Source organism: Ictidomys tridecemlineatus, chromosome 11, assembly GCF_052094955.1.
Source record: "Ictidomys tridecemlineatus isolate mIctTri1 chromosome 11, mIctTri1.hap1, whole genome shotgun sequence".
Classification (NCBI taxonomy): domain Eukaryota; kingdom Metazoa; phylum Chordata; class Mammalia; order Rodentia; family Sciuridae; genus Ictidomys; species Ictidomys tridecemlineatus.
Genome location: NC_135487.1, coordinates 81,448,196 through 81,592,374, shown reverse-complemented (window position 1 = coordinate 81,592,374; position 144,179 = coordinate 81,448,196). Strand labels below are relative to the sequence as shown.

Here is a 144,179-nt window from a genome sequence, read left to right as displayed (position 1 = left end):
ACTATTTTAGCTCAGTGAGACATTGAAATTTCTACTTTTAGAAGTTATTTTGGGCAAAAAGTATGACTCAATGAGTATACAAAACTTGAACTTAAATAGTATATTCATCAATCAAAATTTTTCAATATCAAGTTTTAACATTTTTTCAGATTTAATTATTTTTATCTCACTAATTTTTTTATTAATTTCTGTATCACACATCTGCAACCTTCCTGCAGGCCTTTATATTTCCAGTTGTTACAGACAGCATTGGCTAGAACACACTGGTGAAAAGAATGTGGCATTTGCCTTGCAGGTCCTCTCTGTGATGTCTACATGTGCCTCTCTCATTCCCAGCTGAGCCATGACTCAGGAGGTGCTGAAGCTAAAATTGCAGGGTAAACATGAAGATGCGGACACCTGAATGAAACTGGGTTTTCCAGTGTCTTTTTCTCACTGTTGCCCATGTTTCTGTCCTGTTGATCATGGTTTGGGGCTACACCATCTACCTCGGGGGTACTATATCTATTTCTACCTTGCGGGAAATCACCCTGTGCATCTGTCTTTCCTCACTCTTCTCCATGTACCCTGAAGCAAACCCATCACCAAATCCCATTATTTACCTTCTAAATAATAATTTAATCTATGAATTTCTCTGCCTGTTCCCACAATATAGATCCAAATTTCTACATACAGCAATATCTTTCAATTTTCCAGATTCCAAACTTCTAGATTAATAGCCAGAGTGATTTATTTTAAACACAAATCAATTCAGATCTATGTAAAACCTTTGAATGTCTTCTCATTGCTTTTTGAAAGTAATTTAGTTTCTTGCTATAAGCTGCAAGACTCTGAGTTAGCCCAGTAATACCACTAATTCACTCCCTACTGACCTATTCATGGAACTTGACTGGAAACTTGCAGATGACCTTCCCTATGACTGAAATGCTCTTTTCCTGACTCTACAGGGCTGGCTTCTTTCCAATCTCAAGTCTCCATTAAAATGATTCCTTCAGAGAGGCCTTCTCTGAATACTCAAATTATTTCTTTGTGTTCTCTTTCAAACAGTTTCATTGATTTTAAACATAGTACATTTTGCATTCAGTTACATATTTACTTGTTTTGTGTCTCCCACTAGACTCTAAGCTTCATAGGGACAGAAACAATGTCTATATTGACAATGTCTATGTTGCTCTCCAGTGGACACATGAGTACTGGTACAGTGCCCATATGTGGTAGTTTCTCAAAAAGTAATTGATGGGCTAGGTTGTGACCGAGACATGGAGTGTTTGCCTTGCACTTGTGGGCCCTTCGATTCCATCCCCAGTAACGCAAAAACAAACAAAAAATCAAAAATCAAACAAACAATTGATGAACGAATGAATGAACAGCAGAATAAATTTCTTGATAAATTTGGTGAAAGTTGAGTATTTAATTTGATTGAAATACCGTACTTCCATTTTGAAAATTATTTTAAATATTTTTCAGATGTTTGAGCCAAATGAACTTAATTAGAGATAAAATTAAACTACATACAATTATATTTTTATGGTAAGGTTTTACATTTCCTGCATTGCATGATGAAGTTTTTCTTTGGGGAAACATCCATTTTATCAATGAAGCATTAATTCATAGGCTTAAATGTTGAAACTTTTTAATTATAAGGGATGGCATGACTGACTCAGTACTGCATATACTCATCTGCACAAAAGCCTCTCCTTTAGACCCCTTGTCCCTTTCTGTACAGGGCTAAGATTTATTTATGTCACAGTACTGTTGCAGGAAAAGAACACATGCTGCCCACTTCTGATGTCCTTCATCTTTGCCTCACTCAAAAGCAACTATGTGGGTAGATGTTGAAGAAACATGAAGTAGTGTAATAGATAAAAAGCACTGGCTGTGTAAGTACTAGTATCCATCCTTGTCAGATCCACGAAGAGGTATGTAAAGACACAGAGGACTGTTCCCACCATTCAGTTAGTAATTGCACAACTGGAACTTTAAACAGGTCTCCCGTATTTGAAAATAGTGGTCATTATGGTAATACCATAACCAAATAGCTAAACTTTCAGGAAGAAAATATTTTTATTTGGAGACTTGTGTTAAGTCCTTGTGGGGGAAGTGCCAATTAAGTTTTTACTGAAGAATAGATGGGATTTAGTCTGGAGAGATGAAGGCACAGATTCCTGGACACAAACAGAGAAAACCAGAGTTTACAGGAAATAGGAAGTACTGCAGTCTGCCCTAGTCAGGGAATTTATCTTACTAGGGAATAAATAAAAAGATGTACTTTAATTTGATCTGAAAAATCTAATGCTGAATTGATGTGAACATTAAAACAACTTATTCTTTCATGGCTTAATTAGTTTTTCTACATTTTTAAACAGCTTCATTGAGATATAAGTCACATGTCATATAAATCACTCATTCACAGGGTACAACCCATTGGTTTTCTGTATGTTCATTGAATTTACCATCACCATTATTAATTTTAGAACCTTCTTCTCACCCAGGAAACTCTATAACCTTTAGTCACAGTCAACTAACCTCCCACAATTATGCTTCTTGATCTTTCTGCACTTTCCTTACCATATTTTTTCAGTTTGTATCTGCCTTTGATATGTTAAATTTTTTGGTCTGTTTGCTTTTCTTTGTTCTATTTCCATGGTGCAGAATACTGATAGACACATGATAGGCAGTCGATAAAATTTTTGATAAATTAATGAATAAATATCACGGGAATTTTGAAAGAAGTAATAATTAGTAGTACACTTATTTATAATTATAAAAAAAGAATTATAAAGAAGACTTAATTATAAAGAATGAGAGGAAAATAACTTAAAATAATAATTCATGGAAATATAACCTACAGTATTTTAAATGGGGAGAAAAAATGAAAGATTTTTATCTAATGGAGGAGTTTGGAGTTTGTTTAATATTGAAACCTTAATCAACATACCCAAGAGATGGATTCCTGCAATCCCACATTTATTGTGGTACTCTTTGCAATAGATAAGGTATAGAACAATGTGAGTATCCATCAATGGATGAAAGTATATACCAATATGGTATATACACAGTGAAATATTATCTAGCCATAAAGAAGAATGAAATCTTCTGATTTGCAGCTAAATAGAACTGAAGGACATTATGTTAACTGAAACACAGAAAGACAAGTTCTATGTGATTTCTCTCACATAGGAGCTAACAAAGTTGCTCTGAACATAGAACAATAATTACTAGGGGTTGAGAAGCAGGAAGAAGGGGGGATAAAGAAAGATTGGATTTGTTGGTGTACCTTACTTGCATTTGTAGAATAGCACACAACACACTGATATGTGTAATTCCATACATGTTAATAAAAATATAAACAAATAACCACTGGAAAGAAAGATTGGATCCTAAATCATATTGTGAATGTATTATTTGATTAACACTACATTTTCAGCATTTAGCATGGTAGTTCACATAGGTTGGTAAGAATACATGCTCTGTTGGGTTTAAGGGTTAGTAAACATGTTTTATTTGGAGTTCCCACCTCCCCCTCCAGTACTGGGTATTAGACCCAGGACTTAGTGCTGACTAGGTAAATACTCTACCTCTGAATCACATCCCCAACTCTTCTGTTTGGAATTGGAAAGGTAGAACTGCAAGGCAGGAGATGATCTGATAGGAAAAGTAAGTTTGACAAGCTTTCCAGGAAAGGTGGATGATCTGATAGATCAGGACAGCTTTCAGATACTGGAAATGTAACTAAGTTCATGTAAGAAAAGACACTACCATTTGGTGAAAAACATGATTTAGCAAAATTAGAAATTAATTTGAGATATTTATAACCAGGAGGCAAAACAAACAAGTGCTAAAACTTTAAATTAATTTTATGCATATGTGTCTTTTATTCATTAGGTAAACTTTTAAAAAGTTATGTGCAAATCAAATAAGGGCAAATCTAATTACATTGACTTATATTAAATGAGTTCTTTTATCTGCATTTCTGATTGATTTGCAGTTGGCTGTCCTTCACAACACCTTCACCATTTCTCTGCTCTTCAAGATTCTCTGCCAATTAGTTGATGAACTGTCAGCATTTAAATTCATCAGGAGATTACTATTTAAAAGATGTCTATAATAAATGTTTCAGTCATATGAGAAAATTGTATTTGGATATATTGAGTTTTCTAAAGAGCAAGGATCATGCATCATTAAATTTCAAAAGAATTTTAGCAACGTCAAATTATAAATAGAGTATGTGTTTACAATGATTTCAAACACAACAAATGTTAAAATATATTAATTCATTCAAGTATATAAAACAAAGGCACATAGTAACTTTAACCAATGTAAGAATTAAGATCTCTGCATTCAGATTTTCCAGAAGTGGAAGTCTGTGATTTCTAAAAAAGGTAGATTCATAAATATAAACATTTACTTATTTATTCATTTAGTATTTTTTTCTTTATTCATCCATATGTTAGATATTTCTTCTATGCAAAATACTACAGTAAGTTTCATGAGAGACAAAGATACATATATTTTCTTTTCCCCCTGCAAGAACTCTGGATTCCAACAGAAGAAATAAGACCAATATTCAAATCAACAATGTAACATGATGGTCAATGCTGACAGGAATAAGAGAAACTTACACTGGAGTTACTCTTGGCTAGAAGTTATAAATAATTTCTGAAACAGGTATTCTTTGACCTGGCCTTTCCATATGTGGGTTTATTTTAGACTTTCAGAGATACTTCAAGGTTAAAGTAAATAAGTAAAATAGCAATTCCTATTTCAAAAATCTGCTTAATTTAGGTTTTTTTTTGTAGTTATTGTTTAATCTGTCAAAATTATGAGTCAAATTATTTTTTAACTAAGCAGCTGATTCAAGCCAAAAGGATCCATCTGATAACCCTGGGTTTATTTTGCGTATAAATGAGCTCTCACTGCACTAACTATTGGCAGTGGAAGTAACAGAGAGCTATTCTTCATAAATAGTTCATCTGGAAATAAGCTGAAGCATTTCAATGTAGGAAGACAGAGGTGAGGATAGAGGGCAAATCTGGGGATGTTGAGGCAAGGAGAAACTTAAGGACAAAAGAGAAAAATTAAATATAGCAAGTTTTGAAACAAAGACAACATTGGCTACAGGGGCTGATTATAAGAATTGACTATCGGTTCATTAGTGGATACCCCATGTCAGGCAAGAGTTCTTGTGTATTCAGCTGCTGGTCCATGAGACTCATGCTGCAGTTTGGAAAGCTCATTACAGGTATAGGTATGTAAGGGCAATTTAGAAACGTATTGTAATAATCTTACATTAGCTTGTGAATATGTGAGCCCTCCTTTGAATCTCCCGGCTTTATTTATTTTTTTGTTAGAGTTTGACACAAGTGCCACCATTTTGAATCTGAAAAAATTTTCACAATACTTACTTTTTTTTTTAATTTTACACATGACATTACAATGATCTTGGCAATTCATACATTTGTATCATTGGGGTATTACTTTTTTGACAAATATTGACAGTCTCTTTTTATAATTAATATTTTAAAAATATTAAAACTTAACAGTGTTCCAAACTGCTATTAAATTTTATTCTTTTTTAAAAAAAATATTTGTTAATTGACCTTTATTTATTTATTTATATGTGGTGCTGAGACTTGAACCCAGTGCTTCATGCATGCCAGGCAAGTGAGCTACTGCTGAGCCATAACCCTAGCCCTTAAATTTTATTCTTAAGAAGTTGGGCTGGGGATGTGGCTCAAGCAGTAGCGCGCTCACCTGGCATGCGTGCGACCCGGGTTCGATCCTCAGCACCACATACCAACAAAGATGTTGTGTCCGCCGAGAACTTAAAAATAAATATTAAAAATTCTCTCTCTCCTCTCTCACTCTATCTTAAAAAAAAAGTGATAACAGAATGATTAAAGCATATACATATTTGGCAGAAATATCTGACAAAATGCCTTCATTTATATTATCTTATTTCACTAATTTATCAACCATTTTGATATTTACTATGCTGCAGAGAATAAATGAGTAATAATAATATGAGATTCAATAACCTTTTCCATTTGACAGGAGCCAAAATGTTTGCTTGGTGTACCTTATTTCATTTAATTATCAAATTAATGAGTATCTTATAAAATATGTGATAAATATTATTATTTCTATTTCACAAATGAAAAAAACTTAAATGTAGAGAGTCTAGATAACTGCCTAATATTACATAAATAATATATGTGCCCAAGATTCAACCCAGATGAGTCTTTTTCTTAAATTAGTGTTCTTAATTAATTTCTATACATACTAATGAGGAAACAGTGAAAATCAGATTCATCTGTAATGTTTACTCATGATAACCAGTTTTATGAAAAAACAGAAGTGAGATACAAGTGAAATGCAGAAATGCAGACTGGGAGTTCTGAGAGGCAGAGAATCTCTTTTCCCTTTTGAAATTCTAATGTCTGGCTTTGTTCTGTAGAATGTAGTGATAGCTTCGGTTTCATTTGTTGGATGAATGAACACAAAGTGATACAAAGAGAGACTGTAGCATCCAGAGTCATTTTTGCATGAGAAATTGAAAAGTTAAATTTCTTCCCTGAAACCAAACATTTATCTAATCAAAATATCTGGATCTGAAGGCATACAATCTAATTCTATATTTATTCTTCTCCAGAGTTATTTCAGCAGACTGTCTTCAGCTCCCTCCCCCCGCCCTCACAGGAAAGGCACATAAACAGAGATGGCCCCTGTCATCTATTAAGATGACAGTATTCCTTTTAATTTTTTTTAAATTTATCAACTTTATTGATATATGATTGGTAGATAGAAGCTATATAGTTTACGGTATACAACTTAATGTGCTGATATTTGTGTGTATTCTGATTTGATCACCACAATAGCTACCATTTGTGTGTGTGTCCTTTGTGTGTGCATGTGTTTATGTGTGCATGTGTGTATGTGCATGTTTCAGGGTCCACAGTTGGGTCTGAGGTTGGTGAACATGTTACCAAGGAGGTAGACAGGCATGTGTCCTCTCAGGTCCTGGATAGGCAGGCCCCTGTGTTAGAGCAGGGCTGAAGCTAGACCTCAGGGCTGTTCCAAATTCACAGCCAGGACCAAGACCAGCCACTGGGAACACTGATGGACATGGTTTTTTCTAGGTCCCTTGGTAGGTGAGGCTGGTGGAAATATAATAGCCAACCCGAACTGGAGCTGAGTACAAAAGGAGACAGAGCAGATTCTGGTTTATGCCTGGGACCATGTCATCAAGCCTGCCACTGGAGTTTGTGATGTCCTTCTCAAAGTGACCCATGGCACAGAGTAGCTTTGCACTTCACTGAATTTTCTCTACCTACTACCCACATCCAAAAACTCCCACAAAAGCACTTTGTCTTTGGGTGGCTAACCAATTATTTTTTTCTATAAGGGGGGACAAAAGCTGGAACCTCTTATTGTACCATCAAGCTAGTATCACCCTCAAGATGACAGTATCTAGAACCCTGGTTTTGTTCCACATTTATTCTAAAGTCCAGGGTGCCAGCATGTACCCCAGGGAAGCAGAATGTAGTAACTGGAGCACCAGCTCCCAGTCAGGCAGAGTGGACTTGAGTATCACTCTTCCCCTTACTAGCTGTGTGATCCAAGGCAAAGAGCCATAACCTCATTACCCTCCGTGTTAGTACATAGTACTCATAGAACCTTAAGGGTTAAATATGGAAATGCATAAAAGGTACTTAGCCAGGGAATAGGATGATGGTTATTGGGGGCTGGGGCAAGGGGCAGGGATAAGGAAATGTTGACCAAAGAATAAGACATATCAGTTGGTTAGGAGGAATGAGTTCAGAAGTACTATTGTAAACACAGTGATTTTAGTTAATGATGTGCTACATACTAAAATTGCTAAGAGAGTAGATTTTAAATTTTCTTACCACAAAAGAAAGTGAAAAACATGTGAGGTAATGGATATGTTAATTAGCTTGATTTGATCATCCCAAATATATGCATATATCAAAATGTCATGTTGTACACTATAAATGTATAAATTTTTATTTCTGAAAGAAATATTGAAATTAAATTTAAGAAAAAAAAGACAATTCCCAGTGCATATTACATAACCCCAAAGAATTGGCTGGTATTTTATATTACCAGGTATATTAGTTTCTCAGGACTTCCAGAAAAAGTACCTGAAGTGACTTAAAACAACATAAATGTAAGATCTCAAGTTCAAAGCCAGCCTCAGCACCTTAGTAAGGCCCTAAACAACTTAGTGAGACTCTGTCTCAAAATTAAAAAAAAAATGGCTGGAAATATGGTTCAGTGTTTAAGCGCCCTTGGGTTCAATCCCCAGTACCAAAAGTTAAAAATTCAAAAGTAAACAAGCAAACAAACAAGCAAAAAAAAAAAAAAGAAAAGAAAACCCAGAAATATATTATCTCACAGTTCTGAAACATAAAAGTCTGAAAACAAAGGGTTGGGAGGGAGAGTCATGCTGTCTCTGCTAGTTCTAGAGGGGAGAATCCCTCTCAGACACTTGGAACTTCTGGCCTTCCTGAGTTTGTAGATGGACCCCTCTTGACACAGGGCTGTCGGCTGTCTCATCCCTGCTCATCTTCACATCATCTTCCTTCTGTACTTGTCCATTTCTGTGTCCAATGTTCCCCTTTTCTCATGATACCACTTCTACTGGATTAGAGCCCACTGTGATGTTCTCATCTTACATTGATTACCTCTTTTCAAACCCTGTTTACAGATAACATCATATTCTGAGCTACTAGGGGTTAGGACTTTGATGCTCCTTTGGGGGGATACAATCCACTCGATAACGTTTAGCTTCTTTTGATACTACCTCTTAAAGCTTTGAGTCAAGTAACTTCAAATCCACCAATCCAGAAGAGTTGTGTAAAAAGCTCATTTCCGTCCCTTGTACGTCCTACTTTTCTTTACCTAACTTCTCATCAAGCTACTGGCAGCCTCAATTGATTTGCCTCTTGGGACTGGTTTAGTTGTTTTTCCTGGTCTAATTAGGGGACCCACATGGTGACCTGCAGCTTCTGTCCCCAGTAGGCTCCAAGTTCTGCTTTTCTTGCATCAATTTCTGCCTCGGGTGATATGACAGCTTCCCCTGGAGACTGACCTTGTCCTCATTTTACCTACATTAATCCTCTATTGACATAAATAATAGTAGTAATAGCTCATATTTATTGAAAGCTCTTTAGAGTTATATCATATATACTATACGCATTGCCTCATTTAATCCTCACTATGGTCCTTTATGGCCATTTTGCAGAATAGGTTCAGAGAGGTTAAGTTTTCCCACAGAGCACAACTGGGAAGATATAGCAGGGTCTTTCTGACCACACATGGCTTTCCTCAAGAGCATCAGGGACTTTTCCCTTTCTAATGACCCTCCTTTTTGCAGAATATGCACTGGTTGGCTTCCTGTTCTCTAGGGTCCTCAGGATCCCCTTGATCATGAAGTCAGGTGACTTATAAGAGTTGAAGGGCCCTTAGAAGGGTTTAGTCATTCCTTGGATTCTGGCTGACCTTACATGGCAAGTGCCAAAATATTGACTGCTTTCCCCTGGGACCTTTTATTTCCTTGGTTTTTGTCTTAAAGATTTGGTTTTAAACATTCGGTAGGCCAGTTTCACTAGTCTTGAAGTAGGAGTACTGGGTTTTAACTTTAATGTCTATAATTTTATAGTTACCTTTTTTATTTAATTGATGTCAGTATTAGTACTGAAAGCATTATACCCTAATTGATGATTTATTTTTTTAAATTAACTCAGGTTATTGTGTTAGAAGTAGTAGTTTTTCAAAATACTAACAAGCAATTGTTATAAAGTTATATGAGGATTTAGTTTGTATAATAGCTTTGAACAAAGAAATGTTACAGTAATATTTACAACAAAAATCTATCTTTTGAACACAACTTTAAATAAGCTTGATCTTAGCCTATTTTGGAGCCATTTTAATATATACTAAGGTGAAAGGCAGAGCCTTATCTCACGTGAGGCTGGTCTCTTAACAAATCTTATGTATTTTATTTTTGAAGCAAAAGGAGGACTCCAGATGGGTTTGTATAGCGTGCAGGAGTTTGAAATGTTAAAGGTGATAGGTTGTGGAAATTAGACCAAGATACTATTCTCATCAACCAGGGAAAGGACCCAATCTGTTCTCATTATGAAATTCACTCCGAAAGCAACATGGATAGATTAGAGGGATATACATCAAGAGAAAGGGATGTATCAGAGTCTATTGCCTGAAGTAGAAGGAATGAGACTTGACTGGAGATGGTGGCAGAGGGAACAGAGAGGAGGGAGAAGATTCAGGGAACAGATACAATCATTGCACTAGGGACTCACCGAATGAGCGTGAAAAGGAGGAAACAAGAAAATGATCCCAGGCTTCCAGTAAAGCACTTCATGGAGTGATGATTTTCACACAGTTTGGGGACAAGATGGAAAACCAATCATGGGGAAGGCAGAAGAAAACATGGCTTCCATTTTGAATGTGTTGAGGTTGAGGTGCTGCAGGTCAGGTCAAGTGATGGCATCCATCCAGCAGCTGGAAGCAGCCCTAGAGGTCAGGGGATTGTGGTAGTCACCTTGGAACTGATCACCTTGCTTCTGCCTCTCCTCTCCAGGCCCCTGCAGTCTATTCTTTACACAGTAACTCCATGCTACTGCCCTGCTTCCTAACAAGGGCTTTCCATCTCAAGTAAAAATCCAAGTCTTGACCATGATCTACCAGGCCAGAAATAATTTGACCTGGGCTGGGGATGTGGCTCAAGCCGTAGCGTGCTCGCGCCTGGCATGCATGCGGCCCGGGTTCGATCCTCAGCACCACATACCAACAAAGATGTTGTGTCCGCCGAGAACTTAAAAATAAATATTAAAAAAAATTCTCTCTCTCTCCTCTCTCACTCTCTCTTAAAAAAAAAAAAAAAGAAAAAGAAAGAAAGAAATAATTTGACTTGAGTCCCTGTCCAACCTCAACTCCTTCTACTCTCCCTCTCCACCCTAGCCACACCAGCCTCTCCATTCTTTGTCAAGTTAGAGAGGTTCTTCCTTCAGGGTTTCACTTGCTGGTTCTTCTGCCTGGAACATTCTTTTTCCCCAGATATAACTACGGTGAGTTTTCTCATTTCCTCTAGATATTTACTCAAATGTCATCTTTCTCGGTGGGGCCTTCCTTGACTGTTGTATCTAAAGTTTCAAATCTAAAACTTCAATCCCCACTTGGATTTCAAATCTTCCTTCTCAGCTTTATTTTTGCTTCTTTGTGTTTATCTCTATGTAACCTATGCTAAATTTTACTTACAAACATTGTTTTACTGCTGAAATTCAAACTCCATTGGGGCTGACATTTTGTCTACTTTACTCATTGCTCTATCCTGAGTGTCTAGATACAGGTACATGGTAGGCAGACTATGACTGCTTATGATTTAACGAATGAATGGAAAATTCTGATCAGCTAAGTGGTAGAGCACTTGAATACCATGGGTGAGGCACTAGGTTTGATTCTCAGCACCCACATATAAATAAATAAAATAACATCAACAACTAAATTTTTTTTTTAAATTTAAAGAATTTCAAACAAACAAAAATGCATCAACCTTGGGAAAAAAACCCACAATAAAAATGTTTAGCTGTTTTCAGTGGTGGGATGATGATGTAGTTTAGTGGTAGAATATTTACATGCATGACAGAGGCTCTCTGGGTTCCATGCCAGTAACACACACACACACACACACACACACACACACACACACACACACACAAAATACTTAAAAACCTGACTCTTCAGTGGTTATGTTATTTATGTTAGTATTGATGTTGTTAGTTGCTGTTGTGCAATGCATAATAAAAACAGATGTGTAATTATGTTGGTGTTCTTGTATAGCATAATTCTCAGCAACTAAGAAAGTATTGATATAAGACCAAAGAAATCCAGTATTCCTGACTTTGATTTAGAATGCCAATGTAAACTCATGGCTTGTTTTCTCTAAAAGAAAAAAAAATCTAATTCTTACCACTAAAAAGGCCTACAAATGATAACCAACTGGTAGCATCTGGCAACCTTTATTGGCCAAATTTGGTCTCTAGATACCATTTCCTCCTAAAAGGAACCAAAGCACCTTGGAAAGTTAGTGGGCTCTATGGGAAAAGCATGAAAAAGATGATTGTGGAACATCTTATACTGGAAGTAAGGAAGCTAGCTGTGATAAAGAGATGTAAAAAATGATCTGGGAACCAATGTGAAGAGGCTCTGACTAGCTAAAAGCAGGATGATTGGGGTATCGATAAGAAAAACACTTCAAATACCTTTAAATTTTAAACTTGTAATTATATATATTATAACTAATAATAGTTATTATATTGTTAATAATTATAATAAAATCATAATATATTTAAATATAATATTGTTATATTAGTGACTTAATTCATATATTAATATTGAAATTTAACATTTAATATTGTAATATTAAAATCTTATTGTTGGAGATTTATTGCCTAACAAATCTAGGCAATAATCACCAAGGATTAATAATATTACTAATAGAGAAAAGCAAGTCAAAATCTTTTTAAATGCTGTTAACAGAATATATGCCAGTTGTTATATATGTCCTAATGGAAGTAAATATGATGCCTGTGAAGTATTATTGTCAGGAAAAAAAAACAAATCTAGACTTGATCTTTTGATGCACAGAAATATAGGAGATGGGGAATATGTTAGTTGTCTGTATAGGGTTGCAATCACCAAAGTCTAGATTATGGGAACTCCATACTTCAAATGATTCATTCCTTCAATAAATGAGTCATTTGAACTATATAATGTTTGAAAACTTGAATGTTTGAAATGTTAAATAATAATTCAAGGAAAAAACTTATAGAAGGGAATCTATAAATTAATGTAGAAATGAAATATAATAAAATTTGCATCTTTTTGAATACTCATTTGAACAAGCTGTTAAAAAAGACAATGGGAAAATTTGAATATTGAGCACTATTAATATTAGATGATATTAAATATTTAATATCAATTATTAAGTATAATTATTGTGTTGTTTATCTTTAAAAAGCACCTATTTAGAGACATATGGTAAGTTATTTATGAAGGAAATGACCAATTTATTGAATGTTTGCTTTCAATAAATCTGGGAGGAATGAAAGGGAAGAAGAAAGAGAAAATAAGACTGATGGTGAGGAGATAATAACCAAAGGTGAAAAATATGGACAGAAGGGTTTACTTATCCTTTTTAGGTATGGTTTTGAAACTATAATTAAAAAAAAACTCTGGTGTGTTCAGACATGTCCAAAAATATCATTTCTGCACTTTTCTGAATGTTTAAAATATTAAATAATAATGCAAAAAAGTTGGATGATTAGGACAATACCTATCACATAAGAGATCTACAATTGCTAGTGCTATTCTTTTTTAGCATACACTGAAAGTAACTAACATCTCTCTATAACTCAATTTATTCATGCTTTTATGTTAAAAAGTTCATTTTAAGTTGATATTAACTTGTTGATTCAGAGAAAATTGTTGAATTCTTTTACTCCTTTTGAACCTCCATTTCTTATGAGAAAAATGGAAATTGATAATTAATACAGTTTATTTTTCTGTTCTTCAAGTTTCCTGTAAAAAAAATAATTAAAATATAATGCTTTTGAAACAAAAATTATATATGTTATATATACACGTATATATAATAATTTAAACATAGCCAATTTTGCCAGTGGTTGCTTTTGCCTTTTGTTTGTAAAACCAAAACTTTTTTACTCTATATTTGAAATGTTTTCACCTTTCTCATTGAAATAGGGGCAGGAAGCATAACAGAGTACTGGTTTTCATTGATGAATGCTAGTTCTAGCTTTTCACTTGAAAAACCCATGAGATTTTCTCTTCGCCTTTCCCATGCCTTGCTGATTTGATGTGTCCTGTGACTCAGTTCAGCCCCAGAACGTGGCACTGGATCAATCGGTGGATTTGGCACAACTTGAGTTGCTCTGATATAGGATTCTTTATACAGGAGCCATATTCATAAAATAGTTTAGCTACTAAAAGAGAAAAATAGAAGTGTTTTGTGTCCTTGCTATTTTTTCCCAAAGTGAAGGGGGAAAAGGGTGGTATGGGGGCTAGAGTGTGTCAAGAGAGCAGAGGATGTATTTTCTAGAGACACGATCTCGAGGTCTGCATTGTGAGTTTAGGATTAAAGTTTGCTCTTGTGGACACAATATTTTTTTAAATTTTATTTATTTTTGTGTAGTGCTGAGGATAGAACCCAGTGCCACACACTTGCAAGGCAAGTGCTCTACCACTGAGCCACAACCCAGCCCCTATCTTATACTTTAATTGTAAAACTTTCAATAATCTTGGGCTCTATGGAATAAAGTATGATATGTTTTAATTCCTTTGCATCATTTTGAACTAATCGAAGACAATCAGATATAGGAGATTAGAAGATGGATAGTCACTGTTTCTATTAATCCATGACCAGAAAGGGATGCCAATATTCTTTGCCTTTCCACTCAATCCCTGTATTTCAGGTTGAAAAGACCTATTCAAGGAAAAATATTTTTATCCAGAATAGCTGCCTCCATTACCAAAAAGAGAGCTGAATCTGCAGACTTTTTCAGTATTTAAGTAGATAACATCTTCCCAGTGGAGAAAGGTGTCATTACCACTCAGGTAAATCACTGCTTTCACTTGAGCAGAAGTGAGTAATATGCATGGTGAGTATTCCTTTGGTGGAAGTACCTCTGCAAGGAACTCTGAAGCTATATATACACGCAATATAGGGTAATTTTCCTCTTTATTGTTTCAATTGTCATCATTTTTGTAGATAATTCCAAAGTCTGCATGTCCAAATCATTTGCATGTCTAAACTCTACAGTGTTAAAATTATCCATTTCCTTTTCCTCCAGCCCCATGGTGTTCTCTGTTATAGTTAATGATACCACTACTCTCTGGTAATCATCTTTGACATCATCTTTTATTTGTCACTCTTCTTTTTTTCTACTGGTTCTTAAAATGTCTTTCATGTTCATCCTTTCTGATTTATACCTCTACCACCTTATTCCATACTTTGCTATCAATGCAGTGTAGACCAGTTGCTGGGAAATTACTTAGGGAGTGGAAATATAAAAAAAAAAAGCATCCCTTCATTCCTCACAGGGCTTAGAAGAATAACTAAAGAGATATTAAATGGTAACACAAACAATGATATCATCCCAATAAAGATGACTGTAATGCCTCAAAGGCACTTGGTGCCATATGTACTGATAAGAGGAACAGGGACATGGGAGACAACTTCTGATGGCAGTGACACTTAAGTTCAAATGTGAAGTGTGAGTAGTCAGACAATGAGGGCCAGGAGGAGCACTCCACGTAGTCCACCACATGTGCAAATGCCTTATGATCAGAGGGAGCATGGTGAACGGAGGCTGCAAGAAGCTAAGTGTAGAATTGGGGATGTGGTAAGGTCAAAGCACTACAGAAGTAGGTAGGGGCCATTTAGAGCCTTGAATCTCATGTTAAGAAATGTTGTCTCCGTATTCAAAGAAAGCCATTGAAATGTTTAAACAATGGGGTAGCATGATTTGATTAAATTTTGAAGATAATCTTGCATTTTTGGACCACTTTCTTTATTTCCTAATTGATTGTATATGTCTCCTGTCCCTCTACCATGTGAGTTATTACATAAAGCAATGTCAAGTCAGCCTTATGACATATTGTTTGAACATTATTTCTTTTCTGATCAAATAGATGACTTCTTACTGTTTCTGGGATAAGGCTTAAACTATTGCATCTGTTTTGCTAAGGGTTACTACCAAATGGATCCATCTGCCTGTCTTAAATAATTTGCCATTTCTCCCCAGCATCAACTCTCTTCTTTGGCTAAGCTGATCTTCTACTAACCCCCTCGCCCAAACATCTGTCTCATTTCTGTCCTCCACTTTATTGTTTGAAACTCTAAGTTTTTGAAACTCTCACCAAGATCTTTCCTTTTGCTAGAATTTAAAAATATTTGAGGTTCCACTCAGATGCTACCTCCTCTGTGAAATGTTCCCTAACCACTCTAGACCCCTGTATGAGCTCACTTGTATTAAACTCCGAGAGAGGGGAGCATGAGGCAGTGGGAGGAGAAAAGGTGGGATACAATTTAGGCACCAACAACTTGGCTTCATATGTCAATTTAGACATAGAGTATGGACCTTTAGACCAATTTTCTTTTTTGTTTTGTTTTATCTTTTCTAAATGCCATATTTTTTTTTCTAAAGAAAATTTCGGAAAATAGGGAAAAGAATAGGTAGAATGAAAGAATTATAGTCCAACATAACAGAAAATTTTCAATGTTCTTAAAAATTCTTTCAAAATGCTTTTTTTTTGCTACATGAGATATTATTGAGTTGCTCTTCTGTAATTTATTCAACTACATCTTGTTACTTGACATAAAATTTTTCATTTTGTTGTGGCATAGATAATGTGATTAACCCATCATTTCTCTTCAAGTGTCAATTATTTTCATAGGATAGGCTTAGAAATATGCAGTTACTGCATCAAGTGGCCGATTATTGTTAATTATCACCTAATAATTTTCCAACAAAGTCTTCCTACAAAGAGTGTAGTAAAATTTTTATTTCATCACATTCTCAGTAGCATGTTCTTATCATTGCATATAACTTTTGTAATTTAATATTTAAAGAAACAACATGGTATTATTTTGATTTGAATATGTATAATTAATGTGGTTTAACCATTGTCTTTACATTATCTGAGTGAGTGCTGGGAAAATTGTTATCACAAAGGGTTCAGTGAACCCCAGTAGCAAGAAGAGTTCTGGGTCTGAGACTGGATTCTTTTATGTATGCTATAAATACATGTGATGTGAATTGCATCCCAGTCACTATGCTCAGTATCAGACTGACCATAAAGCAGTGCTTCTGAAATTTTGCTGCATGTTTGAATTGCATGGGAATTTTTTTAAAAAATTATGACTCTCTTGTTCTCCACTCTAGAAATTCTGATTTAATTGGTATTGGGTGTGACCTGGTCAGCAAGAGGTTTAAACCTCCCCAGGTGATTCCAATGTGCATCAAAGTTTGGAAACCCTGTCAGAGTAAGAAAGGACAGACAGTGTCTCAGAATTGTCAGGGATGCAGGTCCTTTGTGGGGCATTTTAAGAGTGTGGTAGACTTCCTCTCCACGGGGTTATTCTGACAGTACCTTTGGACAGGTCTTCTGGGATGACTTCAAAAGGATAAGACTAAGATTTCACAGAATGAGACACTGATGATACATCAAAGGGCTATTTACTATCTGAATCTTAGTTTTTATTTGAGAAGCCTCATGGCCACAGATGCTCAAACATGACATCCTTTGTGTCATTTGTGAATCAGCTGGGAGGAGAGGAACTTATGCCTGAGAAAGTCATTGCTAAAACAGAATTCAGACCTTTACCAGCATGCCTGGGAAAAAGATATTCTATTCATGTTATGTTGTTGATGTACTTAATATTTTGATATATGTGAATTATGTTATTTCAAAATAGTCTATGCTTCCTTATTTCCCCTGTGAATTGCTTATTATAAAGTATCTCTCAAATATATGTAAAGTATGTGCAAAGAATTTTATCCATCTCATTTTGATTTAGTTATCAGAACATAAAACATCTGCTAAAGATGAAGCCCATAGTCTTAGGAATTTTTCTTTCATTGCATTCTCAGTATGAACATCATTAGTACAATTCAGATGGAAATTCTGTAGGGATGCAATATTGCTAGCAGATTGTACTTCCCCGGAAAATTTGACCCCCAAATTTGATTTATTTAACATATTTGCATTTTAATGGATTTTTCTGAAAGGGTAATCTCATCAAGATGGGATGCTATGGTTTTACTGAGTAATTCACAATTTTCAGCACATTTATATCTTTATTAATGTGCAGTATGAATATTTACACAATGTGCAGACACATGGATTATGTTTACCTGAAATGCATGTTTAAACATTTGAAAGCTGAGCATTTGGTATTTTGGTTACCTTACAGATGTTAATCTTCTAGTTTAATATATTCCATTGAGTTAGGCTCCCAGTTTCAAGGTTAATAAGAAGTAATACCTCTATGTTACCTTACCACCCATAGGACTCTTTTCATATATATTAAAAATATGCTGAACTCTTGGAAAAGCTCCATTTGAACCATTTGAAGCTAGAAAACCACTTAAAGAGACAGTTCCTTCCTCCCCAGCCTTTGTCACTAACCTTTAATCATACAAGTTCCTAAATCAATCCTCACTAACCTATCAGATTTAGGTTTGACAAGTGGACATGCTCAATGGTGTAGTCTGATGGTAACCACTTTTTGATACTACCAGATAGAATTCTGGTACTCCCTCCTTCCTGCTGCCCCAGCCCCCTCCCAAACTCCATTTTTCTAGGCTCAAGTGGCACAAATCTGTTTGTTTGTTTTCCCCAATGTCTCAATGATTATTCCCAATCCTCTAGTTCTCCACAGGAATTAGTATACTTCTTCCTATTCTCTGGTCTTATTCCTGCTGTCAGGAGGAGGGAAAGTTAGGAGAAGGAAGGGCCTTCTCTACATTCTCTCCAAATGTTGGATGAAATTTTCTGTTTGTGCATTGTTTCATTTTCTGAGATATCCACAATACTTCTTATATTCCTTAGGATTAAAGAAATGCATGTATATTTTACCTATTGTGCATCATTCAGTCCAGCTGGAGGGAAGAAGGCAAAACTTAAACCTAGAAGAGGTGTGAGTAGTTTGCACAGCTTTGCCAAAGCTCTCAGATGGAGCTGATTTTTGAGCACCTTTATCTCACTTGATACTGGTCTCTATTACTTGTCAGTGATTGATTTGTTGTGATTCCTGGAGCACACAGCACATAGTCTCTTATCCTGATGAGCTAGACAGAGCCACTAAATTTCTGATCCAAAGATTAAAAAAGTATGTGTGTGCTTATCCAAAATTCCAAATATTCATTCATTCTATACTTCTGGCTACATGAGTAAGATGGCCTTTCAGTCACCAGCATTTATAGGATCAAAATCATGTTGTTGAGGAGGGCTTTAGTGCAGTTGCACTGCCAAGTAAATTGTTAAGGTTATGTGCCATTGATTCAGTTTTAACTCGTGCTTTCTGACTTTTACAATGAGGTAATAAAATGAACTTCATTTGAAACTTTAAAGAGTTCTATTGGAAATCTTTCAGATTGGGAGGTATAGACACCAATAAAAAGGAGTAAACAGTCAAATGTTCCCCAATGTTATAATTTATGAGATCATCAGCTGGATATTCCAGCAATAAAGAAACCATCAGTGACCTTGTGTGGGTTGATCCACTTGAAATTGCCAGCTGATGGAGATAAAAAAAATGTTTTTCTCCTTCAGAAATGGCAATTTCCTATGGTTCAACATAATAAAAACATTCATATATTGACTTGGGAGAGCACTTGGTGCTGTTGTAGATTGAATCGTACCCCAAATCCACATGTCAAAGCCCTAATGCCTCATTTGATGGTATTTGAAGATAGGGCCTTTAGAGAGGTAATTAAGTTTAAATTAGGTAATAAGAACATGGCTCTTGATGAGGTAGGATAAGAAGAAGAAGAGACACTCGAGTTCCTTTTCTCTGTACATGTGCAGAAGAGAGTCTATGTGACAACACAGCAAGAAGGCAGGCATCTATAAGCCAGGAAGAAAGGCCTTAACAGGAACCAGCCGGAGTGGCTCTTGATCTGGGCTTCTAGGCTTCAATGCTGTGAGAAAATAAATTTCTGCTGTTTAATTCACCCAGTTCGCAGTATTTGGTAAGGGCATCCCAAGTGGAACAATATGGGTCTCTATTCCCAGTCCTTTCCTAATTTCCTGGTTCAGAAACCAAGGCTGATTATCCAAAGTTGAAGGAATATGGGGAAACTATCCTTCAAGTCTATGGCCTCATCTCTAAATCCACTAAAAACCAAAGTGAGAACTCTGTCAGCAAAGACAAACAGATTTTTACCATAAAAAGTCTACAAAATCAAGCTTCAAATTAACTGAGACCTCTGGACTGTATGATGTAACAACACTTAAAAGTCCTAAAATGATGCCTATCCTGAATTTTGCCCTTTTTCCCCAAAACTCATTCTGTCACTGCCTGAAATGCCTTCATTAGTGATTTGGTGTTTGGAGGTTAGCAAGTCTTGAATGTGAAACTTCAAATGTGCCTTTGGTAGATCCCTTTGTGACATAAGTTATAGTGTATATTTGTATAGCTTCACTTATATATTTCTCTCAACCCAACCACATGATTATTAGGCCCATTAGGCAAACTGAACTTCCCCACATAAATTCTTATTCTGTAACATTTGTCTTTATATTAATCAGATAAACATGTAAAGAAGCATGTTTTATACTAGAAAATATTCAGCCTGAGATTCAGAAAAACTGGATTAAGGACATGGCTAAGTCCTTTTTAACAGGATGTCATTCAGAGTTAAAGATAAGAGGTATGAATGATAAAAGATCTAAATACTCTCAGTCAAAAAAATAAGCCAGATGATTATGATGAAACCATGACTTTGTCTCAGTGTGAAAAAAATAACAGGACCAAAATGTATTGGGAATCAGAAAACTGAGGTTTTTTTCCTTGCTCTGAAGCTATGTGACCTCAGAGATTTCATAATTTGGGGGTTTGGTTTAATATGAATGGAATTCAAATCATAGAATAATCTCAAGAGATGAGATTTAAAGAGCAGATCACTTCTGGCTCTTCTTGAGAATGAGAAAGGATTCAGGAGAAACAGGCTCCACTCATGAATTTTCTCTGTGTTCACTCTCAGTTTCCAACAAGACACCATGCCATACGGTGTGTAAAGATGGGCAAATCACAATTGTTTCAGGTGTGTGTTTCCAAGAACATTTCGGGTGATTTATCAGAACATGATTTTAGTGAAGGTGCAAAAGATATGGCTCTATTTACCTGGCCTGTATTTCACTGGACTTGGATGGATTATTAAATTTCCTGAGCTTCTCCCCACATCCACCACTAAGTTACAATTATAAGAAAAATAGTTCTGTGTTAATGAAAAAGAAAATACCTTCATTGCTGAATTGAAAGATACTAAGTGGTAAAAACGTATAACCTTAAAAATATGCATATTTATACTCTGTAAATAATATTTTTGAAAGAAAGGGAAAATATTTTGAAATGTGCATATTGTTTTGTTGCTTTACTGAGGATCATTTTATTATTAAGTCAGTATTATTGATCATATTTGATTACTATCTGTGCCATTGTTATAATCAGTGCTTCAATGTGGAATGATATTTTCAATCAAATGCAATGGATGAGAATAAAATATTTTAGTTTGTTTTTTACTCACATGTTTTGCTTTAATACTTCTTTTGGTTCTTATACATGTACAATAAAAATAGAAGTACATGAATAGTAAAATCTTAATTAATTTTCTAAAATAGGGTATCCTGGGGAATTATGGCTTTTATTAATAGAAATCTTTCACTTTCTCATCAGAACTTTTAAATTAATAACCAAAGAGTGCTGAATATACAGTATTTTTCTTTGATCTGACATAGGGTCATTATTTTGAAGCTCAGCTTTTACAGTTCATTACTATAGGGATACACAGTATAGTAGACTGATTTTTCTAAGTGTTGATGGTAGGATAAACACTTGACATTTTGTGGAGGGAAAAATGCCTGAAGTAGATTTTGCAACAACACTATTTTTTAAATTGACTATTATAGGCCAGAAACAGAGGGAAGTGCTTTATTCACATTTATGATCCTCACTACTACCTCTCGTTTACTGAAGAAACACGTCAACATCAGTCTTTGCTTCTCTTTCACAAAATGATGTGCAAAATCCTATGTCTAAAATGATTCTACCTAACTGAGGTCTTCGGTGTGAGTGGAGTATGGTTATGAATAAGTCAGGCTTTTACTAATCAAGGTTATGAACTTTGACTTCTTCCTTTGCTCTTGATCCCAGTTTTTAAAAGATGCTAAATTAATAGTTGACTGTAGTCTGGCTATGAACATAAGGAATCATTTTGAGTGTCTAGTTTCTGCCATGCTTTCATTTCAATCATTTATCTAGCACAGGGAAAGGCAAGCAAACGAAGCTGATTAGCATTCACAATCTTTGTCTTTGACAATGGAGTTGCAGCTGTCATCAGCTTAATTTGTCGCACATGTTCCACATCACTGCTAAAGACCCTTTGTTTCTCAAAGTATTAGGATTTGCTGTTTAGTTTAGGGTGGTCCTCATTTAGCACAGCACAAATAATGACTTTCAGGTATCTTCAAGGGACATGAAGTTACAAAGATAATTCAGCAAGATTTTATGCAGGCACATGTCCAAATGGATCAATGAAAGTTTTGCTGATCTAGCAGTGGAAGAATTATACTGCTGTAGTGAAGAATTATAATAGCAGGAATGATGATGGATTGTTGTAGATGGCTTGGGACCTGTTTCTTGGTTAAGGGGCAATATTATCCAAGGTTTAGGATACTATAGAAACTGATAAATTAAAATGACTTGGCCAAGGCCAAGTAATCATGATTCTGCAGAAACAGACAGAAAGACAGGTCTGTGGAGTCCCCAGTCCTTGGGTTAAAACACTACTCTTCCCTGTCTTACTCTTATGTCCATTTCCTTAATATTGCATGAAATTATTCTTAGGGAACATGCACACTTAGAAATTTCACTTAGCATTATGAATCTGTGAGTTGATATTTAACAAAACAGTGTGTTTTTATGAGTAAAACATATGATAAACAATACAATACCCATAGCCATGGCATGGAAACAGGCAGGCATCGATTAATCTGAGGTTTTTTTTTTTTTTTTTTTTTTGAGTTGGAACTCAGTGATGGGGAGGAGACCCTGGACCCACTTGGATGAGGTGTTCTCTATAACTGATCATTTGTTTTCCAATGTAGATTTCCCCAGTTCCTTAATATTTATAAATAATTTTACAAATATAAGCCTTCTAACATACTCTTAAAGTTAAGACTCATTAACCTAGATGATAGATGAGGAAACTGAGACTCAGAAAAGCATTCTAATTGCTGGGGCTACACATTGAATATGAATAGCATATTATTAAATTGAAATTTTTTACTTTAATCTGGGAGTGTTCAGGTAATGATATTGGTTAAATATTTCCATTCTTTCCTGGCCTTGATATTTTAAAACTATTTTGGATTTTTACACTCAGTCCATAAATTTCACATATGTACTTTTAGTTAGAAATAACTAATTTCACTAATATGTGGCTTCATTGTGATAACTGTAGAAAGTGAAAATTGGCAATTTTGGAAATGTACAAGAATAGAACAAGCTATAATATAGTCATGGAATGAGGCAGTTTAAAGACATCTCAGTGGTCCCAGCTGAAGAAAAGTATTGCTTGTCCAGTCAGAAGCATCTGGCCTTTGAGATAAACCTCCCAATATAGCTGGAATGTCGGAGATGGACACTTAAATTACCATTCTAGCTGCTTTTCTTTCTGTTTTCTTGAGAAAGCAGCTATCTCCTAAATCAAACACTGGAAAGTAGCATTTTGTGGGGATGCAGTATTCTATAACATCAACAGTAAGAATCAAATGTTCTGAACTCTTTCTTTTTGGATGTCACATCTCTGAATTATATTAATAGTTTTAAACAGCTCTATGCCTTTTTTCTCATTGAAACTTCAAGGTGTTCCCTGTACCAAATAGTCGATGAGTTAGTATATTCATGTATTTATTAATTCTCTAGATCCAGGTAACAATGAGCTGCTGGATACTACCTTTTGTAGTATACATTCAATAACTTTTTAATGTATTACCAGATGCCATTATTTATTTTGAAAGCAGTTACATAATCTATTCTTTAAAAAAAAAACCTTTCCAAGTCTATTCTCATGAGATCCTGTGCCAATTTATGTGCTCATATTTAAGCTTTCTCTTTAGTGCAAAGTGCAAAACTTTTCACACTCTCTCTTTAAAAATTTTTAATTCAACTTTAGCATTATGAACATAAGCCTTGTTGTTTAAAGAAGAAATCCATTTTTCTTTTGGAGAAACATCTCTAATTTGTCTTATGTAAAGTCTTCTGAGGCCTTCATATTCTACCACAAAGGACAGACAATGTATTGAGGGTCATGTTGTTTCTTCCTCTCTCTCTCTCTTTCACATTAAATGTAAAAGTGTAAGGAAAATGACTGGATTTACATATTATTTGCATCAAATGGGTGGAAATGAACATTTAACATTCTGTATTTTGTTTGCAAATGCTATCTCTTTGACAAAAACATTTGGTCCACAAGCCATTAGGATCAAATTCTTAGCCTTTGGCAGAAAATATCAATCTGACCCTTTCAGTAATAAAATATTTGTTGTATTGAATCCAATGGGTCAAAATCTTGAGGAGTCAGGAATAGTCTCCTGTACTTGTATTAGTGAATGAGGAGAACACACTGGCATATCTAGTCTTCCACAGGCATTCAGTGCTTGTCTATCCAAGGACTAGGCAATTTATCCTTGCACCTTTTTTGTTTTTTGTACACTTGTCTTCTGTCTGTAGAAGAATAGTTATAAACCACAAGGACAAGGACTGTATCTTTTTTTTTTTTTTGGGTGGTGCTGGGGATTGAACCCAGGGCCTTGTGCATGCTAAGCAAGCAGTCTACCAATTGAGCTATATCCCCAGCCCCAAGGACTATAATCTGTATGCTGGTATAGAACCTTACTCATTCTTACTAGAGCATATGGTATTGAGGTGGAAAGAAGGCAGGTACTGGTCTTGATAAATGATTCCCCCAAGATTTGTTTCAGTATTTTTGTCATAGAGAAACACAGTAGAGGTATGAATGGTTGTTAAGTCATATGCATCTAAATATAATATGAATACTGGAAGTTGGAAGGAGCTGAGATGGGGAGAGTTCCAAAAGTACAATGTTTTGTTAAGAAGGACTGATTGCTCACTGGGTGCAGTGGTGCCCACCTGTAATCTGAGCGGCTCTGGAGGCTGAGACAGGAGGATCTTGAGTTCAAAGCAAGCCTCAGCAAAAGTAAGGCACTAAGCAACTCAGTAAGACCCTGTCTCGAAATAAAATACAAAATAGGGCTGGGATGTGGCTCAGTGGTTGAGTGTCCCCAAGTTCAATCCCTGGTACCAGAAAAAAAAAAAAGACTGATTGTTGTAATAGATATGAAAACACAATGATATCCTTAAGATTCAAATTAAATTAAGAATTAAGTCTTTGTTCCACAAGATTAAATAGCAACAGGATGTTTTTAATCTAGAAAAAGCCAGAAACTTAAATAAAAATTGAGGAAGGATTTCAAAGGATTCTTTGCAGATCAAAAGATGTATTCTGGGAAAGAATTAGCTTAAATGATTTAAAAGAAAATTAAGAAATACACTAATTTCCTTCTTTTGATCAGATAATTTATATATTCTCATTTAATTGCCAAAGTCAGCCCAGAGGTAAGAAAATTGAGTTCACTTTAGCTTAGAAGAAGCTCAAGTTTAGGAAGACGTAGCCCAGGGGCATATAACTCATTCTCTCTCATCCACCTCGAACCATTTTCTATGAATATCCAGTCTGCTCAAATATTCATGGAAGGTAAATTTAATGTTGATTTCCTTATAATGCATGTTAAGATTCAATATTAACTTTAAATTTCAGGACTGGATGTTCAATCAACCACAAATCAGTCAACAATGCCCTTTGACCATTTAAAATGACAAAATAATGGTGATATTAGATTCTGAAAAAAAAAAACTTTAATGGTTTGGATCTGGAATATTTCCAAAGGCTCATGGTGTTGAAGACTTGGTCCCAAGTGCAGCAGTGTTCTGAGGTGGAGCTTTTGGGAAGATGACTGGATCATGGACTCAAATCTCATCATTGGATTAATCCACTGAGGGATCCATAATTTTATGGCATTATTGAGAGGTGGTGGAAACTGTAGGAGGTGGACCTAGCTGGAGGAAGTAGGTCACTAAGGGTGTGTCCCAGAAGGGTATTTCTTGCCCTTGGTGTCCCTTCTGCATTTCCTCTTTCTTATTCATTCTCCCCCCCTCTCTCCTTGGTTCACCATCAGCATGAAGTGAGCATGTCTCTGCTCCTCCATGGTGTTCCACCATGGTGTTTTGCCTCATCACAGGCCTGCAGCAATGGAGCCAGCTGACAATGTACTGAAACTTCTGAAACTATGAGCCAGAATAAATCTTTCCTCCTCTAAGTTAATTTCCCCCAGGTATTTACTTACAGTGATAAAAAGCTCATACATATCTTGTTCCTGAGATTGACTGCATTTAAAGAAAAAGATAGAATGAATACAATTCTATAGGGAAAAAAAACATGCACAACTACAAAAATATGAGCACACCCAGAGTCACTCTGTAAGCAATAATATGAGAAGGAAGTGACTAGAGATAGGTGTTGGGATTTCCCAAGTTACTTAAGGTAGGCTAGATAGTTGATTTTTGTAGAATCTAAGCACTATTTATATATCCATTATGTGCCATATATAGTGGAGCATCATGTAATACTTACATCAACTATGTACAGTGGTTACTCATATCATCTCAGTTTTGCTAGTGATGAAACTAAAGCAGAAAACAGTCATGCATCTTGCTTAGGTTCACAGTTGTTAAGTGGCAGAGCTGGCAAATGAACTATTGCAGTATCAGAGTGATGCTCTTCTACTGAACGTCTATGTCAGTGTGACCATGCCAGTAGATGGGTTGTATTTATCTAGGGACATATAGACTGTGATTTCCTAAACCTTGACAAATTTTATAAATGAAAACACTTTCCTGTTGTTGTTAGGGTAGTAACCTCATTAATTTATTCAACAAATATTAATTAAATATCTACCATGTGTCATACCCTGCTCATTCTGGAAATAGAGCAATGAAGAAAATAAGGACTCCACTGCATTACATGTACAGTATGAAGCACTCAATACACATTAACAGTGAATTATAATATATTTCAATTTTGAAAATAATGCTTGTTTTTATTAGGTGGAACAAATAAGTTGACCTTAGTGATTAACATCATTCTTGTAAAAATTATATTAAGTGGGAAATTTTGCACGATACACTTTAGAACCAAAGAAGTGGTTTAAATTCCCTTACACTACAGTGGTTGCAGTATAATGATTTTTCTGAATGAAACCTTAACCTATGCATTGTTATAGTAGTTACATTTTTATAATATGGAAAATCACTTTTGTCCACCTAGGAACTATTTACTCCCACAGCCCCAAATTGCTTGTTATACACATCTCTTAGAGCACACTCTGAGAAATAAGTTTCTGAATGGTTTTTGTATAATGTGGAGGTATATGCGATACCCATTCAACATTAAAGAAACCCACACTGTCTTTACTATCTCATTCCCAAACTACCAATCATTTGAACTGCTTGTTTTTTTAGCCTAACAATGTTGAATTTTCTTGATGATAAAGGCCCACCTTTAAAAAATCATTTACACCCATTAAAATGAATCAAGTTAGAAAATTGCTAAGGTAATTCTACATTTTAATGAGAAGGGCAGAGCTCTAAGAATATTCTCCTATCTTGCTTTGTATAAATGCTTTCTTACCTGCAGTGTCAGGTTTCCAAAGGGCCCTTTGGGAATCCCCTACCTAAGCTTGCACAGAGGGACCTACATGGCATCACAGAATCCATTCCTTGCATAAACGAATTCCATAGCACCCTACCTCTACGCACACGCGTGGATACCCACGTATGAGTGTACTTTGCATGGTACTGTGAGCCTGCACTGGTCTGCCTCTCCTTTCACCTGAGCTTACAGGAATTTCTGCAGATTCCTAAACTAGGGGAATACAGAGATGAATCAAATAGCCTTTTTTCTTTTCCTGATGGCTGGTACCGCTGACTCCCAAGAATCTGTAAAGCCCCCTCTCACAAGCAGCTAATAAAAGGAGACTGAGAAGATGAGCAAAAGAATACATGGAAGAAGGAAGGAACCGGTGTACAAGAGATGATGCTTCTGGAGCTTCCAGCAATGATTTCTGTATTTTTACACACAAAGCCCTAGGAAACTGCAGGGGAGGCAAAGAAACCCCAAAGCTAAAATCCTCTGAGATCATTTTTCTAATCGAACCTAGAAACCACTGCTCTGCTGGGGTCCTGTGCAGGGTTAAGGAATCCAAGGGAGCGCGGCTAAAGGCACACGCTGAAACTCAGAGGCGCCGCATCGGACACTTTGCGCTTTGGTGGGATTTGCGCTCTGAAGACGTGTCCACGCACCATTTTCCCAGGCGTTGTGCGGGTTTCTTAAACAGCCCAGCTGGTGCCTAGAAAGGGAGTTTCTAGAAGCTCCATCTCTATTGCCTCTCCTCCCCTTTTTATTTTGGTTTTCCCCCGCCAGGAGCTCTCCAGCTCCACAGCGTCCGCCCTCAGAAGAGGGTACAGGTGTCGCTGTCCCGCTTGCTGCCGCCCGGTCCGCCGACGCGGCTTTCTGCCTGCTGGCCTGAGGGCTTGACCCAGAACAGCGGTCTCGCGAATGGTCTCCTGCCAGGGTGCAGCGGCCGCAGCCAGTCGCCGGGGACTCCCCGCCCTTCCGCGCGACCCCGCGCCGGGGCGGGCGGCGCTTGCAGCGGGCAGGGGGCGGGCAGGGGAGCAGGGACTCGTCCGGGGGTAGCCGCCTCCTCTGCAGCCTGCCCGCGCCTCAAAACCCTGACTGCCTCCGCCTCTTCCTCCAGCGGCTCCATCCCTCCTCCCGCTCCGCGTCCTCCAGCCTCCCCCGCCGCCGCGCCCCCGGTGGCTGACTCGGCGGACCCGGGAGGGGGCCTGCCGCGTCGGCCGCCCGCTCGGCTTGGCTCGGCCCGGAGGCGTGCATGCCCCTGCTGCCCGCGGCGCTCACCAGCAGCATGCTCTATTTCCAGATGGTGATCATGGCAGGGACGGTGATGCTGGCATACTACTTCGAATACACCGACACGTTCACCGTGAACGTGCAGGGCTTCTTCTGCCACGACAGTGCCTACCGCAAGCCCTACCCGGGCCCGGAGGATAGCAGCGCCGTGCCCCCCGTGCTCCTCTACTCTCTGGCCGCCGGGGTCCCCGTGCTCGTGGTAAGCTCCGGGGGTGCTCGCCCACGCCGCGGACTCCCTTCTTTCGCCCTCGCCTTCGGGGTTGCGGCCCCACCAAGGGTCGGGGCGCGGCAGCTTTTGCTTTCTAAGTTCCTCCAAGTTGTTGGCATCCCCTTCCCCAGAGGACATTCTTCTCTGGGTGCGTGAGGGGTGGGTGCGAAGGAAGCCCCCTCTCTCCCCACACGCCACCCCCGCACCCCCTTCGGTGGCTGCAGTGTTGGGTGACGCGGAGGCAACAGAAGGGAAGGGGGCTGTAGGAGGTAATGGGTGAGTGTCGGGGATGGGGAAGGGGTTTGCTTTTTTGGGTGAATCTGGACTTGATGGATTCTGTGGCCTTGCTTCACTGATCTCCTCTGTGCTCCTGGAAGATGAGCAGCAGCCAAGCTAGTGAGGACAGAGGGTGTCAGTTGCTGGGGTGTGGAAGGTATCCCTGCTTCCCCAGTCGGGGCACACCGATATTTTTACTACCTCCTTTCCTTTCAGATGAAAAAGCCAAATGGACTAAGCTGACCAGAGACCAAATATCTAAAAAAGAAATTGGGAATTTGTCAATGAAGAGGATTGGGCAACAGGGCTTTGCTGAGAAGGAGCTGTGCCTAAATCACAAGAGCACTTCAGATTTATTTAAGGCTGCTCCTTCCCTGGGCGGCTCAAATCCTTCTCTTTAAATCTGGCTGAGAATGCCTTCTGGATTTATAGACTGGGTATGTGTGTGTGAGAGAGTGGGAAAGAGAGAGAGAGAGAGAGAGAGAGAGAGAGAGAGAGAGAGAGAGAGAGAGAGAGATAAGGATAGGGACTATAAAGATACACTCACAGGGTATATACACCCTTATATATAATTATTGGAATAATAATTACATCACAGTTTACATATGTGAATACAATGCAGACGTGTTTTTTTATGAGAATAGATGGGATTTCTTTAGAAAACCTGACACATTATGGTTTCTTTAGACTGACAAAGTAGTAGAGATTCCCTTCCTATGATGCAGTCTCCCTCTCCCTCCCCCTCCCATCCCCCCTTTTCAGATAAAGAATGAAGAGGAAATTGGAAAATCAAGAGGACAGGGAAAGTGAAGTTTTATTTTCAATAGCTGAATGTATAAATTGCAATTATGAGTGTTAAGAACATCTGCTGTATCCATTTGGCTTTGATATTCATCTTGGATTTTAAAGAACATGATTTTGTGATTTACAAAATAATGAAATGTTCCTGACACACAAAATGGAATTTTGTGAACAAACCAAGCAACTTCTGATAACTTCAAAGTAACTTTATCACATACTGTGATAGTTGGCTTCAAATTCAGCTCTAGCATACTGGTTTGAAATGGGATATACCTTGCCCCAGAAAAACGCTTTGCCTTGTGTTTTGACATTATAATTTGCTAATATATCACAAGTCCCAATACAACTTCATGTTTGTGATCTTTCTCCTCCATTTCAAAAATTGGCAGAGGAAGCAATGGTCTGTTTCTTGGGGTCTTTTGACTTTGGGTGGAGTCTGGGTTTCCAGCCACCTGTTTTCCAGGGGACTAGCTTAGGGATTTTCTAAGGATTTAAAAAACAAAACAAAACAAAACAAAACAAAAAACAGTTACCTTCATGTCATTTATTTGGTTGCAACCATAATAAATACAATAAACACTGTCTGTAACTTGTCTTGTGGTAAATGACATTCTGTGTCTTACTGAAATGAGGTAGCACTTTTTATCTGAACCAACCATCTATGGTGGCAGGTGGCAGTGAGAGAAAAAAACACATTGGTCCAAAGATTTTGATAATTCTCCACTTAGGCAGAACCTAGGAAGGAGAAAGGGAATTAATTAGTCTCTACTGAGTGCCCACTGTGTTGGGTACTGAATAGTTGTAGTCACATATATTTTGTACAGCAGCCCTTCTAGGGGATCCAATTAACATTTGAGGAAACTTGAGATTCAGATAGTAAGTTGGGAACATCTGAAAAAAATTTTAAAAACTGACTATGGTGTTTATATGTTCATAGGACTGATGCCAAATGCTTTAGACTGATGCCTATTGCTTCCAAAGAACACGTTCTCTGAATGTTGGGGATTAACTGATGGAGCAGGCATTGAGGATATAAGTAGTCAGACTTTTTAAAGGGATGATGCAACTTGGGTTTCAGGTTTTGACCTTTAGTTCTTTAGGTTTAAGAGAATGGGTTTGTTTGCTGGTTTAAAGAGAAGTACTGGATTTTGGAGGAAAGCTGTGATGCTGGCCTTTGTTTCTCTTATGCTGGTAGGAATAGTATTCTGTCCTTACAGAAATAGGAGTGGCAGCTGTACCTCTGCATCTAATGTTTTGCTTTGTCTTTTGACTCTGTAATTTGCTAAAATACATCAGAAGTCCCAATCCAGCTTCATGTATGTGTTCTTTCAAAAATAATCTGTTCCCTATTAAAATAGTAAGTTTAAGTTGTGTGCCCAAAGACAAGAGCTACAATGTTACACTCAGAATTTTAACTCTAGTCCATCAATCTTCTAAGCCTATACTTTATTCTTTATGCAAATTCAATTTATTCATAATCATTATTCTGAACGAATACCTCACATAAGAATATATTCCCTCATCTCTTATAGTTCTTATACTGTGGTGATAAAGTTTCTTCTTAATAAATATATTTTTAAGTTTTTAAACTCATTACTCTTGAGAGGTGCAGATTTATTTCATACTCATTAAATTAATTTATCCAAAACTTAAAAACCATATATCTTATGCATTGTATCACTTTCATATAGAGTTCCCTTGGGCTCAGATTGAGAATCTTAACAAATTGGGGATTTTTGATTGAAGGTATATTTGAGATGTTGAGTTGGGAACTCCACATGTTATGTAAACTTGAACAATTAATGTAAGCCTTAATTCCCTTGGTCACAGGATTTTGAATTTTAAATTAGTTATATTAATGTCACTTTTGGCATGGTTGATGCTCCATAAGAGGTTCTATATCACTAGCATTATTTAATTTTTTGCAGTGTTTGATTGAACCCAGAAACTTGTGCATGCCAGGCAAGTGTTTGACTACAAAACCACACCCTCCATCCATCATTATTATTAATAAAATAGCAGTTCATTAAGTGTTTATTGAATCCTTGTAGTGCAAATGGTTTCCGGGCAAAAGAGAGGTAATTGAGGCAACTGGAGAAATAAACCCTGGTCACCAATCCTAAGAAATTTGCAGCCTAATTTGGGAAATTAGGTAAACACATTGAAGATCATAATTCAAATAATAATGGTAAAAGTTTTATGTATGTGTATATATATATCTTTACTTCTTCATATATATACTTGTAGGTACCACTGAGACTCTGGTGATTCAGAAAAGGATAAGATCACTTTTGTTTGGTAGGATGGGGAGAGGATTCCTAGACCAGATGGTAGCATTTAAGATTTGTTTGAAAGGTGAGCCCAATTGGCAGTTGAGTTAAGACATCACAGCAGCAGCTTCCTTTACCAACCCATGAGGGCATAAAATGCTGAATGCACTCCTCAAACAACTATTTTTTTTTCATTTCAGAAAGTCATGTTTGGGGAAATGGGGGTTCATAGCTAAAGACAAAGGCTGGGATTGCATGAATAAGACTTGGAAGGCCAGACTGAGAGTTTAACTTAGTTTTCTAAAAACTGAGCAGGACTTGGTCTGAGAGGTAGTGTCTAAAGATATATTTATTCATATATTTATTTATTTGCTTGGAGTGTAGAGGGATCTTCTGTTATCAACATATCTACATAAGATCAATTTAAAGTCTGTCCCCAATATTTTATAATAATTATTTTAATTGTGTTTTCATTTTTACATGGATGACATGATTTATAAACCCTTTGAAAATAGGTAGTGTTCAGTTTGATCTATATGGCATTTATCAAAGTGTCACATAAAGCATACACAGATAGAAATTTAATTAGTGACCTTTGAGTTTCATTGATTAAAAGAACTGGTGATGACAATAGCTTCTGCTCCCCAAATTTGGATTCATTAGTCATAAAACCTATTGTCCTTTAGATCTCTGAGCAGTCCAGATGATTCAAAGGAGTTTAAACTAGTCCATCCATCATCATAGAGCCAGAATCAAGATAAAGAAAATCAGCACCAACCAAGGTAGCTACTGACACTACATAGGGAGGGTTTGAAGTTTATGCACATCTCAGATTCTTTATGTTTGCATCCTCAGGATGCTCTCTAGTCCTTGAGATCCAGAGTTGAGGAATGTAGCCACAGCTGCCATCCCATGGCTGCTGGCATCACTGAATGGAGTGAAGGTAGATGGTGACAGGAAGGCATCTTGTACCCAATGCTTTCCCATAGACCTCTTCTCCTCCTAACCTTGCCTTGGGTATTCCCTCCCATCCTCATTCCTGGAACCCACTACTGGGGCTGAAATAGGAGATGAAGCACGGATATGGGTGTCAGACGTGTCTGGATTCTTATCCTGTTCTCCTCCTCACTAGCCATATGCTTTTGCCAAAATCTTTTTTCAAAAACTGGAGATACAAACACCTGGCTCTTGGAGAGTCAGTGGTTGTAGGGGTAAAGATCACAAGTCTTGAAATCTGACTTCCTGAGTTGAATCCCATATCTGCCAGTTTTTTCACCTGTGAAACTTGAACCCATTTATCTCTCTATTTTTCTATGTCTTTGACTATTAAATGGAGATAGTAAGGATACACTGTGAGTATGAAATGAGTCAACACATGTAAATATCAGAGTAGTGCCCAGCTATGTATGTGACAGCTATCATTACTCCTTTTGAGGTTGGGATGATTAATCAAGCTAACCTCTATAAAGCACTTAGCAAAATACCTTTTTGTTAGTGGATTCCAAAGCTGAAAACCTATTTGAGAGAGGCAGAAGCCACTGAGTTCACTCCAACCTTCATAAATTAAGGAGTCTGAATAGTAAGAAAAGTGCAGCAATCAGGATTCCATTCTTAAAACCAAGTTAATGATTCCTACCTTTGATGACACTTCAATTTCTTAAAGTACACTAACACTAATATTTATTATTCATTTCCTATGCACCAGATCCTATGTTAGATATATTTTATGCACTGCTTCATTTAATGCCCACAAAGATAGCACTTTTCTGTAATATACCCTCATTAAATCTATTTCATTAACGAAATGTAATAAGTTCAGTAAGATTATTATGTCAGACTTAAGTTATTTAAATTCATTAATATTATTAATTTCCACGATAAATTTATGGAAGATACTTGGATGTAGAGAGGTCAGATGACCAATTCAATGTCCCACAACTACAGTGCCAGTTGTCAAAGCCTGTGCATTTAAATATTTTATCAAATATCTGAATCCTAACATGTTAATTGGTCTTTAAAGATTTTTAGTAATAGTAATTCAATACCAGGAAAGTCAAAATTTTCTCAAACTCTGTGTTTGTGTCCTTGATTTCAGTTTTCTTGGTTTGATGGGAAACTTTGTGTTCCACTGAAGATAATGGTCTCAATGTGTGGTGTAGGATATTGTTTTGTTTTCTATTAAACTTGGAAATGTCATGGAGAGGTGGGTGGCAGCAGAAGGGATTGAGAGTTCTGTTCTAATATGAAGGCATGTCTCTTGTCTCCGCAGCACACACAGTCATGGTGCTGCAGGCATCCACATTTCTGTAGAACCACCCTCTGGTTCTGGATGTGCAAACCACAGTACTCAGAGAGGTGAAGCTACCTCTGCTTTTAAGGCATGTTTCTTAAACTTGAACTTAGCACTAGATTTTGAAGTGCAGTGAATGAATGGAAATTGTGCATAAAATATTATGTGTGTACATGTGCCATTTTTTTTAGTATCCTCCATGGTTTAATCATACTGTCAAAGATGTCCAGATCCTCTAAAAAGCTATTCTTTGGGACTGTTTTCACCTCTCCTGGTGTCTCTTGGGACCTTGTTTTACTTGATGTTCTTATTCTTATTCATTTGTTCACATTGTCACTTTTCCCCTTCTTTTCTCTTCCTCTGTTTAACATTCATTGTCGCTGTTTTTCCATTTGTCCTTCTTCTTTGTATTCTGATAAGGAGATGGTGATGCTGAGGGGAAACGAAAGACCCAGGAATCAGAACACTAACTAGCTTTTCCTCCCCGCTCTTCTCCTCCACTACCCTCTCTTCTTTCCCTTTTTACTCTCTCCCTCCACCCTTCATCACTCATATCCATGTAGCTTCTCTGAGAGAGTTACTTTATCCAATTAATTTTGGCTTCCTCCTTCCCACTTTGAAGAGATGTTGTGAGAATCAAATAGATGAGAAAGCACTTTGGAGACAGTAAATCACTTCATACCTGTAAGGGAAACATAATATGAGCAGTTACGTGGATTGTGCAGCCACCGTCGTCAGAGATGGTTAACACTACTGGCAGCAGTACTTTGCCAGCCTTATATATTTACTCGGTGGTGTGGAAAAATAAATATGATTTTTAAGTACTTTTCTGATTTTCCTATAGAAAGAGTAGCAAAAATAAAAAGCCAACAGTATAAAATGGCCTCCTGATTATTACAGACCATTACTCTAATATTCAATTCTATTTTTCAAAAATATTTCAGCAAGCTCTGAGTATTGTAAAGATTATTATAAAGAATCATTTCATTCCTTTCCATAATTTGAAGTAAATCATATTTCCAGGGAGCTCTGCTGATGCCATAAGTTAAGTATGTATTGTATCATGTTGATTTTTTAATTTTCACTGTGCTAAAAAGACATTATTTGTTGAAGTTTTGAATGATAGTATTGCATCTACTATGTACTAGGTAGCACTGCCATTGAATGGGATTCTAAAATGAATAAGGCATATTCCAGAAGCTTCAACAGTTCAGATAATATGCATAAAATTATATCTCCAAACCTCAGATCTTATCTTTGTACGACTGAGATAATAGTAGTTAACATGACATCTTACAACAATTAAATACATGTCTGCACTTGGTGTTCAATAAGTGATAGCTGTTTTTTTAACATAAAAGCTAATCATTTTTATTGATAGTGCAGAGTCAAATGACATCATGTGTACTTAATCATTTTGTTGAATGAATGAGGTAAGCCATTTACCGTTCACATTAATTCTTTCAGATAGTGCATGCAATAACAAATCTAGAGAGCTCTTGCAATTTGCTCCAGTTGGTAAATGACACATTGAGAATGTGAACTTATTACTTCAAGTCCAATGGTCTGTTGGCTACATGCAGTTGTTCACTAATTTGCTTCACAGCATAAATGATGGCATTCCTAGTAGGCAGGGGAGAGCTAAAGCATATTGATTATATATCAGTATGCTATTTGTAGTGTCCATATGCTTCTTAGTCTTTAGGCTTAGTTATAAAAGAACATGAAAAAAAGGAATTTTAAGATCTTTGTGCAAACATAAAACTTCACTGATTCCTAACACAGGTGAAATAGTCAATAGAACTTGATATTCTTATCCATGCAAGTTGAGAGGGCAAATTCTGATTTCAGAATTATGAACTTAACCTGTGGTTAGGAGGACTTGTTAATGGACTTTGGAAAACCATAAGGACTATTATTTTGATGGAAGATATTTTAGAATATGTGAAATGGAGTTCTATATTCAGTGCTATTTAAACTATTTCTGAGAATGCCAGTTTCCACTCAGCAGGCTAGTTACATTTTTAGTCCTATTATGACAGATGTAACTTGAAAATCACTGTCAGTAAAATTACCATATGGGGTAGGGGGTAAAAACACAACTCCAGAGATTGTTTTCCCAACCCAGGTACATTAAAACTCTAATGACAGTTTTTTTGGTAGACATTTCTCAAATGAGAGAACATGTGTGAGTGAAAGTGTGTATGTGTGTGTGTGTGTGTTTAGTGTATACAAGCATACACATACATCTATAAGCATTACTACATTTGTGATTTCTTGTATAAATCCATTTTTATCTTTCTGGATTCTAACCTCTATAAATTTCTCCCCTTCCCTTCCCCCCAAATTCACAGCTTTATGGAATATTCTGACATATCCTTCTAGATCTAGCACAAACTTTACTAAATACACCTCTTAGATTTTCCCAGTTGAAATAGCTACATTGTTCTCTGTGACCCTTTTGCCTCATATACAAATTTCAGCATTTAAATAACTTTATAGGTTTCTTAGATTGCATTTTTATTTATGTTTCAATCACTAGACTTGAACATCTCAATGTTAGGGCATTGTAAACTGACTTGACTTTTAGATTATTATTTTTTAGTTGTTTATGAACCTTTATTTTATCCATTTATTTACATGCAGTGGTGAGAATCAAATCCAACTGCCTCACACATGCTAGGCAAGTGCTCTACCACTGAGCCACAACCCCAGCCCTAGATTATTTTTGATAGACTGCTATCCAGGCATCCACTGAAGTTTTTGTTGATGAAGGTAAGGTAAATTTGAATTCAAGTGTCAGACAAAATTTCGTTGAGCCCACCATTATTTAATAACCTTTCAATGAAACAAGTAGAGTAGTCCTGTGCTGTAAGTTTAATAACTTTGAACATTCTGGTTTTTATAGCATTTTAGGTTTATGAAATTCTTCGTGAAGGGATATTCTGTGATCTCAGGTTGACATGCTTGAAGCTAAAATTCTCCCAATCCAACAATGGCTGGAATATGGATCCATCAAGAATAAGCCATTGAGTGTAGGCTACTGTCCTTGCCAGAGTCTTTTACCTTGTTCATTCAGGCATGGGAAGTGTCTCAGAACTCTGTTAGGTAATCCATGTAACTGGAAAAATCTTTCCTTTCTCCAATAGGAGTCCATTTTTAGCATTCATCATGCTAATTAAAAGACACTACTTATATCAGTAAAAAAAAATCCTCTTTTTATATTCACAATGCTAATTAAGTCAGTTGTTAATTAACATGGACATAGCAAAAAGACTTTTGGCAGCCTGTTTGGAATGGGATCTTTTTGATAAAATGTTAATGAGGGCCTAAGACTTTGCATTTTAGTATCATTTAAGCAGATTATTCCTAGAATTGGAGCATAAACAAAGTGGTACATATATATCACACAGATTACATTGAAATAGCTTAAAGAAAATTGTAGACTTCTTAATATAGGAACTGGGTCTTCTATATCCTCATTACTTTGAGACTATACGCCCAAAATATGTTAACTAAATTGATGACCTAAAATTTTTTTTTGCCCTATTGTCTGATTCATGTTTTGCTAGTCCATTGAATTTTTTTATTAAGGGTATACTTTGTGTTTGGTGTGGTATGAAAATATTCAAAACACTTGGAACTGGAACAGTATAGAAAGAATGAATATTTAAAAATTCCCTCCATTCTCTTCTGTACTCCTTCCCTTCCTCCATCCCTTCTTCTCTGCCTTCCTCCTCTCATACTTTTTTTTTTTCTCAACAAATATTTGGTGAGCACATTCCTTGTGCAGTATACCTTGAAATTAAGATTTAAAGAGGTTAAGTGACCTGCTCCAAATCTCAAAACCAGGATTAAAGCCCTTGCCCCACATTTCAAAGCAATGTTGGGAAATAAAAGGATGTGAAATTATAGGGCAGCTAAGCATAAATGTACTCCTAACACATCTGCATATTATCAAAATATCGTGTGCTATTTCCTCTCTAAAGAAATTTGAACCTCTATGTGTTTCCTATGCAAGGATCCCATTTTTTAAAGGGTGCTTTCAATAGTAACAGAAAAAACTGTACTTTTTTTAAAATCTCCATTTCAGATTTAGTTTTTTCTCACACTGGGGTGCATAGAAGCACTTTTCATACTGAGAAACATCTTGTATTTCCAGAGACCTCATCAAAGCAGAATGCCATGTTCTCACAGACACCCAAATTGAGCAGCCTTGGATAGAGATAGTGCACCTGGGGATTCATCTTATAATTTAAAATGAACTCCCGACATTTCCAATTGATGTAAAAACTAAAAGAAAACAGTATCCTTGGGTTGGTGTTAATGACCTCTTCCTTTGCATGTGCCTGGGCAGTGTTGGGTGTACTCAGTTTCTAAAATGAATGAAGAGACTTAATCAAAGCTTCAACCCTGTTGGTCTTTCACAAAGAGACCTTTGTTTCCTCTTCTCTGACTCCTCACCACATGATTACTTGGGGTCCCCTTTTCATTCATTTATTTTTTGGGGCAAAGTCTAGAATACAGATATGGGATTCCAGTAGACACTTTATTCAAGCCATGCTATCAGCCTCTCTCTGCCATTCCATTTTTGGAAATGATTTGTAAATTCATTATGAAAGAGAACATGCTTCTTCATAGCTAAAACTTTTTAATAATGGAAGAGGACCAAGCGTTCATATAGGTTTATCTTTGAATCTGTGCCCTGTGAGTTAAATGACTTGTCTGAGGCCATGCAACTAGTGAGAAACCGCACAGATCTTCACTTGGCATGGACTTGAATTTGTTCTACCATTTTGGCTGCCCATGTCTGAAAGAATTTGAAATATCTTACATTTTTATATTTAATGCTCAGCACTGAAGACTATATCTCAGGTGTACTTTCAACTTTGGCAAGTTAGATCAGGCATTTTCCCTAGTTTGCACACTATTTTTTTCATTGAAGCATTAGTCTCAGTGGGTATTAAATGACCTTGTGGTCAGTTATCTCATCTATAAAGGGAATATTTTCCACCTCTTCCCACACAGATACATCTTCCCACAGCAAGATGATGCTCACTGGCTCCTTCCTTGACCACAACAGACACTGCTAAGAGATCACAGAATTTTCCCTCTGTTTGAAACTGGTCTTGCCTTGGCTTCTTAATCCTAAAGACCTAACTCCAGGCAACTTCTTCTAATTGGATTTGTCATCTTGGAGTCTGATAATTATTAAACACTTTTAGTCATATGTAGCATATACATGCAGCATATTTCTGCATTGTTATGCACTATTGTTAATTATGTACAGATAATTTGCCTATCAAAGGATTAAAAATTTATGTAGACTAGCAAATATGTCTTGTTTATCTTTGCCTCTTTCTCAGCATATACTCCCAAATGTAATGCCTTTCATATGGTAGATATAAATAATAATTTGTGTATCTTAAAAGAATTAATAGAAATTAAAATAATTTTAGGTACTTTTACTTATTTAAGACTGTTATTAATTTCCTAAGCACTCTATTTTTTAATGAAAAAATATATTTATGTCACTTTCCATTCATAGATACTTAAGTTATAGAGTTTAAGTTATTTTTTCCCAAACCTGGGTACTTAATATTCTACTTTATCTTCTAGTCATCAATAATTTCAAGTGTTTTTTCAAGTATATTCACTTAATGTTTCATTTAGTCAGAGTTATACAGAATGCAGTGCAAAATAACACTCATTGATTTCAAAGGGACACTCTTTCAAACATCAGAAGTTTTGTGTAAAAAATCTTTAACATCATTATATTCGTAGTCTGTAATTATTTTTTCATTTTTCTATGTCTTTATCTGTACACAGCATATCTTTTTATAATTTTCTAACATCACTACTTAAGCATTTGTGTAGTATGTGTTCTTTCTTCAACAAATGTGACATTTTATGTATTTCAATATACTTAGATTTTTTCCCAAAAAATAAATCAGGTGACTTAAGAGCAAATCATTTTTCTTTCAGCTTTGTAAATTAAACCATCAGTGCATTTTACATATGAAATGTGTATGGTAAAATTAGAAGACTTTTTTTATGTTGTTCTGATGTTGCATTCAGAGAGTTGGCAGTTTCTAAATGAGATGAGTCATGATTTTATTGTCACTCGGGATCTCTGAATCATTCTCTGTACACTTTCATTAGTAATCATGGATTAAGAGTTGAAACACTTGACTCAATACATGGAAATGTTCTTGAGAAGAGTTTCTTCCCACTGAGAGTGATAAAAATTAGTTGTAGTTTAGAGAATGACATTAATGAATAGAGGAAAGATTCAGGGCTGCTTGGGCAAGCAAATCACAAGTTCAATTAGCTTCAGGCAGAACAGGGAAATGAAATTAGGATTATATTGTTTATGGATACTTTTCAATGAAATTCAAGATTTCCCAATTAGAGTGACATATCAAATAAGTGCAAATTAGCTCTTCACCTTATCAAATGGGTGCAAAAGAAACAGTCCACTGAAGATCAAATTAAAGTAGGATGATCTTGTATTCAGGAATTCATCCTTTCATATGTTTATTAGGGAACATTTGCTGACACCTTCCTAGAAAAACCAGTGTGTGTGATGGGTTCTAGATATTCAAAAGTGAATCATGATAAGAAGTGGGGGTGGGGTGGAGGAGTGAATCAAGAAAATATGTTCCTAAAGGAGGGGTGTCAGCAAGTCAGGGAGGAAAGGAAAGGTGTTCCAGTCAAATAGCATGCAAACTCTTTTAGGCTGGAGAAACCTTGTAAGTTAAAGGAACTACAAGACTGTCTGGAATGGGAAGTTGCAGAGCACAGAATTAGAGCATGGAGGAACTTACACTCTGTTGATACTCAGACTGAAGTCCTGATTTCTTACCCTTTTGCAGAGGTCAAGCTATGATTCACATTGTAACCTTTCAGCTTCACTTTTTCTGCCTTTTAAATCTGCCTTTCTCACTCAAATAATTTTATTTCTTCATTGATTTCAATTTAGTAAACTAGAGAAAAATAAAAAATATTATTTCAGAGTTTTAAGCAGTGTAGGGCAATTTAGCACACAGTTTGGCTGTTTGTTTTAGAATTCTTAAAGTTTTTCTCACTTTCAAATTAAAGTAGAATGATCTTGTACTCAGATTATTTTATTCAATTTATTTCACCACTGTGAATTAGTTGGTTATTAATAAGTTAACTTCTGTGATGCACATGCTACATGATTTGAAGTCATTTCAGGTATCCTGGACAATTCGGAGAGACCAATATTTGTACAACAATTTATGTTGAAAGTTTATGTGGGACATGCAAAACTAAAATTCAAGTTGGAAAGGTTATTTTTATTACTTTTGCTGTTTTGCTCCTATAATTGAGTCATCTTGCCTTGCATTTTCTATATTGTGTAACAGGTATGCTCACCTGTATAATATATGTTTTTAGTCTACTCATTATAAATTGGAAATTGAATGGAAATGTATACATGCATTTGTTGCTCTAGAAATTGAAGATATTGCAGTTCTTTCTGAAAAAAAACTGATTGAAATTAATGTGAAATTGAAAAGTACTATTCTTGGAAGGTGAAACTCATATTTTTCAGTTTGTAGTACCAAGGATTAAATGTGCTTGGTTTTCTTGCAAGAAGCACTATACTCCTAAATTTAGTCATCTCATTAAGATTTCCATTCATGGGAAATGACTTAAAAGAACACATAAGACAGGCTTTTCACAAACAAGCTTTGATTGTATTAATTGGATTTGCATAAATTTTATGATGTGAATGTGTTTGCATCTTGGCTTCTTTCACTTAGAAGGGAGAACTTCAAGGAATTCGAAAGAGGAAACACATTAAAGTTTGCAAAGGAAGTATATAAAAGCAGTCAGGTTAATGACATGGCAAGAACAAACCAAAAGAAGCTAAAGTTATAGAAGCTTTAACAATCTGCAGGCAGGTAAAGCCAGGAAGACTGGGCATGGGTGAAAAGAGAGGTGAGAATTAGACCACAAGATTTTGATGTTTCTTTCAACAGAAAATGGGACTAGGGCAGCCCTGATACCTGAGATGGGTTTGATTACAGAGACTGGGGGGAACCATGATATATTTAGAACCAGAAAGACCAAGAGAAGGATGGCTGCTTGGATGGTGGACAGGCAGGCTTCAGGCAAGCAGTTCTATAAAAGGGTTTAATGGACAACAGACACCAGTGCTGAGCCAGAATTACAATGTATAATTATAATTCACTAATAAAAACAAAGAAACAACAAAAAAGAATTAAGAGGAGGCAAAGGATACAACAGGCAATGAGATGAGGTCCCAGGCACACAGTCTGGGGTGCAAGGCTTGGGAGCCCACATTAGCGCCAGCAACCAGGGATCAGAAACCATCCCAGGAGGCAGAAATCAACAATCCAGGTGGTCAGAACTTCAATTTGGGCAAGTGGAAACAACAAATGAGAGGTAATGAAACTACGGAAGCTTTGTATGGATCCACAGTTCTGATCTCACAGTTGCTAGTGCAGAAGCTATCTGTTGAATGAACATTCATTCTGACATCCATGTATTATGTAATGATTGATATTGACAATACAATAACATGGCTTCTTACATTTATGTAGTCCTAAATCACTCAGAGAATGATTCCCAATAATCACATGACATGGGTACTATAATCATTTAAAGATGATAAACTGAGGCTCAGAGAAATTAGGATTGCTCAGTGTCATGCAGTTAAAATATTGGAAGAGTTTAGATTATAATTTTTTTGGCTTTTTTTTTTTTGGTACCAAGGTTTGAACTTGGGGGCACTCAACTACTGAGCCACATCCCAGCCCTATTTTTGTATTGTATTTAAAGACAGGGTCTCACCCAGTTGCTAAGTGACTCGATTTTGCTGAGGCTGGCTTTGAACTTGTGATCCTCCTACCTCAGCCTTCTGAGCCACTGAGCTTACAGGTGTGTGCCACCATGCCTGGCTTTTTTCTGGCTTTTTAAACCTTTGCTAGGTACTTTGCAGTGAGTACAGAAAAGGGTAGCTGGGGTCAAGACAAATGACTGTTCTAACCTTAGGAAGTCAGAGTCCTATAAGGATCCAGATGTATACAGAAAACCTTCAGAAGCTAAAATTTCAAAAACATTCCAGAATCTGGAGAGTACCCAGGACCTGGAAGGTAGCCATCTGCTGGTTAATGTGTGAATGAAATCCATGTGCCATGCTCTTAGATCCTAGTGAACTCAGGCATGGAGAAGGTATCTCTAGGAAGATGGCATTTTGGCCATGTCAGGTGAATCTGGATTTGGTTTGGAGGATATAAGAATTAATATTTACTGAGACAAATTTAGAATCAGATATAGACGGGTTTGGATCTTGCCTCTGCCACTAATCAATGTGGTATGGAAATTGTCCTCATTCATTCCTCATTGATTTTCAGTTTCCTCATAGAGAAAACTGGCGTTCATTGTATCAAAAGCTATTTCTTTTGAACATGTTAATTTTAGGGGGTAATTTAATTTTCATAACAGTTCTATCATTTTGTATTTTAATTACTCTTTTGAAGAAGAAACTGCAGTTCAAATAACATTAAGTAATTTGCATAAAGTTAAGTAATTTGAAACCAATAGGTCTGCTAGGCTCCAAAATCCATTATTTTTCCATACTCTTCAGTGACAGCAAGGGATGAGTTCCTGGGGTCCAGGAGGATTTCTGGGAAAAGAAGTATGCTTGCTCCACTTAGTGCCTTTGATTGTACCACACTGGAAGTTTATAGAAGGAGAGAATTTTGACCAAGTCAAGAAAGCAATAATTTATGTGTAATTGAAACAAGTCCCAAAGCAACATCAGATCATCACGAATAGAGAAGAAGATTAGAGGATGGGATAAAAAAAATCTATATTAAAATCAAGTGACTGATGCCATTTGGAAAATGCAGCTCTTATAAAGTAATGTGATAGGTCTATCGATAAAAACATATTCGACTCATGGTCTGAAATGAGAGTGAGTTGAAATAAACAGCCAGAGTATTTATGTTCTGTGACTATTTTAAACTAGAAGAAAATAGCTTAACTTACTAACATTAAGTAGGATGGAGGTGACAGAAATAGTGGTTGTTAGTTCCTTTGCAGAGCATTGTCCAGGATGTTTGTATTTAAATATATCTTCATATGTCCTTTGTGAAGCCTGCTTTTTCCGAGTTACTCTCAGGTTGATGTAGGATCCCAGATAAGTACAGAAGATAAACATATAAGTATGAGGATTTGTGGATTCTAATAATACTGTAAAAAAGGAGACCGTACTGTGATGGGGAAGATGGAATGAATAAAGTTTCTTTAAGTATATTCATGTATTATTAAAAATATCAGCCACAGATTGTCTGGATGTGGAAGGATGATGAAATACTGTCACTGGTGTTTTGTGCTAAGTATTGCATGGCTATAGTGTCAGGTATCCAAGTGGATCCAAGTGGATCCTGAATGTACCATAGCTAACACCATTCATTCAGGTGGCAGGCATTTAGGATCAATACAACTAAGATGCTTTTCCTTTTTCTTATATTGGCCGGCCTTCCTTCTCTTCCTTCCTTCCTTCCTCCCTTCTCCCTTCCCTTCCTTTCCCTTCCCTTCCCTTCCCTTCCCTTCCCTTCCCTTCCCTTCCCTTCCCTTCCCTTCCCTTCCCTTCCCTTCCCTTCCCTTCCCTTCCTCCTTCCTTCCTTCCTGTCTTATCTTTCTTAAGCAATTATTTGTTAATTGCCTTCTCCATGCCAGGATTTGTGCAAAGTTCTAGTGATAAATTAAAACACCAGTAACTCATCACACCTTGTAGGGAAAAACTAACCTGATTAAAAGCATGCCAAGAAGGTACACTCAAATTATGTCAGCATGAGAAACTAGACAGTTCATAGTGAATTTATTGAACTTGCTGCATTCACATAACTTGTGTTTCTCAAAAGATCACTTAAGAATCCTAGGTTATGAGCAAAAAAAAAAAATCAGCATCAAGAAAAACCAGGTTAGAAATTCTGGATACATTAGCATTTACCATAGAAAGAGTGACAACCTTTTTTCAGACAGTAGAAAAAAATCAGAGTACGAATTCTGTGAGTTCATTCCACAGTGATCTATTTGTTTTAGTTGGAACATAAAAGAATAATGAATGGCATATTGATTGTTGTACGTTAGACCTTATATGTGATTCATATGGCAGAACTGGATCTAATTCAGAATCAAGACAGATGTCAGGAAAGTTGATTAAAATACCTGTCTGAGATTCTAGGGTTGGACATATCTTTTTTAAGATATCCACAAATGTATGCCCAGTTGCTTAGTGGAGTCAACATCTTAGGGCCTTTTATCTTTCAAAGACCAAGACATTATAATAAAGAAACATGATGGATGGATAGTCTTCCAAAGCTCTTCTCATATTTAATTTTAGATTTATACCTTTGAAAATCAATCAGATATGCACATTAAATAAAGCCTCAAAAATCCATGTCCATGATACCCATGAACTCTCTCTCCTTAGTTCTGATTCCTTTCAAAACACAGAATCCATTAAATAACTGTGATTGCTGACCAATTACCTGCAGCTTTGGGTGTACCAGGGGCCATAAAAATAGAGTCAAGACTCATGAGACACAATAGAAATATGATGCAAAGCATAAAATTTTATGGGAGCCACATTGAAAAATAAAAAGAGAAACAGGTAAATTTAATATAAGTTATTTTCCATTCTTGTTTGTACTAAGTCTTCTAAATCCACTTAGACTTTTACACTTTTACTGAACTTTTCAATTTGGACCAGCTGTCTTCCGAGTGCTTAATAGGCAAGTGCTCAAGGCTAGTACCAATTACACTGGGTAGGGCAGATCTGGAATTTTTTCCCCCTCTGTTTTAAAGAAACAGTGGTTTTGTGGCTATATTTTTTAAGAGTTTAGCAAATATCATTTCATTGATATGCACCTTTTGGATATGTATTGCTGAAGATGCCTGAATAGATTTTTATAGTTTCATCAAATTAACAGACTTTTGGTTTACTATTTCAAGTATGATTTTTTAAATCATGTTTTTAAAAATAAAATACACTTTTTTTTTCGTCAAGCAGAAGAAATAGAGAAGTATGAGAAAATACTTGAATATTTTTGTAGTTCATACTTGGATCAGAGCATTTCCTTTTTATGTGTTAAAGAAGTTGTGAAGAAAGCCTAATCATGGCATCATTTAGGCATTCTTGCTCTCTCTCTCTCTCTTTAAAGGAGATTATCTTGCTTTCAGTACACATCATGGCAGCAAGTGGCCTGAAGATTGTAGAACCTGTGTATTTTCTGGATCCACAGCTGAGACTCTGGGCACAGTCCATTTAATGTAAGAATTAATTCATACAATTCTAATATGTCAGGAAGTTTGCAAGGCATAGGATTAAACAATGAAAAAAAATCCTCAAGGATCTCACACCATAATGGGAGAATCGTGTTTAAGAATATCACAAACATTGACCTCTATTGTGCGGCACTACCCTCAGCAAGATATATCATTTATTCTTTGTTAGTGTGGTAGAGCACGGGTCCAGATGTCCTGATATGCTGGAAATAAGAACTGTTCCTTGCTTCCTCACTTTTATTCAACGTCCCACTTATGTTAATGTTTAGGAGTTCCAGCCTCCCCATTTTCAAAGCAAAGACCCCTATCAGAAGTTTATTTCTGTGTACTTAATTATCAGAGGCATCAGGTCAGGTGGGATAGATATTAGAAGTCACTACTTTATTATCTCTAAACATATATGTGGGGTATATTCATATTATTTAAATATTATCACAGAAATATCATTGCTGACAGCTTTATTCACAGTGCAAGTACTGGCAACAAAGATGGTACTGCGACCTTAAAAGACTTCAGTTCATCTGTATGCATGGATTAGTGCCTCTCACTGCTTTCTATAGATTTCCAAGTATATGAATCACATGCTGTGATTTTTTTTTTTTTTTGTCAATGAAGGACAATGCAAAATCTGTTTTCTTGTGCTTCCAATTTGCAAGTGCTCTTCTTGCCTGGATGCTTTTTTGGGAAAGATGGGAATTAGATTTAAAAAAAAAGAAGAAGAAAAACTATTCTACATCAGAACAGGGTGAGGCAGAGACCCACTTTGTAACTTGGTGGAGTGAATTAATTTAGAAGGAGTTGGTACAGGACATATCTGAGGAATGGAACCAGTAAAGGAATGGAAAGTAGACTCCTTTGGAGGTGCTCAGGGGCTCTAGTCCTGCAACAAAACATGGGTTCTGGAAGGCACAGTTGCAGAAGACAGGTATTCCAGAAAATAGCCTGCATGGGTGGGGATCAGGGTCTTCATGAGCAGTAATTGTATATCTGGGAGGTGGTCAAAACATAGCTCCCAGGAATCCAGGAGTAGGGGTGCACTGTTGAGAACATCCATCACAAAGCAAGAAAATAGTGTCTAAGTCACCATACAGCTCAGCAGCAAAATCCTGGAGCTTGGAAAACATAAACACACAGTTTCAACCTTAGAGGAACTAGAGTGGTCAAAGCAGAAACTCAGGAACAGGAACATATTAACAGAAATCAGATGCAAAATAGAAACTGCATTTCAGGAACGATGCATAAATCTTGTTATCAAATATAGGTCAGAATGTTCAACCTGAATTAGCAGAAAAGGAGACTTGATTCCCAAGCACAGAGCTGGGGTGATAGTGACATACCTCTGTCTTTCCCAGTATCAGGGTTTTCAGTGATTAGGGAAGGCTGAGCTTATAGTTTGGGGAGAACTGGGAAAGGAATCCCTTCAAGTGCCCTAACTTTGTGAAGAGGGTGGTACAGAAGTGAAAAGGAAACTCTTACAGTCCGCTTCAGAGCTTTCCCCTCCTCTACTCCTCACGTAATGGATTTAATCATTTAGTCAAACCCACTGTCAGGTCTTTTAAGGTCAGATTGTTTGTGTGGGGGGAGTTATTCTGTTGAGTCAATGATCCCAGTTTTCTGAAAGGCAAATGCAGTGTGAAAAGAGGTTTTCTGTCTCTGTCACGTCAAGCTGCTTCCTGGAGTTCACCAAAAACAATCTCCCTGCTTCCATTTGCTTCTTCTCCTTTGCTGCACTGAAGGTGGCTGGTCATGGTCCCTCCTCTTGAAGTCTGTCTCCTCCTGGTGTCCATGGCACAATAATTTCCTTCCATCTCACTGCTTAGTGTCTTCTGTTGGCTTATATTTTATTTCCCACTCCCCAAATGTGGGTGATCTCTGAATTTGCCCTTGAGCCTCTCCCTCTGCCCTCCCCTCCTCAGTATCTGCATATATTCCTTTGCTTTCCTATTGCTGCATCCTTGGTTCATCACCTGGAAAATATTACTGCAGTAGCTACTTTCTGGGTTTCCGCCTCTTGTCTCCCCTGCTTCCTTCCACTTTGATTTTTCTAAAGTGTAGTTTTGAGCTGCCTCCTTCCTTGCAAGGAAATTTCATGGCCTTCCACTGTGAACAGAATTAAATACTAGCTTCTCACCTGGATCCTAAAGCATTTTCATCATAGTCCCAAGGTAATCTCCCGTCGGGTCCCCACATCGGGCTGCATGGCAGCCAAATCCAGCCACTCCCTGTTTCTCAGGGGCAACTTATACCTCACTTCCTCAGGGACTATTTCTCTTCTGTGCTATAATTGTGGTAACCCTGTGTCCTGGTTTACCTGGGGCAGTCCCTGCTTGATCCTGTTGTCTTATATCAGTAACACCTAAGCTTGCCATTTCACACTCTAGTATAGTAGGTTGCATGAACAATTATATGGTCATCCTGTCTACAAAGCTGTCTCTCCTGATCCTTTTCTCAATCTTATTCCTCAGTCTCCAGTCTGTTTAATTTGCTTGTAAGCTTAGCCCTCTTTACAAATCATATGCCATATAAAAACCATGAACTTTCATGATGCTTACTCCCTCCCCCAACTATCACCAATTGAATATGTTCTCTTCCTACTTTCAATCTTACATTTACCAGCATGGTATTGCAGTAATTTGTACTCACTTACAGTTATTCGTGTTTTTTAAATTTATTTTCATGGTACTCCCCAAATTCAGGGTCTTACTCTTTTTATCAATGAAAACCTCTTTCATCTGCAAAGGATGGAAAACTCTGACTTAAACATTTAAACAATAAGAAAAATTTATTACTTCATGTAACAAGAATTGGCAAATTAGGGTTGCTCAAACATAAAATATCTGAGCATCAGATGGATGATCCAGGTGTCTCTTCTGTCTCCTCTTCTGTAATATATGTCTCCTCTACTCTTGGTGCCCCCCACCCATTGAACAATGCCACCCTTGCTCTAGAAATCTTACCCAAATGTGATGATGACTAGCAGAAAAATAACATTTCTCATATGCATCCTTTAAAAAAAAAAAAAGCAAGAGCCCTTATTTCAGAGGTACCCATCTCTAGCAAAAGTCCCATGCTTCATTGGACAAAGCTTCTTCACATATTCAGGACTAAAATAGCCACAGGTCTGGTGGACAGGGCCATTAGGACTTGACAAATAATTCATCCTTTGAGCCTGGGAATGGCCCTGAATCCCTTGACAATCATGCTTTTATGAAAAGGTTGACAACTGAACAAAACTAAAGCTCTTTTAGGAAGAGGGAGAGAGAGCATTGTTTAGAAAAACGCATGTCTACTAATATAAGTTTTGGGTCAATCAATAATTATTAAGTGGAATTTTAAGTCAGGATATTAAGAATTTTAATTTATGTCAGTTTTTTAGTGGTACCCTGAGTTATAAAAGCTGATGTTAAATCTACTTAAAATTTTTTCAATATGCATATACTAGGTTCATTTTAATACCATTTTGCTTAAGTTTATATGGAGAGATGATAATTACAATTTTGAAAGAAAACTTGATTGAGATTTTAATGGCCATCTAAAACTGCTGGCCAGCAAACTATGCTCAGAATTGCTCATTAAGGTGAATTGTTTCCTGTTTCTTTTTGAGGGAATGTTTATCCCCAGTATTTGAGTCCTCTAGGACTTAAATGTTCATAGGATTTCAAATATCTGTTATAAATTTACCTTTTTGGTAGTGAATTGCAGAATCCTCAAAATGTCTGCCGACTGTGAAATATGACAAACCATAGGTCAAAAAATCATGATTTTGAAACGTACTGTTTCACTCAGGGGAGCTTGTAGGGCAAGGCTGCTAAATGAGAATGCAGTCTGTCATGCCCCTTTAGGGATTCTTTCTCTTCCCATCCAGTGTCAGTTCGGGCCCCACATCACTCAAGATCCTCCACAGTTAAGTCAGAGGTGGAGCCAGAGAATTTGTAGTCTTCCCGCATTTCTTGTAAAGCATTTGCTACTATATAGAACAGATGGGGACCTGCTCAACCTTCTGAATTGTCACCACCAGGCATCCACACAGACGTCCTAGTGGGGAGACCATAGGGGCTCAGCACCCTCTGGGCAGGCATGAGAAGAACCCAATGCTATGAAGGTGAAAATATTCCACACAGTAAGAGCATAAGAGAAGTTTCTATTTAGTTCTTTTGCCCATGTCCTCATTGGGTTACGTGTGTGCTCACACATGTGTATTATGTGTTTTGAGTTCTCTGCATATTCTGGATTTTATTTCCTTATCAGAACAGTAGATCACCAAGATTTTTGTCCATTCTGTAGGCTCTTTTCATGCTCTTAATTATTTTCTTCATGCTATGTAGAAACTTTTTAGTTTCATGGCATCCAATTTATTGATTCTTGGTTTTATTTCTTGTTCTTTTGGGAGTCTTGTTAAGGAAGTTGGTGCCAGAATCTATATGATGGAGTATTGACCCTATACTTGTTCTAGTAGTTTTAAAGTTTCTGGTCTAATTTCTAAGCCTTTAATGGATTTCAATTTGAGTTTTGTGTGGAGTGAGAAATAGGGTTCTAGTTTCATTTTTCTACATATAGCTATTCAGTTTTCCCAGCACCATTTGTTTAAAAGGCTGTATTTGGGGGTTTGTCTCTGTGTCTTCTATTCGGTTCTGTTGGTCTTCATGTCGATTTTGATACCAATATCATGCTGCTTTTGTTACTACAGTTCTGTAGTATAATTTCAGATCAGGGATTGTGATGCCTCCTGTTTCACTTTTCTTACTTACTTATCAAAGTAAGAAACACAAATGGCCAACAAATGTATGAAAAAAAAATTGAACAACTCTAGCAATCAGGGAAATGCAAATTAAAACAACACTAAGATTTTATCTCATTCCAGTTAGAATGACAGTGATCAAGAATATGAATAAGAATAAATGGTGGTGAAGTTGTAGGGAAAAAGGTATACTTGTACACTATTGATGGAACTGCAGACTAGTACAATCACTCTGGAAGGCAGTATGGAGATTTCTCAAAAAACCTAGGAATGGAACCACCATATGAACCAGCTATCCCACTCCTTGGTATTTTCCTAAAAGATCTAAAATCTGCTTACTACAGTGACCCAGCCACATCAATTTTTATAGCAGCACAATTCTCAATAGCTAAATTATGGAATCAACCCCAAATGCTCATCAACAGATGAATGCATTAAGAAGCTGTGGTGTGTGTATACACACACACACACACACACACACACACACAATGAAGTTCTACTCAGCTACTTAAAGAGTTATGGCATTTGCTGGCAAATGGATGAAAATGGAGAATATCATGCTAAGTGAAATTAGCCAAACTTAGAAACTCAAAGGTCATATGCAGAAACCAGAGTAAAGTACAGGAAAGGGAGACGGAAGGGTAGGATAACAAAAACACAATCAAATATAAATTAATAGATGAGCAAAAGAAAGTCTAGTAGACTAGAGGAAGGAAATGGAAGAGAGAAGGTAGGATGGAGGAGAAAAGGAGAGGGAAAAGGGGGGATCATAAGCTCCATGTATGTATAAGTTTGTCAGGATGAACCCAACGACTATGTATAACTATGAAGCTCTAATAAAAATAATGAAAGGATAAGGTATTTGAATTTTTTTTCCCTGAATGATATAGAAAGAACAGACAGAGGAAAATCACATCTAAAACCTTCATTCGGTATTGCTGTACAAAATTATGAACCTGGTGTCAGAGGGCTTGGAGTTGGTACTTTATGTTCTCAGCACACACTTGCTAACTGCTGAGCTATGATGACTCTAAATATTTTGACAACCCATAATATAACTCAGTAGGCAAGCAGACACTAAGATTATGTATGATTGGGATATTTGGAGGGATATTCTGAAGGTTCGAAGGAGCTGCATAAGATTGATTTCCTTCCAAGTATAAAAGTCATAGAATCTTGGCTGAGGGTAATTTTCACATGCGTGTTCAAATGGAAATGCTAATCAGAATCTTGTCGGCAAGAATTGTGGGGAAAATAGCATAGAAACTAAGTAATATATGAAAGAGATAATGGGCTTCAAAGATATCTTTTTCCCTTTAAAAATTAGAATTAAGCCTTCTACATCCCTTCTGTAGTCTTCTGCTATGATAGTCAACATCTGTAAAAAATATTATTTGGGGAAATAGTATTAATTTATAACTTTTCTTCAAATTTTTATTTTCCTTAAATGAATTTTCTGTTAACGTAATCTGAAATCATGTTAATTTCTTTACCTTCTACCAAATTGCCCCATCACCAACATTTTAAAAGGCATTTCAGAAGAATAGGCTGATTCTCAAAATTTAAGATGCAGTAGTCTGGGGACACATTGCAGAAATCAGTATTCTGAGCCCCATTATACTCTGCCCACCAATACAGATTCTGTCCTACTCTTTGTTTAATGAAATGCAACTTTTTGTTAGAGCCTCTTGTCAGATTTATTTAGCAATTTAGAGAACATATTTCTTTGCTTATGTTTGTAATTTATCCCAATTACAAGATAGGTAATTGGGGGAAATAATAAGTGCAAAGGGTGAGAAAAATTTTTTTCCCATGTCTTCCTAAAAGAAAGCAAAATAATAAAATATTAGAAGTCAAGTTTGGCATTTAGTAATAAAGTAGGTTAATTTGTATCTTATAAAGTTCTTTGACTCCATTATTACAAAAGTCCTTTATGATGAATATAACATCCACATTGGAGTCCTACTACCTGGGTTTGAATCTCAAGTCTGCCATTTACTACTAGTTATGAGAATTCAGGAAAATTCCTCTTTGTGTGTCAGTTTTCTTATCTGTGAAAGAGGTAGTAATACTTACCTCATAGGGTAGTTGTGGGGACCAAATCAAATTGATACACATAAGATGTTAAAACAGTAGCTCTTTTTTTTTTTGATCCATGGCAAGTGTTTAATGCCACTTTTTTAAATGACAAAGGGAATATATTTATGAATTTATATAATAAATGAGTATATAGCACAAGCTGGTATTCAAAGTATTTGGGATAATAAATAATCATCTTTTAAAAATACATTTCCCATTATCTATTGGAAAGACTTAAATGGCTTGCTTAATAAATTCAACTGATTCAGAGCTGGCAGGGTTTCGCATTTAAATTATAATTATACTTTTTCCTAATACACTGTGAGCAGTAATCTGGAATGTTGCACTTACACCAAATACAAATGAGCCCAGACGGCAAAATGAGTTGATGTTCCAAGATTCATCTCATTCATTTATTTTTGGGTTTCAATCATGCTCTTCTTTGTACATTCTCATCAAACATTTTTAATGGCTTGGTAAGTATAAGGATTTCCTATGTAATCATCATTTACTGTTCTCGTGAAAGCATTTTAAAAATAAAGTCCTTCAAATGTCTGGTCCTTTTTTCAGTAAAATTGAATGGCCTTAAAAGACATTTGTTCTGGCAGTCTGTTTAAAGGCAGGAGAGATGAAAGCCAAGAAAACCGGAAGAAGATGGCCTCCAGGGAACGATCTGTATGATGAATTTGAAATCACAAGGAACAATGTCTCTGCTTTCCCAGGCAGAGCTGTCACTTCGTAAGCCTATTTCCATGAAAAGGAGAGTGTTATTTGGGGGATCATGGATTAGTCTATTGAATACATATTGCCGTGATGCTGCGGTAGGGCACTTGAAGGTGACCCCTAATAATTCGGTCCCCTTATACAACAGAAACCTGTATTTTGGTACAAAAGAAATCTCAACCGCACAGCAACATAAATTGAGCCAGTAAAGAGAACAACAGAAATACAGTTAAAGTAGAATTATGGTCTGCTACCAGGCAGTAATAAAGAGCCAGCACACTGGCTCCCATCCCTGATAATTCTCCCCAGATACAGTTGTCAGCAGACATCCCAGGAAGTCAAGTGGGGAAAAGTATAGCTCTCTGTGCTGTAAGAAAATAAAGTTGCTCTTTGTAAACCATGAATCTGAAAAGTAAGGTAAATCCCAGTGTGTTCTCCTGGCCACTTCCCACAGCACATCAATCTCAAAACACTACTCAAATGCCTTTTTATTGCCCACTGGTGTCACCTTTAGAGTAATATTTTTCCTTCCCATTGTGTAAGTTAATACTTATTCTCTTTTGTGTTAAACTTTCCTCTCTCCTCTTCCTAATACCATTGCCACTTTTTCAGCTTTACTTTTTCTTTCTCAAAAGCTCTGATTCTCTTTCTCCACTTGTCATATAATAGCTACACTAGCTAATCACCCTTCTTCAATTCAAATTTCTCTCCCCCAAGAAGGAAGATGACTTTTGCTCTTACCTATTCTCACTAGAGTTTTTGAGATACAAGCTCTACTAGATGCTTTAAGAAGGATGGTCCCTAGAATACAGATTTCCAAGATGAAATAAATTTGGAAAACAATGAGCAGCAACATTGACAGTTTTCTTTAGCAGATTGTCAATCTTTTGGTTCATGCGGAAAAGTTAATTAGTAGGAAATTATACTCAAAAACCCAGAAGGTCAGACAAGAAAACTTTAACTTGCAAGAGTTTTCTTCCCAACTAAAGTACAATAATAAAATACCACAGGGCTGGGGATTTGGCTCATGCGGTAGCGCGCTCGCCTGGCATGCGTGCGGCCCGGGTTCGATCCTCAGCACCACATACCAACAAAGATGTTGTGTCCGCCGAGAACTAAAAAATAAAAATATTAAAAATTCTCTCTCTCTGTCTCTCTCTCTCTCCCCTCTCTCACTCTCTCTTTAAAAAAAAAAAAATACCACAGGGTCAAGTAGAACTCCAGAACTCAATTGCATGAAATTGAGTCCTGGCTTTATGTCTCACTAGCTGAATAACCTTAGATACATGCCACGGTTCTGGAGTGGTTTGAGTATGTCCCTCAAGGGTTCATGAGTTGGAAGCTTGGTCCTCAGTGTGCCAATGTTAATAGGTGTTGGGACCTTTAAGAGGTGGGGCATAGTGGGAGGGGGTCTTTGCTAAAAGCATTGCTCTTGGAAGGGATTGAGAGAGACCCCTGAGTTAATTTTTCTGAGAGGGTTCTCATGAAAGCAAAAGCTTAGCCACTCCCCAGCATCTTTGGCTTCCCTTCTTGCCTGTTTGAGTATGTGATCTCTCCTTCTTTCTGGACTTGCCCTATGGTTCCATCTACCATGATGTGACACTGAAGCCAAAATGCTCAGTGGTTTTTGTACCTTTAGCTTCTAAAACTGTGAGCTAAACAAATCTTTCCTTTTTTTTTTTTTAAGTTATCCAGCCTTAGGTATTTTGGTCTAGCAATAGAAAATAGACTAATACAATAAGGCAGACAGTATCTCTAAGCTTTGTGTTCTTATCTATAAGATGAATATGATAAAATAGTGCCATTATGGAGCTTTTGGAAATTATGACTCTTGATGTGCTAGTATGCATTTGAACTTTCAGGAGGTTATAGATGATTTTTGCTGCTTTTTCTTGACCAATATTTTTTTTCCCCTTCAAAATGTCATTTAACATCCTGCTAAGTATAGTTTGAGGAACACTAACTAAGGATATTTAATTTTTCCCTATGATTCAGACATTTCTAAAACTCTCCATCATCCCAAAGTCCCAAAGAATATTTACATTTTATAATGTTGCTCTTTTATTTTGAAAAAGAAGAAAGGAAGTGAATTCTAAAGTGTATTTTAGGAAAGATTGTTAATAGCTTATCTATCAATTTTGCTTAATTATGAGGGAACTTTTTTGAGGACTAATGGGTACATGATAACAGTGTTGGCCTCCAGCAGATTTGTGAACATGGAGAAGTCAACCTCATATATTAAAATAATAATAATAACACTATAAGCATACAAAATGAGTTTGTATTACAGTGTTCTCATAATTCATTTTTCTTATTGCTTGTGCTCACTACATGTGTAAGAATGGTTGAGCAAAGCATAAAAATCATGTGAAGTTTAATCAGCAACATTTATTTTAGCTAGGAAAGTATTTTTAAAGCTTTACATAAGTTATTGTCATTTTAAGAAAGGATTGTGCATTGTGTGTAAATGTATGCCTTCTTGTTAACAGAACACACCTCTTTTTTCTGTATCCTCTTACTGCCACTTCACCCACACATGCACCAAAATATTAGTGTCTGAACTTTAACAATATCCAAAAGTATCAAAGTGCTCTAAGATTACCTATTCCTGGTATCCCAGGTGCCCTGACTCCATTACTAGAGTTAGCATACTGATAAAACTTGTATCTCATTACAGATACAAGTTGGAGAGAATCTTCAAGGTCATCATCTAATGATGGCCAAAATTTACATGGGGCTTGCTTGCTCTGTGCCATCTCTTGGTCTAATAATTTTGACAATTAACTTATGTAATCCCCACAGCAGCCCCATGATGGCATCGTTTCTCCATCTTACAGGTGTGAACAGTGAGGTGAAGAGAGATTTTATGACTTACCCTTGGTCCTTCCTCTAGTGAGATAAGGCCAGTCCTCAGGCATGCTGCTTCTCAAGTTCTTAACAGTACTAGATGGGAGAAAGTAAGCCTTTCCAGTGTGGGCAAACATTCTAGGAAGCCAGTATTCTGTGCTCATGTCCTCAGGCTCTGGAGGGTTACTGCTGACAACTCTACTTACATGGGGTTGAAGAATACTGGATGCATTTCTGCAAGAAATGTTCCAGAAAGGAACATTAAGTTCCATTTTTTGCAGGATTGGTCCCTTACATACCCAGTTCTCAGACATCACTTACCCCTGATGTCATCCTTTATTTATTTTCCAGCATTATCTGCACATTTTTCTACACTGGCAAATAAGTTGTTTCTTTGTGCCTTCTCCATTTTAGACAAAATTAACTCTGCAGTAAACTCTGAGGCCAGGGACATGAGTGAACTGGTCTGGTGCTGAGCATTGACTGAGTCTTGCTGGTTAGGAATCTTCTTCTCTTTAAGTCTCACTTAAAATATCTGGAAATTGAATATTCAATTTCTTTATACTTTAGAATCCATTTAACCTGTCTTTGTAGCATAGCTAGCACAAGTACATAATACTTTATTTGTTCAAATAAATATCTAAAATTCCTTTGAATATCTCCCTGACAAATTAAAAATGTGTGTAATCAAGAGTTGTAGACTCTTTGAAATATCCTGCTGCTCTGAGAACCCAAATGGCTAGACCCCACCCCCAGAGTTGGTGAGTCAGTAGGACTGAGGTGGGTCCTAAGAGACACAAGTCCCAGGAACTGCTGCTGCTGCTGCAGAGACCACATTTGAGAACCACTGCCTGTGGAGCTCTGGAAATAGACAAATATTGTTCCACTGGTTTCCCAGTTAAGAAAAGAGTTAATAGGCTTATTCGATCCAGTGGTTGGAATGACAGTTTCCTATTTTTCTTATCCCCTAGTAGCTCCATTTTAGGGATGTTGATCTTTAAGACTGCCAACCTAACTCAAAAGGAATAAATTCAATTCTTGACCTCATCTTGTTCTATCTAAACTGGCTTTTTGATTCACAACTCCACTTAAACTGTCCTCTCCCCAGGACAACAGCTAGTAACTTATTGATTGTGCTTTATTTTCTTCTTATGTATTTGAATTTTAATGACACTGTTTACCTCATAAGTTTGAAGATTAAGTAAGTAAATACTTGAAAAGCAGCTAGAATATTGCATAAAACCTAGCAAATTCCAGTAATTTTATTTTTATTGTATGTTGCATATTTCCCAACCCCCCCCCTCTGCCCCCCGCCAGCCTTAGCCCTTAGAGTATCTCCTTCAGGATTTCTATCATGGACACATACACTCAGATCTAATTTACTTTTCTTTATCCCCTTTTCTGGCAAATTTTAATGAAAAGGACCTTTCATATCATTATGACTAATTAAAAACCAATACCACTTGATAAGCAGTAGGGAGTCTAGAATAAATACAGTAAAAGCCAGTATTTTTTTTTAACTCTAGCCAGTTATTTTTTTCTGCTAAAAACTATAAAACTGAGACTTACTCCATCTTAAAAAAAAAAGTAGGAAAATTAGCAAGTTCTAGCTGCCGTAATAAAAACTTCACATTTCACTGACATCATAATAAGAGTTATCTTTTACTTATCCAGGAGTCCAGTGCAGGTCTTATGACTGAGGGACCTCAGCTGTTTCCAACTTGTGGCAGCAACAATTGCTGGAGCCTAGAGATCTCTGCTTCTGGCCAGCATCTGGGGAAGAGAAAATGGAGAAAACACTCCCAGTTTTTTTTTTTTTAACTTTTTGATCTGGAATTGACACATATCATTTATCATTTGGGGCAAATTCATCCAGATTCAAATGTTCAAGGAATGTTGTTGAGACGAGGAAGCCACTTCCCATGAAGACTTTAGTTTGAAATCAAGTATCTTTCAAAAAAGTATGTGAGACTAAACATGTTATAGTTAGCTCAATTTAGTCATTCTATGATGTATACACTTTTCTGAACGTGTAGTATATAATGAATACATACTTTTGGTCGACTAAATTTGAATGAATTAATTAAAAACAAAGAAAGAATATGTTTTTGGTGGTCCAGTTATGAAAGGCAGGTAGTTATAGGAAGATACAACCACAGATATTTAACTGCTGGAAAAGACTGTACAACTATTGTATAACCAGCTATGTCACTTCTTCAGTTCAATTACTTCTCATCTATCCTAACCTCAATTCCACTCAGAAACCATGCTCAGAGAAATTAGCACTCAGCTATAATGATGAAATGTAAGAAGCTTTGGCTTTTCTGCATCAGGACACAAAGTTAATGAGATAATACCCAGTGCAACTTTTTACCTCAGTGTAGCTTAGAACTTTCCTTGGCTAACTTGAACTTGACAATGGGAAATGAGTTCTTTACATATGCCTTTGCCAAGTTGTCAAGAATACAAAATATGTTGCATAGGAACCTAAATATAAACATTTAGAATTCTAAGTTATCATCCACAACTATATTTTTACATATTATCATTGTTTCTCAGATATCGTTTTACTCACACCTGCAATCTGTGATGAAATACAATGCTAAATACTTACACACTGATGAGATGAGTTCTACTGATTCATTACATGTGAAATGACTTTCTTGTACTAATTTCAAACCAATAATGCTTGGATATGTTAGAGTCACCCTCAGAGAGGAATTTATAATTGGGGTCTTACTAATGAAATCTTAAAGACTTTTGGTATTTAGCATTTTGATCTACAAATATTCCATGTTTTTAAAACATCTTGCTTTGGTATTTTGTCATTAAGCAGTATAGATAGCAAAAGTTGAATGTCCAGGTTTGAGGTATGAGAGCAACATTTTGTGCTCATATTGGTGACACTTATACACTTATATCTGGGGATTTATAATTCATACCTGCAGTTTTGTGGGTTACTATTCATTAGCATGTTTGGGCTTTTTATTCACTGCCAAATGAGATCATGGATAAGAAACAAGGCTGAATGGAAAAATTGTCCTCAAAGACAGGACAGAATTGTAGACATGTCATTAGAGGGGCAGTAGGTCCAAGGTAATTGGCAAGGCAGGGTTAGAAGGGCTCCATAGTGTTCAACACTGAGTTATATAAAATCTAATATAGTGACCCAGCAAGGGGGTGGGGTTTAACAGGGAGCATGATGCTCAAGTTTGCAGAGCTCTGTGAATGTGGAGAATAACATCTGCTTCTAGCCTGGGTTCAGGAGCAGAAGTCTTGCCTCCAAGGACATAGAGTCACCTCATCCCCAAGGAGAAGATTCTTTTTTTTTCTTATCTTTTTTTTTTAATTTTTTATTTTTTTATTGGTTGTTCACAACATTACAAAGCTCTTGACATATCATATTTCATACATTAGACTGCAGTGGGTTATGAACTCCCAATTTTACCCCAAATGCAGATTGCAGAATCACGTCGGTTACACATCCACAATTTTACATAATGCCCAATTAGTAATTGTTGTATTCTGCTACCTTTCCTATCCCCTACTATCCCCCCTCCCCTCCCCTCCCATCTTCTCTCTCTACCCCATCTACTGTAATTCATTTCTCTCCTTGTTTATTTTCCCATTCCCCTCACAACCTCTTATATGTAATTTTGTATAGCAATGAGGGTCTCCCTTCATAACCATGCAATTTCCCTTTACTCTTCCTTTCCCTCCCATCTCATGACTCTGTTTAATGTTAGTCTTTTCTTCCTGCTCTTCCTCCTTCCAAGGAGAAGATTCTGACTCAAGGATCAATACCTTTGCTCAGACCCAGTCCTGGCTGGATGGGTAAGTCAGTGCTGGTCCTGCATTATTAGCTCCTGAGCTGATAGTGGGCATTTCTCCACATTCTGCATCAGGTAATCAAGGAACATGAGCAGTCACTAACCGTCTACAGAATTATTCCAGAGTTTCATGCAGAGCTTGGAACAGGGAGGGATTTTGCCTCTCTTTCAAAGGAAGAGGGAGCATAGTTGAGGCTACAGCCCAGATGGGAGCATGGCTGGAAGGCAGATGCAAGGTGAATGAAGTGGGGACTTGACAGCTATGTACAGAGTGTGCTAGCCCATGCTCTGTCTACCGGTAGAAATTTCTTCCTCCCTTTTCTTTCACATTCCAGTGCATGAAGAACTCTCATTGAGGTGAGGGTGGACTGCCCCCACAAAAGGCTGACCCTTGGGAGACTGGTTGATACTCCCCACAAAGGCCACACATGTCCCTCCTGAGGTTCTGCTCCTTTCTTACTCTTGAAGGCAGCTGGTGCTTGTGGCAGCAGGTGAAGGGCCATGGCCCTGAGTTCATCTCAGCCAACATGGTTCATCACTTGAACTCTCTCTGGAAATAGCTTTTATTTGCTAGTTCGTGGAAGAAAGGAAATTTTATCAAAGAAAGCTGACAATGCTGTTAGCATTTTCATTGCTGATTTCCGTGCCTTTGGACTGTTGTGTTTCTGACTTTTTCACTTACAGAGAGAACAAAACTATGGCATTCTGTACCCAAGGGCTGCTTTGGGCACATAATCAGAATGGCAGCCAGTGACTCCAGAATTAAGAACCCCTTCTTTATAAGATAGAAAATGACTCAAAACCAGGTCCTCAGTTCCACATAAAAGGCCAGGGTCTGCAGAGAAGATAGAGAAGACCTCAGGAAATAACAGTGGAGTTGGGATGGGTGATGTGATGCTCTTTTGGCCTTTGTAAGAAGACTGGCATGTGTAACATGATCAGGAAAGTCATCTTTCTGTACTCAGTTGTCTTATACCTGGACATCTAAAGAATTTTAAAGGTGCTTATAAGATGTTGTGTACCCAAAACCTTCCCTTTAAAACTGTAAAACTGGTAGGATTATGGTGTAACTTCAAGGTGTGGGGAGCCAGGGAGTTGACCTCTCTTGACCTGGAAAGGCTGGAGGAAAAGTTTGCAAGTTCCTAGGTTGAGGTTGTGTTCAAAATAGCTCTGAACTTGGATTTGGATTCTGACTATGCACTGTGTGACTCAGGCATATATAACTTCCCTATTTACCTTTGAATAGGTTTTCTTATATCTAAAATGAGTAGATTAAACTGGATTTCACTCACTGATAATAGCATTCACATTTATTGTCAATCACTGAGCTTTAAAATTCCAAGTATAAACATTATACCGCCCCTGCCTTAGAGAAACTTCCAGCTGAGTGGAGGAGACAGATGTTACTGATACTTATAAAACCATATGGAAATCACCATAATAAATGTACTATGTGCTGTTGGTACACGGAGAAGGGACAGATGAATTGCACCAGAGATAGACATAAGCTTGCAATAGAGCAGGCAATATTTAAATCACGTCTTGCACACTCAGCAATGTTCTGCTTACCAAGCTATATTGAGCCATGGGCCAAGTATAAAAGCCTGGGTGTATGTAAATGCTGAGCATGTCTGTGGGCTGTGTAAGAAAGCAAGAGCTGAAATGCAGGGTCTAAGCTCAGCTGTAAATGATCTGTTAGGACAAGTCCTGCTAATCCATAGGCTATAAGGACTTGAAATTATACATAGGACATTTGGATTGCACAAATTTTATTTTGAATAAATCAATCTGTCAGTAGACAGACTGAACAAGAGAGGTGAATTCCAAGGATACTGCAATGCAGGATAAAAGTAATGAGGCACTAGGTTTTAAAACAAAAATAGTGATAGAGGTGGAAATGAACAAACATGAAATAGAATTAAGGAATAAGTTCATCATAATTTAAGAATTAATTGAAATTCAGTTGGACCAGAGGAATAACTTTGAAAGATCTCTTGCACAATGAGGTGACTATAGTTAATAACAATGTACTGTTTACTTAAAAATTGCTAAGAAAGTAATTTCAAGTGTTCTTGCCACAAAAAAATAAAATAGAATAAATATGTGAGGCAATACCCATGTTAATTAGCTTGATTTAGTCATTCCACAATGTATACATCTTTTAAAAATCATATTGCACATTGCACACTATAAAATATACATTTTTTGGTACTTGGGATTAAACCCAGGAGCAGTTAACCACTGAGACACATCCCCATCCTTTTTTATATTTTATTTTGAAATAGAGTCTCCATAAGTTGCTTAGGACCTCACTAAATTACTGAGACTGGCTTTGAACTTGCAAACCTCTTGCCTCAGCCTCCAGAAGCCACTTGAAAATATACATTTTTGTCAGTTAAATGTAAGTAAAGTAAAAGTGATTGGTAGAGGCCAATGAGGGAAGAAGGGTCATCATGATATATAATGACAGATAAGTTTATGAGAGAGGTGCTTGAGTATCCAAGTGGAGGATGAGTGGACTCATTGAGGAGGTGACATGAAAGAACAGGAGGTTTGGGGTGGGACCCATAGATTTGTTTGGGTGTGAGGACTATGAGGATGTTTAATAGGTAGATTTGAATTTGTTGAGATATTGCCATTTAGTTGGTTCATGAATTCCTGTATCTGGAGTTTAGAGGAGAGGTGAATATTAAGAATTCCCAAGAATAGCAAGGGTTGGAAAGCCTTGAGAGGAATGAAGTCTACCAGGCAATGATTCTGGAAGAAGAATCACAATACAAAATACTGGGGAACATAGAATTTAGGTTTGTAATTCACTGACCAGAGCCTCTAATTCAAATTCAGGAGAGAGAAGTGTATGCATTAGATTCAATGTGACTTGATTTTTATATCAGTCACAAGGAAGGACAGAAATAGGAGAAAAATAAACACCAAAGAGTCCCCGGTGCCTCCTACTGCTGTGCTAAGAGGTTAGGAAGAAAAAGTAGACAAGAACATTAATTATTATTAATAGTGATATCATTAATTACAAATTATTATGTATATATGTCAGACTGAGTACTGATGCTATTGGTGTTAATAGCACTCATTGTTGCTAATAGTATTCTTGTTACCAATAACATTGATTATGATCATGGTTAACATTTACCAAGTGCTATCTAAATACCTCCAAGGCCAAGATAATGTATTTGAGCTTCTAGGAGCTTGAACAGAGAGCTACCAGGAAAAGGCAGCCTCTGGGGACTTCCTGATGCTCTTCTGGTGGGGTTTGTTTCCAAATCCTTGGCTCACTTATCTAACCACCACTCTTCCTTTAAGTGTAGCCAGGATCACACAATGTCTTTCTTAAATGTTGTCTTAATTTATGTTTTCTTAGAAGGAGGTAAAAAATAAGATCAAGTATGCAAAAGATCTATTAGAAAAGCAACTGTAAAAGACAAAGTTTGGAGGGTAATCTAGAGAAAACAGAGAAAGTCTCTAACCCAGATGATGATGGAGGTCTCACCTAGATTAGAGAATGGGAGGGAAGGAGAATTACGTGGAAGGTACCCCAGATTGTGAGGCACAGTTCCAAGAAAGATTTGTCCAAACTCATGGGGAATCTAACAACCAAAATTACCTGGCAGAGGTATCCCATGTCACAGAGAAATAGGCATGCCTGAGTGCTCCATTATGCTGTCATTGGTTAGGACTAGTCTTTAGGAAGAGTGTCCTCAGCAGAGATATAGTAGTATGTCTAGAGTCACAAGCCACCACAGATGCCCTCAGTCCCTCATGACAATTCTTCCTAAGTGTTCTACTGGCAAATATCACCCAAACCAGTCAGCACATGTATCCCTGTACCCTATTTAAGTATTTTGTTTATGTCTTCCTTGAATATCATTGCCTTGCACTGTGTCCTAACTCAGAAGGCCTTTACTTAAATGCATTCATCATAATAATTATTTTATTTTCAACACTTAAATTTCATAATAATTATTTTATTTTCAACACTTAAATATCTAAGAAATATTAACAATGGAAGTTTTCATTCAGGAAGATGGGTAGGGAGATGATGTAAGAGAGAGTTTTATTTTGATGAGGAGTTCCATGGATGTCTCAATAAGTTCTAAAGGAAATAAGATCTAGAGCATATGAATTAGACAGACCCACTGGGTCCAAGAAGACACTAGGATCCAAACATGTATGTTTGCTAAGATGAAGTCCAAGTAGATGGACAGATCACAGTCTCCAGAGAACATAATGGAAAGGGCTGGTGCAGGCCAGGAACTGGCATAGGGATGTCCAGAGACATACAATGGATATGAAAGCCATCAGGTCACAGTGAATTTCTTCTTTCTGAGAACTAGCCTCTCTCTCCAGGAAGCTAGATTGTATAAACCATGACATACTTTCTTTATCTTGGGTCATTGAACCAGAAAAGAGCTCTACCTGAAGCTGAGCCTCTTGTGAATTTGGCATTGGGGTTGAGTAGAGAAGTCAGTTGAACCATTTCCTTAAACTAAGCTGAAATTTTCAATATAAGACTCAAGGCTGTTAGAGCCATTGCATAGGTTAGGAATCAGGAGAACTGGCTTGCAGAAAGATAAGAATAAGTCAGGCCCTCTAGGAGCTGATATGTGAGACAGTGTGACTCCAGGGCAACAGTGAGACTGAGACTGAGAGAGAGCCATTGCCTAGACTGCAGAGTGCCGCAGTCCAGCTGCAGCAAAATAACCGGGCGGGGGGGGGGGAGTGGGGTGACGAGGAACTTGTGTAGATTGATATAGCAGGAGTGGGAGCCGTTTATTGTAGGACAGGAGTGGTATATATACATGACACACAGCTTATCTTAATTAACATAAAATAGATACAGCAGTCAACCAATAAGGAATCTCCACACTTAATGGCTTGCTGGTGTTACTTCACAAACCACTCCCTCTGGCAAAATGTCAGGCGCCATCCTGACTTGTTTACAGACTCTAACAGGAGAGGACTTTCCATTGGTGGATCTAATCTCCAAACCCCTTCCCTTGGGTTCTGAGATAACCCAAGGCTAGAATTCAATTCTCTATTTTTCTTAATCTAATATGAATATCTTTTAATTAATTAATTTATTTATTTTTGAGTGGGTATCTTATAGTAGCAGCCAAATACCATTGACTAAGGTACTGATGTGGCAAACATGCTCAGTACACAAACACAAAGTTCAAAAACACAAAATGTGCTGAGATGCACCAAGCAAAAGATCAGCATTAGGAAAGATACTGGTGTTATAGTCACAATGTGCTCCTGTACCTCCATCAGAAGATCAGATGAAAAAAAAAATAGTACAATTATGAGGGAAGCAAGACTATTGGAACTTCTCACCAGAACAGAAGGGAGAAAAGTCATCACATCACGCTGGCTCCAAGACAAAGGAGAGAACTAGTTTTATTCATGTTAATGGGTGGTAGGGGAGGTCTAGAATGTAGGAACCTTTGTTGGCTTTAGATACATTTCACTTCAACCTCTTGGGAGGGGTAGTTAGCCTGTCATCCTTCATCCTGGTCAAATGTTATATCTCTTGTATTTCATATGAATTTGCATGCTATATAAACATCTTTGCCCTGTGATAAGGATGAGTTGCTGTAGCTGTTTAGAGAACACATCGGTAGGGGGTGGAAGGAAACACATATGTGAGTAACAAGCTAAGGACTTTGGGAATTTGCTATTTGAGTGACTCCTCAATAGTTTTTTTTTTCCTTTATTGGTCTTTGGAGAGTCCTGGCAGGGTATCCTGATTTTCATGCTATGCCTGGCTTCTGAAGCCCAGAGATTGTTGGAGAGTTAGTGAGCAAGGGGGTAGGGAAAGGCACATAATCCTCTCAATAGCTAGCAAGGTGGGACCCACAGAAACGCACATACCATGCTTTAACAGATAAGGAGCCCAGAAATGCATTTGCCCTTTCCTGAGGATGACAGGTGTCTCATTTCTGCCTGACAGTTGTTATCCTTTTAATCTTAAGGGGTACTGCTCTTTATGAGAATCCCTGACTGACTCACTGGGAATAGTTGTTTTGGAAAGAGTTGCCCACACAAGGAAGTTCTCAATATGAAAGCAATCTTATAATGAAAAAAGTTATCAAGTCAGAGACTACACATAACAAGATCTGGTTATGGGAACTAAGGATGAGGTAAAGCCTTTGTCACAGGAACAAGGAAGAAGTTGTTTATTAGAAGTCAGGCACAAGGTCATTGTGATCTATTGAACATGAGATCTATTGATTTTTAAAATTCTTATTGAATGCTTAAATAAATCTATTGGATTTATTTAAGCATTCAATAAGAATTTTAGATATTATTCATATATATTTATGAATACACACACACACACACACACACACACACACACACATACACACACTGTATTATCAGTTTGAGTTGGTGTTCAGGGTGCTATGAGGTGAGGCCAGCCTGGAGTGGACATCCATGACAGCTGCTGTGGAGAAGAGAAGGAGGGCTGCAGTTGGTTAGGGAATGGTAAGTCATGAAGTGGAATTCATAGTATATTGTTAGAATTTGGAACTTTCTATGGCAAAACAGATCAGGAAGGAGCGGAAATTGAAAACCCAGAAAGGATCATGGTGGTTATTTATTTTGAGGGGCAAAAGAGAGGAGATAGGACATGAATGACTTATTCAGAAAGGGAAATAAGAAGGTGTCAAATATGTAGCTTGTCTATTTAGTAGTTTTTTCCTAAGGCCCTTGTGACAGCTGATGTACCCATGAAAAATAGTACACCTGCCTCTTTTGACCAGATCATTTCATCACACTGATTTGCTTCACCATAGTCAAAATTTAAAGTTAGGAGGAACCAGGCACCGTGATGCATGCCTGTAATCCCAGCTATTTGGGAGATTGAGGCAGGAGGATCTTGAGTTTAAAGCCAGCCTCAGCAAAAGCAAAACACTAAGCATTTCAGTGAGACCCTTTCTCTAAATAAAATACAAAATAAGGCTGAGGATGTGGCTCAGTGGCTGAGTGCCCCTGAGTTCAATCCCTGGTACTAAAAAAAAAAAAAAAAGTCAGTAGGAATTTGGAAGTTTGAATCTTTCCTATTTCAATTCAGTCTCACCAGAAAGGCAACAGCAGACTTTTAAAATATAGTTCAGCTCAATCTCTTCTGGTTTAACCTTGAACTCTGGCCTTCTTGGAAGAAGAGATATGGGTACTGGGGAACAAATCTGACCAAATTATATCATCATATTGTGTGCAAGTATGAATATGTATCAATGAATTCCACAAATGTGTATAATATGCCAATAAAAAGGGTCAAAAATTAAGAAAGAGAAAAATGCATATAGAGTATATGTAAGAAAAGTATAGTAAGAAAAAATATATATTAATAACAGTATAAGAAAAGAGGAAAAGGAGATAGAAATAAAAATGAAAATTGGTAGGTGCCACATAATTTTTTGTTCACATTGGGGTAAAAGTAGGTTGAGCACCTAATCAACCTACTTTCACCCCCCATTGTCACTTACTATTTTGAATATCTTGTAATCAAAGATATTACTTTTTTATGTAGACTCAGAAACTTTTCCCTGATGTCTTAGTCTGTTTTCTACTGCTATAGCAAAATACCTGAGAATGGGTAACATAAATGGAAGTTTATTTAGCTCATAGTTTCAGAGGCTGAGAAGTCCAAGAGCATGGTGCTAACATTTGCTCAGCATTTGGTGAGGATCTTCATGCTGCATCCTAACATGGTGGAGAGCATTACATAACAAGACAGAGCAAGTGTAGCTTGGATCTCTCTTCCCCTTCATATAAAGCTGCAATCACAGAGTCCTCAAGTTCATGATCTTATTAAATCCTAGTTATCTCCCAAAGGGCCCACTTCCAAATACCTCTAACAAACCTGACTTTGGGAATTAAATTTCTGCATGAATTCTGGGGAACTCATGGAACCATAGCACCTGGGGAGCGTCAAGGACTCCCTATACAGCATGTTAATTAATCTTATTACAAAACTTACCAAAAACAAACTTAACAATGACAAAATTGCAGCCATATTATTGACTTCACTTTCCTTTTCTCTTCATCTTATTTCTTATGCTGTTGTTCATGGTATTATAATATAGAGTAATAGTTGTGAGGATGAGTGAGAGATTTCTCCTGGATTGACTGGCCTGAAGGGAAGTACTCCTTTAAATTTCTACATCCTCATCTGTAAAATGAGATGATAACACATATTCTAATTATCTTACTGGTGATTTTAAAAGCCATGTACAAAAACCACTGCAAATGGTACAGAACAAAGTGGAAGATAGCCGGTCCTTTAAGTCAGAAAATAGAGCAGAGAACCTATACCAGAACCCAGTCAGCTCTCCTTATTGGCTCTTGAACATTTCACTTGAGTTCTAAGTCTTGATTTCTTCACTTGTTATATTATTCCCTGTCTCATCTGGTTTTTATGAAGATTAAAATAAAACATTTATACTAAAATATAAATAATAATATGTTACTCCTCAATATTTATCCAGAAGAACTAAAATCATCATACTATAGCAATACAGCCATATCAATGTTTATAGTAACACAATTCATAATAGCCAAGTTACAGAGCTTGTCGGCAGATGAATTGATAAAGAAAATGTGATATATATACACAATGGAGTTTTACTCAGTCATAAAGAAGAATAAAAAATAATGGCATTTACTGGTAAATGGATAGAACTGGAGAGCAACATGCTAAGTGAAATAAGCCAGATTCAGAAAGTCAAGGGTCATATATTTTCTTTCAGATGCAGAAGCTAGAAAAAAATGAGAGGGAAAAAAGTGGTAGGTTCCTATGAAAATAGAATAGAGATCAATAAAATAGAGGAAGGGGATTAAGAAGTAGGAAGAAAGAATAGGAAAATGGAGGAAAGATGGAATTAAATTGACCAAACTATCCTATGTACATATATGAATCTACCACAGTGAATTTCATCTTTATGTATATTCATAATTTCCTAATTAAAAAAAAACTATAAATAGGTAGAAGGATAACCAGTAGAATAAAGGGAATAGGGGGAGGAAATGAAGAGGGAAAAAGGAATTTCTAGGGACCAAGTTGGAATAAATTATATTTTGTGCTTATATGATTATATCTAAATGAACCCTACTAGTGTATATAGTTATAATGTACTAATGAAAAAGAATATAGTAATCATTACAATTCTTAATAATGTATCAGATGAGAACAATCTTAAGGCAAAACATGTGAATTGTTTTTTTTAATTATAAAAGTATTACTGTGATTTCTAATTAGTATGTTTATACCGGATTTTTAAGTTTTTGCAAAAAGAATCTATTTGAATTCTACAGAAGACTTATATTTAAACAAGGCACAGTCACTTATAAATCATAAAACTCAGTCACACACCAAAAATAACTGAGTACTTTAAAGATCCTTTTTATATTTCATTTTTAATGAAGGCTTTTAGAAAACAAAATCGTTATCGTCTATTTTTTCATAATTTATCATTTTAATACTCCCTTGAATTGAGAGAAATGTGATTTTTATATATAGTGACAAAGTTATAATGGAAGATATAAACACAAATGTGTCTCAGTTTTACATCAAGATTGTTACAAAAGGAGTGAGTGGCTTTTTGCATTTTTAAAAAAACACACTTATACTGGTTTCATTCTAATATCCTTTAATCTTTTATTTCTTTGCAAGATAATAGTTGGAGAAACTGCTGTGTTTTGCCTACAACTAGCCACAAGGGATTTTGAAAACCAGGAGAAAACAATTTTAACTGGAGACTGTTGCTATATAAACCCACTGGTGCGCCGAACTGTCCGATTTCTTGGTATGTGTTCACTGCATTGTTTTCATTCTTGCCAAAACACTGTTGATGTATAAGTTAATTTTAAAAAAGACCCATGTCTTAACTGTATAAAAATATTAGGTTTTCTTTCTTGTGAAATATTTCAATTTGGTTTTATAAATGAACATCACATTCTATGTTCTCTCTAATGTTCCAAGACCCCTATTCTGGGTATCATTTGCACATGAAGGAAGAAAAGAACAACACTTGGATATTGGATATTTTTAAAGAAACTATCAGTTATATAATTAAATGATTTATAGTGTTTATAAAATATCAGAAAGTGACTGTGGAGAAATGATATGGAGGTAGATTGTTCAACATCATAAATGTAAAGACTGGCAACCTGGCAATTTCAAGAAATACTGCATTTCACAAGAAGTATTTCAGGCTCAAATTCTGAACCATTTATATATATAACTATATTATATTTTATATTGGTGATCTTATTGGAGGACAAGACTCATTGATGTTTAACTTTCCGTCTCAAATGCTAGCTCTAATAAATATGAACATTCACTGAAGAATTACTGAACATTATTTCAATTCAATAAAAACTTGGCCAAGATCAGTTCTTTAACTGACACCATAAAATTTAATATAAATTATTATTTTCTGGATTAATCATATAAAATTGAGAATATATAGATATGCTATATATTTTACGATAAATTCTGAACAGTATTAAGAGGTACGCTGAGGATAGTATAACACTTAAGTATTTATTAACCTCTCGCGGAGGGGATTGAGATGAAAACTTTGGAGACCTAAGATTAGATGACCTAATCTATATATAAACTCATTAGAGATGAACCAAATGCCATCATGGCAATAGATGTCTCTGAAGACAAAAGGTCTTCATATCCAAAGCTGTTCTTTTAATAACCATCATACTATGTATCTCTACAGTCCTCATTTATCCTGGTGAAGAATAACTTTTTTATGAAAACTAAAAAGGTATTTTCACATGCATTAATACTGTGTTCTTAACTCATGTCTCTGTACAAGAAACACTTAGTAATAAAATAAATAAGCAATAATATATGAAAAATGAAAGTATTTGATGAAATTGATGCTTTCCTAAATACTGTTAAGAAAATTATAATGTGCCTACTTAACCAAATCACATTTGTGCATTTAAATACATGTTTCTCAAGAATTTGTAGCACAAAGTATGCTTTAGAGTCTCTGTAAAACATAGGAGAGCTTCATTTGTTTCTTGTTCCCTAATCATGATACCTATGTTTCCGGTTTATTTTAATGAAGTGAAAGTTTGTAACCAAGCATCACTGCATAAAAGGACCTCAGTTTGTGTAGTGACTTTATCCTTGAGGTCAAATCCCTCATGGGATCCTACTTTAATAATTATCTGTGTAGTCAACTACAACATTGGCCTTGGGCGTGATACACTGATATTTCTGAAGGACATTTGGAAACTTCACAAGTATCAAGAGACTTTTCTATATGCTTATCAAATATTTCTATTTTAAACAGGAAGACTTGTTAAACTAGATAAAAAGAATGATTTAGTCAAATAAAATGAGTACACCTTAGCCTAGATTTCAAAGGAGAACGGATGAAGAGAGCTTGTAATTTAGACTCCTGTGCTTGGCCCTGAGGTTTTGGAAGGAGAGATTGTGTACATTAGTATCTTATGGAGCTCAGTTCTCTTATTTCTCTGCCTCTCAAAATTCTGCTTTTCATAGCCTTTCCTTTTTGAGATTCATGGAATGCTGATGAAATATAAAGAAAGGTATTCTTATTGTTTCCTTTCAGAAGTTCAGGATAAAAGGAAAACTAATGTCTTTGTGTCATTGACATTTGGATACACATACGAGATTTGCTATGTGCAGATTTTTGTGCATAAATTTTTATGCATAAATCTTACATAATGTAAAAATTAAAAGGACCCAGCCATGTACCAAATACTGGAAAATTATTTGATCCTGCACAACTTTCATGATTTCCCACATGACAGTTAGTAATGATTAAAAGGTTTTGGAAATAAACAATCCAGAAATATGTGACTAAGAAGAAAAGCATCTAAATTTTATAATAAAATCAGATGACTTTGTAATGAGCTAACTGTTTTAGGAAGAATTTTGTCAAGTTTTAAGACGTTCTCATGGATTTTATTTCCAAAATTATGAAAGAATGAATTACATCAGCATCACACCTTGAAAGTTTCATCTACGTTTAATTGAAATCATTGGCAAAGAATTTATCTTGCCTAAGTAGAAAAATAAGTTTTGACAATAATGACAAATGACATTGAATTTAGAAAATGTTTTTGGTATTCAAGTAAATTGGCAAGTTCTTATAACAGAAGGGGGAAAAAAAATCTATGCACTTAATTTTATACCTCCAGGTGACCAGAGTAAATAAATTTTAATACTGTAAAGATAATTGACAAATCATTATATTGATTTTTTTATTATTTACTAAATAGCCCCACATTTGATAAGTAGAAAGCCAATCCATAGAAGATAAGCTGTTCTGTACCTTTTAAAGTGTTTCTGAAGGCAATGCAAAGCTTCATCTGAAAGCATTCTGCTTTATTTAAGATTTTCCATGATATTTAAATGAAAACTGATGGCTTTGGATTTTACTGCTAATTGGCACCTCCAGCAGAGTTAATATCAGTCTGAATGGGCTGAAGAGACATAATCAAGGAAGACAACTGCTTTGCTTTATGTTAGTGAGATAAAAAAATGTTTTCAAAAGCAGGGAAAATATAAAGATTGGTAACATTAGTAAAACATGATAGACTATACCCTCTCAAGATATACGTGGCTCCATTTAAAACTAGCATTACTCAAACAGTCTTAGAATATATTTTCTTCTTTTGTATCTTATAAACCTGTGAGGCATCAAAATGTAGCCAGTGGTAGACAGCTCAATATGTTAAATAATTTAATACTTCCCACCAGTCCAGAAAGCCAAGGAAAAAACTAGGGAGGAGTGAAATAAATAGAACCCGGTGTATGTATATATGGAGAATTTTACTGTTTCTAAGATATTTCATTTTGGTTTAATGTAAATTGAGGTACAATAACAACAGCAAAAAAAAAAAAAAGAGCTAAAATTGTTTGTTTTCTTCCTCAGGAATTTATACCTTTGGATTATTTGCTACAGATATCTTTGTAAATGCTGGACAAGTGGTTACAGGAAATCTGGCTCCACATTTTCTTGCCCTGTGTAAGCCCAACTACACAGCACTTGGATGCCAGCAGTACACACAGTTCATCAGTGGGGAAGAAGCTTGCACTGGCAACCCAGATCTCATCATGAGAGCAAGGAAAACATTCCCATCCAAAGAAGCAGCTCTCAGTGTCTATGCAGCCATGTATCTGACAGTAAGTAAGGATTAAAAACCTGTTTTAGTGTGTATTTCTGTTCATCCTTCCAATGCACAAATTCTTTTCCTTGCCATAACAAAAGTCACTTAAAGACATTAGTAGCTTTCTATTGGCCATTCGATTCATTTCTAATAATTGCTGTTTACACGGTGGATAAAATTAAAAGTCGGTTGACTCTCATGAGGCTGTGTGTGGGTAATTGGTTGTATTAAAAAATATAGCCAGTAGCATTTCAATTTGTGCATATATTTGTCTTTGTGTTAAATAGGACTTAATGGAAACAAATTTGCTCTGTAGCACTTGCCATGAACTTGTAACAGTGCAATTAAGAGAACTGTCTAGGCTCTTCACTGCCTACTCAAGCTCTCAAATTCCTTGGTTGGGTGAAGAAGGGATGCTCTTTTTTTTTAAGAAAGCTCTTTTGTTGTTGGTAATTACTTCATCATAGTATCACAATCTGTGTTTTAGTATTTCCTTATAGCACTAACAAAAATATTTTTAGAAATTATGTTTCTCCTTTATTTTTGAGAATTTGCATCATTTTTGTGGTAAGAGCCAAGCCCAAGTGCAGCCATCTTAGGAACTTGAAGCAAAAATAAGTGGTCACAGCTGAGTGTGTTATCGATAGGCAAGATAAGGAAGCAGGAGCATCTTGACCCCCAATATTCTTGTCATCTGCCTGTGCCTCTAGCAGCAGGATGTTCCATGCATCTTGCTGTTGGACACCAAGGAGTTCTCCAGAGGATTTTCCATGAACTCCAAAAAGAAGTTAAGAGAATTGAAGTGCCTTCTGGTGTTCTTCCCAATGGTGCCATTATCTACTTCCTTCTGCTTTCAGCTTATTAACAAGAGGTTTGTTAAGACTCAGGCACAATTTGAAACCAAATTTGATTATTTCTAATGATTTGGAAAAATTTAGGATTATTTTTAACCTCCAAGAGCTGTTTGATGATGGAGATGTTTCTAATGCAATCAAGTCGGCTACCACTAAAACAGAGAGAATCTCTAGCAGTGCCTGTAACATTTCTTGTAGAGATGGAAACAAATAAACAAATGTTGCAAAGCAGAAAGACATTTTAAAGGGGGGGATAAATCATGGAACATAACATTTACAATGGCAAGATAATGTTAGAGGCCATAGAGGATGTATTTTAACATTTTAAGGTTTTTAAGCCAAGTTAATTCTGTCCTTCACTTCCTGGATTTTTAGAGGTGGTGGGGGGGATAGAGTTGTGGAGATCCACTTCTTCTAGTGCTTACTAACTTGTAAAGTTTGTCTCTCACAATTCCTCTTTTGCCTTCTCACTTCACTCTCTGGATCTAATTGCTGTTATTGCTCTTGATTTCTCTCACCTCTAAGCTCAGCCTTCTTCTCATGGTATAAGGTGACTCTGGTTCAATGTGAAATATGCTAACCCATGTACATTCTTTACTATTCACAAAGTTACTTAACTTCATGTTCTACCCCTGCTAGAATATAAAACACCCTGCCTTAAAATGAAGGTTTAAAAAGAAGCAAATCAGAAGTCACAAAATGCTTTTCCCTCATTGCCATCACATTTAAATCCCATGTTTATATTTGTGTTTGTGCATGAATTGCAAATATATCTCTGCTTATAAATATGTGATCAAGCCAATAATAGAAGACAATTCCAGAATGCTCTTTGACTCCAATTATTGTTGCGTGAATATTTCAGCGTTAGTAGAAATTAGATGTTACTGTGTAAACCAGCATTCACCATTGGTGGTTAAAATGTAACAAGAACAAAATACTTGGTCTTTTTAGTTCATCAAAATAGTATTTAAAATATGTGATTGTGGGAGAAGACATTATCCTCCTATGTACTGGAAGAATCTTAATATTTTATCTTGCTCATTTCTGCTGCCCACCTGCAAGCATTTGTTTTAACAACTTATGCATTATAAAACATACTGTTCTAGTCTGTAAGAAAGTCTGTAAGAAAGACTTGGAGGTATTCATTGTAATGGTTAACTATAATTATTATAGCAGACATTTATTGAGCATTTACTATGTGTCCAGCATTAATTGCTTCACTCTTACTTTCATACTTTACTAATTCTTACATATTATTAACTTTTAAATTTTATTATTTGTCACTGTTACTTAATAATTATTTATGCTAACTTATTGAATCCACATAAAACTTTCTTGAAACATGTATTTTTATTACACTTATTTTATAGATGAATATATAACCACAAATTTTCTTGTGACAATGATTCTGAATGCTCCAGATAGGAAACATTAAATCAAGCTAGTCCTAATGTGTGCATGATTAACTAAGTTCCCTCCTCCTCCTGTACAATCCCAGCATCAGCAAAGTTTAAAGATGAAGGTGCAAATCAGATGAGTTTAAAGAATAATCATTGAATAAACACTCCAGCACTCGGAAACCTTCTGTCTTTAGGTGTGGTTCAGATTGAAAGTTAGGATCCCTGCCTGTCATTACATTCATGGGTTCCTCTGTCTTGAACAATAGATTCTGTTCTCTTCTGTTTTTCTCTCTTCCCTACCGTGTGTGTGTGTGTGTGTGTGTGTGTGTGTGTGTGTGTGTGTGTGTGCGCATGTGGGGGGGAGTGGGTAGGTGGCTGGCTGCTATGGCAACTCTGATTGTAACTCCTGCTGCAAATGTAGGCTTTGTAGTCAGGTTTTGCCATTATATTTGAACTTATACACAAATGTATTTCTTCCAACATTTAGTAGAAATATGTTGGGAAAACTTCATAATAGAAATGTTGAGTGCTTCAAACTAATGTAGTTTCATGAAATAAATTTGCTAGAATTTCGATGGGCAAGTCTATAGGAGAAAATAGCCATGTGGTCAGTATTCTTTGTGGAGATGGTCTTATGACTGTATTTGATATATATTAAGTGCTGATGAAAAGCATATATAAACAGAAATAAAAATAAATGAAACCTATGAAGATGCATTTGAATAAGAGTTGAAGAATATTGTCTGGTGCTTCTGTATATGGATTACTAAATAAAATAAAGGAATTTGAACTCTCCCTTAGCATCTGACTTTAATTAAGGCTTTGAGGATAATTTGATTGCAGAGCTTTCTTTTGCTTTCCTGAGAACTTGCAGGAAAATAAATCCCTATTCTTATTTTTGCAAATACTCTTGTTTTCCCAGGGGGGAAAAAAACCCTGAAGATTATTTAACCTTCAACTATCAAATTTATAATTCAATGTTAAATTACATTAGAATATTTAAAGTTAACTTTATGATATTTCTTTTCATATGAAATGAGTAATGTGTTTTCTAATTAAGAGCAAGTGAATTTCAAAATTGAGAACAAAATAACCCTGTTTGGTGGCTTTCCAGTTGACCCCCTGAATCACTAAGATTGAAAGACATAAAACCATCTCTTGGGTCACTTCCAACTCTGGCATTAGATTTTTTTTTAATATTAAAAGAAAGAGAGTCAGCTACATTTGCTGGCCTCTTTCCATTCTATGTCACTTCATTACCAATTGTCCTAAACCTCAATCCATTCTATGTCACTTCATTACCAATTGTCCTAAACCTCAAAAAATGGTCTCCTTTCCTCAAGATTTTTTGGACAGACAGAATACAGTAATGGTGCTATTGCAGTTTTCCTGGTGGTCTATCTTGGTTTCTCTCCTTGGTCATTTGGCTGGAGTCCGGGTTCAGGCGGGGCAGCTGGAACAGCTGAGTTTCTCCATTCCTGGGAGGTCTTTCTTGCAAGTTGTTTTCCCTGATGGTCTCTCAGAGCTTCCTTCGAACAGGGCAAAGGCCCAAGATGTAAGATGTCTTGAGAGTTAGGCTCCTAAACTTCCTGAACAGCACCACTACTCTATTCTGTCTATCCAAATCAATCTCAAGACTACCCAAACTGTTTTGGGTACAGACAGAGAATCCACCTCCAGCCATGACTGATTGTAAAGAGATGAATATGCTGAAAGGGGAAGAGTTTATAGACATTAAACAATTTATTTCAGTGTTTTCTAGAATAACAGTGGGGAGCTAAAACATCATTTCTCTCTGTCCTCCTAGTCACTGGTAACTACTCATTAGCATCACCTTACCTTTATTTCCCACCTGGTCATCTTGTACAATAAGCTCTCAGGGTCCCCTGTGCAACAACCACTGCTTACAGGCTGCTGAGTCAAGTGGTAAAATCAGTACAACCAGCCTGGAGTCAGCTTACCCTTTTCTGTTAGTGATTTTTCCACTTAATTTTGTATAGGAGCATGAATGGCACAGATTCTGGGGCATAGGAATTTGGGGAATGCATGCCAGTTTTCTTGTAGCAATTCATTTCATGAGACTGGTTGGGGATTGTGTTTGGAGGAGAAGGATGGGTTGGTAAAAAGATACACTCTGGTTTACCTTTATGTGTTTGTCTTCCATGACTAGTGAGACCCAGCGGTTATCACAGAACCAAACTCTAAGGTTTTCCCACTTAGGAGCAATTCAATACTAAAGTGTATTTCAAATGAGAAAATTTGATTAAGTGTCTAGTAGGTGATCTATCAAAAATATTTATTGCAGGTTTACTCACAATGTGACTACTGTACTATTAATGGAACTACTGGTGCTGATACCACTATTATTAGTCAATGAACATCTCTCATGTCAATCTTTAGCTCAGTGATATTGTTGGAAGTACAAAAAAGACATCTATGAAGTACCCACTGGTTCCAAATATATTCACTATCATGTACCCCTTTTATTATTCACCCTCCCTTGCTTCACATTCTTCCATGAACTCTTATGTTTTAAAATCCTCTATCAAATACATTAGATTCCTACACCAACTTAGGCCTAGATATTATACAGTGACCCATAATAATAAAAATATAATAAGGCTGTTTTGAAATAGTGCACATAGAATTATTAAAATTGTAGAGATAGTAATTGACAGTTAAGTGTATAATTAAAGACATATGGATACTCTGCATCTCTAATTTTACCAGACTTCCATAAATGACACTTGTATTTGGCAATTCTGTGATGGACATGTGATTTCATAATGATATCAGGTTTTCTAGCTACATCACAGAAATTTTAGCTCTTTAGATAATGTATCAGAACCACTGAACAACCTGAGATAACCAGTGTTTTCAACTGTTTTAATAGTTCTAGCTAAAAGCAAAGAGCATTGACATTTTAGTTAGTATATGCGGGCCTGTGATGGATAAATATACTATTCTATTAGGATCTTTGAAGAATTGAAAAATATGTCACAGAATTCCATTAATATGTCTGTATTTTCTTAGGTGTTAGCAAACTCCAGCATGAAGACTACTGGCAGCAGCTCACACATTCTTTTTTTTTTAATTTTCTTTAATTGATTTTTTAAAAATAAATGACAGTGGAATGCATTCAATTCTTATTACACATATACAACACAATTTTTCATATCTCTAGTTATGAATAGACAAATTCTAGATAGGGCACACATTCTTTTTCTAACTAGAAAAAGAAGACATACTATTATAGGGCAATATAAGAGAGCCAGGGGGTGTTCATTATAACTTTTGTAGACCCTAGGTATACTATTCCTTTATGCACCCTTCCCTCTTAAAAAAGAAATTTAAAATTATGTTTTACAATAGCCATGCTATAAAAGCAAATTTGAAATATTATATAATAGATACTTTCTTCAACCTAAAAGTTCACATTTTCTTTCTGATTTTAAAAGAATTGAAGACATTTTCAAAGATCCTAGATACTGTCCCTACCATACCCACTGGGTAAGTCTATCCTGATTATGGTACACAATGAATGCTAGATCAAATGTGATTGCTAGTAGTGTTAGCTTTTTGTTGCTGTGATCTAAATACATGGCAAGAACAACTTAGAGGAGGAAAAGTTTTATTTTGGCTCACAGTTTGGGAGGTCTAGTCCATGGTTGGTAGGTTCCTTCATTCTAGGTGCAAGGTGAGACAGAACAGAATGGCAGAGGAACATGGTGGAGGCACACTGCCCTGTTCATGGCAGCCAGGAAGTGGAAAGAAAGAAAGGGGAAAGGTTGGCAAAGGGAAGATGAGCCCTTCTAGAGCATGAGATGAGTCTTTCTCCAGTCATGCCCCACCTGCCCACAGTTACCATACCTTAGTCCATTCAAAGTTGGATGGACTGATTCTGTTAAAACTCTCATAATCGGATCATTTCATCTCTGAATATTCCTGCATTAACAGGAGCTTTTGGGGGACACTCACAGCCAAACTATACCATTGGCTAATCTAGTGATGACAGTGAGAGCCACGCATTGTCCACTATAGAGAGGCAGCAGGGGTAAGGGCTAAGGGAATAAGTGGCACTTGGAATGGTTCTGGAAGGTAGATATGACTTGGATGGGTACATTATAGGTGAGGTAGGCCACAGAAGCAAAGGAAGAGAGCAAGAAACATGGAGTCAATCAGGAATACACAACTGGGGGGACCTTTACAATGGAAACGTATGTGGGGAGTTGTGGGATTTATGCATGAGCAAGAGTAGATAAATGAGGAAGGCCTTGTAAACCACCCTGAGGATCCATGACTTGAGATAATAAGCAATGTGTAGCTGAAAAATGATGTGAAAAAAGCTGTGCTTCAGAATGCTGGCATTTAATTCAATTCTGTGGAGAAACTGAATGCTTATAATGCATCAGGCCTCTATGCCCTGACACAAACTCCTAAAGTTTAAAAATCGTCTGCTATGGAGTAAAGAGGGAATTAAAATGACGAAGAAACTAAAGCTGAAGGGAATCTTTAAGGAGATTGTCACAGAATCTCAAATTTGATAAAGATTTGGATTTAACCAGTTTCTTATAACTAGGAGCCCATGAGACCAGGGTCAGATTAAATTTATAGTTTCTAGGTAGGCAAGGAGCTGGGAATCTATGAACTGCTGAGCCATACCAGGGTGGTTAAAAGTTGGAGCTGTGCACAAATCTCTAGACAATCTCTTTTAAACCACAGAAATAAGAAAGTCAGGCTGACAACTGGAACCTGTGTTCCCATGTGCACTTCAAGGTCTGAGTATCATCACCAGGTGACCCAGACAATGTGGCTACATGTAGCCAAGTACATAGGCTTCATCATCATATTCAGTTCTGCGGCTCTGTTTCAAACCTCTGTCCCACAGCCCCATCTATTGAAAATCAACTGATTGCCTAACATTGTCTTAGGTCCTTTATATATGTGTATCTTCAGGGTGGCCAAAACAAAAACATGGCTGTCTTTATTGTACAGGTAACAAAATTGAAGATATTAGAGGCTAATTAACTTGTTCAAATTTGTTCAGGTACTATGCTTTAGACCCAGGAGGGCAACCCAGATCAGTGTGATTCCAAAGTCAACATTTGGTCTCTTACATCACATTACCTCCTGGGATATGCCCCCAGGAAAGAAAAGGCAGCCATATTTTGAGTGATCCTCAGGGGGTAGTGTCTCACACAGTAGGTAAAGAAAATCTCTTAGTTGATTTTAATTGGATGTTACATAATATAAATGAGGAAGATAGTTATAAAAATGTATGCACTTCAAAAATTCCTGTCTCGTGTCCCACTTTCCAGGTAACCAAGTAGCTCAAACGCTAAAAGTAATATAAATGATTTGGATTATTGGATTTTAATTGTACTTTGATCTTAAGTGAATGCATATTTTATTTTTATGATCCTTAATTTTTAATGTTCTGCCCATTATTTATGGAGTTAAAGAAGTTTAATTGCTTTTTAAGATGACAACTAAGATATCTTTAATTTCTTTGCAATGTACAATAATTGACAGCATAATTTCATTATAACAAGCATTCACAGTGCTTATAGTTAATTAGAGCTTCATGGTAGGTACTACCACTTTAACAGAGTCCAGCAGAACCCATTTTACAATGGGACAGCTCTGAATTCATGATCATTGATTATCTTGGACTAAGCAGCTCAGGTCAGATAGACCCAGTACCATGCTTAAGCCTGCTTTTCAAAAACCATGTAATTCTCTGCTGCAGGTGGCATGACCTTGCTCCTGCATTCCTGGGGCCTGCATTGTAAGTCGCTCCTGTACCATGAGCTACAGGCAGTGTTTTCCCACCACTGAAACCTCAAGTTTCAGTGTCTGCTGAGTCACACTGTCTGCAGCAGGGCTGCATGCCTCACAGCCTGTGCCTTCTGCAAAGCCCTACCCTCCTCCAGGTCTCACAGCTCTTCATGTCACCACATATCTTAGCCCATTTGTATTGCCCTAACAAAATACCACACAGGTACCTTAACAACAATGGAAATTTATTTCTTATAGTTCTAAAGGCTGGGATTTCCAAGATCATCTCTGTCAGGCAGTGTCTGTTGAGGGCTGCTTCCTGGTTCATGGCTGTTACCTTCTTGCTGTGTCCTCACATGGCAGAAGGGATAAACTGATTATCTGGGGCCTCTTTATAATCAGAGCCTTTATGACCTCATCAAGGAACAACCTGCTAACACCATAATTTGGGGGGGTTAGGTTTCAATATGAGTTGGGGAGCACAAATATTCAGACCAGAGCACCCAGTATATTGGCCAGAGTAGCATTCATGGCATAGGCTGTTTCCCCCAAGAACTCAAAGGCCCTTACCATATGCTGCACTTTCTTCTTTGTGGTTGGGATACAAGATGCAGTCATCGTCTTTTACTTTGGAGGGAATGTCTAGCATGCTACTAACAATTGGATCCTTAAAAATTTTGCTGAAGTCCTAGGGCCCTGAATACTGTAGGGTTTATCTCCCCAAACCTGACATGCATGTGAATTACCAGGGCCTCAAGTTTGCTAACCATCACTTATTTATCTTGCCTCCTCAGCATGCTGTCTTCAATATTAAAGGTCAAAGACATCCTTTGAGACATGCAAACTTTCATGTCTGTACAGATATGTTATAGCAGAGAGTGGAGGAGTTAATATGGTATAAACTGCAGCATAGGACCTTCCTCTTTCTGGTGCATCTGAGCTTTATCCCATCTGCTTTCTTTCTTGAGTGGGATACAGAAGACAAATGAGACTACTATTACCTGGCTCAAGATTTGACAGGCTACACTTGTTCTCCAGGATCTGTCCCATGTGGTGAATGGAAATGAGATAGGAACCACCACTGCTACATTCTTGAGACTTTAAACAGTGGCATTTAATATTAACTGTCCTCCCTCCTCTAACACAACATTGTTTTTTATTTACTGTCTTGCAGGGAATGGGAGGGTGCAGATTCAGGGGCTTCTAGTTGAATTTCCCCAATAAGAGGTTATTCTATTTACAATTAGAGATGTATTAACAGACGTGTTAACAAATTCAGTAGGCCCACTGTGAGTCACATGATGGCCTAGACTCATCAATCACCTAGTCCATATATATTTCTACTCTAATGGGGATTATGATGACACTGATTTAGGTATCCAGGTATCAATAGCCATTTACTCCTTGTGTCCAGTAGTTCTCAAAATATATAGGTATTCTTTTTTCCCCTATATATAAATGACTAATTAAATGGTCATAGGTAATTTGGGGAAATCATTGCAGTATGTACCTCTGGGGACCTATTGCCTCTTCAGCTGATGAAGTCATTTGGGTCTGACAACTGTGCAAAGCCTGAAACATTTTTCTTGAGACATATATCATCAACTCATAAGTTCTTATTTTCTTATGATGACATATATTCAGTAGTCTTGTTGACTCCCTGTATATTAGGAGATGATAATATTCTACAAACCATCTATAGAACTTTCTGTGCTTAACTCCTTTGGCTGTCACTCTGGCCTTGCTCTTTCTTATGATGATTGATGACCTTAGTTTTTGGCTTCTGGTGGTTAAGCACTGACACCTGGCTTTCATTTCTTCAGAGACTCTGTAGACCCCATTAGTTTCAAGAAGCTCAGCTCTGTGATAGCCTCTCCTACCATCAGCTATGACCTGCAGAGAAAAGCCCCCTGTGGACTTCTGAGTGATGCTGGTGTCCCTCTCACCATTATATTCCTGTGGCCTCAGTAAACAGTGTGTCTACCAGGTATTCCCGTGACTCATAATCCTCTGGTGGATCTTCAAAATTCATGTGATATATACATTGCAGCAGTGCACACTTCTCTGAGCCATTTAATTCCTTCCTCCACCATCTGCCAAGGCATTTTAGGCATTTCTACTTCATTCAGATAAAACCCTCTCTTTCCCCAGGCTTCTAGGAACCAGGCCAGCAGGGAGCTTTTACCAACCAAGAGAGCTAACTATAGGTGAAAGCTCAGCTTATAGCAGAAGAACACCATTTCCCTTCTTTCCTTCTCTCCTTCTTTCCTTCCTCTTTTTTTTTGACACTATATTTCTAAGAAGGAGATCAGAGCAACTTACTTCTATGGCTGCCACACCATTTTCATCTAATTGTAACTAGAGAGGAGCTAATAAGTTAATGCACAGCAAGAGATTAATAGCATGATGTATTATTTTCTGTGAACTTCCCCATGTCACATACATTTGCATTTTTTAGTACCTTCAATATGTAGGAAGCAAATTATAGCATTGTAACTTCAGTTATTAAACTCCTTCTTGGTTGAGGATGTAGTTGAAATCCAGGAGCTTTCTTGGCACCTCTTCTATTATATTACTATAAAGGTTACCTTTGCATGAACAGTCTGCTTTGAGCTATTTGTTTGTTTCTTCCATTTAAGGAAAATCTTGGAAGGGGAATAGAGAGCTTCAAATAACAAGTTAAAATTTGTCTATAATAATACAGCAATTTAGTATATAAAATAATAATCATTATTTAGCACTTTGTGCTGAGCACTTTACAGATAATATTTTTAACTGCTTGCTTTCTTTCTCTTTATGGGGCTTGTAATATTAGTGGATGCTATAAAGAAATATGTTCTCCTTAAAATTTCCACTGTCAAACACCAAAACAATCATGCAAAATTTTTCTGTTACTTCAAGCTACTATCTCATCCTCAAAGGAAACTTCTAGAAAGACTAATTTATACTTCCTCACTTTATGAGCCAATTACAGCACAGGTTTATTCCTCCTCCCAAAACACACACAGTCTGCTGAAACCAATCCTCAAATTTAATCTACCAGCAATTTTATCAAGGGCCTCTTCAGATTCTTCAGATTCAATTTTGAGGGCCATCTCAATGGTATGAATAATCTGGGCCATTCATCTACTATCTCTGCTTTTCTCTTTTTAAGATTTTGAAAACATTTTATACTAAAAGAATTTGCTTCCTCCCTCATTTAAATGCTTTGTGGCCATGTCAGAAAGAAAACCATCTACCAATGTACGGAATTTCTATTCTTGACCTTCTTTTCTTGCCTGAGGACAATCTCATCCATCCCACTTTCATGCCTTTTCAAATGAACCCTGAAAGTCCTTCACTGGCCTTAGTCTCTTTCCTGAGCTCCAGGCTTTATACCTAACTTGACATATCTATTTGGTTTTCCATTAGCTCTTTAAATCCAGAATTCAAAAACCAAAGTTATGATCTTGCCATTACTCCATGTTAGCTTTGCTTGTGTGTTCTCTGATTGGCATTCCTCCCCTCCCAGTTACCCAACCCTGAGATCTCTGAGTCATTCTCAACTCCTCCCTTTTGCACACCCCCACATCCAGATGTCTGACTAATTCTGTTGATTCCACATTTGAAATCTCTCACACACAGATTCTACTATCTCCCCTATGTGCTTCTCCTGCTTGAACCCAGATCTTTTACATTATTGGCCTTGGCTACTGCAGGAGTCTCTCAAATAAACTTCTTGATGTAGTTCTTTCCTCACCCTGTCCAGCCTGCAGCCTGTAGCAGGAGTAATACTTTGGAAGAATAAGTTTTAATCACATGACACCTTGCATGAAAATTTCCTATAACCTTTCCTTGCCAGTCGTTTACACTCTGACATGTGGCCTATAAAGCAGGCCTGGCCTTGGATGAAATCTTACTTTGCTCTTGTTTTGGACTGAATTATGATCCAATAATTTATATGTGTGATAGTATTTTTTCAGGTAGGACTTTGTGAGGTAATTAGGATTTGATGAGGTAATGAGGGTGGGACCCTTATTATGGGATTAGTGCCCTTTTAAAAGAGAAACCAGAGAGCTTGTCTCCTATCTCTCTTTACCTTGAAGGGACACAGCAATAAAGTGGCCATCTGCAAGCCAAGATGGAAGTCTTCACCAGAACCTGACCTTGTTGACACTCTGATTTTGAACTTCCAGTCTCCCAAACTATGGGAAAATAAATTTCTGTTGTCAAAGCCAGCTATCATACGGCATTTTTTTTCTGGCAACCAGAACTGACTGGGACACCCCCTTTATTTCAGAATACCCTTTTCAGGAACTCAGTTCTTAGTTCATGTGAACTCAGTTTATACTAAACCTCTACTAGTTCCTAAAAACAATATATTTTTTAGATTTCTATACTTTTGCTTTCTCTCAGCCTACAATATTTCTCTTGTCTCCAACTTCTATATTCACCTTGTCAAGATTCTCTTCACTTTTTGCATATTAGTTTAAAGGTCTCTACTATAAATAACTGAAAGTGAATCAGGGTGATTTAGATAAAATTAGATAAGAGGACAAGCTGAAAAATGAGGCTCTGTGAATGAGCAGAAACCAGCAGAACCTAGGCAGAGAGAATCAGCCAGAAGCAGACCACAGGAAGGATATGATGAGGATACCTGCTGTGACTACAGGGCCCTGGTACCTCTTCTCTTCCTGCCTGCATCTGCACTGCTACCACCCTGCTGTGGGGAATGGATGCCTCACTTTTATCAGCTTTGTGTCAACTGCAGGAGCATGCTTGATAGTGTGGATCACATGCCAGCAACCTGCCTGCCAGCATTTTGGAGAAGTCCACATCCAGAATTTTTTTTTTTTTTTACTTTGGTGGTACAATATATGTTTCCTATGTAGGAGGCATGGGTGTAGGAAATTTGCTAATTGCTGGGATTTCAGATGCTCTGGTATTAAAAAAGAATGTTCTTTTTGAAGAGAGTAAGATGGATCTTCAATTTGAAGTTTTGTCTCATCTTTTTAATTGAAATTAATCTTTCCATGTTCAATGATACAATCTAGCATATTTGACACCAGAGAAAATCGTTTTTAGTACCCCTTCTCTTAGATGAAAAATTTTTTTCAGTAAGTTATGTGATAATAATCATTACTTTATTTCTTCTTTTCAGTCTTAATATAGTTTCAGAATATGTGATTTTAAAATGTTTCAAATAATAATTTTTATATTTATATGACATTATAATATATTGTAATGTAAAAGATATAAAATTTCAGTATTGAATTTCATGTATGAACTAAAACTTGCACTTACTCAACAAAAATACTGTGCATTCTCATAATTTCATTTATTTAAGTTTTAGACATAAATAAAAATTCTTTAGTAGTCACATAGGTTGGAAGAATTGAAATAATTTGAGTTTTCATTCTTTATCTTTACAATCATTATTCTATCCAATTTGTGTATTTCCCCTCAAACCTACTGTTTAAATGCAGCTCCACAGGGTTTGGAGACATTAACTTTAGCCAAAAACTACTCTAGTGGTTCCCATAAACCTCTCCATAAACCTGCTCTTAAGACAGATAAGCATAGCTGAGTCCATGTGCCAAGGACAAATGTATGGCTGGGAGCTCTTTGGATTGACTTCCATGTATAATGCAATATTTATGAAGATTATATATAAAAATATACTAATCTGAATCTTGTAACACTCAGTAATTGCAATAATTATTTCAACTTACAGTAATCTTCCCTTTACTATTACTCCCTAACAAACCACCCCAAAGTTGTCTTGAAACACTTTTATTATACTCACAGACTCCTTAGATCAAATAATTGGGAAAGCACAGGGTGGCTGCATCTCATCTCTGCTCTATGATGTTTCTAGTCTCAATTGGGAAAACTCAAAAGCTGATTCAAAACAAACAAAAAAGCTAGGGCCGGGCATTCACTGAAGGATTGGTCATTCACCCTTCCTTCTACATCTGGACTGGGAGGAGGTGAAAACTGAGACTGCCTACACATAACATTTTCATGGCTTTCTTACAGAATGGCAGCCCTAGGGAGTCTGACTTCCTGCAAGACTCCAAGCACAAGTGTTCCAGTGACCTAGCAGAAATTCATTTGCTGTGAGCTCATAGTATTACATTCACTGCATTTTGTTGGTTACAAAGAACTCATAAGACTGCACAGTTTTCAAGGAAGGGGTTTAACTCAACCTCTCCCTGGAGGAGTGATAAGGGGTAGGAGTGGGGGCTGTAGCATCTCTCCTCAAAGAATGTGTTCTGCCAAAATCAATGAAAAGGAGGGCAGGAAAGTGTTATCATGAATGGTGTTTAGAATTGCCAACTGTGGTAACAATGGAGAGCAGATATACATTTAGTAGTTTTTACTACTATGTCCCTTTAGTGCCCGCACCTAGAAAGGAACCCACCTTTAATGTGCCACTACCCTTATTCTGATCCCCAAAGGCCTGGGTAATGTACTACTTCAAAAGGTTAAAAATGAGCCTGATTTTATTGTTATTTGTGCATCCTTAGCTCACCTCCATTATAAATCTTATCACATATAAATTTTAGCTACCTCATTGCTATAAAGCATGAACATAATAGGAGTCAAGAAACTGTATTTATTGGTTGAAATGACTACAGCTATATATTAAATGCTTAATATTTAAAGCTAAGAGTTTTAAATAAATACCTTGTTCTTGTCCTTTAACAGATCTATAGTCTCAAAGTACACCTATTCATAAAAAGAAATGCTCAAGATTAAGCAGTAACTGATGGTTCTGAATAAAAAGCTCTAGTTTGTTAAATAAATCAAGCATTTGAACTGTTTCCGATCATTCTAATAGAACTAAGAGAAATAATGGGTATATACTTTGACATTTAGCTAGAAGCCACCTGACCTCCTTCTGAGCCCTTTCATCACTCTAATATTAACTTGAGAAAATTTTTACTCTTATGATTGGAGATGCTGCCTGAAGGGGATCCACACACATCCTGAAAGATTAGGAAGTCATGCTGCACACCATGAACACGCCCAAATCCCTGTCATGCATGTGGACATGGAGGCAACTGAGTTGGATTCATAGGTGTTGTCTGGTAGATTCCTGTCCCTAGCTGAGTCTGTGGCTTCTCATGTCCTCAGTATTCTGTACAGCACAGCTGTAGAATCCCAAGCAGCCAACTTCAGTACAATCCTTACATACTTTTTAAAACCCATAAACTCAAGACTATTGTTATTTTTCATTAAAAGAGCACACTTTATTTGTGTGAACAGTTGAATATTAATTGATTTCCTTCTACTATATGTGCCAGGACTGAGAACATAGATTACATTTAATCTTCAGAGTTCATAGTTGTATGTCATGGATACTATTATAATTCCCTAAATAAAAGATGAGAAAATGGAAGCTCAGAGAAGTGTAATAACTTGGCCAGAGTCACACAATTGGTATACTGGAGCCAGAGATGCTCCTCAGGTGTACTCTCTGGCCTTCTCTGCCTCACTGCCCACCCCACCAGCCCCCCAGTGCAGCCAGCAAATTAAAGAGCATGCCTGGACTGCCTGACAATGCAGAATTTCAGGTCCCGTAACCTAGGCCCTTTGTTTGGGGTATTTGAGATCTCTTTAGTTTCCCAGAAGTGTAATGTTGATTTTCAGCATGGTCCTTTGCCATTCAAGTGGCCATGGCATAATTCAAGTACTAATGGCTTTTTAAGAAGGAAAAGGAGGTCATAGTGCACCCATTAGACAACAAGCACTAAAGGAAGCCACCACACAAAAATCAGGCATTTTTCTTATATTTAAGGATTCCTAATGGTCTCTGCATTCTTATATTTGTTGCTATTAGGTTTAACTTCGTGGCACCCACTAATTCAGCTGGGCTATTTTTAACAGAATTGCAAGCACTTTAACTTATTCTTGTAATTTGTTTTCCTTACCCTATAAAGTTTTCTTATTGGGTCTCTTTTATTTCATGAAGCCTTATGGTGTTTCAAATAAAACTTTAAGATTCTTACAAATACAATTAAAATAGAGAAGACTAAACAGTAAAATTGAATGATCATATGAAGTGTTACTTAAGGATGATAAAACATTTACAAGAACTTAGTGCAGGCCCCTATCGTTACTAGACTGCATTACTAATAAAAAAAATTTCTTAATAACCTCTACTCTAGCCAGTTGTGATCCATTCATTCTTTATGTCATTGCCCAAGTAACTTTCTAAAATGGAGATCCTACCATGAAGGGCCAGCTTCATGCATGTGCACCTTGTAATCACACAGGGCCCCACACTGGGTTTTTTACTGCCATCATGACCTCGTAAATCTTAATGAATCTTAACATGGAGCTCCATGCATTCATTTTGCACTAGGCTCTAAATTAAGTAACCAGCCCTATAACATACAATCAAATAATGCACTGCTGCCTCCACACATTCCTCCCATAAAGGCACTAGAAGGTTCTCTGCAATTTCCTAAGAATTCATGGAATATAGTTTAGAAGCAGCTGGGATTTCTGTAAGCTTTCTTCAACTTTTAAAATTCTGTAATTGTATGAACCATGAAGTGCTTTCTTAATAGACTTGTTAAAGTATATCAAAGAGAGAAAAGCACCTCAGCTTTAATCCAGAGATAATGAACCATGCAAGACATTACTTCCTGTGTGTTTGCTTCTTCATTGATCCTTTGTTTGGTGGTTTGTTTTATCAAGCACACCACACTATTGACTTTTATTGACTTTTATTGACCTGATGGTTACACACAAATCCCTGCATTTTTCTTTAGCAGTGACCATAATCTTCCTCTTTAAAGGCACAAATCTAGATTGGAGTTTTTAGTCATTTTCATGGTCATTACTTATTTTAGTGTCCAGTAACATTTCTAAAATATAAAAAATATAAATTCTTATTTCACTATATTTCTATATTAATTTACATCTCTTAGACTATGTGCTAGAGAAGAAATGTAGGTCATAAAAGTAACTATGACTAGGTGAACTTTCAAACATTGAAAATAACAATCGATTCAGACAACTTCACAAACAACTACTGAGCATGTGGGGCACATAGGGGTTCTGAGGATCTGAGACAAAGTTGCTCGTCTTTGCTGTGAGGGTGTTTAACACTTAGGTGCTGCTTTGTGTGAGGGGCCGAAAACCACCCAATAACATGTTTAGTAAGTGCTTTCACAGACAGGAGCAGGGTGATGGGGCCGCCAGTAGGTTTCCAGGAGACAGATGTGGAACTTTGGGAGAGGAAGCCAGGCAAGGATGGCCAATGGCTAAGGAGTTCATTGATTTCCTAGGTTGCCATACAATTACTACAAATGTGGAGGCCCAAAATCACTTTTTATAGTTATGGGGGCCAGAAGCCAGCAAGGTTTCCTGAGGGCCAACCTCCCTCTGAAGATTCGAGGTGAGAATCCTTCTCTGCAACCTTGAGCTTCTGATGAGTCTAGACATTCCTTGGCCTGTGGCATCAGAACTCCAAGCTCTGTCTCCACGAGGCCACGTTTGCAGCATTCCCTGTGTATTTCCTCTTCCTTTTCTCTTCTCTTTCTTCAAAGATACTTTCTATGGGGATTTGGGGCCCACTCCAAATCCAAGATTATCTCATTTTGAGAGTCTTAACTACAATCACAGTGACCCTTTTTCCAAAAAAAAAAAAAAAAAAGGAATATTTATTTGTTCCAGGGACTAAAACTTGGACATGTCCTTTGAAGGGGCACTACTCAACTCACTGTAAGGAATCACAGAGATGAAGTGACAGAATATGGGTCTCTTGAAGTAAATTGTAAGCAGTCAGCGTGAACAGAGCATGGATTCTGGGGATAGAGTGGTAGATGGAGAATGGAGAAATATGAAAGGCCACATCAGGAGGGTGTTTTCTATCATGCTTAGAAGCTGGACTCTTTTCCTGAATGTAGTAGGGACTTAACATTGGCCTTCTTGAGAGCTTTCCACACTCTTGCTCACCCCATAGGGAGGCGAACTGGTGATGCATGCCCAATCCACTAAGCAAACCTGATGGTATTTGTCTTAACAAATTTGAAATTTTAATTAGTTAGCCACCTTTTAAAATTGGTGAATTTTACATTAGAATTTTGTGTGTGCTTATTCTTGAGATGTGAGTACTATGGCGGCAGTGGGTGTATGTTCACTAATGGCAACAACGGTGGGGGCTGAGGACTGCTGTCCCCTCTCAAAAGCAGTTATTCCCTCCTGCTGTTACATATGTCACCATGCTTTTGCTGTTGGCTTTCTCTACTTAGACTACTTGGTTCATTTGTATTACTTTATTTGTTCTTAAAGTAAGTGAATTTACATCTCTCTCTTTAAGGTTCTATAAAGGTATTTCCTCTTTCCCCTCTGCCTAATATCTCCTTCCTGTTCCTCTTCTCCTGCCCCCCCATCTTTCAGCTTTTCATGGAAAGAGCCCCCACAAGAAGCTTTGCCCACCCCTCCCCATGTTTGGATTGGCTTTTGCTTCAGGTTTTTTTTGTTTGTTTGTTTGTTTGAGGCAAGGAGAAGGTCTTTGTATATTTGAGGCCTAGAGAAAAAGAAAAAAAACATTGATCAATCTGACTTCTATTTTCTGAAAATTCTTCCTATGATTTGTGCTCCTGAATGTGCACCTTATTTTACATTTCACTTTTCTCTTAGACTAAGGACTCCTTCAGGTCATCAAGGACAGACTTCCCTAACTCATACCCCTAGCCCAAACACATTGCCAGGACACAGTAAAGAAACAATAAAAGTTCATTGAAAATGAATGAAGGAATGAGGAAATGGATGGACAAAGTCTATCTATTGCTCTTTACTTCTCATGAAGCCTCAATCTATTTTTAAGCTTTTAATTAAAACCTTTTCCAGGCACATACTATATTTTTAGTGGTATTCTAGGAAACCTTTTCTTGTCTGCCAAGAAACACATGGTCTGCATTTCTTCTTCCTTTGGGTATTTTGCCCTGGAGCATGAGAAGCTGACCACCACTGGCTCCTAGTTGCAAGCACACTCCTTCCTCTTCTGCCTCAACTGTGTCCCTGCCAACCAAGTGACAGTTCACAAGAAAACAAAAGATTTAGGAGAACAGGCCTGCGAAATAATTTCTCCTATCTCTCTTATTCTCATTGGAAGTTTATCCCTTAATTGTGGCCAAACATCCATGTCCCCTAACTCCCCTGTCTCGGGGTTCTGCCAACCTGGTGAGAGCCTAGGATATCTGCATTCTGTCTTCCTCCCTGAGCCCGTGCAGTTCCATTAGCCCAACAAGTTTTCCTCTGGCATTTCAAGCAAGTAAGACACTGTCCTTCTCTTTCAGAATAATTTCAGGATTGATTACTTATTTAACAAACCAGGATTCTCCAGCTTCATCAGATGGGTCTATTCACACTTCCCAGAATACACATTACCCCATAAACCTCGATGCCCTTGCTGTCTTCACTACATGCATTGAAGGCAACCCCAGTCCTGGTCACCTCTTCACAAGGAAAGGCTTTCCCAATTCAACCAAAACATTTCTGAATTGAGTGATATAGCTTCAGGACTCACTCAGCTCCTCATTTTCCGTACTTGCTTCTTGAGTGTCATTATCTCATCTGGTCCTCAAAACAGCTGTTTTGCAATTCTTTTCTCTCAATTCTGAAATCTCAAAGTGAACAAAGCATGATGAAACAAAAAATTACCCTTTCAAAGTAAGGTTATTCACTTTTTGTTTGTTTATTTGTAGATAGAAAAGCCTAATCTGACCTGATTTATTTGGTACATTCATGCGAGGCTATTTATCGGTTCTTTGCTGTTTTGATGTAGAGATATGAGTGTGTTTATCATGGGGCATATCATGCAATGCCCTGAAGGTGTCATTGAAAGAATGAGAAGTTTGTGGGTTATGATTTGGAGGTGAGACGTCCCCCAAAAGCTCATATGTGAGACAATGCAAGATGGTTCAGAGAAAAAATGATTGGGTTGTGAAAGTCTTAACCCAACCAGTGATTTAATCCCCTGATGAGGATTAACTGAGTGGTAATTGAAGTGGTAGAGTGTTGGGGATGCAAATCAAGTCAAGATGGTGCCTGGCACTTTGTCAGGAGGAGTGGTTTGTGAAGTAACGCCAGAGAGCCGTTAAGATGATGAGGATTCCTTAATGACTGACTGCTGTATCTAGATGATGTTAATTGAGTTAAGCTGTGTGTAATTATTTGCGTATATGTACCTCTGCTGTCCTGCAGAGAAGCGGCCCCTGCTACCTCGGATTCCCGCTACTTTGAGTTCTAGCTCAGTTCCTGCTGAGTTCACTCGCAATAAAGTCGTTCCCGCTTCAACCTTCAAGTTGCTTGTCACCTCTCAGTTATTTGGCCCAGCCAGACTGTGGCAGTTGAGTATGGCTGGAGAAGGTGGGAATTAGAGCATGGCTTTGGTGTACATATTTGTATCTGGAGAGTAGAGTCTCTGCTTCTTGATAATCTTGATGAGCTGCTTCCCTCTGCCACACACTCTGTCATGATGTTCAGCCTCATCTTGAATCCCGAGGAATGGAGCCAGCCTTCTATGGACTAAGACCTCTGAAACCGTGAGCCCTCAAATAAACTTTTCCTGCTCTATAATTGTTCTGGGCAGATCCTTTAGTCACAGCAGAGAAAAAGCTGACTAAAACAGTGTGCATCATAGTACCTCCTAAGATCTATATGTTCTGAATTCTGGAATGCTTCCCAGTTCCAGGGTTCAGGGTTATAGAGCTGTAGCAGACCAAACATTGCTGGTTTCCACATTGACCAATGGGGAAACTAGGGCTCAGTGAACATAAACCACTCAGCTTACAGAGTAACCCTGATGAACCCAGATTAGGACTGAGACTTAGATTCTCTGATTTTACCTGGGGCATGATCCACTCCCAACAGGCACTTAATGAGGACACTTCCTGCAGGGTGGAGAGAGATGAAGAAGTGGATTCTCTTACCCCAAGCCATTAAATTCATTAATTTTTCAAAGAGAAATAGATTCCTGGAAAATATGAAATTTTTTAGAGTGATATATACACATGGAAAATAACTTACATAGTACTTAAGGCCCAAAAGCCATGAAATTATATAGTGGAATTTTTTTATAAATTTCATATATATTTCTGTTCTACTTAGATATTACCCCTCTAACACAGATACGAGTTGAGTTTTCCAAAGCAGTGCTTCCATTCTTTCATTCAATGAGTGCTTTTTGTATTCCTTAAATGTGCTAGGGACTAAACAGAGTAGGAGACAAGACAGTTATCACCCTGCCTTATGGAAGTTCACTCTAGTTGTTTTACTCAGTTATTGGAAACTGGTAACACATCAGACATGAAGATTTGGTACCTGGCTCAGGTTTCAAAAGTCTATTTAACCCATTATGCATTTAAAATGTGTTATTAACAGTGCCATGGTTCTACCATGGGTGTACTATTTCAGTGAGAAGGCAGGTCAGTTCTTAGTATATGTCTGAACATAGTTGTCCATTTGGATGAGATTAGAAATGCTCTGACCAGAAGCTGCTTTTACTAGTTATGAATAGAACTAGGACTAGTCATGCTTTACTCCTCCCTCACCGTGTACTTTCTTCTTCCACCAGTGGTGCCCACTCAGTTCACACTCATGGACACATGCAAGCATATATCCAATTATAAGACAAATCCTAGCAATTCAATTTCAATCTGCTCTTAACTGCAGCCATTACTCTAGTTCAGGATGTGACAACCCAACACTTGGAGCCACTTCAGCCAAATTATTATTTTAAAATTCAAGTGTTCTTATCATACACACCAAAAAATGATAAATTGGTGAGTAATGGACAGGTCAATTGACTTGACTGAATTTTTGTATAATGTATACATAAATCAAAATATCGCTCTCTACTCCACAAATATACATGTTTATTATTTGTTAATTAATTAGAGTGGTTTTTAGAAAATCCCCAATGTCATTTTCTCATAACCCTTTAATGTCGTCCCACTTTCCTTTTAATGAAAATCCAAACTCCTTCACTCAACACACAAAATCTTTTGAAACCCGGCCCCATCAACCTTTCTGGACTGATTTCCTGCCACTCTTTTCTCTGTATCACCCACAGCCCCCACCCACAGAGCCTTCAGTCTGACACACTCAGTTATTTTCGGGTCCCCCAGTTCCTCCTTAGAGCATGCTCTTACCTCTACTCAAAGAGTCCTCATGCCCCACCTGCCTCAATACTGAAGCAGAAATGGCTTCTCTGACTTCTGTACTGTGTGCAGCATTCTGACAGAGCATGGGATTTGTAGCCAAACTGCTTGAGTTTGAATCCCTGGTTCACCACTTATTAGCCTTAATTTCATAGATGAGTTATTTAACCTTCCTGTGACTAGTTGTAAGTACCAACATCATGACATTATATGGATGACTGAATTGCATACAGATAAAGCACTTAGCCCATCCATGGACTCTTACAAAGCATTCAGAAATATTAATATTTTTAAGGATTAACTAGCTATTGTGAGTGAACCAATACTATGCTAGGCACATAAACAAAGTGCAAAGGACGTTTCTATCCCTTATAAGCTAGCAAAGGAGAAGGAGATATATTATTAAAATATAAAAATGACAACTCTTTTTATGATAGGAACAAAATACTGGGTAGCAAAATGAGAAGGATCTCATCCCTCTGCCCCAACAGCTGGCCTGAGGCTGATTATATGATTTGAGAGGCAGGAAAGCAGAGGTATCTTTTGACTTCTTGACAGCCTGGGTCCTCTGAACCCATAGCTTTTTGGTGTGAGAGGTAGAAGGTGGTGGGTGTAGAAGAAGAGGTTATTGGAGTTCATCCTCTCCCACATTCTCATTCTTGAGAGGATTTGGAAACTAGGTAAAGGCTCATAGGTGGATCTATGCAATTTTCAGCTGAATGAAAATTGGGAAATAGAAGAAGGAAATCTTAAACCCTTAGAGGGGAAGTAGAGTCCCTCCAGAAACCATATAATCTTTACTTATTACCCAGTTAGGATTAGGAATAAGGTCAGAAATATCTATAAGCAGACTCTCAAATCTGAAGACTTCCTATGAACTGTCACACCATAAATATGTATGATACTTATAGTAATGATTATAGGATCAATGAAGTACTTCTTGCTGATTTCATACCTGCGTTTGGCACTATTCAGATGTACTCCACAGTGACCATGAGACTCAAAGCCTTGTAGCACACACTTCTCTTCCCTGTTGCAATAGTATATTTATCATCTCAAGATTTGATTTTTTCTCATTATTTTATAATTTAAGACAGTATTCAGAATCTAAAATCTAGTTTCTCTGATTCTAGGTGACATATGGATATGTATTATATATTATATAGTATATTTCATTCAAAGATCATGTATAAAGGTAATCACAACATAATTAAGTATAGTTTTTTTCTTAATAACAAACATCTGAGAAATATTTTGAGTCCTAAAGATTTACCTGCAAATTCAAACAATTTTGAGAATTAGTCAGAAGTACTTGAAATATATTTTCCCTGGTTCACCACTAGTTTCTTGTCCCCAACATTCAAATGAAATTTTTGGCTTACATATTTTAATAGTTTTTCAGGTTCTACTTATTTCATTTGCCTTTATAGTAAGCCAAAACTAATCCCTCAATTCATCCAATTGTCTAGCGCATATTTTTATAGTATTTACAGATTTACAGATTGTTTTTTTGCTTGTTAATTTTAGTTCCTTACTTGCTAGTCAGAGTATTTAAAATCTCAGAGGCGACAGTCTTGATATCATAGCAATCAAATATATTTTGCTTGCACGTAACTCCTCACGTGTCACAGAGCTTGCTTTTTATTGTATCATAAGAAGAAATAAGACAGCAGCCTATTTTTATGTAAATATCAGCTTACTTTTTATCTGGTGTATGGAAAACGAATGTTAAGTGGTAGGTAAGTGTTGTTCTTGATTTCATAGATGACAATGTCCAGTGAAAGTGTTTTTGCTCTTCTTCCTGATGAATGAAGTAAACTTATCAGGTGTGCAATATACTTATCAGGGGGTCATGCTGGAGAGAAACGGTCTCCATGTGAAATCAGCTGGGGCTGCACTTCAAGGATAAGGTAAATGAGGCAGTGATGAAGGAGCTGCTATTCACAGCCAAACCATCAATTGGCCATTGTGCTGAGGGCAGCTGAGTTACTGAGCGTATTCTGATCTTAACTGCATGTACCAGCTGGTCCCGAACACTGAGGCTGTTGTTACTTACATCACATTTGTGACTCCCTAATGTTACCCATTCAAGGACGTCAACTACAGGATAAATTCTGTGTTCCTGTTGATGTAATCTTTTGTTAGGTACCCATCAAGGATATTGTAAAGAAAATGGATGTTTGTGCTTCATTTTTCAAATACAATAAGCACCATTATCTCCATGCCCATGTTATGCAATTGAATTTATTATTTCTCTCAGCAAATACCTAGTTTTAATACAAATAAATCATTTCAATTCTTTATGTTTATTCTAGTCACAGAGCAAACAAAAGTCTTCACATACCCTGTGACAGTAATAAAGTGGACACTCCTTATGTGATTTCTATGCTAAATCCCACAAAGTGAATATTATGATAATTTTCATTTTACCAATGATATATCTAAGATTCTCAGAAGTTCAGTAATTTGATTAAGGTCATGGGGATAGATTGACCTTCTAACCCAGATTGTTAAACTCATAAAATACAAAATAGTTGGTTAATTTTAGTGAAGATAAAAATTTTTAAAAGTAACTATTATGATAATTAGAATCTGAAAAAATATAGACTGTGATAGTTTAAGTCAGAAGATTCAAAATAGCTTCATAATGATATTTTATTACATAATATGCTATTGAAAAGGGTAATAAATTGATAGATAGATAAGATAAAAAAGATACAGCTAAATGTCTGACAAAGCACAGACATCCTAAAATATTGTTTAGATTCAGTTACTAACTCCAAACAATGTGACAAATAATATAAAGTACCAATAAGTGATGAAATATTTGGGGAACATTTACTGATTATTTTTCATTTCTCTTAAGTTCTGATGCACTCAACTAGGTCAGCATGTCCCATAGAAATATGAAGTGAACTACTTTTCTAATAGTCACAATTTTAAAAGGTAGAAGAAATAACATTAATTTTAAAAATACATTTGGTTTCCCCAGTATATCCAAACTATTATCATTTCAACAGGTATCAATTTAAAGTTAATTATATTTTATTCCTTTTTTCAGTTTTCTAAATCCAGTATATATTTGACATCTTAATTAAGTATTAAATTTTTACCTGAAATACTTGATCTTGATCTGCATTTGAATTTCATAAAATTCACAGTGTGAATGTATATGTATATGTGTGTGTGTATATATATATACACACACACATAATTAGTTTCCAATACTTAAAAGTTTTGTAATAAGTACTAGTTTTGAGACTTAAGCTTAATTGAAAACAGTCAGAATAGGAAATTTAGTACCACAGTGACAGTAGCCACATTTCAATTGTTTAGTATCTACAACAGCTCGTGGCTATCATATTGGATTCAGTGCCTCGGAGAAGGGCAGGTCTGAAGACGACAAGAGACAGTAACAATCAGTAAAAGAAGCTGGCATTTACGTCAGTGTTAAATGAGGCTAGCCTTGTCAAGAAAGAACAAGGACTTCTAAATTCCAAAGCTACTTCTACATATCAAAAGCAAAATGTGAAGATCTAAGTATTTTCAATAATAGGAAAATAGATGTTTGTGCTTGATATTTCAAACTCATTGGGAACCTTCATCTCTGTGCCCATAATAGAAAGAACACTGGACCTAATATAAGGTACAGGATGACACCACCAGCCTAGAGGAGGGGAGGAGACTGGAGGAGAGGAAAAGGGGGAGGAGGGCAAAATGGCAGCTGTGAACACTTTAGAAGGAAGTTGGTCATTGAATCTAACAGAATGTCGAGGAGCTTGTAGCTCACTTGTAGTTTGAAACTGGGAGAACTTCCCCTCTCAATATGCCTCCGTGGCAGGTAGGTCAGAAAGCAGAAAGGACAACTGCCATGACTCAGCAGAGCTGAAAGGGCAGAGCCCACCTGGGACTAGAAAGAAGGAGTGCTGGAGATTAAAGGGTCTGAATGCATCTGAGAGTTTAGACAGATCAAGTCAGCCTGGGGCCACCAACACAGGAGTAGTGGTTGTCAGTAGGGTATCAGTGACACAGGGACACACACAAGCAACAGAGGCCAACAAAGACAGAGAGAGCACTTTGTCAGAGTCCTCCGTTCACTGCTCTGATGTTGCCTCCCCACCTCAGCCATGAGATCTCGCAGGCCTCCATCTAGACCCCTGTGTTGTACTGCCAGAAGAGGAACAGTGAGAAAAAGAGGAAAACAGAGAATGTATTCGGGATTCTTCCTTTCCCATGCTGTTCCTACTCTGAAAGGCAGGTGCTCACAAGGAAGTTTAGATCCACTATGGAAAATAGAGGAGCTTCAGGCTTTATATAATCCAGATTGTAGTAAATTAAATTCATGACTTCTGAGGGGGCAAAAAGATGTGATACTTTTCTTCATCTATCGGAAGGCCCATGACAGTGCTCCTATAACAAATGAGAGGCTCACAAAAAGAAAAGCATAAAAATTGTACTGAATCAAAGTTTTAAGTTACATGGGAGACTTCAGAACTGAGGACCCAGTGATTCAGGGAAAACAGTCTATTTTTATGCTGAAATTCAGTGCAGAATAAACAACCATGTAGATGTGATTGCATAGAGGGGTATGATCTAATGTAACAGACTCTGTTTAGATTCTTCTTGGTCTCTGAGCAGTATTCCTTTCTTTATGGTATGGGCCAGGACCCCTTTGTAAGGAGGGTCTTCACTGGTATAAGGGGGATAATGACTTTTCTAGGTTTTATGACCCACCTTGGGGAAGAAAAATTCTGATTTCTATGCATTGTTTCAGGGGTAGGGGGAAGCAGAGGGGAGATGGGAGGGCAGGAAAAGGTCAGAGAGAAATCATGCTTCTGAAACCTTCTAATTTTCTAATTTCCTTTAGTTCAAAGTATTCAGAATGCCAAAATGCTATGCTTTGGTGTATAATTTTCTGAGCCCCAACACTTCAATATACTATCATTTATTATACTACCATCACCACCTCCCCTGAGAGGTCTGAATTATGTGAATACAAATCTGTTTTCTAAAATCCTTGGTCTTTCCACTATTGCAGTGCTTTCCATCATAACTGTTATTACATACACCATCAGATACCTTTGCATAGCAGTCTGGAAAACCTAGGAATGTGGATAAGAATATCAGGTATGAATGCAATGATAAGGCATCCAGAACACTGTACATTGGCTTGGTAAATAAACCCCTCATATTTTTTTTACTGTCACTTTACCAAGTTGCAAAAACAGATCTCTACTGGAGTGCCAGAGGATCACATCCTTAAAGTTGTCTTATTTGGGGGAAATCTGTCTATAAACCAGAAAACTAATATGACAGATATCAATGTAAAAATTGAAAATGATCTTGACAGGGTGGGATGTTGTTTTGAACGCAATAAGAAATTTCATTTTTGAAGAGTCTCAGAAGTCCAGGATAAGGGAAAATAGGTAGGCGTTGATCCATGTAAAGAAGTCATGGAAGACTTAGTTTCTTATACCACCATAGATATAAATAAAATGTGACCAATAATGTTATGAGGTTATTTTAAAAAATAAGTTATGCGCTTTATTAGATTGTATTAATCAAAGTTATCAATTTAAGAGATCAGTTTAAAGATAATCCAGTCCTAACCTGGCTAAGATATTGAGTAAAGTACAGAGTGCAATACGGAACAGTCCACCTGACTCTGGGTGGGGCAGAGGATCTGTATTCTGCAGAGCTGAATTTGGGGCTCTGAATTTTTGGAGAAGGATGAACATATGTTGAAGTGTCTATTTTGCAGAAGAATCTGGCCACTGCATTATTCTCACATCAATAGATGAAATCTAACTTGTGAATCTGTAGGAAGAAAGAGGTAAATGACAAAAGTGTACATAATAATCACCAGCAAATAAACAATTATGGATAATTTCATTTGCAGTATTTAAAAAAGGAGAAAAATGTCAAAATAACATAGTGAAAAATGAAGAAGCATGAAAACAAGAGAAGGAATAAAGTCCTCCAAATGCTCAGCTACAGGACCATCTTAAACCTACCATCTTCATTCACCAGGTTCTGCCCCCACTATGAAGATTCTGGGCCTGTTATGTTTTCGTGTTCTGGCTCTGACTTAACCCCTACAGTTCCTGAGAACTCACTGTAGATCTTACTGCACTCAGTAGTCTACCTTTGCCCTAGAATTTAATCCTTCCAACACCATGTGGCAGTATTATAATGATCACTTGCATTTGATACCTAGATAACCTTACATGAGTTGAACACTTCACACAGGGGCAGTGCTGGGATTCAAACCCAAATCCTTCTGGTTCCAAAGCAGATTTCCTAATCATTATGCCATGGTTATCTCTTCCTATGGAACATTTTTATAAATATTAATTCAGTTACACATTAAATAGATATTGAGTGTAATAGTTTTCTATTGACATAATGACAAATTACCACAAATGTAGTGATTTGAAACATCACAGATTTATAAGAGTTCTGTATCTCAGAGTCCAACATGGGTCTCCCTGGACTAAAGTCAAGTTGTCATCCAGCTGCAAACCTCAAGGTGTTCTGAGGAAGAATTCATTGGTCACCTTTTCCAGCTCTAGAGCTATCTCTGCATTCCTCTCTTCATCTTCACAGGCAGTACGATTGCATATCCATATCTCTTTCTGACTACAGCCAGGGAAGATTCTGTACTTTGAAGGACTTGTTTGATTAGAGAACACATTCAAAGGAAATAGTATGGAACCCAAAATAGGTTCCTAGGATGAGTGCATGGACATCTTTAGGGGGCTGACATTCTTCCTAGCACCAGTGCCTACTCTGTACCAAGCATTGCTCCTGACAAAGAGGACAAAGACAAGCTAGTGTGTTAGTCAGCTTTTTGTTGTTGTGAGCAAAAGACCTGCCAATAAAATCTTAGAGGAGGAAAAAACTTATCTTGGCTTGCAGTTTTAGAGTTTAGTCCAATGGGGACCAGCTCCATTGCTCTAGACCCAAAGTGAGCCAGAACATCATGGTGGAAGGGCCTGGCAGAGGAAAGCTGCTCCAGTTATGGTGACCAGGAAGCAGAGAGAGAAGGTGGAAGGGGCCATAGGGAAGATGAATCTTTCCAGGGTACACCCCGAAGTGACCCACCTCCTTCACCTTCAGCTATGCCCCATTTCCCTACAAGTTACCACCCAGTCAGTCCACTTGAACTAAGATGGACTGATGGATTACTGCTCTCACAATCCAATCATTTCATGTCTGAATATTCCTGCATTAACACAGGAACTTTTGGATGACACCTCATATCCAAATCATAACAGCAAGTAAAAAAAAATACATATGCAAGATAATAACAGTGATAAGTACTTTCAGACAATAAGTACTTTCAAGAGTGATAAGTACTTTCAGACAGAGTTCAAAATTTATTGTCACCCAACCATGCCATTCCTGCTTCATTCATTTAATAATTTTTGAGTGGCTACTGTGTAGAAGATCTTCTATGGATATCAGGGAGATTAGTGAATGGATAGAAGTTCTGTGCTAATTGGCTATTGTGAAGAGAATGATTAAACATAGGTACATGCAAATGGAAAACATGATTCAGGTAGTAAAAAATGATACAAAGAAAGTATTCCATGCTCTTTCCCTTGAATATCTGCATTTCCCTTAATTCATGTTTTTGTTTAATAAATCTAGTGTTTATCTAGTGTTTACTATGGGTCAGGCACAGTGCAAAACACAAGGCATACACTGAAGAACCCAGACTTGGTTTCTATATCCTCACTCTAATGAAGAAAACAACTAAAATTAATAATAACCACAGATGGTGGGAAGCACTCTGATAGAAGACAGACAGGGTTCTGTCTTTGAGAGCACATTACAGGATTATGTATGTTGTCCTGTGTCTAGGACAGCTCCCCTGGCCCTCTTTCCCCTTACCTGGAGCTGTAGTATTTATTCTTCAAAATCAAGCTTTAGCTGCCTTCTTGAAGAAACTCAACACTGATGCACAGGAGATGCTTAACAAACATTTGGGTTTTTAAAAATTTTATTTTAATAATAGTATTGTTTTATAAATAGTATAATAGATTCTCGATTTATTCAAAATATAGATCTTTATTATAACAAGTGAGTTAACTCACATGACAGATATAATTTGGGCATAATGATTATATTTTAGTCAAAGTAAACAAATATGCAAAGCCCCTTGGTATGTATGTTAATTATTGTATATTTGTATAAACAAAGAGAAAAATGTGCAAGAATATATACCAGGTTATTAACAAGCAGCAAATGATCAACTTTATCCTTCTGCACCTTAGTGCTAATAGTTATTTATGGAATAGGTGCCTGAGAACTACTAATATGGCTAAATGAGTTGGCCTGTAAGGCAGTGAGCTTCCACTGACCCTTGAGGACTGAGTGAATACTGTCCTGCTCAAATCATATCATCTTTCTGTTTGTGTTTATTTAAGCTACATTTTGACATCTGCTTAATCAAGATGGTTTCATAAGTGAATTAAAAACCAAGAAAGCATAAATAATAAATTCCTGTCCTGTATCCAGCTCACTTAATAGATTATTATGCCATAATTTCCTCTTCTGCAAATTAGGAATAATAGACTTTCTGTAAAGATAACACAATTAGCCTGGTTAAAATGTACTTGGATTCATAAAGTACTACAGAGTTGCCAAGTACAAGTGAAAACTCTAATTTTTCTTTTGTTATATCCATGCTAGATGATTATGCTCCAGAAAAAATCTGTGCATTATAAATAACTGCTATGATCTGCCTTCAAGTTAAATCTTTCTTTATACATTCTTCTGTTGACAGGCATCTATGCTGATTTCATAATTTATATGCACAATGAAACCCATTACTCTGTATAATTGAAATGCACTAATAAAAAAAAATCTGTAACTTGAAATTCTCATAACCCTGGAAATTAAGTCACCTTCTCGTCTTCCCTTTGCATCTGGATATGAAGTGGGATCTGATAGAGGAAAAAAAAAAAAACATCAAATTCCAGGCTTTTTCTGATATAAAATCTTTCTCATTCATTTTGAAAGTGGCCATACGGTGTCTTTGGGTCCCATATAAGCCTTGTTTAAATCATTAAGGCAGTTTAGGAGAAACTTCAGCACATTATAGTACAAGCTCACAGGTTACTATGAGTCTCCACAATTTGAACAGGTAAAGGCTGAGCTGTATCTGAGATGGCCTTTGGGGATAAGGCAAAGCAAGCCTTTACTAAAGTCATATAGATTCTGTAGGAGGTTTTGGACATGAACCCCACACTTACCCTACTTTCCCATTTCTTGCTAAGGGTGGAGTATAAATGTAACCTCACTCCTGTGATATCATCGTGGCTTTGTTTCTCCTGTCTCTAATTCCAACTCTCTTACATTTACTGATATTCAGCTTTTGTCCATCAACCATTGCTCTCAACAATAAATCAAGAAGAAAGGAAAAGTAAGAAATACTTAGGTGCTTAAGTACCTAAATATCTTCCCCTTAATTTCCATTTATATCTCTTCTTTCTCGACAGTGCCATCCCAATAATCAAGCTGTATACTCTTCATAACAAGCTTTACCTTGATTCTGTTTTCCCATTTTTAAGATGAAGAAGGTAACAATGGTAACTAAATTACAGGGATTTTTAAAAAAGAATTTAATAAGATAATGTAATATGTTTAGAATTTTTCCCTACATAGTGATCACTCATTAAATGATGACTATAACTAATATTAGTGGTATTAATATTATTCTACTGTACCATATTGTTTTGTCTTAGTAAGGATAGGCTCTCTTTAAAGTTCTGACAGATGTGAAGAAAGGCTGAGGTAAGGAACTATCAATCAGTCCTCTAACTGTATTAAAGGAAATCTTACAAGCAGTCCAAATTCCACTCTCCCTTCATACAGAGGAGGTATCCAAGGAATAACTGCATTTGCTGCATCACTGGAAAACTGATGTGGCACGATACCCCTACCTTGGTTGTCATGAAGGGCAGAGCTCTTGAATACATTTAGAATGACAAAACCATTTTTTTCTCTTTCTCATTTCTTCCTATTTCCCTGTCCTATGTGCTGATCCTTGTAACTGAAATTATTAAGCTCTACTGAGCACTGGCTTTGAATATACAGAACTAATTTTGAAGGTCACAGGCCAACATGGGGACTATTTAGTTTTTTAGGGTTTTTTTCCCTTTAAAATATTGGGAACCAGGATAGATTGCAAAGGGTTAGGACTTGGCTAGAGACAAAAATTGTATCATTTGTACTCTTTAAATATTCATACTGCCTCTTCTGGCAGCTAACAGGGCTGCACACTTTGCCTAGAGAGGGGAAAAACACAAAAAAAGATAATTACAAAAGTTCATAGTGTTCTAAAATGGTTGCTGTGAACTAAAAACCTAAACATTTGGTTTACTCCCCTAGGCAAATGCATTTTTTATTCAACTCATGGCAATAGTCATGTGATTATATACATTTTTAGGTATCTTTCTGGGCATGTTATCATTACTGCATACTTACTGACATTAAAACCATAAAATTTGATTGTGCTGGTAAAGCCATCTCTTTTGTAATTACTTTCCTATTGACTATAATAATAATTGACACTTTTAGTCGTCACATTTGCTTATGAAGTCATACATGATTTAAATATGAGCAGGTGAACTCTAGAGCAAGTCAGATTAGGAATAGGAACAAATGATTCTTGAGTATGGTAGCACATAATTTTTCATTCAGTACAATCAAGTAACACTACATAGTCTTCATTAATGTGTGTGAACATGCCAAAAATGTAAGTATCTATTTATTAGCTGATACATTTCCATCATATTTTTTTGTTATTGTCATCCTAAATTTTGGCTGATAAATTTACAGAAAGTAATTTCACCATTTCAGATAAAAACATAAAAATAGACCTTGGCACTGTATTGACTCTTAAATTCCTTCTTCAAAGTAACATCTGTTTGTTGGAAATTGCTCCATTTTATTTTTTTAAGCAATATTCACAGTTCTGATTTTATCCAGCATTCGTCCTTTCATTATGACATATAACAGTGAAAACATTATAGACATTATCAGTTTTCCCCTTCTAAAAATATTGTTAAGATCACGCTAAAATGTAAATTCAGATAATACAAGAAAAGGTATGTTAACAAATTTTTTCTTTTCAAAAAGGCTACCTAGAATATCTGTGCTCATTGTTCCTAGGTGATAATAATTGGCCAATAGTAAGAAATGGTCACGGCAAGTAAGTAAAATTAAATAATATCTAATCTTAAATTGTGATTTAATGAAACTTCAGTCAAAAATTCTTAAACTACATTAATTGAGCCATATAGTTGTATATATGTCTGTAATATTTATGTGTACATACATGTAATATGCTATGCATATAAAAAAAGAAAATACCATCAAGAAAGGTCATGTTTTTTTACTCTTTCAGATGTACATTACCAATACAATCAAAGCCAAAGGAACCAGACTTGCCAAGCCAGTTCTATGCTTGGGATTAATGTGTTTGGCTTTTCTTACTGGACTCAACAGAGTAGCAGAATATCGAAATCATTGGTCAGATGTGATAGCAGGCTTTCTGGTTGGAATATCTATAGCAGTATTTCTGGTAAGTCAAATTTATGTAGATACTATTGGATTTTTAATTAACATGAAAAATTGCCTATAAGAAAATATAAGAGGGAATTACTGAGTTTGTCTAAATGTGGCATATCACATGATCATACTTAATATTTTAAGTCATTCATTTCTTTCACCTCTCACATATGTTCTGCTTAATGTCAGGTTGGGGGAATGAAAAAAAAATAATTCTACACTTAAAGATGAATAAAATATTTTCAGATAAAATGGATCAGGGCTAAAACCAGTCCTCCCTGGATAGCTATAAAACTGGACCGTATGGATATTTAAACAATTTCCTTGGGGCAGTTTATGTCTGGAGTATATAATATTTATATCTGTACAGTGCCAGAATAGTCTGGTGCCTTGCCCCATGCTCTCCAGGAACCAGCAAGTCACAGGTGCTCTGACAGTGCCCGCTTGTGAGAAGGGTCATTTCATTTCCATAACTAAAAATTCATGGAGAGCTTCCAAGGATATGCCACCTCAAGTAATATTTCACCATATAGGGCAGAGAATTCTAATGAAGTGAGCCTGCCATCCATATTCCTATTTTAAAGTAACCTTGGAATATTTCTACAAGTTCTGGTGGTTGAAAAAATGTATTTGAGTTCAATATTAGAGTGTATCAATCCATTATAATTGTAGGTATATAACTTTCACCTGGATGACAAATTGTAGAGACTATAAATCAAAGCATATTTTTTGCATGGACACATTATAATTTATAAGAAATACTTTATTTCCATTTTGATTGCATTTGAATTGCTTCTCACTCTAACCTGTCCTTCCTCAATCTCCTTCCACTATTCAATAACCAGTTAGTAACCAAAATATGTATTTGAATCTTTTTAGTGAGCAAAGTTTAAGCACAACTTATGCACCTGCATATTTAGTAGGTTATTTCTTCTGGAATCTCTTGTGGTAAAATAGTAACCATGACCTCATCTCTATTCTACATCCTGTGCCTATGTAGAATTATTTTTGTTGTTGTTGTTGTTGTTGTTTTGTTTTTCTATTTTTTGGTGATATCACTCACTCTGAATCTCAATGTCTGGGAGTCTTAGGACCACCCTCTGTTAAGAAAAAAAAAATTCTGCGTTAAAATTAACCAACCTTATTTGAGGAAAAAAAAAAGTTCTAAAACTGGATAGCATCCCAGACCAAAGTTGGTTCAGAATGCCCCAACATACCATGGGTACAGGTTATATTTATACCCAGGGAACAGAAAGTGAACAGTGCCTTGGTCATGTTTTGGCAGTGTTCAGCCTCTGATTGGCTGAAGGTTCAGCTGCTGTGAATGGCTAGATTCCATTCCTTGGTACAGTCCTATAGATTATATTGCAATTTGTTTATATATCAAGCTAGGTTACAGTTCACTATATCCAGAGGCCACTTTGGATCAAATTTTATCCAAGTACAGAAATAGCCTTAAGCTGAACTTATCAATTTAACACCTTTCACTTGCTCTTAGAGACATCTGTGGCCTCCTGAAAAAGAGCCCACACTTGAGCCAAAACCTTTTCCTTGCTTTCATTCTCCTCATTTTTAAACTGGCTAACATTTTAAAGAAACAAACCAAACAAAACCACCTTAAGCAAATCTTAAAGTATTCCCAGGCAAGGCAAAGAACACACCAACAGTCAAAATTTCAGAGCACAGGTACCAGATGTGACTGCTGTGCTTCAGCTTCCCAGGCCAGAACATCTTCTCCAGCATCTCATCAGCCTTCCTATTGACCTTACTGTGGCTGCTGCCATCTTCCCTCCCTCTAGTCTCTAGAAAACTTTCTAACACCTTGCAAAGTCAAAACTATAACCCTAGCACCTTCCTAGCAACCTACCAGGTGGAGAACCCTGTGGTGAGGGTTGAGCTCTATAGTGGATCCTCCTTGTGTTCAAGACCTTTGCATTGTACAGACTCAGAACATTCCAAGACGGCTCATGGAACATTCCCCCATGCCTAGGAAAAGGACTTCATGAAAAAGTCATGCAAAATCAATGCTTTCATCATATAATAACTACACATGCATTTATGTGTTTATTCACAGTAGTTTGTGAGTGTGAGTGCCTACAGGTAACAACCACTGTGCCAAGAACTGGAGATACAAGGAAGTTCAAATAAACATGGCCTATCTCCAGTGGGAGTTACAGTCTGGTTTAGGAGAAAGACAATAACAGTTCTATTATTCCCTTAAACATCTTCTCCCTTTCTTCCATCATAAAATAAACATTTACTGAGTCTCTGTTCTAATCCAGGCATTGTTCTTGGTGCAGGAAACAAATATCCAAAAAAATAAATCATCCATGTACTTACATAGATAACAAGTTAAAAAGAGAAAAACAGGCGAAGAGTTTTGCAGAGGGTCAAAGGTAATGATACAAGTACCAGTACTCAGGAGATAAAGTTTGGGATGAAACATAAATCCAAAAAGGGAAGGTGGTATTTCAACTTGAAAAGTTTTGGAATGAGGGTGAAAGAGCACAGTGCACAAAGGCAACATGAAATGCTTCAAAACATTGGCTGCATGGAGCCCAACTGTGCCCTAGACACAGGGTGCAGCTTGTTCATGAAAGAGCATGACCTCCTAAAATGGTACTGGTCCTCCAGCACATGTAATAAGAGGTGGGGTGGAACAGGACACAGACAGTGTATCCTGAATGGCCTTGTATGTTATAAGAATAATCTGGGCTTTTGCTTAAAAATGTGAGCGATCTATTGTCAGACTTTAACTGAGTTAAAACAAAAACACAGCATTATTGAAGCCCAGTTTCTTCATGAGTTCAATTTGTATCCTTCAGTAATTTTATTATTTCTGAGCCTTAGTGTCTCCTTTAAATGAGGTGAATTTGAGCCTCCCTAAAGATCAGTCTTTAGATTTACAAAGATTAAATGAGATAGAATATGTTCAGTGAATGGCTACGTGAATGAATGACATAAGTTCCATACATGATAGTTTGTCTTCTCACATTCCCTTTCACCTTGTGATAAAATTTGTGCTTTGAAAATGTATTTACTGAAAAAGAAAACTCCAGGTGAGGATAGAGAAGAAAGTTTATGCAGACCTAGGAAAATAACATAGCAAAAGTCAGACCTCAATGGCACAGAGAGAGGAGAGCATCTCCAGGGGGGATTGGGGAGGTGGGATGTTTTGGAGCCTGAGGGAACACTGGAGTTGATATGGCCAAGGCACAGGGAGCAATCTGTGATGATTCCTGAGTTTCTCATTCGGGCAACTCAGTAGAACATTTATTTTGAGCAATGACTCCAGCTCTGGTTTGTAATATCCTGGGGAGCTTCCAGTTATCTTGCAGTGTGTGCAAGATTATAAAATGATTCCAAAACAAAATTAACATTAACCCGCTCCAAGCCTCTGACTCTTGGTTAGAAGAGCCCCCGCCCCCACCAATCACCCAGACTCTTTGTCTAGCATTTGCCTTTGACTCATTCTCCTGGTTCTTCTCCCACAACCAATGATTCATCTAGTTCAAGTTCCTTTCCACTACAAACAGTATTTCTTCCATATCTTATATTTTTGCCCTTTTAACCAGAACCTCTCAATCTAGAGATTATTGCTTCTCACCTCGGTTTTATCAGTAGATTCCTAGCTGCCTCCTCCCTTCAGGCTTTCTGCCAGTACCACCCCCATTCTACTTCTGTAGACTTATAACAACTCACTGCCAATAACAAGACAAAAACAAAATCTCTTTCCTGCAGCATCAAATCCACACTTCTATCACCTGCTCTCTTCCTAGAGAAATTTATTATCCTCTATTTACTGAGTACAGAAAGCCTACACCTTGAATCCAATCAGCTTCCTGCCTTCTCAGAAGCAAGCTTTGACCATCCTACATATATGCCTTTGTGAGCAAAGCAAGGAGTTGTAAGTCAGAAAAACCTACATCTGAGTCCAGCCTTTGCCACTTGTTGTATGACCTTGTGCAAGTCATTGAGCCCCTGGTGACCCCTAAAACAGCAAGGTCTTCCCTGAACCATGTTTAAAACATGAATCTTCCCTTATTTTTGATAAAATAGTATTAATCAATTGACAATTATTTTTCAACTAGCATTTTTTTTTGTATGTTGCTAGACATAGGGATTCTACTCATTACCCTTGAAAAAAATGTTGTGTTTTTTTTTTTCCCTACAGCACTCCAATTCTTATGTCACATCTAATTTTTTTGGTTTTGTTTTGTTTTGTTTTTGTTTTGCTACTAGTCACTGGAGAATGTAAGCTCCCCAGGGAGAAGTCTGTTTGCTTTGTTCATTGCCTATCCTCCATGGCTAGAACAGGATTGGGTACTGAGGAGTTGCACAGGAAACAGGTGATAGATGGATAAATGAGAAAGTGTTTTATTTGCTTCTCAGGGCTTTTTTAAAGGTCAAGTGAAATCCTACATGTTGCAGGTGCAGCCCAGTGCCTGTTCACAGACCAAGTGCTGAGTGTCACGGTCCTCATCCTGGACAGCTATATTCAAGTCTTTTACATGGCTTAGGCAAGTCCCAATTTCTCTAGGCAATATTCCTGATTACTTGGTTTTCCCTTTTTTTTTCTTGATTTTTGCCATACTCTAAGTCTGTGTTACATTTTACAAGGAATTCTGTTGCAATCTAAATTTGTTCCCATCTTATGTGCATTTTGCTTAAGAGTAATGAGTAGAATCCCATGTTTAGCAACATGCAAAGAAATTGTTAGTTGAATAATAGTTGTTGATTAATTAATATTATTTTATACAAATGCATGATTCAAAACATGAAAATTATATGCTTTGGTGTTAGTATGAATAGTTCATATTTATTGAGCACAACAATAGTATGTCATATTATCTTACATAATAATAAAAATAATAGTTATGTTTGTGATCTTTGCTACATTAGTTTCATTATACCTCACAATAACTCATTGAGATGTGGCTATTGTCCTCATTATTCAGATTAAAAAAAAAAAAGCCTTAGTTATATTAAATATCCTGTACATGTTTTAAAAGTTAGAATATGAAAGTGTCCAGAATTAAGATTGAAGACTATTTGACCCCAAAGCCCAGGAACTTCATCTCAAGCAATAATGATGTTTTGTTGCTATGGGAAGGGAAAAAATGAACACAAATAAATCATATCAATTTATTATCACTACTGGATGAAGAAAAAATATTCTTTATAGGAAAAGGTAGACTTATAAATGTGGAAGTCACAAATACAAAAGTCGAATCTTTCAAAGGAAATTAAATTATATACACACATTGGAAAATTTGAGAATATTTGGCCTGAATGTGGCTCATGCATTAATCTTTTCATTTACTGTAGCAGTGGAAATACAGCAGGAGATGAAAGCCAGTATCTCTTATTTGTGGAACATATATAGTCTTGGAACAGGCATATATCAATCAAAGTATTAGTCTAACTAATATATAATTTCTTACTGATGTAGGTGCTCTGATAAAAAAAGAAGCATGGTTTCACATGAGCACAAAGCAAAACAACAAACACACAAAACCAAAATAAGTTGTTCTAGTCAGAGATTCAGGAAAGACTTCTGTGAGTTAGAGATGCTGAAGGGATAGACCATGACTGAGTTAAAAATGGAATTCAAAGAAGGTGGAGCTGAGGAGTATTTCAAATAGAAGGAAGTGAAAAGGAGCAAAGGTGTTTAGAAAACCGAGAGAAGGAAGGTTGCAAAGTGATTAGCATTTACATTTTAGGATAAATGGGAAGCTAAGCCAAAAGATTGTTCTAACGGGATGATATAATTCAATTTGCATTTGGAATCATCATTTTCACATCATTATACAAAATAGAAGATGACCAAGACTGGATTTAGGGATAATTTAGAAAACTATGCAGGAATCTGGAAGAGGTGATGGTTGCTTAGTCTTTGGAGTTGTTGGTGATAGACATGGACTCAAACAGATAGAAATAATCAACATGTTTAGAAAGTAAAATTGAGCATATACAATAAGTGGTTTAGTATAGGAAGTGTAAAAGATAAATTTAAATTTTAACCCTCCTATAACTGCGCTGGGCTGGGAGAAGATATGTGTGGGGATGTTGCCTTTCCTGAGAGAGTCTAGGGGTAGGTCAGAAGATGGGTGAAGTTTGAACTTAGTCTTGAATATTTTTTGAATTTGTCACACCTTTGCCAAAAAAAAAAAAAAAGTTGGAGTTACTTTGTTGATCACTTTCTAATTGAGAAAATGGACCCAAAGAATGAAGAATGTCAGTTTTCAGTATTGAACTCAGGATCAGCCAGATCTCTTCTTGTTTTTTTTTCTTTTTCTTATTATTTTTATGAACAGTAAATCAAGACTTGTGAATGTTAGCAGATAAGACTTATTAAATATTTCAATATGACTGTAAAGAAGATTTGGTAATTTCCTTTCTTAAAATTTAAATAACAAGAGTAAAGAAGAATAATTATTATGCTAATAGATAACATTTAATAAGTGTCTAATACGTGTTATGTGCTTATGAATTTCATATATGAATTTTCAGCTGCTTCAGTGGTATTAACCTGTCATTTAATAAAAGCAGGTATAAACAGTAAATCTTTTCACTAAGTTTTTTAAACCTAAATAATATCAAAAACAATTATACTAATTTCAGAAGCCCAAATTAACTCTAGGTGAATTTCATCTCATGAGTTCCTTATGGCTTTGTACATAGTTATTTAATTTTACCAAATTTTTATTTAGAAGATTCATCTGCAGTTTTTTTCCATCTGCCCTGTTTTCCAATAATTTATAATACTATTAGAATGGGAAGAATGTCTGTCCCTCTATGTATGTATCATATGTATCATGAGATAGATATGAAATTGCTAATTTGTTTTGTTGTGATTGTTAGCTAAAATTCTTGATTATATCCTTTATATTCCAGAGCAGTGATCAGCAAATTTCAGCCGATAGACCAAATTTGACCTGCTGCCTATTTTTTTTTAAAGAAAGTTTTTTGGAACACTAATAAGCCATTTATGAACTATCAGTGACTACTTTTGCATCAGAGTGGCAGAGTTTTAGTAGTTCCCACAGAATCTTTATCCAACATAATCAATGATTTTTATCACTTTCCCTCTCCAGATAAAATTTGCTAACTCTGTCTCCTGGGCAGTCAGTATCTATGAGTCTTTTGTGGGGTTATGAAGCTGGAAACATCATTTGACAGTAGATTTATGAAGTACCCATCTTCAAGCCTTTACCATCCATTACTTTAAAGATCTTGGTGGCATTGGTAAAGCTGAGGTATCAAATTATCAGAATTTGATATTAGATATCAAATTATCAGGTTTTTAACCTGTAATTTTTCTAGGAAATGGAAGGATAAGAGATAAAAATGAACACAAATAACTCTTACGAGTTTGCAAGGAAACATTTTTTCTGAAGGAAAATCTCATAGTATGTTATGATTTTTAAAGATTTGTAATTTGTATTTAAAAATTGAGAGTAACAAGTTGTAGTTGGCCTTTGAAAAAATTCAATAATAAATTCTGCTAAAGAAAAGACATTGTGATGGAGCATTTATGAAAATATGCAATGTTAATGTATTATTATAAAGTATTACTAAAAAATGAATATTGGCTTATACCTATAAGACCTGCATTTTGATTTATAGAGTTCCATAAATCCAGAAAAACAAAGCCCAGTACATTACTCACTAGTTATTATACATGAACAATAGCAAATAATTTTACTGTGTTGTTTAATTTACTACTTCTTAAGTATGATCTGCTTCCATCCAGAAATCCTGGAACATGTTAAAAAATGCCAACTCCTAGGCCTCATTCTTCACCTATATTCTACTTCAGAAATTTTAGGGGCAGGCTTAGGAATGTGCATTTTTAACAGTGCCAGAACTTTATTTTTAGGCATACAAAAATATGAGAACCTTTGGTTTAGTTCAAATCCTTTTATCTATGGGATCTAATCAATTGAAACCAAGGTCAATTTCCTTTATGTAAAGGGTCTTCTATTTCAGTAGTAGCCCTGGTATTCTATTGTTGAAATACCAAGTACATATGCAACAAAAATAATAGACAATAAATGAGGTTAATTAAAAGGATGTTACTAAATTAGATAGTGCCAATTGTAGAAGGTTTATTATGAATGCAATAATCTTGAAGCAATGGAAAATAATTAGCATTTAAATTAAGTTGTAGGTTAGCCACATTAGGGAAAGGTTAGCTTGCTATGAATTTTTATAAGGTTATGGTGTTATTTTTGGATTGATTTGAGAATTAAGTATACTTTAATGAAAAATTTGGAATAATAAATTTTCATTATTAATTGAGCTACATATTAAATGGTGAATTTCTCAAACCTATCTCGATCAAAGTAGTTGTTAAAATATATATGAGATAAATATGGGTGTAAAGTTTTATGCATGTAATATTTAAGTTATTTTAATTCTTTATTACTATATTTGGATCTGTTAAACTGTTCAAAAGGGCAGCAGTCATATGATATATAGTTTTACTATCTATAGTAACTATAACTGTTTGAAATTTTAGGTCGTGTGTGTGGTAAACAATTTCAAAGGAAGACAACCAGAAAATGAGCATATACACATGGATAATTTGGCCCAGATGCCAATGATCAGCATTCCTCGAGTAGAAAGTCCTTTGGAAAAGGTACCATCTGTACAGGTAATTCACAATTTAAATTCTAAAATGTAATTGTTATCTACAGCAAATTAATAATTATTCCTGTGTATGTATCTGGAGAGTGCCTGCACAGTTATTGTTAATTTACTTAACCTCAAAGTCTAATGGTTTAGCAAGAATTTAGCCATTGAAAAGATCATCTTAAAAAATGCATATTGTATTTAAAGTGTCTCTGTATCCCTCATGCTAAAAGCTGAGTACCTATAGATGGAATCTGTTAAGTATTCTGCTACAGTTTCTATATAAGGAATACTGTGCACTGGTCTCACACATAGACAAAGTAGTAAGATGCTTTTACTTGGGAATATATGCATTTTTCATCAAATAGATTCCATTTCTTTCATATTCCATGTCTATGAGAAAGTGCTGTGTTCAATTCCTGGCACATAATCAGGTCTTAATAAATATGTGTTGAATCTCATTCTCAAAGTTCTGGCAGCAGGAAAACACTAGTTGTGCTTTCCTGAAAGGAGGCAGTGAAGGCAGGCTGGGCTGAATACAACCAGACTACGAAGAACATTGAATAGCAGATCAAGACCTCAGCAGGCCTGGCAGCAAGCACAAAAATCAAGTTCTTAAAGACAAGCTGCTCTTGAGATTCTTGTGAACCGGATAGGGTGATATTTCCTAAATGTTGATGCAGTTGTGTGCATTTGTAACGAGTTGATTGCTCGGAGAGTTACTAGTGTCTTCTCAATCAGCCTGATCCACTTTCACATTTTGGTCAGTATCTTAGAAAAATTTACTCACATGCTAATCAGGAGTGGAGGTGGAGAGAATCTGTGAGTGATAATTGGGTGAAAGAATAAAATGTCTTAAGAAACTATAAGAAGAGACAATAAACTAGGTAGAAATAAAATGTTTTGTATTTGAATTTGAAAATTGTGTAGGGTAGGGAGCATTTAGGTTAAGTGCACAAATGAAAAAAGCTCAGAGGGACCACAAGTTGGCATGTGCCAACAGCATGATACCCCTGTCAAAATAGTTCATAGGATCTTTAAGTCTCACTTAAGGAAAATGCAACCCTGACTGAGCAGACTTATGATTTGCTGTGCTCATCCTGGTCAGGATAACATGGAATACCATGCAATGAATGCTCTTGGCAACACAGTTCAATGGTGGAGACCAACAAAATAGAATATTCACTATTCCAAAAATAAACATTAAATGAGTTAGTGAATGTGTCCAGGATGCTGAGTGGACTCAATGTCATGGACAATGAGAGACTATTGGAGCAAAGATGATTAGAGACAAAGAAAACTCATGAAAGAAGCAGTAGTTTCTCATGAGTGTCTGAAAGATGGTAGATGAATGAGATTGGTTCTGTAGGACCTCAGAGATCACAAGTAGGGTGAACAAAAGGAATGGGGGTAGGAAAATAAACGATGACCAGAGAGAGGAAATCCGTTCTGAAAATGGAATGACTGCATTAGGAGAGGTTATTTCTTTTTACTATAAAGATTCCAGAATAGCTAAATAATCACTTACCTACAATACTTTGGAGGGAATTAAGTATTTAGATGTTAGAGATCCTAAATAATAATATTAATATCAGCTACCATTTAATAATCCTTAGTATGCATCAAGTTTTGTATTAATGGTTTTTATAAATTCTATAAAACGCTTCTATGCTTTACAACTATATTTAGTCCCCACAACAGTTTTTAAACTGGATCTTTTTATAGTGGCAGAGACTGCCAGGAGTCTACTGATATTCATTCTCCCCTTCTTCCTTTCTCTCCATTTTTGCTACATCCATGGCTGCCCAGTTTTAGTCTGTACTTTTTAGCTTCTCTTGCAGTTAGTTGAACATGACCAAGTTTAGAGCAATGAAATATGAGTAGAGGAATAAGCGCAACCTCTAGCATATCTCTTCAAAGACTCTTGCTCTGGGCATTCTCTACCCCTTATTATCAAATGGAAAATATAGATTGGAGCAATCTGGGAAGCAGGTTTGTAAAATGACTGATCAACCTTGGCAATCTGTGTCCCTGGATGACCCCTTGGAGCAGAGTCCACATATCCATTCCACTCTAGATGGTTCCAAAAAGAAAATGAACAGCTTCTTCTCTGAGTCATTGGATTGTTTTAATTTCTGTTCTCTAGGAGTTTAGCTGATGTTTTATTATAATAAATTTCCCATGTTTATCCACAAAAGTCCACATCATTGATAAGCCACAGAGAAACATTATACAGTATAAGTTTTGAGATACATATTTATATAAATAAGTACACATTTTAAAAACTGAATTATATATACAAAATTAGATTTTGTTTAACTTAATAAATGAGCATAGGAAACAATGCAATTGAGAAAAAGATCTTAAACATATTTTAAAGAAAATGGTCAGGGTAACAATTAGAATCTTTTCACTTTGTATACCTCAAAAATCATCATAGGTAATCATCACAGACTTCTGCTGTTGAACATATTTGTTTGCATGGGAGTTCTTTAGTAGTTCCCTAGCATTGCAAATATTCTTATGTACTACTATGTCATTCTCTATATTAAAGGATTGAAAATTCCTATTGATTTTATGTTGATTCATTGTTATTTACAGTGCCTTTAAAAATATAAAATGATAAAAGCAAAAATATTATATTAGACTCTGTGAATTGCCAGAGAGAATGATTATTAACTTCTTTCTTTCATTACTATATTTGTTTGTTGTCCATATCAAATCCGTGTACTTTTCTTTAGTTTGTGGTTGGGGAATAAAGATGTTTTGAAGCTGATTCAGTTCTCCCCTCATTCACTGAGTGTCTATACACGATGCTGGCTCTGCTCTTTTTTTTTTTTCCTGTTCCCAGGCAGAATATTTCCTGCATAGGACCTGGTTTATTCTTTTACTACATAGACATGTAAACAGAGGAAGATGGGATGTTCTAGGAAAATATCTCAGACTCTCCTTTGAAACTGTTAAAAGGACGTGCATTTATGCTTATCAGCCAGAATGAAAGGAAGACCATCACTGTGGCTGCCCTTTCTTTTTGTGACGAGGAATAAATGAAGTAAACATATTGCTTTTTACTTTTGTTCACATTGGCAAAAAAAAATGCAAAATTCTTCCAGTAATTGATTTTAATAATTGATATTTATGTAGTGAAAAATATCACTATATAAATATCATTTGTAAATTCGTTACTATACAAACATACAAATAATTGATATTTGTGTAGTGTATATATTAGTTTCTTAAAGCTGGCCCTCTGAGGAGATAGGGACCCTGTGTTAAAGTTTGGCCTGCAGACATGTCCGGTAGGCTTAGCATTATTACACCAAGCTGTCATTTTCTTGTTGTCACTTTCATGTGGAAAAAGCACAGGGTTTCTTCCAGAAGTTATGTACTTATATAACCTCTTATGTTCAGAGTGCATGTTTGATAAACTATAAGCTACAGAGTAATTATAGCATGCAAGCATGCTTTATTTTTATGCCAGCAATTTATCCCTTAATTATAGGGAGTTTGTCATATGGTTAATTACCATAGTTTATGAGAAAAACTCATGATTTTTCTGAATACTAAGTAAATCTGAACATTCATTACATTTGGTTTTATGAAAAGAATTAGTCATCTGTGGAAACTGGCCCATCATATTCCAATGTCCACTAAATATTCAACTTACTAATAACTCATTACAGATCTTACTCATATCAGATCATGAGAAGTCTAATTGTACATCAGCAGTGAATTGTTAAATCAATGGTGCCACATTCCTACAATGGGATCCAGTATGTTATAGTATGGTACTTCTGCTTATAAATCCTAGAGGTAGACTGCTTGGGATTTGGGGCAATTTTGAACTCAGGCAAATCTCGTAAATACCCAGGGACTCAGTTTTCTCTTTCATAGATTGGTCATTATAGTAAAATACTTAGAACAGCATCTGGAACACATGTGTTGAGGTGCTAGGGATGTACTAAGAATATATCATCAAAATGATGATATAAAACTACTTTGTCCAGCTCCTCTACTCAGAATCTTTGTGGAGGATTTCCTAAAAGATCATCAATGAGTCCTTTCTCCCTTGTTTTAGGAAAATAAACTAAGCTAAATCTGTCCTGCTTCAAGCATAAACAATCAAGACAAGAACTTAAATCCCTTAAAATGTTTTTGTGACACAGAAGAAAAGATAAAACACATCTTTAAAAAAATGTTTAATGATATGAAATTTAATTACATTTATTGTAGATAGCATCTTCTTTCCAGCCAAGGAAATTAAAGAAAACATGAAATGAGAGGGAAAAGATAACTGTACAAGTAGAAATTAATGTAAGAAAAAAAAATAATGCCCTGAAAGAATTTAAACCAATACTAGAAACCTTGAGAAAGAAAATCCACACTGGAGAAACTCAAAGCATGTACATTAAAAACAAGTTTTTCAATAGAAGAACAGGAGAATAAAAGTGATCTCAGAAAAGATAATAGATTCAGAAGAGATAGTAGATATAGAACATACCACAGAAAAATAACATGGGTCATTGTATGTACTAAAGAAGAGAATAAATGGAGCAGCAACAGTATTCAGATACAAGGTAAAGTTGAAATTCATATCAGAAATTAGATATTTCTCACTGAAGTTCTTAGCTACCCAAACTGAAGAATCCCCTAAATACTGAGGGATAGCATTGTTCTCAATTATTAAGTACTTCCTTCTTTGGGAGAACATCCTTCCTTCTCTGGTTACTTTGGACCAATGACATGTGCATAGAACTTATAGGACGCTTATCAGCCAGAGACTCAGAGGGTCATCAGAGGCATTGATCCCATGCCTTCCTCCAGGAGAAGCTCCTTTCTAGATCAGGACTGCTCCCTCAGCCTCAACCCCAGAATGGGAAGATAGCAGAAGCCGACCAGCATCTAACCTGCAACCTCAACAAATAATAGAACCTGGCTGCCAAACTGTGGTACCAGAAATAAATATTTGTTGGGAGCTTTCTGAGTTTTTGAAGTTGTCATAATGTATACTTAGAGAAATATGAAAACACTAAATTAGAGAAAGTTAGTTACTTCCCAAGAATAAGAGCAGGCTGGGTCAGACTTCTCCCTCCACATTAGACTTATAATCAATGGAGCAATGTCTTCAAGGTTTTCAAGGAGTAAGTTTGTGATATAAGAGTTCTTTTCCCACTCAAAAGGTCATGTAAGTGTTAACATAACCATAAAATATCAGCTTTATCAGAATTTACAAATCATGCTTCTCATAAAAAGGTACCAGAAAATGTTTGCCAACTGAGTAATACAGCACTGTCTAGAGCTTTTAATTTAGGGAAGTCATTAGAAGAATGGGTTGGGAGAAAGAGTGAAAGCTATTTACATGGAGAATTAAATGGAATTAACTATGGCAAAACATAGGAATAGAAATGTTGCAAAATCATAAAATTTATTTAAAGACAAGATTTATAGCAAAAGAAATAATGAAAAATGAAACAGAAACCCTAGATAGTACCATAAAAGTATAAAATCTGAGCATTTCCAGGTTTTATAAGGAGGGACTATTCTTCAGTGCTTTCATTCTTGGCTTTGCTAACCAGAAAACAAGTTCAAGTGTTTTGAAAAACAGAAGTTACCAAGAGTAGTTTAAAAACAATTTTTAAAAGCCTGATGAAAAAGTATAAAATATAAATAATGTGTAGATCAAAAGTTCGATGTCTTTAGTATATAAAACATGCTACTTGAAAAAAATGGGTCAAGTTCATGAATAGGCAGATCATTGGGGGTCAAATACATGGAAGAGCATTCTGTCATTGTGGATGAAAATTCCTGAAGGGTTTCTTATGTGACTTCAAACAGTTGGGTCTTAATGAATCTCCATTGTTCCTTAATGAACAATGGAGATTCATTAAGGAGCTGGAGGAAGTAAACGTGTTCAGAATGGAGAATAAACTGAAGGACAGTAAACTGAAGAAGAATAACAGTGAATAAAAATTTAAAAAAAACAAACAAACAAAGGATATTGTGAAAGTCCAGTTCAATGCTACGAACAATGTGGACTAGATCTCAATGAAGCCATGCTATGTCATTTTGACTGTCCAGGTATCATTTGGCAGAGTCCATTTTAAGTCAGGTGCTGATTCCAATCAGAGGAGTTTTCTAATTGTCTTAATAGCTTACAGTAGAAAAGGACTGTGAACCAGGGCATCTCTAAGAACCTTCCCCACCTGAAAAAGCTTGCTTATTTCTCCTCTGTGGTATTTTTCTGTTCTCTCTTCAGAGATTTCTCTTCTTCACAACTCTAATGGGTAAGGTGTACATTGGTATTCCTTCTCAGTGAGCCTCTTGGGTCACGTTGCATTCATTCCAGTGGCAAAGCAGTGAGCTCTTTGTTGTCAACCATTGAAACTTTACCACTCTCTTGCCCCTACTTGCTGTCATTCTGAAGCCTGATGCTGATGCTCAGGTTGGCACAGGTAAACACATGGAAAATGATGTATGCATGATGGATCTTAACTGATTCCCCATGGAAAATAAAAGGAAAGAGGCATTTTATCTGACAAGGGAAGAGAAATATTTAAAGTTTAATAGATAAGATTTGAAAGAAAATGGAATATTTCCAATAGAACTAAGAGAAATTAATATTCACATTATTTTATTAAGGCAGTTATCACAGGCCATTATAGGCACACAGGGCTGATATGGAATAATTTTTGAAGGGTAAAGTGAATAGACTCAAGGATAAAAAGTGCTTTTGGGGAAAATATATTTTTCATCTAAACCCAAGCATTGTGTTCTCTTTGACTGATGTGATATTAATCAGTTGAATCAAAGAGGATTTCCTCTTGCCAACAAGAAACAGAAGGTAATGTCAGAAATAGTTTACAATAGAAGAGTTTGCATATACCTAGGGTAAGGGGCTTTTCACTAGCCAATGAAGCTCATGATGTGAAAGCATACCCTGCTTAACTGAAGCATTAACTAAATGAAAGTGATAGGCAGTAATGACAATTCCAAAAATCTAGAAATGTCATAATGAGTATGTACTATTACAGATGGAAATTACCATAAATTACAATTTAATTCCCATGGCAACGACAAAGTCAAATTATACGGATAGCAAAATTCTAAGAGAACTCACAATGACCCAGGCAACCATATGCATTGACCTTTACATGTTCTTCTTTGCAGATTATTGGATTTCAGGAATCTAAGGGAAGCAAGAGTTGAAATTTAGTCAGGGAAGGAGGTAGAAGGAGAGCTAGGTTTTAGCAGCTGGAAATCCTTGGTTTGAAACCCAGTTCTTCTATGTAATAAGTAGGTGGAGTTAGACACCTTCCTTCATGCAAAAATTAGGAATTCTCTTTTACTTCAGACAAAGATACCTCTATGAACGTATTTCATAGATTTAAAAGTTTATGCAATGTCTACTTCATGCATGAGCACATGTGGCCAAAAATATTATGGTATTAAATACTGCATACTTTAGGGCCCTAGCAACAGCAAAACAATATTGTGATTTCTTGTCAAGACAAATATGACTATACGTTACCATGTACCCTGTGATAAATTTCTTTGAGGCTTCAGAATGCTCTGCATGAATAACTCTGGCAATCTATTTAAGATTCAGTTGCTTTCCTATGATGCAAATCTTTGTTTTACAGGGCTGCTGGACTATAATATAAATGTTATACAGGACCATGTCAAAACAACTTTATTAGTAATTAGTTATTGGAATATTTAGTGGAACTAAACATAGTCATATTTTAGGCATTTTCCCTTAATCTAAGCTCTGAGCATTTATGCCAAATATTTGAAGTAAATCAACATTTATGTGCCATACTCTGTTCTCCCTTGTTAAATTTAATTTTGCTTTAAAACAGTGCATTGAAAATGGAAGCTTAAAGATTTCAACAAGCATTTAACATTTTTTAGGTTAAAAAGAGTAGCACATTTACTTACTCTGTTGCCATATGTCATTTTTCCAGTTTGTGCATCCATATATTTAGTATTTAGTTTTTCACACTATTTATGAATCAGAATGTACTACACAAAGAATAAAAGCCAGATTTTTTCCAGTTATCCAACAGTCCTTTTATAAATGCATATTTCAGAAATTTACTTTGAAATGTAGACAACAAGCATTCTCATCTCATTTGTGTGAATAAATAGAGTTGATGTCTGCATCTTAAAGTGACATGATGCAGCCATTAGTTAAGGAGAGAATAAACAATGATGGATTAAAAAATCATTCCTGATGCCTACATAATTAGATGTGCACAGGAAACTGCTCCCAGATGCTCATCCCCTCTTCCCTCAAATCTGCTTCCTCGGGATGCACTATCCTAGAAGCACTAAGAGTCTTTTGGAATCAATCAGAGGCACCAGGATACCATGAAAACTTTCTGTAGTGAAACTGCAAAATGTTAACAAAAACTAGGAAAATAAACTAAACAATGACACGTCTGATGAAAGAACCAACCATTTGTTTTTTGTGTGGTTGTTAAAGAAGGAATCGAAGAGTAAACAATTCAGGTCAATGTTTAAAATTTGAATATTCAGGGTTGGGTGTATAGTTCAGTGGTACAGTGCTTGCTCAGCATGCTCCAACCCTTGGTTCAATCCCCAGCACCACAAAAAATAAGATATAAAATTCAATAAACAAAACAAAAAATTAACGGGAAGTACCTGTATCTCACCAGGGTAATTACTGGAAACATTTCCTTAATGTAGCTTTCAAGAACGGAGGAGGTTGTGCACAACCAGCGATTCAGTGTATGATTCCTTTCATAGTCTGCTTTTACTCACTTAAAAATACACCATAGTGTAGATCAGTAAATACAATAATTGGATATCAAGCATAACAGTAAAAGCTAATCTTCAATTAGAGCTTAATGTTGAGTCTCAAATTACAGTGAACCTCACACATAAAATATTTTGAGTTTTTATAGATATCATATGAGTGCTTCTTTCTTCCACATTACAAAGAAAGTGACTAAAAAGGGGTAAGTAACATGCCCTAGGTCACACAGCTGGCCTGGCCTGTGTTTTAAATCAAGAATACAAATCTGTATTTTTTCATTTCATGGAAATATGTTGCATCTTTGTCATTTTGGATACCAAACTCATAATCACTATGCCACACAATAATATGTTGAAAAAGATTATAAACCATATCAAATTATATAACCATTACTTTTAATAGACATAAGAGATTGCTTCGACTTCCAGTTTTCCACAATCATATACAAATACTAAGGTAAACAGCCCTAATACATTTGTATTTGTAAATCAATTAATAACTTAAGATAAATTTATAAGAGGAAATTCTAAAAGGAAGAGAATGAATACTATTCAGACTTGAATGCAAATGTCCTCTCCAACAATGTTGAGACTATTGTTCATAATCTTCACCTGTGTTAGAGATCAAAAATAAGTGAGGTATCTCATTTTGATCAATGTTGTTTGAATATTTTCCAATAAATTTATTTTACAATTTTTTGAACAATCTGGTGTTGAAACAACAATTCAACAATTGACACACTAAATTATGGACACTACTGGGCCTTTACGCTTAGTTTATGACTGGCCATCCTAATGTTTTAAAGTTCGGGCACATTGAAGCACAATTTATGCCCTAAGTTTCCTTTTAAAACTGTACACTCAGTGAGTTCTGATAGACACATACCATCATGTCATCATCACCATTACCAAGTTATAGAACATTTCTGTCACCCCAAAATGTTTCTTCCCCTTTTGCCACCAGCCACCTCCTTCAACCTCCACTCCCTGGCAACCTGGGATCTATTTTCAGTTCTTACAGCTTTGCCTGTCCCAGGTTGTCATATACATGGACTGATACAGCATATGGCCTTTTGAGTCTGACTTGTCCTGCATGCATCAACAGGCCTCCCCCACCTTCCTTCCTATTGTTGAATAGGATTCTGTCGTGTGAAGGTACCACAGCTGGTTTACCCATTAACCAATTGAAGGACATTTGGGGCAATAATGAAGAATGCTGATAAGCACACATGTACAGGTTTTTGTATGAATCTGTATTTTTTTTCTTTTGGATATATATACCTAAGAATAGATGGTATATGGCACTGGTAGATTATATGGTTTGTATGATAAATATATATTTACCTTTAAAAAAGATTTTATAGATTGTCTTAGTTCAGAGCCCTTGTGGTTTGGAATGGTTCTGAAATGTATCTTGATTTGGCTTGTCTAATTTTTTACAACTGGTGTTTCTTCATGAAAATAGGCAAACTTTTAAATGAGGAATTTTAATCAGGTCCTGATCATGCAAGAATTCATTATGCAGTTTGTCCATTAGCCACTTCTCTAATTCTTCTCTGTCATATAACATTGGCCTGCTTATTTAACAAATCTAAACTATCTCCAAAAGTCAAAATGAAATAAAATAAATAAGAATCCAGTTATTTAAAATACTAGTGTAAAAGAAGGCCTGTGGGCTATTTATGAATGAATTACCTTATCATCAGTTGTTACGTACAGCAAACTTTTGTATGTAGTCAGTTTTGTAATTAATGAAACAAACATCAAATAAGAAGCACTGAGATATATTTTCCAGAACCCATCAGCTTACAGTGTAGAAGGGAGAAAGACCATTTTGTAGGCACATACAGAAGACTGTGATGATGGATATGCTAAAGAAGTTACTACAGGGGACTTAACTAAATTTAGAATGCTTGCAACATTAACTAAAGGAAGACCTCAAGGATCATTATGCAAAAGAGGAGGGGAAAGAAGAATGTTCCAGATAGACAAACCAACTCATGCAAAGGTTGTGTTTGGCAGGATATGGATGAGTTTTCAGATGATCAAGCAGAGGGTCCAGAATAAATGAGAAAGAAATGGAATTCATGGGAGCAAGAGAGACTGAGGCAGATGGATAAATTAGCAGTCAGGAAGTACCCACATGGCTCAGGAAACTTCCTAGTGTGAGGCAGACCAGACAGGAGATAAACTGGAATATTTTACTCCTAACATGCTTAATTATTGAGAATATAGCTAGGACTATTGGATAAAAAGGGGCCATGGGACCTAAGATACTTAGATAAGAAATTCAGAATGCAGAGTACATGGATTCCCACATCCATCAGGTACCATAAACACATGAGTATTAATGGACTTCTATGAAATGTCTTGTCAGTGCATTTGGAAAACGTGGAGTTGAAATAAAGCAGCCCTTCACAACCTAGAGGTGTTGTGAGGCTCTGGGCTAGGCATCTGATGTGCAGCTGATCTGCAATATTTTGAACATGAGGGACTTCTTTTTATAATCATTCACTATTGCTGCTTTTTTTTAAAAAAAAGGCAGTACTCTTTTACAGTGGTTACATTTTTAAAAAGAACTAAGTGTATATGCCTGGCAATGCCTACTTCACTAACCAGTCACTGTACTACACCTTCAGGCAGTGGTACTCAGACTCATGTAAAAGAAGGGGATTACATTGCTTATAAGCTCTTATAAGAAAATATGGCAAACTTTGAGGATGCAAGCCCAAAGAATCTGATCCAGTGTGCCCTTATTTGGGTCTGGGGATCTGAAATGTATCAGGCAACTCAGGTGAGTTGGATGTGGGGCAAGACATGGCCTGGATCTAGCTGGGCCAGCAGAGCCTCTAATGTAGTGGTTAAATGCTGGCTGCACATTCCAATCATCCAGAGAGCCTTTAAAATTTCCAGCTATCATGCCATGCCTCAGACCAATTAAATCCAGGTCTCAGGAGTTGCATCAGTATTTTCTTAAAGCTCCTAACATGAAACCATGGATGAGAACCAGTGTCCCTAAAGATTTGGTGTGGAAAGCTGTTTGCTTCTTTGGCATCTCAGGGCTTGAAAATACTTTATAAGATCTGTAGCTAATGCTCCAGTAAAAACTAGGCTTGCCTTTGGCTTAATTAGCTTATCAGAGAAAGCCGCCTAGAGAGTTCTTCCTTCTTTGGGGAGAAACGATTCTCTCAGAAAATAGCTTTTAGCCCCTCTTCTCTCAAGAGTACAAAAGGAAATTCCTGAATGGAAATAAAACTCCAAACTAATACAAAATCCTGCACTGAAATTGAACCACTGTATGGAGAGAAATGGTCCCCAAGACTTTTCTTTTCCAAGGAAACTCTTGTTCTGTCACATTTTAGTTTTTGTGCTTGTTTTCATACCCCAAATCCTTAAAATGAAAATAAATTACATAACATGAATTCTACAACTAATTTCACAGCTTTAAGTCTGAATTTCACAAATAATTTCTCTTACATAGACCTGTCTTTATTTCTGTTTACTGAAATACTCTCACCAATTTCACAGTGTACCATACCAGGAGGAAAATTTAACCTAACAAAGTCAGGTTGTAGAGTACTATGTACTGTATTCACTCTATGTGGTAAAAGTGCTTTTTGTGTTCTCTCTTCACCCATACAATGAATAAAGTAAGGAAGCAAATAGCAAAATAAAGAGCAACAATACTTGGGATTATGTTAGCCATCTATCTTTCCTGATAAAATGCGGGCTACATCAGTATAACACCAGAATCATTGACTGGTTTCATCATAGGACAGTGATTCCTTATCCTAAATCCTCAGGAGTTTTTCAGGATGCAAAATATTTTATATTTCAAATATTTGTGGATTCTGTTACAGAAACAGGGTTTAGAGGATCACTTTGTAATCAAAGATGGTAATTTATACAGCAAAATAGCACAAATTGCTTTGTATCAGTTACGTTTTTGCTACTCATTAAGTTTGCACCAAGTCTTGTGAGAAACATTTGACTTTTAAATTTTGCTTAGAACCGACGTGATTCTGCAATCTGCATTTGGGGTAAAATTGGGAGTTCATAACCCACTTCAATCTAATGTATGAAATATGATATGTCAAGAGCTTTGTAATGTTGTGAACAACCAATAAAAAAAAATTAAAAAAAAAATTTTGCTTAGATATTAGAAATGTAGACTTGTAGAGTTATAGATTATAAGATCAAATGAACAAATGGTGATTTTATTTCTAAAATTCTAGCCATTTTTTAAAAATTCTTGATTTCTTTCATTTTTTTTCTTTTTCTTCCTCTCTTAGTCCCTCCTCTTATTTCCCATCCTTCTTATTCTTTTTACTATTTTTTAGCTTGTTTCTATGATTTTTATAAATTTAAATGAATGATGGATATATTTGAGTAGGGATAAGGATTAATATGACTAAAATATTATTTATACAAGTAGGATAAAGTCCATTCAAATAGGATTATCTGTTATTTTACATAGGAGAAAGCTGGTTCTTCAGGTTAAATTATTTGTGAAAACTTCCCAGTGTTGGAGGCCACATCCAAACACTGGACATTCAAACTACCTGACTGCAAAATGCTCAATGACACATCTCCCCAACCAACAGGGTCAAAGTTACAGATCATTGAATTAAAGGCATTATATGCATGGATCCTATTTTATGTTCAGGTTAAAAACCTAACCTGATTGATGACAATCTCTTACTGAAACACAAAGTCCAATCTTTTTGTAATGAAGCATTTTCAAAGAAGGAACTGGAAAAATATTTAATCTCAGCTTTTGATCTAGCAGCGTTAGCAACCTAGAACTTAAACTGGTGCTTTTGGCTGGGGATGTGGCTCAAGCGGTAGCGCGCTCACCTGGCATGCGTGCGGCCCGGGTTCGATCCTCAGCACCACATATCAACAAAGATGTTGTGTCCGCCGAGAACTAAAAAATAAATATTAAAAATTCTCTCTCTCTCTCTCTCTCCTCTCTCACTCTCTCTTTAAAAAAAAACTGGTGCTTTTCCTACATAAAGAAGTAAATATTTAAATAATATGTAAAACACATTTTGTAGGTGTCTGAAATCCAACCTTCTGAGAATGGCCAAGAAGAAAGTTCACAGGAAAGGTCCTTTAAAGACTGTCTGGCCAGGCTGTTCAGCTGGATAATAGGAGTAAGCCACTGTGAACACCTTCACTTAAGGCAATAAACGTATGTGCGCTAGAGCGCACTGGAATTGGAGTTGGGTTGCAAAGCAAAAGCAAATACGGAAAAATGTGTCCTTCTGTGCAGAATTTCATAACAACCAAAAGAGACCTAGGCACTATAGATTGCTTGTAATTACTGTTAATTTTTCAAATATTTTCATTTTTCACTTATTAATGAGAATTTAAAATTCCTTAACTAAATAGTCCCTTAATAATGGCTTTTCACATTTTGTTTTCATATAGCTTTAATTCGGCATACTTTTCTAGAGTAATGTTTTTATTTTTTCTCCCCTCATTTCCCTTATTTTTTTTAAAAGGAAGTGGTGAGTGGCAAATCTCAGGTGGCAAGTCATCACCAATTGTTTATGCCATAAATAAATGATAGTCTGGTTTAAATAGCATTTTAAATTCATTGCAGAGCATAATTTCTGTAAATGGGGAGGGGAAAAATAAATAGTAAATAGATTTTCATGTAGAATTTAGAGCATTAAAAATGGACATGCTATAGGTTTTAGAATTTTCCAAATTTATGAATCCAAAAGATGTCTTAGAAATGAAGTACCTGCTTTTCCATGGGACCCCTGCACTCAAGGACTGGACTCAGTATTTTGCTCCATGCTTTCTGTTGATCTGAGTGAACACTTTCTATTGGATAGTTCATGTATGATATTCCAAACTTTACCTACTTGGGTTGCAGTTCTATCATCTTCACTTTAAGCCTCTGGCATGTGTAATTGTGAACAGCACCAGAAATTGTGCTGATAAATTATATGACCACTTAATTCTATGCATGAGATTTTGGTTTGCCTATTGCTTGTTTGTACTGTCTTTCAGAAATAAGATTCAGTATTGCATAATTAAGATTTCACACAAATTTACCTGGGTACAGTGGCACACACCTCTAATCCCAGCAGCATTGGAGGCTGAAGCAGGAGGATCCTGAGTTCAAGGGCAGATTCGTGAGACCCTGTCTCTAAATAAAATATTAAAAGGGTTTGGGATGTGGCTCAGTGGTTAAGTGCCCCTGGGTTCAATCCTGGTAACAACAAAAAAACAATTTACACAAAAGGAAAAATTCGTTGTCATCTGGCTTGCTTCATACTGAGCCCAATGCTCATTAAGATACATGATATGGAAATAGTAAATGCAGTTGTTGTTTTTTTTTTTGTATTACTGAGAAAAACATCAGTGGGGAAGTGAGCAATATCATAATTTCTTTCACGTGAATTATTACATCTGTATATTTCAAAGTGTGTATTTACATACCTTATTGATAAATATTGTGTAATATAAAATCTCAGATGGTAACATAAAGATGGTAACATAATTTTCTTGTTATATAATAATCTGGTCCCTTCTCTAGATTCCTACAGGGGAAATCACCCTTGTTGTAGAAGAAAAATAATCTTATTTTAAAAGCCTGCAATAAACAAGAAGATAATCCATCTCCTTCATTTTAGAGTATAGATTCATTTGCTCTTAAACAATGAAGTTGATAAAGAGACCCCTGTCCTCTCTGTGCAATTTTTTTTATGTACTGAGATCATATTAAATTTCCCTTTCTTCCCTATGCACACTCCAATGTTTTATTTTCATATGTTTAGCTCTCTGCTAACCACAGCCAACTTAAATGATGAGCCCCAAGTGGGATCCTTCTAATTCCTGTCAAATAGGAAAATCATCTCAGATGTTAAAACTTATATGTGATATGAAATGGAAAGAGTGTTAATTAAGAGGAAAGCAAAAGAGTTTCCCCCAGAACCCTGGGATCTAAAAATGTAGTTAGTCTGGAAATAAACTGTTACCCTTGTAGTTTAAATTGATAATGACTTGGCATGGAGGAAAGGGTAATATTCCTTGGTTTGGAATAGCCACTGAAGCATGTGATTTTAAATCACAACCTTGAATCCCAGCATTTTCTGGATCTCAATAGCACACTTAGAGTTGTCTGTTCAATACCTCATTACTAAGGCATCTATACAAGAATTCTAAAGACCAGTTAGTTTATAATAAACAAAAATCTGTTGGCTTACAGTCCTGGAAGCTGGGAAATCCAGGATCAAGAGGCCAGCATCTGGAAAGTGCCTTCAAGTGGCATCCTCCTATGTCGGAAGCAAAGAGAAAGAGAAGGAAGAGAGAAGGGATCTGAACTCGCCCTTTTATAACCAGCTCACTGCCACAATAATCGCCTTAATCCATGCATGAAGGCCTCACCCTTGTGACCTAATTACCTCATTAGGCTCCACTTCCCAGTGCTGTTGTATTGAGGATAAATCTCCAACTCCTATTTTTTTGGGTGACACATTCAAATCATAGCATATTGTGATTTTACATTACTTTTTTTGAGATGGTCCCAATTTAGGTCTGCTCTTACTGATTATGTTCAGCCCCCTTTTACCTTTCATCACATCCAGGTTAAATGATGACCTACATTTATGTGGCCCCCTACAGTGACCACACCCTTCAAGTACTCTCTCCAGCTGACACTTGTGAACTTGTCTTTTCTCTGCTTCTGTCAAGCTTTGCATTGCTCATCCATAGCTTGTTTCTAGTGATTTCTGTGCCTTATTAAGAACACCAGACATCTAATTCTACCCACTAGAGTGTTGGTTGTCACCTTCACTTAGAATTATCTTCAGCAATTTTAATGAGCCTGTGGTCCCCTCTTTATCTGGGTCAACAGCTGGAACACTAAGAGCCTATACCAGTGGACTCAGAACACTATTTTCTGTTCATTTTTATGTCTTTTCCTCTCTCTTCGTGTCTCTTCTTTACTCCTTCCCTACCCATCATTTGCCACTGATTGATTAATCTTCAATTTTTATCTTAACTTTCTAGCAATTATTTAATTCTAGGTCCTGTCCAGAGGTGTAACACTAATGTCAGTTTTGTACTGAAACACTCTATATCACATCGTATTTTCTCAGTTCACTGATTTCAAGTTCCCACAGGGACACTGGAAATAAAGCGAAGATGTATTCTTTCCACAATTCCTTATGGTTTTTATTCAATCAGAGTGGATTATATAACTCTGAAAACTGTTTCTCGTCCCAATGTCATGCCTGCACTTTTGGAAGGAAAACATGGCAATAAATTCCTGAATTTCCCAACCTTTTTATCATGCATTATCTAAATGGAAAATTAAAATTTCTAAAATGTTATCAGGACTCCATGAAGCAGCCAGCGTGCTCTGCTTACTTCTGACTTCTGCTAATATTGTTTTTCTCTAGCATTAAATGGGTCAAGTCTAGAAAACAATGCCTTAAATTATAGTCAGTCACATTCTTGCTGTTTAATATGCCTAAATTCAATGAAAATACATTTTCATCCTCACATACATTTTAAGTATGTTTTAACTGGTTAAAACACTTTAACTGGAAATGAACTAAATTTATGCTGAAGACATTTCATGGCATGCATTCATTATATGAAATTCTGTTTATGATACCATTGTATTATAAAGAGCCAATGTGACAACTACTATTAAAAGCATTCCAAATGGGTAATGTGATGGTGGAGCCCTTTTGTCATGTTGCTGTTTTCTGTAAAAGTTGTCATTCGTGTTAGATCTTAACATAATCCCAAATGTGGCATGATTAATTATGTAATTTTCACTGCAATATTCCAGCAGCCATGACCTGGCCTATTGCATGCCTGATGCTACTTAAATATTAGTCATTCCTCAGGTTTTCTCCATATATAATTTGTTGCTTTAAAAAAAAAACACAAGTTCTATCAAGAATTTTATGGATGAAGTAAAAAACAGATATTACAGTCTGGAATCTAAATTCAAGCATCAAAAATAAGATATTTAAGTAGATTTTTGTCAACTAACAAATGCCACTTCAGTCTGAGCATTTCACCACCTCATTCTACGCCATCTGTCTCACAGGGAGCAATTAATCTGAAACTCCAACAGGCAGCATTAAAATTCCATTAACACTGAACAGAATATTAACATGTCTGGCATTGCCATTTTTATCTCTCCAAATTTCGGTGTTAATTTTGAATAAAGCAGGTATAACATTTTAATTTATTCAGTTAATTAAGAATATTGAATAAAATATATAATTAGCAGCTAAATTACGTAATAATACACAGATTTTAGTTGAATAACACTGTACGTTTTGGCAAGCTAAACATCCTCGGGCTGAAGTTTTGTATTAGGCTAATGATGATTAGTAAAAGCTCTAAATATTTTACAGAACCAGTTTTCCCAAGACTGACTTTGTAATTGCTTCTTTTTGCAGAACCACATCACCGCCTTCGCGGAAGTCACATGATATTGAAGCAGATGGTTTTTCCCTGCATTGGACATCATCCCTTTTTACCATCCATTCGTAACACCCAAAGTTTGTTTGATTACAATAGAAGTTTATAAAGTTGTCTAATAATTTTTATAATTTTAAAATCAATGTCAACCTATCTGTTTCCCCCACTAGACTGTGAGCTCCTCGAGGGCAGGACTGTGTCTTTCTTTTCTGTATCTCCAACATCTGCAACAAAGCCTAGCAGCACAGATTAGGTGCTCAATAAAAATGAAATGATCAGATGAAAAATTAATTCTTAAATAAAATATTCACTTTAGTTTCTCAAAGAATCTCTGCAACTATGTGAAAAAGAAACTTCTACATGAGTCATATTTGTATAAGAAAACCCTCTATTTTGAGCTTGTTAAGCTTTTTAATTTTCATATACCTATTCAGCAGTATACCATATTTAATTTGATTTTTGGCTAGTTAAGCTTTTTAATTTTTTATATATCTCTTCAGCAGTATACCATATTTAATTTGAAGTGGACTTTGAAAGTCATGGGGGTTTTATTTTATTATTCAGCATGACATTCTTTCCATTCTAACAGAATTCAGTGTGTGAAATTACTTTTAGAAAGTATGTCTTATACTAAAATAATGTTTGCACATTATATTATACTATATTTCACTTAAAATACCATTCATGCATACATTCTAAGACTGGTGCTTCTGCTTTTGAAGGGGAAAATGCCAATTTTTACTGTAATAAGTAATGTATCATAATTAAAAATTATTTATTTGGACGTTTTCTCCTGACAGCTGTGGTTTAATTGTTGACTAATAGTTTTTGATGGCAGGTAGCAATTAGGATACAATACATGAGTAAATCCAGCACTGATAACTTCTTACTGAATAGTTTTCCATTGGTAACAATGTCCTCAAGTGATTATAAGCTCCCTCCTTATATTACTTTTTACTGGCCAAGATTCCACATAATTTAAATAGGAAAGAACCACATACTGACACACAATTTTAATGATATAAATTCTAGAAATATGATTAACGTATTTTAATTTGCATTTGTGTAGTGCTTTAAAATGCAAAAATACATTAACAGTAATTGTCTCATCCAATTTCATAATATCTCCATGTACATGTTAAAAGTATGGCTTTGTTTTATAGATGAGAAAAATAAAGCCAAGACAGGGTAAACAACATGTCCAATCCCAGGCAACTAGAAAGAGGCAGAGTTAAAACTTCAATTCAGATCTTTGGACCCCAGATTTATATTTCTTTCAAATATGCCACCATGGCCATGCCATTTTGAATGCTGAATCCATTCAGAGGTCAGTAGAGTTCTTTGCAACAACCTCTGTTTTAAAAATACAGATATGCCAAAAGAGGGTCACAAAAGCTCTGCCGTATTTTAAATGTTTACTTTTTTAAGAATGAACACTTTTCAAAAACAACTCTACAGTAGCCTATTTTAAAACAAATATCAGATTTTCCTTGAATGTGAAGCTTGAATCAAATGTGTCTCCTGCGCCCTCTCCCATAGGCCCCCGGGGTCTGCAGGACATCTTTGACACCGAGCATGTGGAATTCAGGGTGAACATCACTATAATCTAAGGAAGAGGTGCTTCTTGGCAGCGACTTCACAATCTTTAAAACTAACCTGAGTTACTTTGGCTCCCTTTAGCAGGTGTTGAATTGGCTGAAGCAAATCTTGAAAGAAAGTGAGTTTTAATTGACTCCATAATTTGACAGAAATCTGCAAATAAGGATAATCAAATACTTGTTCATTGTTCCCCAAATGGATGTCACTTGCCCATTTCCAACGTTGTAGGAGTTAAAACCCTTCTATTAGGGCCAAATAAAGAAAAATCTCTATTTTTTACCAGTTTAGATCTCTGTAGTGATTCATTTCTGTTGGAAATTTAGAGCAAACTTTAAATGCCTGACTGTCTTCAAAGACTTAGGCAATGGCAGCAGTGGGATTTACTTACTGGGAATGACAGTAAGGGGGATGGTCCTAATTTTTTAGAAGCAGGGTTACCAGCAAGGCCTCCAGAGTTTGGTTATTTCCTTTGGTTCCTCATTAGTTTCCCAAGGATCCAAGCAGGCATGTTTTTCTGGTGGAAGCCTTGGCTATATGAGTATGTCAGTATTGTATATTTGCACCTTGCTAAACCTGTCTGAATGCAGGAGTTATAAATTCTCAAAACTCAGATATAACCCAGAATCAGAGTAAGGTCATTTCTAATATTTATACATCATAGGCCCATGATTGTGTGATGAATGATCCAAAAAAAAAGAACAAAAAAGGTACATGCAAATAGGGCAAAGGCCAGAAAAGAGACCTTAACCTGATGCTATTATTTAGAATAATGAAAAATACCTTTACGAAAGTATTAATGTGTAAATATGTACATACATAGTCTAGCAAAAGCAGATAAACACATATCTTTCAGATAAAGACATTTCCTTTTTATTCTACTCACTTGGGGCCCAGGTCAGTATAAATTGGTCAACCTGAAAATTTCAGTAGTCTCTGTTTGCATGGCAGAAATTCTGCACATGTTTTATCTGATTCCTAAGATAACTTAAAAGGCTCTTTTATGTTAAAAGAGAGGTGAACCTTCTTTGACAGACTTTGTCTATTCCACTTCTAGCTGGGCCTCTCTTTTCTCAGGATCTATCCTAGCCAAATATCTCAGTTACATTTACCATATAGTTTCTTTTGTGAAAAGAGCAGTAGGGGAGAAAATAATTCTCTGCTGTGTATTGTATTTTTCAAATAAAATTTTAAAAATTGAATTTGAAAATGAGTTTTTTTCCTTGTGTGTTGGTCCTCACTGGGGGTGGAGGACGGAAGAATGCTGGCTAATGTGCATGGAAGTCAGACTCCTCAGATTAACTGGGCAGAAATGGGAAATGGCTCACAAAGGGTCAGGTTAAATCAGTTCTTTGGGCAATAAATGGCCCTCTGATCCCTAGGGCCATCGTGGCATCTTACCAATTCCTCATTTACAAACCACCAACCCCAGGAAACTCTGAGTCACTAGGCAGGCATATAATCCACTCTATAATCATCCTCCTATGCATAGCAAAGCACTAAAGAAAGAATATAAAATATCTCCACCTGCCTATAGGGCACCATTTATTAAAATTTGATTTTATGTTCTAGAAAGTTGCTCTGGACTTATACCAAATGGTTCTATTTATACCTTGTAAAAATTGACCTTACAATTTGCTTGGAATTACCTTTCTGATATCTTATGAATTAAAATTCTTTGAAAATATCAGTTACAGATTACAAGTGAGTGAATCTTTTTGAAGAAGAAAAATAAGATATTCAGATTATTCCCTTCTGCCCCTTTCAATTAAGATTCTAGGCAGTTCTTAGTCCAGTAGGGACATAGCTGCATTTATGTAAAACATGTCTGCTCCTCCAATCCCAATTCTTGTGAGTCCAGAATGCATTATAGGGTCTAAATTCTAAGCTCAGATTGCCATCTTTCAAATCTGTTCCCTCGGTCATAAAGAGCTACAAACAAGAAAATATAGATGACTGGACATATAATCACACCTAGCATTCAATGAAAACTCCCAAGTTCATGACATCATTCTAAAGATGTCATTCTTAAGAAAAGAATGATGCTGCCAGATGCCATTCCTTCATATTATTGCATTTATAAATGTATTTCTGTTTTCCTTTTTTTTTACTGAAACATCATAACTTGTAGAAAAGGAGGAGTTATTTTTCTCCTCAAGAGGAAAAATAAAAAGCATTTTAATTGAATTCTTTTTTAATTTGTTTTAATTAGTTACAAATGACAGTATAATGACCTTGACATATCATACATTTGAATCAGAAGGGATATAATTTCTCATTTTTCTGAGTGTACAGGTTGCAGAATAATATTGGTCATGCAGTCACATATATACACACAGTAATAATAATGTGTGTTTTATTCTACTATCCTTCCTATCCCCCCATTTCCTCCCCTCCCCTCCCATCACTTCTCTTTTCTTAATCTAAGGTAATGCTATTCTTTTTTTTTCATACATGTATTTTGTATAACAATGAGGGTCTCCTTCCACCATTCATGCAATTTCCCTTCTCCCTCCTTTTCCCTCCCACCTCTCTTCCCTATCTAGAGGTAATCTTCTTCCCATGCTCTTCCTCTCTACCCCATTTTGAGTCACCCCTCCCCTCATATCAGAGAAGACATTCGGCATTTGTTTTTTGGAGATTGGGTAACTTCACTCAGCATAATCTGCTCCAATGCCATCCATTTCCTTGCAAATGCCATGATCTTATTATTTTTTAATACTGAGTAATATTCCATTGTGTATATATGCCACTTTTTTTAATCCATTCATTCACTGAAGGGCATCTAGGTTGGCTCCACAGTCTAGCTATTGTGAATTGTGCTGCTATAAACATTGATGTGGCTGTGTCCCTGTAGTATGCTGTTTTTAGGTCCTTTGGGTATAGTCTGAGAAGAGGAATAGCTGGGTCAAATGGTGGTTACATTCCCTGCTTTCCAAGGAATCTCCATACTGCTTTCCAAATTGGCTGCACCAATTTGCAGTCCCACCAGCAGTGTATGAGTGTACCTTTCCCCCCACATCCTCGCCAGCACTTTTTGTTGTTTTTCTTCATCATGGCTGCCATTCTGACTGAAGTGAGATGGTATCTTAGAGTAGTTTTAATTTGCATTTCTCTGATTGCCAGAGATGGTGAGCATTTCTTCGTATATATGTTGATGGATTGTATATCCTCTTCTGAAAAGTGTCTGTTCAGGTCCTTTTTATTAAAAAGGAGAACTTTCCAAAATAGTGAGACACTTTCAGTATCAATCAGGTTTCCTTAGAGGCATTGCTCCTTATCCATAAGAACTTTTAGTTTTCGTTCATTTAGCATAATTATCGAGTGATTCTGTATACCAGATAATTTGTAATGTGCTGACTCCAGTAATTGGAAAGATAGGCATGACCCCGCCCTTCTTAATTGTATGGTTCAGAAGTTACAATGATGGAGCTCTAAAAGGTTTATTTAAAGTTAAAGTGAGAGAGTGGTCTAGGAGTTAATCTGATCTTTACTCTGGGGCTGAGCAAAGGACATTTTTATAGATTACAGCAATGGCTAAGATTTAAAAAAAAGAATCACTGGCTCCATAAACAACATTGTATTTTTCAATGATTGCTGCATTTTAAAGCCCTAAAATGCTATATATAATAAGCACTTAAGATTCTTCACATGATATGCTTCAGCCAACCCATTTTGTGTGTGTGAGCTGAGCTCATTCAGGCATCCACAGTTGGGTTGGTGGCTGTGCTGATCTTGACTGGACTCTGTCACATATGTAGTGTTCACTTGGCTGTCTATTGGTCTGGGATAGCTTTGCCAGGAACAATTGAGTTCTTCTTTATGTAATCCCTAAAATCTCATCAGATTAGCTCAGCTTCTGGGCAGAGTGAGAGAGCAGAAAGGTACAAGGTCCTGGCACACCACCCCTTGGCCACCTCATCAGTTGACCAAGGCAAGTCCCAAGGCTAAGATTCAAGGACTGAGGGAGGAACTATGGTCTTATTACACAGGGTGGATGGAGAAACAGGTAGAGGACAACAGGAATATTTTTATGTCAAATTTATCACAAAATTTTACTGCTGCTAAATGTTCAAGTGCTGTCCCCAACTTGAGTTCCTCAACTTTTTGAGTATTAATGGATTCTGGTAAACATAAGAAATCCACAAATGATGACAGAAAGCAAGCTTATTACATGTGAGCAATGATGACCACCCCACCAGTCACCAGCTAGAGCCCCACAATGCCCTTGTGATAGACTGGCTAGAGAACTATCTATTCTGTATTTAACTAAGAGTTTTAGGGAACATGCTGAGACTTTTAATTAGAGATAAACTCGCTAAGTCTTCTCCTATATGTAATAAGGGGAAGATACATAATTTTATATGCAAAAATAAAATAAAGAAGAAGAAGAAACATCTAGGCCAAAAGAATAGGAAAATAAAATATAAAGCTGCGATATATTGATAATACATATGCTGTTAGGTGTGTGAGTGTGGGTATATGTGTATGCACATTTGATTTAAGCAACTCTGATTTTTAGAGCTTTCAGTTAACAGAGTCTAACTTAAAAATATCACTTCCCCAACAATAGGATTCAAATAATAATTATGATATAGTATCTATGGTTAATTGCATAAGGCAAAACTCTGCTACCAACTCTTCAGTCTACCAATCACTAGGTAAATAATATATGCAAATATGTTCAGGGACCAATCATGTGACTTCATTCAAATTGATCACTGAACACTTATCATTCTTTGCACACACACAGCCAAGAATGTGGTTTTGTTGACTCCTTGTCTCGTAGAAGTGTGAAATCCACATGACATTTTACAAAGTTCATAATTTAAAGAGGATTTGATCAACAAAGGTAGAACATCGGCAAAGGAAAAAGTGATAAAGCTAAAAATGAAACTGAAATAGAACATAGACTTGTAGAAGACACAGCTAACCGTGGGAATGTCTGCACCATCATCACTATCTGAAAAACTTGAAGTGTAGCCAGTGAGATATGAAAGCTAATGAAGTGAGTGAGGAAAGGGGCCATGGTGAACAAGAAGATGATGTCCTGCAGGAAGTGAGTCTGAAGGAAACTTCCATTGATGAAACTCTTGGAGATACTTCACAACACTCAAAGTGCAAGGAATGAAACATTGGTAGCTGATCTGAATTTACAGAGGAATGTGACAATTAGCCAAGACATAAAAAAGACACTTGCTCCATATTGTAAGTTTTATGATAGGAAGGCAGCAAATATTGTTCCAACCTGCATCAGCTTGGGATGCTAAAACAAAATGCCAAAGATGTGGTTTAAATAACAGACATTTATTTCTCACAGTTATGGAGGCCGGAAGTTCAAAATCGGGGTGCTAGACAGCATAACTGAACTCAGGTGATGGTCATTTGGTTATATATTCAAATGGTGGAGAGAAAGGGAGAAGACAGAAAGAGAGACAGAGCACTTAAGCTTTGGTCTCTTTCCCTTCCTAAAAAGGCATTAACTCTATTCTGAGAGACCCACTATCATGAACTCTCATGAACTCTCCTAAGCCTAATTCCCTCCCAAGGATCCACTTCCAAACACCATCACACGAGGGACTGGGGCTTCAACATGAGTTGGAGGGAAGGGCACAAACATCAAATTCGTAACAGAACTAATTAATATTTTGGGGGGAAAGAAATGAAATGTTTAATTCTTTTTTGAAGTTGAAAATTTATTCATTTTTAAGTAATGAATAAATAATAGCATTTTTTTCATTTTCCAAATTTAAAACTGTCAATAAGATAGTTTTTAAAGTTTTGAACAAAAATTTTAAAGGTAATAGATTAATTGTATTTCCATTACTTATTAGGATCACTTTGCATTATTTCAGCTTGTGTAATTATTTTTATGGTCCATACTACCGTACGAAATGAGAACTAATCTATGTATATGTATAGGGATGTTTATAAACACACAAAAAAATATTCACAGAACTCTGTGTGTGTACAAAACCTCATATATACATAAAACTTATTTTTAAAAGAAATGTTATCTATATTTTATGTAATACAGAACAATTAGAACTTCACATCTCCTTTCAATGTTTTAAATTTTTTAAAATATATTTTATATTTGTTCTAATTAGTTATACATGACAGTAGAATGCATTTTGACACATCATGCATCAATGGAGTATAACTTCTTGTTCATCTAGCTGTACATGATGTGGAGTTACACAGGTCATGTAATCCTATATATACAAATGGTAATAATGTCCGGTTCATTCTACTATATATTAATTCCTACCACCTGCCACCTCTTCTCCCTTCAGTTTCCTCTCTCTAGTTCAAAGTAGCTCTATTCTCCCCACTCTCCACCCCTATTGTGAATTAGGATCCGCTTATCTGAAAAAAATATTTGGCCTTTGGTTCTTTGGGATTGGCTTATTTTGCTTAGAATAATATTCTCCAATTCTGTTCATTTATTTGCAAATGCTATAATTTCATTCTTCTTCATTTGATTACTTATTTTTTATTGCACAATCAAGAAATAATGGTCTTATCAATAGTTTAGAAATATTTGTATTCAAGTGTCATCTTATTTATTCAGATAATTCATTGGAAAGAGAGGAATGGGAATTAGGAGAAATATTTTTTCCCAGATAAGTTAATATTTAACAACCTTTTAAAATGATATTGCTCACATTCTGTTCTAGCACGTACACATGTGGAATCTAGCCAGCCCAGCCTTTCAAATATGAATCATTTCTTTTGGTACTCTAATAAACTAAAGCTCTTTGGAGTTATAAAGAGCTCTATGAAGGAGTTTATTCCCATGACTTAAAAATAAAGAAATAAAAAAATCTCAGAAGATGTGTTTATTTGATTTTTTTTTCAGTATTCACCTTCTACTGATATTCTCTACCCTCTGCTGTTTATTCCCATTATTTTTTGTTTTGAAAACTGTCTGTCCTAGAAACTTCCTCACCTGCCTCCAGTCTGCTATTGCATTAGTCAGCTTGGGTGTCACAACAGAATAAAACACACTGCTGGGCTTACCCAATAGATATTTATTTTTTCACAGTTCTGGAACTGGAAGACCAATTTCAAAGTATGAGCAGTCGCAGTTTTGTTCAACACTCGCTGCTTGGGTTGCACACAACTGACTTCTCTGTGTGCAAACGAAGAGAGAAAATCTCTGGTGTCTCTTCCTCTTTTTATAAACACCCCAATTTTATGGGATTAAGGCCCCACTTGTATGACTTCATTGAAATCTAATTGCTCCCTAAAAGATCTACCTCCCATCAGAGTCACACTGGAGGTTTTGGCTTTGAATGCATATATTTAGGTAAGCAGAAGAAGCCAAATTCATTCCATAAATACCCTGTCTTGAAATTTCATCTCCTATGTTCATGTCCCATGAAAGAACTAAAAGATGCCAACAGATCACAGATAAGAATGCC

The 144,179-nt window shown here is 36.4% G+C and overlaps 1 protein-coding gene across 4 annotated transcripts; it reads left to right on the top strand.

Annotated features, from left to right (window-relative positions):
* Positions 1-27,809: 27,809 nt before the first annotated feature.
* Plppr5 (phospholipid phosphatase related 5) lies at positions 27,810-137,954 on the top strand. Of its 4 annotated transcripts, XR_005735322.2 has the most exons (7): positions 27,817-29,115; positions 71,015-71,147; positions 74,271-74,521; positions 108,116-108,292; positions 116,804-116,938; positions 117,387-119,968; positions 135,135-137,954. XR_005735322.2 is itself a non-coding variant. In XM_078026804.1 (6 exons), exons 1-6 carry the CDS (start codon positions 28,879-28,881, stop codon positions 130,884-130,886), a joined length of 1,038 nt encoding a protein of 345 aa, XP_077882930.1. In that variant the 5' UTR covers positions 27,810-28,878; the 3' UTR covers positions 130,887-131,328. The 4 variants fall into 4 exon arrangements, 3 of the variants coding, with proteins under 3 accessions (XP_077882930.1, XP_040144961.2, XP_005327747.1); XM_078026804.1 differs by lacking the exons at positions 117,387-119,968; positions 135,135-137,954 and adding an exon at positions 130,752-131,328 and having other exon boundaries at positions 27,810-29,115; positions 74,301-74,521; XM_040289027.2 differs by lacking the exons at positions 117,387-119,968; positions 135,135-137,954 and adding an exon at positions 130,752-131,323 and having other exon boundaries at positions 27,814-29,115.
* The last annotated feature ends 6,225 nt before the right edge of the window (positions 137,955-144,179 follow it).

Bases quoted from the DNA above. Each gene is read 5' to 3' on its own strand.
- Plppr5 (XM_040289027.2), top strand. From the start codon at position 28,879: ATGCCCCTGCTGCCCGCGGCGCTCACCAGCAGCATGCTCTATTTCCAG. The intron at 74,522-108,115 runs GTAAGTAAGGAT...TTACTCTTTCAG, and splicing joins ATGCAGCCATGTATCTGACA to ATGTACATTACCAATACAAT. The intron at 108,293-116,803 runs GTAAGTCAAATT...TTGAAATTTTAG, and splicing joins TATCTATAGCAGTATTTCTG to GTCGTGTGTGTGGTAAACAA.